The sequence below is a fragment of the Paralichthys olivaceus genome, chromosome 12, assembly GCF_024713975.1.
Source record: "Paralichthys olivaceus isolate ysfri-2021 chromosome 12, ASM2471397v2, whole genome shotgun sequence".
Lineage (NCBI taxonomy): Eukaryota > Metazoa > Chordata > Actinopteri > Pleuronectiformes > Paralichthyidae > Paralichthys > Paralichthys olivaceus.
In genome coordinates, this window is record NC_091104.1 from 15366177 (window position 1) to 15509810 (window position 143634).

Here is a 143634-nt window from a genome sequence, read left to right on the forward strand (position 1 = left end):
AGTGGGAGAAAGAGAGAGAGATAGAGAGAGAAAGTAAAAGTCCCGATTTAAGTATTTTCATCAATCTCAGATGCGGCCAGTTGCAAAAGTTTGACACATAATAAATGCATAGTGATGAAAAACATTCTGTCGTGTATTTGTTCAAGATAAATATATCTGTACCCATATTTCTATAATAATTGTTTTCTATATTACATTTGATCACAAACATGACTTGCACTTTAATTGATGAATGTGATCTAACAGAAGTAAATGGCCGTGCAGGTTAGTATCAGATAAACATCATGGATCCATACTGGCAAACACTGGCTGAGACATGAACACCACAGGAGTTTTATAGTCAATGGTTCTAAATAGATCAAGAGGCAGAGACACCTAACAATACATACAAGGTAAACAATGAAATTAATTAAGTAAATCCAAATGTTAAAATTAAATTAGATATGACGGGAGAGAATAGGATGAGGTCATGTTGGGTAAACTGAATGTCCAGGATGTTGCTCCATGTTTTTCAGAGTAAGAGGAGGGGGGGACGTTTTTGCAGGATAGAAATAAGTAGATCCCCAGAGTGACTATGAACAAGTTAATGATACATTACACTGATATAAATATTCATCCTTAGTTCCAATAAAACAAAATGTATAAATCTGAATGAACATTTTCACTGTGTACTGTGTCATAATGTGCATATCACTTAATGTCATCACCTTTATTAATCCACTGCTATTCAAACATCACTGTTGTTCATTTGCAGTCATTGATTCACAAATGCACCAATTGAAATGCTACAGTTTTGTCTGGACACTGTCAGAGAGCAGCTGCTCAGTAGTGAGAATGTTTATGGGACGATGCGCGGCTGGAATTGTGGCTGTGAAGCAGATTCAAAAAAGGCTTAAGTGGATTACACCTCATTTCAAGGATGCTTAAGGTAAGATTAAAACAGATATGTGGTAAGTGAGGAAAATACAAACTCAAATATTTCACTCAGTGGTCTCGTGAGCCACTTGCTCATGCATGGATCTCCTGTTCGTATTTGTGAGCCTAAAAAGAATCAGCAAATGGTGTGAGACAATATGTAGATTGTCAAAGTAACACACACACACACACACACACACACACACACACACACACACACACACACACACACACGTTTCAAACAACAGTTTTGCTCTGTTGGACCGTCACAATTCACCATTAATGCCCTTTCTTATCTCATGCTACAAATCCCCAGCGCCGGAACATTAGAACTCTCTAATCACACTCACTGGCACATATTGAGTGTGTGTACATGCTCTCTAGCACCACACACACACACACACACACACACACACACACACACACACACACACACACACACACACACACACACACACACACACACACACACACACACACACACACACACAGACACCTCACATATAATCTGAAAAGATAATGAATTTAATACCACTGCTGTTACAGTCAACTAATGTTTGTTAATAGCCTGGTGCCATATGGAACGAGGGCCTCAGCCATGTGGGTAATTCCTCTTTTTGGACAAGCTGTCAATAAAGAGGGGCCTTGCGTTTTCTGGACGCACGGGGTAGAGGAAGGGGAGGCTGGGAGGATGTGCTTAATCCAGCAGACTCTCTAATGATCCGTCCGCCTCGAGTCGGAGCCACAGGCCTCGATGAATATGCTCGCAGCCTTGTGTTTATCTCTGCTATCAGAGGGAGAATATTCACTTTCTCCATTCAGCCTTTGTGCTGCAGTGCGGCCTGGCCTGGGTGCAAGACCTCTGGTTGTCTGTGTGGCGTTTGGGAGGAGGAGGAGGTGGTGCTGGGTGGAAGCAGTTGTTTTAAAGAGAGAAGACTTCATGAAGTGCCTGATTACCCCCCCCCCCCCCACCTCCTGCCATCTTCCCAAATTCACTGCATCTCCTCCCCACATCCCTCTGCCAGCACTGCAGCCCAGCGGATAACCGAGCGTGGATTAGCAGTGACATCACACTGAGGAGACGGCTGAGCCCGAGTGTGAGGAAGCGTGAGCGCTCGGGTGTGTGTGTCAGATGGGAGTTATATGTGTGTGTTCAAGACTGATTAGACGGCGAGGGTGGTGGTGAGAGGGAAGCGAGGATTAGAGAGCCATCTGAGAGTTGGCTAGGTGCTGACACCACTCCACCTCACCAAGGGCTCAATTTACTGAGGGATCAGACTCATTTATGGTGGGCTGGGATTATTATCAGTTCAATAGGGCAATTTCTTTATTACAGTCACCCTTCAACCTGTGAAATATGGACACTTGTGAGACATTTATGAGTGCATGTATCTTGCTTCACTTCTAATCTGGTGCCCGCTGCTGCAATTAATGGAGTGTGAGCAGCAGGTATAGCATAAGCTCTAATGATCTTTCTAATACAAACTCTAAATGTAAATTGTGTCTTTATAGAGGCAGATTACAATAAAACAGTTTTTGGTTTGGTTTCAGGAAAGTTTGGTCACAAACACCAGAGGGCCGTGAGGATTATGGTTTCTTTTTTAGGCCTTCAAATTTTATAATTTAGGGATCTCTGTTCCTGAGGTTGCAGTCATACTCCATCCCGAGCCCTGAGATATCCTGAGACCTAGCAGGGGCTGCTCCTAATATCTAGAACAGTTTATGTTCATATCAGAACCGCTCAGAGCCTATAACGTTAAACTACTGTTACAAAATACCTCTCTCCCTTTCCTTTCTTTTGAGTAGAGACCTTGATTTCATCTTCTCATGAAATATTTTAATCTTAAAGTATTTATGATGTTTATCTGTTTTTTGTCATTTCTAATCATGCTCTGTGTTTATATATATTTTCATATCCTTTTATTTTTCATTTTAAGCCTGTAGAGCACTTGGGTCAACTACGTTTTTATTTCATTTGGTTTTATAAATAAACTTTGACTATGTTTCAGTTCGGGCTTACCTACAATGTCAACACTCAGAACTGAACCTTTTGCAATGCACTGATTCTTAAACTAATACTAATTACTTCCATGGTTCATGTAGCCTGTGAGTGAATGGTGAAATAAGATATGCACATATAATTCAGAATTAAAACTGTGGGTTCAGTCTTTACTGTAGAAACCCTCAATCATTCAGTTGCTCCAGAGCTTTCAATCAAATCCCATGATCTTCCTCAGCAGATTGTCTTATAAGAGCTAAAATAAGAGATATAAATGTTTAAAAATTCCATTAACACACAGATCCAAACTTATTATTTGACTTTGGACACAGCACTTGACCACATTCATCAGAGTCCGATCCGTTTTCAGAGACAAACTCAATCACACATGCTTCAAAAACAAAGCTGAAAGATAAAGGTGAGACAGATACTTTATTGATCCTGAGTGAAATGCAGGCGTCCAGTAGCACAAAAGAGTCAAACACAAGAGTGTAAGGTTAATAAAAGATAAGTTCACTGCAGTGAGATGACAGCCACCAGAACTATTACAAAACCATCACTGTAAAGAACTATGTGCTAATGAAGAGATTGACAATACAATGTTTTAAGTATACAGTGATTGAAAGACACAAGTAGTATTGAAGCCAAATATAAAACCAGATTTAAAGATAAATATCAGAAGCAATAAAAATTAGGTGGATATAAATAAAGACAAATCAGTCAAACATGTATGAAGAGAACAGGATGGACTCTTTATTCATTATCAGAAGATTTCACGCAGAAGTGGTCGCAGGAGAAACAATGAGGTGCAGAGAGTTTATAAAGAGGAGCAGACCCCCCCCCCCCCCCCCCTCCCCCCCTTTACTCTGAACGAGGAGGTCTGTGAGTTGTCATCGCGTGGGCAGGTCCTCCATGGACGTGCTCCTCACACGAGGGGGATCACTCGTCCTCTCCCGCAGCAACTTGCGTAAATTGCTTTATAAGCCACACACATAAGTTAACCACTACGCTGGTGAAAGTTTGAGGAATGGCGCGTTTCCTAGTATCGCGAGTTTAGCTCTTCGGGCGCTGCTGCTAACCCCGGAAGCAACCGCGTTAGGTTAGCTAACTGCTAAAACTACAACAAATGAACTAAAGTCTTTATTTTGAGTCACGTTCACTTGATGTAAGCTGCAGCCTGACGTCTGTGTTCATGTAAACAGTCGCTTCGGGGTCTCGTTTATCGTTTCCAGCCTTCAATGAATGGGCGCTAGTAGCGTTAGCTCGTTAGCTAGTCGCCATTAGCTAGCAGTTGTTTTCAAACCTATCTGTGTTTAGTCTTAAATTAAAATGTCCGCGGAGACCCGGAGGAGCTGGATGTTGACCGGGGCCACGGTCGCTTGTGTCACCGCGCTGTATGTGCCCTGTGTCCAGAGGACGGTCCCCGGGGGAGACTCAGGTTGGTGCTAGCCTTCTAGCTAAATGCTACAGTGGTCATGTGGCTTTGTTGTGTTGCCTGGCAGCCAATCACGTGCTGCTGCAGCGTCAGCGGTGCTGTCCGTGGTGCTGCAGATCACTGACCACAGATTTAAGACAAATTCATTTCAGATAAGGTCTGATAAAAATAACTGTTAGTAAAGAAACTGATAGAACTCTTTGTACTACATGCAATTAATTTAATAAACAAACAGCTACAATGTGTCAAATCGTCACAATTATTGTTGCATCGTTTGTGTGTGTGTTTTTTAATCTTTATTGTCTTATGTGTATTTCACTCATATGTTTTCCCATTGTTGGTGTGACAGACAAACTGTCTTTAAATGTTGGCTGCACTTCATTTCATTTCTATGTGTTTGACATAGAAAGAATTGAAGTGTCCCTGTGTGTCACTGGAAATGTTCCCACGAAACAACCTTGATGTTGATTAAAATGCCAAAATATCCTGGAAATGATTGTTTATTGTTCTGGATCTTTAAAATTATAATTTAGCCCCTTAAATAGATAGACTATGAAACTTCAATGCGTGTTTGAAATTGATCTCACTGTTTGTAAGATGCTGTGATTGTGTGATTCATAATTGTTACAGAGGTGGACTATGGTGTTTCCCCCCCCCATAATTTTAAAGTTTATACAAGGGATGTGTGTGTGAGATATAGTTTTTACTGCCACAACTGAATAAAACATTCATGTAAATGTTTAAACATGTTTATGACTAAGAAAAATAAGGCAAACAACCTTATTACATGATTAACACTGATGGATGTTGTCTTCACCAGTAATTGAGATGCATGATCATGAACACGACAGCATTAGAGAGGAGGAATATAAATGTGGTTAAATGTGTCAATAGGCCTACTGTTAAATCATGTGACTGTTTAAGACCAATTTTTTAACAGATTTTAACCAATGGATGGATCAACATAAGTCTAACCTAATTTCTATGCAATGATAATTATGACAAATCATTTGTTGTTCATGAAGTTTTTAAAAGTTTACTTTGTCTAAACTTTTCCCTTTTTTTTACAGATCTGCAGGAATGCTCCCTTTTCTGTATTCACAAGGAGACAAATAGCAGAGTGCTCTTTCTTTTACTGACTGCACTGGGTGATGCAGACACCATTTGTAATGGCAAAGCATTGTTGACAGCCCTTGACTTGCAAAATAATTTAGCTTGTTTGTTTACATTCAAATGTTGTGTGTATGCATAAATTCAATTTGCACTCTTCTGTAAGACGGCTTAACAGTGGACACAAAATATATTTCCCTCAGCACCTTCCTATGTGGTCGGCCAATGTGTTCTCCAACATTCTTGTAATGCAGTTTATGAAGTAACGCATTGCACAATTACAAACTGTTTAGAAGTGATAGCAAGGTTACAAACTTGCAAATGTGGACTTGAGGCCATGAAGGCTCTGCTTGTTAGGTCTGCACTGCTCTGGCGTACAAGCTGCTGCGGAGAGGGGAATGCACAATTTGCAGAGTGAAAGCATATAAAAAGCTCGGCCAGATATGGGCAAGCAGAGACGAGGAGAGAGCAGGCAATTGGAGCGCTGAGTAGCCCTGCTGCTTGTGCTGCTGTCTAGAGAACGGGGCCTTTGAAAAAAAAAAAAAAATGGCCAGCCCCTTCTCCACAGTCTTTAGGGACGGTGCAGGATGCCCGCTCTGATAGTGCCAGCTGAACACCCTTCCGAATTCTCCAGGTCTCCGTCTCTGTGTCCTAATCTCTTTAGGTGTGATGTGCCCTGGAGAGGCTTGAGCGCAGCCCCGCGGGTACGCTGTTGTCTAGGAATGTGGAGTGTGGAAATGATGGGGATTATGGGAAGACTGGTGTGGGTGCCCATGCTCCGCTATCACAAAGACTCTTGGCATCCGTGCTGCTACCCCGTCGAGTCAATATTTTGCCTTTTTAGCGTAGGGGCTGCAGAACCCCATCTCTGTGGCACTGAGATGGATGCTTTGGCTCAGTATTAGTTTGAGTTTCCATGTTGAATGGTGCAAGCGTCTGCTACTACTGAGGGGAAAATGAGTGAAATTGAGAAACTGATGAGGGGAAGTGTGATATAAAATGATGGCAGGTAGCTGGCGGCTCATGTCAGGTGAAATGGAGCTGTGAAAACATTTAAGCTGTGCAGGTGGAGGAGTTCTGACTTCATGGTCCATTAGAGTGATAAGAGTTAGGGCACCTCATGTGGCAGAAATTTAGGCATCGTAATTCACTGTATCGGCAAGGTAGCAAAACACATGAAGCAGCCAATGCCATCTGAAACTCAGCCGCTGTTCTATAACAGTTGCATCATGGCCCATGTTCATGTGAGATGTCATTTTTTTTATTTTGAAAGCACTTAAAAATAAATGAGCTGTGAGCCAGTGTAACTTGTAATGTTAGAAATCACTTCATTTTAATCATCTTTTTTTAAAATTCAGTTAAAACATAACTTTTACCTATAGTTATTTCTCCTCAGGTTATATGTAGTATATACATTTTCCACGCATCCTATATAGATTGTATGCTGGTGAAGTGAAAGACTGTTTTTTCTGTCACCGCTGCAGGAAACAAGGCCACAGTTTTTTGGCTGCTGTGAATGGAGGAGATGACTGCCCATCTCGTACCAGTAGAGGGAGCCATCTCAAACCTTAACATTTATCAATGTCATTTAATCTGAACCAAATTTCAATTTTCATGAGTGGGAGATGAAAACATTGGGTGAGAAATCAGCATAATTTGAAACGCTCTGGGTACATTAAAGCTTCCTAAAATAGCTTTTAGGGGTTTTCTTTTCACTTCGTGCTGCGCCTCACACAGAGCTTGTCAAAAAATTGTGCAACCGGCTCTTATTTTTACAGCTTACCTCATTCTGTGACTGTCACCGGCATCGCTGTTCTGTTTGTGCCCAACGGACTAAACGAGACACTGAGACATTGGGAGTGTGGGAGCAGGAGAGAGGCACGTAGAGCAGCAGAAGAAAGAGGAAGGGAAAGGACCCCGATGCACAGGGAGGATGGGACTGCAAGCATTATTCTCAGATCAGCATATGTGTGTCTTTGTGTGACAGAGCATTGGAGAGGGAGTCTAATGGTTTGTGTGTGCGTGTGTGTGCGTGTGTGTGTGTTTATATCTGTGTGTATGTGCTAGAGGAGGGGAGGGAGGCATCAGGGGAGAAGGGAGAGATGAAGAGAATGAGCGTGCCGCTTAGGAAATGTCACACTGGGAAGATTTGCAGGTTTTGATCCTGGCAAATTAATGCAAAACCCCAGTGCAAGTATTTGATTTGGGAAAACTTTGGGAACAGGCTTGTCTCTTAATAATAATTATTGGGTTTACATTAATTTCCTCCCCTATTCTCTTCCACAGGAGAGCTGATCACCACTGCTTGTGAGCTGGGGGTAAGTATTAGCTGTATTGTTTAATCAATTCACTCATTAACTTTTATAAGCATTAAGGAAGTTTAATTAAGCATGGGCAGAAAGCAGATTAATTTACTTTCAGTCCACAGGTTTTTCCCCTTCTTTTCTATACACTTATTTTACTAAGTTGCAAATAGAGAATGCTATAATTTGCAACCCGTTTTTCAAATCCAATTAAAGTCAATGGTAAGGCGATGGCTTTTGTAGGCTTTGCCTTATGTACGGTATAAGGCTTATTATATCCACCCCTCTTTTTTTGTGTGTGTGTGTAAGCCGCGAAGAATGAACTAAATCGGGTTAACAGTTATAATAAGTTTTATTATTTAATAAAGTTTATTACGCCGCTGTGATCCTTTTAGGGAGGCTGTGTCGGTGTCACTATGCCAGTAATCCTGCTGTTAGTGCTGCAGTCCGTGTGGCCTGTCTGTCTGCCTTTCGGGCCTCCCCAGGGCCTTGCAGGCCGTCCCCGGGCCCGAGGCTGCAGGCCCCCCCTTCTGATCCCCAGAGCTCCACGGCTTTACTTCCTCATGCTCCCTGTGGCCTTTGTCCCTCAGTTGTCCTGCAGCTGCATATCTGTCCACTCCTGTCGGCCACACAGTCCCTCCTCAAACATGCACAAGTTGCCTACCTGTCTGACAGCACCACTCAATTCACCAAACTGTCTGCTGAGCTGCTGTCCTTTCCTTTCTCTCATTCTCTGCTCTCCTATTTTGCTTCTCGACTCTTTCTGACCTTCAAGTTCCATCCACAACCCCTCTCTCAGATTGCGGGGAAGTTGCTTGTTTTTTCTCAATCTAACCAAAGAGCATAGGAGCCTTGCAGAGTTTGAGGTGATCGCTGAGGTAGTCACCCTCTCACCTTTCAGCTCTGTGTTCATTTTGGAGAGCCATCCCTTTTCCCTGCCCGCATGGCTCGTGTTATCAGTGCCGGCGAATGAGTCTGTGTTTAATGACTGAGCCCTTATCTGGGTGGAGGAGACTTAGCAGCTAATTGCTGTGATTGCCGAGATCCCCCAGGCGAGGATGACTGCGGCTCGAAGGTGGTTTGGGGGCTGGGGCTGGCGAGCACCACGTGCTCTATCGAGGGCTCTCGGGAGCTGCACTGTCCTTGGGAAGAGGCCAGAGGAAAGAAGTGAGAAGGGGGAGAGGGGAGGGCTCTAGTATCAAAGCAGTCACAGTTTGCGGTCAGGCCGAGTGGGATGTGTGTCACTCCTCTCTTACTGTGACTCTACTGCACGCCACTATGGGCATCTATAGGGGGCAGAAGAGCAGCTAGATTTATGAAGGACTGCAAAATTACATTTTACTTCTTCTTAAGTCTTACCCACACCTTATATATTTCTTCTAGCTTGGTATTATGTACAAAAACAACACGTGCACATTCAGTATCTCAGCCTGCTCTTCATTTTCAGTGAAACATTCCCTGTTTTATGTGATTGAACCTTTCATTGTGTGTCTGGATTTGAGTTGCTGACTTTGTCATTGTGTGTTCAGGTGGCTCATCCTCCAGGATACCCTCTCTTCACCCTGCTAGCTCGCCTGGCTATGTTTTTCCTGCCATCCCTCTCTCCAGCCCACAGCGTCAACCTGATGAGTAGTCTGCTTGGGGCGGCAGCTTGTGGTGCCCTCAGCATTACTGTCTGCAGGTAGGCACGTAAATATATATGATTATACCTTCTTTTTCCACAACATAATAGATGTATTTTTGTTACCTCTCCTGCCATTAATCAGAGGTGGCAAAAGTACACAGATTCTTTACTCGAGTAGACATACAGATACTTGTGTTTAGAACATCAAGTAAGAGTATAAAATTTAAGGCTCTGAAATATACTCAAAGTTAAAACCTCCCCCTTGAAGGCAATTTCTCTTTTAAAATAGTTTGAAGACAATTTAAAATTATTTACCACTTTAAAAAAAAAAGAAAGAGAGAAAACAATATGATTAAATCAGGTTAAAGCATTAAAAATTGTCTAGGAGGAAATGTGTGGGATAGGGAATGTTTTGTTGCTCTGCTTCATTGTTAACATTTTTGACATTATTAGCGATATTGGCTCATTCTTCACTTTCTTCCATGTTATTAATCCTTGTCATGGACATACACTTCTTCTCTGAAAGTTGAGTCTATTCAGTTTTGTCTTGATGAGTCTTTTATGCCATATTACATATGTGGTATGTGAAATGCATTGGTGTAAAACAAGGAATCGCCTTTTTCTGTTAATGTCCCATCGATTGAGATTAATATTTGTCTTGATGTTGGAAAGGCAGCACTTGGTAATTCACAAATAAAAAAAGAATAATTATACTCAAATGCATTAAAACAAAGGAAACGATACGTTATTTTACTTAGTTATTTCCCGCCTCTGCCATTAATGGAATCTGATTTAAGTGAATATATAGGGAGTTAACTAATCCCCGAAATAAAATTCTTGAATAATAGTTATTTTTTGACTCAAATTTCACAAATCTAAACCTGCACAGTAACACACACATCAGCCTGCTCAGTAAAAGTCAAATATCTGAGTGAAGTAACAAAGGTTTTTGAGAGGTTTTTTCCCATGTGACTTTTTGCATCTTGATGCTGTCTGGGACAGAGAGTGGTATTTTTGGGTCCTGACTTACTGCCAGTACTGCTCCTGATCCGCTGTTCAGTATTCAGGAGCAGGGTCCAGCCGCACTCCTCTCTCCCACCACCCTGCCCTGCCTGTTTACCCATCAGCCACCCGTTGTGAGCGTGCGTGTGTGTGTATGTATATCACAATTACCGTACCCTCCAGCACCCACGCCGACATCCCTGTTCTCCTGCTCCCCCACTGCCCAGCACGCTCCCAATCCTGACACGGCACGATTTCTAATCTCCCCCTTCTTGCCTCCTGGGTCTTAGAGGAACAGGATCACTAGCTCTGCTCCTCCCTATCCCCTCTCTCTTTTACCACCTCTCCCCTCACTCAGTCATGAGCACAGTTTACGCTCTCTGCATTGCGATCTACCACCCTGCAGTTTCGCCTGCTGCTGACCCCATCATGTAAGGAGTATTTTACCCTTTGCCTCTTTGTGTGTGTGTTTATCTCAAATGGTTGGCCAGAGTACCTTACATCATCCTTTTGCTGATCGTAGTGATTTTCCACATTGCATTGTTAGTGGCAGCTTAGTGTCAACATTTTTCCTTTTTGTCAATGTTTATGCATACTTGGACATTTCCAAGCATGTCATATACTTCTAATTTAGTCTCCCAGAATAGGAATTGTTGAATATGATGTAATTTCTGGACCTGTACACCACGATAACCTCGGAGGACCCAGTGATAGTGAAGGGAAAGCAGGTGAAAACGGAGTTTCCCCCGGAGTGTTCCCAGGTGCTCAGTCCTGCATGGGCCTACTTCCTGTGTGCTTGGCCAGTGTGTGCTGGGTGGCAGGTGGTCCAGAGTAGGTCAGGGTACAGGGTCAGCCCTGCTGGAGTAGGGCAGGCGCTGCTGAGGAAGTGCTCCTCAGGGGACTGGCCTTAAGCCCAGACTGCATCAGCCTTGGACCCTGTCCTGCCTCACTGCTCCTCAGAGGTGCATCAAAAAGGCGAGATTCAACTTCTCCGCCCAGAAACGGGACAGGTGAGATGAAAAGAATATGAGAGTACAGAAAGAAAACAAACAACTGTGCCTCTTGAGGGATTTTGTCGATGTAACCCTACTGCCCCCCTGGTCTTAATGCATTTGATGAGTTAGCAGTGAATTGGGGGATTGGACACAGCTCTTGGCCAGACATTTACAGACGGATATTTTGAGGCCAGAAAATATCCATGCAGTCTGGATGATATTTGGCTCCCAGTGCACATGTTAACTGTAGCCCTTTTTGTAATCTCTGAGGATTTAGATCCAATTTTGGATTAAGTTCAAGTAAAAAGTCATTATGAGGACCTCCGACCCGACCCACCCACCCATCCACCACAAGGGTGGATGGGTAGTGAGGACATGAGCCAGACCACAGTCACACCAGTCATATAAGCTCTTAAGTATGAACATATAATCTACGCTTTCAATTTGAAAAATAAGCATAAAAGGTTTTAGTTGTTATCTGTTCAGGACCTAGTTTAGGATGAGCTTGTGGCTGTGGATCAGCTGGCAGACTCTGCCTGGTGAGGGGTTACTGGAGAGGGAAAATTATCAGAGGTGGGGGTAGGGGTTCCGGATGGTCAAGACCTCCCTCTCTGTTCTGGCACAGAGGGCATTGGGTGCTTTGACCATACAGAGAAGACTGGCATAGATGTCGTGCCACAGCCCTGCAGGGACTCCCTGGCCAGGCCTTTCCCTCAGATGAAATGCCAAACCTGACCAGTCCACACCCGTCCATACCTGCTCTGCCCTTGCAGTGACACCAGTTCACTCTGTCTTTCCCCAACAAACTTAAATCCTGAAATGTCTTTTGTGCTTTTTGTCCCTGTGAGACCCTCATAAACTTTTCCCCAGTTTTTATTTTTGGGTTTGTATCAGCTGAGGAGTAGAACCCCCCCACCCACCCACCACCCCCAAACAAATCATTGCTTTGTGTGATTATTTTCAGATGGCAAAATGTAGTGAAGTTAATTCGGGTACTTGAAGGCAGTTTCTCTCAAATAGTAAATTGTAGACCTTGAAATTCATCTGGAGTACATCCAACATGGCAACCCTTTGATGTATCAATTTAAATTAGTCGGCCAGATTGCCGTGTTTAATGTGGGGGAATGTAAGTTGATAGGCTTGGAAGCCACTTCTCTCTCTTGCGCAAGTTAAAATGTAGCACTTAGCCTCCCTTTGATTTGTCAATTACAGTTCTCTTGGCTTGATCATATGGTTTGATGGCCAAATTGCATGTCTTGTTATGTTTTCACACCATGGCCTGACAAGCCTTTGAGGATGGTGGACGTAATGATAATTTCTATCGATTGCACTCGCTAGTTCACAGAAAGACACATTTGGCCTGTGGAATGCTGAAGGCCTCAGCCAAGAGTCTCTAGAGGAATGCACCCTTCATAGAGGGATAATCCAGACAGCTTGGTATTCTGCGCTCTCTCTCCTTTCACAGTTTATCTGTTAAAGCTGCTCTGAATCTCTGCTACCTGAGAAGAATCTCTCTCCATTCCTGGGCTTATCCTGAGAAACCAGGAGCAGACATGTTAGCGGGCTGACAGTCATCAGAGCAGAAAAACAACCTTGCGACGCTCAGTCATCAGCACTTTTTTCCATTTGATCACATGATTACATAACAGTTTGTTGAGCACATCAAATGTGTCGGGCCCTTTCTGTCTCCTGGCGGCCTTCGGAAGAAAATGCACACCTGCGAGAGACTCTTCGCTGGCCCATGTGGCACAGCTGATACCTCAGCGGACCGGAGGGTGGGCGTGGTGCCATCCCCCTGCCTTGTGCTGCGTCCCCATCTCCTTATAAGGACCTCCACCATATGGTCCTGATGGCGCTTTCCATCCTCACTCAGGTGGGTTGTTTTTTCCACAGGGGTTGAGTTGCCTGTATCTATTTGGGGTCATGTCAGGAGCGATGCGTAAGGAGGTGCTATATTTCTGCAACCATTTGCATAGTGTTAGACATCTTGATTGCAAGTTGTGTCTTGGAAACAGCTGAAAAGAGTTGTTTTTGTTGGACAATATTCTCACCTCTCCCAGTAGGCAGCAAGATGGCCCCTCCCTCTCACATCTGCTATGGTTGGATCAAAATCTTTTCCCCAAGTGGGAACAGAGAAAATACCCATTCCAGTTTTCTTCTGTAAATACAGAGGACAATTTTAGGTTTGTCTGTTTAAAAAGGCCCAATCTCTGGACCTTTTGTTACATTTTTGCCATATCTCATTGTTCACATTGTAGTCCAACAGACCTCCTTCACTCCCCCCCCATCCTCAGCATGACCAATGGTTCCCCCAGGACTCATCCTCTAATACAGTTAAACAGATGTTTAATGAAGATGTTATTTCCTCATTACTGGCTACGGGATAGGGATAGAGAGGGAGGGAGGAGAGCTAGATAGACAGCAGAATACACTACCAGTTTAATATTCCTTTCGCCCCTGGGCCCGAGATTGTGTCTGCCTCGGACGTCAATATTACATTCCTCACCCACCACAGGCAGTCTTAATAAGGCACCAGGCACGGAGACGGATCAGACTCGGCAATTACAATTCACCCAGAATTAGTTAATGGAATCTATACAGCAACATTTATGTATCAGTGGTGTGTGCCTAATGAATTTGTTGGAAAAAGGAGCAATAAAAATGGCATTCAGTGAATTGCATAAACACAGGATTTTTGTAAATTGTTTTTTTTCCCCTCTTCCTGTAATTTTTGTGTGTTGGGTGGAGATTAAGATGGCATTCTGGGAGAAATTGTCATGTCAGTGGCTGCATTGTTTGAGCAAAATTGTGGTGATTAATTTTACACGCACTGAGCACTGGAGCGCTCTCCTGGAGGAGGGGTGTCGAAGCGGCAGAATCGGGTCTCTTATTTACCCTCTGTGCAGGCAGGCAGCCTCTTCGACACACACCGGATGAGGCAGGAAGGAGGAGGAGTGCCTGGTGTGGTGATTGGCTGGAAATCAGGCTCTGGCAACCAGTATTCAAACACTCTGTTTTTAAAGTCATTTAGAAAAAAGGATTAAGGCTGGGAAACACTGCAAAATAAGACATTTTTATCTTACTTGATGATATTCCTTATTTTGGAAGGTAATTTTATGAATCAAGAAATTATTTTTAGGAATGAAAATGATTAGTGACAAAACACGCAGACATTCACTGTGTATTTCAGAACAGCTGTGAATGTTCAGAATGTGATTTACCAACGATATCAGTGTCATATCCGTATTGTGGCTGGGTAATATAACAGAAATTAATATTATAGAAAGTCTAGTGTGTTAGGGATAACCCTACTGTTTTGCTTGTTACACATGTAAAATAAAAGCCACAATAATATAATTTTGTTGATCTTTAATTACAATTAGCTTAAAATAATTAAGGGACATTCCAGTAATTTAAAATATAATTTTGATAAAGGTAGGGGACTATGAAGGTATTAATTAAAAAATATTAGACACAATCAAAGCCTCTAGGTCATGGTATCCTGGTTTTAGCCTCAAGTACATTGAATCCAACTTTTACCACAATACAACTCTGGTTTTCTGCTAAAATGTGTCGTCTGCAAACCCAAACTCCAGATGATGGAGACACGAGTCAGTTTTCCAAATTTGGAAAGTTTTCCCTTCTCACACTCTTAATAGTTTCACAAACAAACTGAGCTTGGTGTGTAGAATTCATCATATGCCTCTTCAAAACAACAGAACTCTGTCAAAGTAAACCCTGATATGATGATATTGTTATGACACTGAAAGACAATCATACCGAAATGTTGCTCAGCCCTTATCTGTGCACTGACTAGCTTTAGAACACTTTATAGTATTTCACTGGCATGTTTGATTTCAGTCTCCTCTTACCCCTGTCATATAATAGCTACTAAGTACCCTGCCTGTCATCCTGGCCAAAGGAGGGCCCTGGGGTGTTGGTGGAGGCCAGCTGGAAACCTAAGCCTCCGCCCGAGCAGGCCACCTCCTCTCTCGGGCTCTCTACCCTCTTCAGGAATGTGTGATTCTTTTCCAGCAATGCTTCCCCCAAACCGCCGCTCGGTTCGAGAACAGTGCGGCGCTGATCCGCGATGGCACAGCTGTGGTATTGTCTGCTCCCCGGGGTGGTGTGTGACAGTGGTTCCCTTGGCCAGCTCCATTGTGGAGCCTCATTCAGTTCAGAGTGCTGGTGTAGGCTTTTTTTTGTGTGCTGTTATTTAGCACAGACGCCTGGTGCTGGCACGTCTCAGGCCCGTACTGTAGAACTGAGGGGGTATATGAGGCAGGTCCCTTTTTGACACTTGAGCGATTATACACAGCTTTTGTTGTGTTGTGTCCTTGAAGGGGACATTGTTCACCAGAGCCTGTTGTATCTTTGTCATTCATTATTTTTGTTTACCTTTTGATCTTTCCCTTTAAACCTGCCTTCCTCATTTCTACTATTTCATCATTTTCATTCTGTATGTGTAACTTTCAGCCGAATTATTAGTGATTTTCTTTTGTAACCACTTACATTACTTCCAAGCTTGTGCCTTATTCCACATTTAATGCATTATATTTGTCATTTAGTTAATTACCCAAGTGATGACACAGACGTTTTGGCAGCGTGGATCAGTTCAGGGTAGAATAGTCTCGCTGTCAGCTGTGTTATTCTCCTGCCATGTCTCAACCAGGCCATTGTCATTGAGCCACAACATTTCAGCACAGCGGCATCCTGCACCGCATTGAGTTGTGATAACGGGGAACACGGCTTCACTGGTGTCAGAATGTATCCAGCTTTATCTGTACGCCCTGGGAGCAGCCCAGCCTGGAGAATGAGCTGTGCAGAGATGGCTGAGAGGCTGACGGGGACTCAGGTGGTCCGACGCAGACAGACAGGTCATTTACAGGCTGCGCTGTACACACACCACTGGGCTCTTACGGACTGACAAGCTCTAACAGAGAGATTTGTCAGGCACTCAGGGAGAATAAAGAAGTCGAGGAGCAGGAGTGTGTGTGTCTGAATATGTGATGAGTGCTGCCTGGCTATCAGATGGGGGCTTTCAGAGGCAGGAGGAACAGACTTGGTGTAATAACCCAACTGTGGACCCCCACGACTGCTCTGAACCCCGTGCTACCCCAAAAACCAGGCCCCCTGCTAGGTGCATGAGCCACGGGTTAATTGTCATGCAGGGAGGTAAAATTATGGGTGCGGAGGGTCCCTGCACCTCAACAAAAGTCCCCATCTGCCCCCCTCCCCACTCCACACCCGTCTTCATCCTTCCTTCAAGTTACAACTAATTCCTGGAGCGGTGCAGTGAGAAAGGCGCTGCTATCTCTTATTAAGACCCACTCCTAGACTCCCCATCAACACAGTTCACCCCCCCCCCCCCTTAAGTGCGTGCACACACACTCATCTGCCAAGCTTGCCTTATAGTGAACACAGAGGAAAAATAGTGGCGAGTGCAGAGAGAAAACCCAAGAAAAAAGGGGAAGTAGTCAGCAAGCAAGAGTTTTTTTCCCCTACCCTTCTCTCGCTCTCCCTCTCCTTTTTTTCCTGATTTACCGCGCTTTCCTCAGAAAGCTCCATTGTTCCCCTAGCCTAAGTCTCATCAGGCCTTTTGTGGCTGACTATCACAGCGGCAGGCAGAGAGCTGGAAATGTATAAATGGTATCATGCCTTGTGATTAATGGCGGTGCTTATGAGTCAGGTCTGATAACGGGCCTGCTCTCTACTCAATTTCAGATACCGTTAATGGAATCTGTCTTCTGCGATTGTAATGTGAGAGCGCCTAATTTGCTATGGAGCTTGAAGCTGTCACCGGCAAGGGATTGTGGGGTCATAAGGGACCTGGCAGCCGTTTGGCCTGCAGCTTGTATCTGCGGTGCTGAATAGAGCAGCTCTCTGCCTGTCAGTTAGCTGATAGGCTGATGAGGACTCTAAGCCACTCCACACAATGGCGGAAAGGGCCATACTGCCTGACTTCCCTAATTGTCGAGGCTGCTCATATTTCAGAGCCAGCATGCCGGGGACTGGGCTGACTTTTTTTTTCTCTTTTCTCTTTTTTACCCTCTCTCTTCTTGAACTTTTTTCTTCCTTTTTTCTATATTTCATCCTTCATCCCGCACACTGCCTCACCCCTTTAACACACACTCTGCACTGTTTTGCTTTTCTTCCCCTTCTCGCCATCATTTGTCGCCCCTCTCTCTCTCTCTCCCACTCTGTCTCTGATTTTAGTAAGTGGTGGGTCTTAGCGTATGACAGATTATCCCAAGTTTGCTTCAATTACCGCAAAGGAGATGGAGACAGTACAGGAGAGGAGAAAGGGGAAAAACTTTTGTGCACACATTATATTTAAGAAGCTGAGGATAAAGTGCTATCTCGACCACGGTGGTTTCGGTGCCAGTCTGCTCCAGATCAACTGGCTGCAGGGGAGGGAGTTCTCTCTCATCATATGTGAATTGCCCCAAATCACTGAGAATGTTTTTCAAGGGCTTGTCCGAGAAGCAAACTTGGGTCATAGAGAGATTATAATGGCTCCCCAAATTGGTCTAAGGAAGTGGTGACTTTTAGACTGTAGAATTTTATAAAACTTGAATATTAAATACAGAAAGCCTTTCAAACAAATAGATGCCCAGGCTTGGTAGATTTTGATATTTTAGTTTAGATAACTTTCTGATGGTTGCAGCAACCCTATTGTAAAACATTTATGAAGGTAAAAGATAAAATAGCTGCGGAGCCATTTATTTCCTGGATATCTGTCTTTCTGAAGTCATGTATAATATTGTAGGTCTCCTCTCTGTCACTGTCAGGTTGGCTGGTCCTGGCCCTGGAGCAGTGCTGACTGGAGGCCTGTTTGCAGTGTCCAGGCTGAGCTGGCAGTGGTCCATGGTGGCAGAGGTCTTCACCCTCAACAACCTTTTTGTTGGTCTGCTCTTCTTCTCCATCGCCAGCTTCCACTGTGCTCAAGACACCAAGAACAGGTCGAAGGTAACATAAACACAAAACAACTCTAGACTGGAGAACTGTCTTTCTATTGAACTCGCTGTGCTGTACTGACCTGCTTGCCCTCATCAGATTGCACATTGGGGGGCACTATGCTGTGGCTTGGGGCTCTGTAACCAACACACCCTGGTGCTGTATATACTGGTCATCATTCCCTGGGTCTTTCTCAGACTCTACTCTCATCAGGTGAGTCCTGCGGCTTCATGAATAGAACCACACACACATTTTAAATCCCAAGACAAATTTTAATGAGTGGCTGTGGATCAGCAGGAGTGGGTTGTCCGGTAGACTGTCGGTACTTCTTATCCTGGCTCCTCCAGTTCTCACCCAAAATGTCCTTGACAGTGTGTAAATAGTGTGATAGAAGAAAAAGTGCTGTGTATAGAAGCATTGTATGAATGTGACTATTACTCTGAACAATTTGAGTGGTTGATAAGACTAGAAGAGCACGATTTAAATACAGCCCATTCACAAGAAAAGTAATTTCTCAATTGTATTAAATGAACATTTATAGATCATACATTTGTTTGAACTCTATACAGAGGTAAAAAATATGTGGAAAATGTTTTATCCAAGAAGTAAGAGCCTGGGAACAAGTGGATCCTTAATATCGATACAGTAATCGGAAAAAAGTCCAGAAGTTTCTTTGTTTATCTTTGTGGACTCAAAGAATCACAATTTTTTTTTAAAGTTGTTAGAGAAGGTCCCCAATGAACTGACATAAATGTAATGTTAGATTTAGTTTTTCAGAACCAGTTGAGATGTGATATTAACATCAGTCTGAAAATCCGATCATTCAGATTCAGGGACGCATGTGGCCACATTCTGTGAACACAAATGTGTCCTGGGCCACATGAAGGACATTATACTGAGCTGATGACCTCTGACCTGCTACACTTTCATATTGAATCACATGTGTTTTTATGCCTCTCAGTGATTATATGGTTTGTTTGTGGCTGTGGAGTTGATTTCCATTAGTGTCTCCTGTCTTGCTATCTTTACATCTACAGTGTAGGTATATCCCATATTTTATATTAAATACCAAGATTGTTTATGTAACAACAATAAATCTAAATGTTTTACATCTGTTCATATCAACAACTTAAACAACATGCGTCTCATGTGATGTTCACAGGAGCTGTCATTACGTGTCGTTGTATCTCTGGGAGTGTGTTTCCTCGCTGGCTTTCTGCCGTACATCTACCTGCCCGTCTCCTCCTACCTCAACACAGCCCGCTGGAGCTGGGGCGATCAGACTAGTCTGTCAGGCCTGCTGACCCACTTACTGAGGGCTGAATACGGCACCTTCAGCCTGGTACATGCTGCTTACCCACCTGCCTTATCCACCTTGCACTGTATGTGCTCCTTTTTATTTTACATTTGACGTTTTTTCCTTTTTTTAGGCAAAGACTGAGAGCTCTGTGAACATCACCACTATGCTACAGTAAGTTTATATTTTCCTTGTTTACACGTTTGAATCATTAAAAACAACAGATTTTCTTGTGTTTACTAGGTTCATATTGCACATTCCCTTATTGATTGGCATTACCATAGACTGTGTATAAAGATGGACGACAGGAGTGCTCCCCAAAAGTGAATGGTTACAGCATGTTAGTGGATGGGACATGGACCAAACTAAAATGTCAAAAAAACATGTCAAATACATTTTTCACAAAGATAGTTTCTGTTATTTTAGGTTGTTCTTATCGAACAGTTATTTGTTTCCTGTTTTAATCAGTTATTTGATTTCAAATGGAGTGAAATATCATGATTGACAGGTGACACTGACTCATGATTGGTGGAGCATGTGTTTTTATGTGACCTTGCTGCCACTGCTCCTTCTCCTAATCGCTACTGCACAGACCCTGGGCATAAGATGGCAGCCTTCATATCTGAGATACAGCTCAAGATCAAGATTTAGCTTAATTTTTGGATAGGAAATGGAAACGTGTCGTCCAATTATATACACAGTCTATGGTCATGACATCTATGTTTTCTGCATGTGCAGCGTAGACAGTTTTATTATTGATTTATTATTGCTTGTTCCTTCTGTTCAACAGTTCCGTGTGTCTTCTTGTCTTTGGTGATTTGTTTTTACTTAAAAAGATTCTATAGATTCTAAGATAGAGTTAGAAAGAGACATTAGAGGAAACTGGGTGTATTTGATCTTGGCCCATAGAGGGCGCACATGGTTCTAGAAGTGGACTTCCCAACCACACTCTGCACCGGTTCTGGTGTTTCACGCAGATTTAACCACAATCACATCAGTCTCTTTAGAGAGCCCAGTCATTTCTGCTGCCCATCTTTTTCTCTCTCCATCTCTCCCTCTTTTTCCCTCTCTCCTTCTCTCTCTCTCCCCAGCAGCTTTTGTTCTTCCCATTCAACTCTCTCTCCCATCAAAGCAGAACTGAACCTGCTTAGAGGGCCAAATCGCTGTGTTCTGTTTCTCCAGCAGTTTGAAATGATCACTCAGCTCTGGTCTTTAAGCGTGACAAGCTGTGATGACAGACACTGCAATAGAGCTGGAGAAATTGTATTTTTCCACTCCAGCAACCCCCCCCACTCCCTCCCTCCCCCAAAACCTCCTCCATCCGATTCCCTCCCCTGCTCCCCACTTCCACCACCACTACTGCACTCATCCCACTCCTGGTGTCTTCCTCCAGTTGACGGGATAGGGGTGCGTGCGCTTCTTAAGACCCCCCACCACTGGCCCCCCCTCCGCCAGACGCCCACCCCCTTCTCGTCACCCCTGCTGCTTGATGGACATGCACACCTTCAAGATGGGGAAGAGAGGGGAACATGACAGGCATATCGCACTGGCGACGTAAACCCGCTGAAGAAGCTGACACACACACTCACAAACACACGCCCATGAGCACACTCACACATAGTGTACATCGGGAGATACAGAGACTCAATAAGCTGTCAAATAGAGATGGGTATTAAGGAAGAGGCAGGAAACTATCCCCCTGCTCTGAGCAAGTGCTCTGTGACTGACAGGCGCTGTGACAAGAGGATGGGGCAGCGGGGGGTGGATGACACAGTCATTCGTATCTGTCAATCCGATTGAAAGGAGGAACATACAGTCCAAGGAGTTTGTTTTGATAGGGGATGGAGGGCATTGAATAATTTGTGTCCTTGACTCCAGTAGCAGGGAGGGTAATTGAGCTTGTCTTCGGCGTCCATCATGTGTGTGTTTGTGGGTATGTGTGTGTAGGGCCCAGATGGACCACTGCCTTGCAGACCTCTCCATTCCCGTTTTGGTGCTGGCAGGAACAGGCCTTCTCCTCTCCATGCAGGACAGGTAGGATGAGCGAGACGCCCGGCATGCAAAACACCAAACTCTGTCACACATCTCAGCAGCCACTTCAACCAAAAAATATAATCCCCTGGAGTAAAAGGAGGGAACAAAACCACTGACAAAATGCTGATCTTAGAGAAAAAGAATACAAAACAACACTGAGGCACCTAACTGTCAAGCTGTCGTGACGCTCCACATTCACATCAAGAAGGGGGTGATGTGTGTTTTGGATTTTTAAAAACATGTTCGTGTGTATAAGTAAATTGCTGCTTGTATGTATTTGCATGTGGCAGAGTGATCCTGTTATTTATTACAGTACTTACTGGGGTCTATTGGGTGGAGCTGATAAAGACTGGTACCCTGTAGGGCACGGACCACCTCCCTGATCCCCCTCTCCTGGGGCGCACTTTGATAATCTTGGCTGCATTCACAGAGATGAAAAAGAGAGAGGTCATTTTATAGGACACCAAAAGTAAAACATGCACATGGAAGTTTACCACTGGATTGTTGAGTGGAACTGCTCTGGGACATTTTATTACGCAAATATTTTATTTTTTAACATGTACGTAATGTAATTTGAATTAAAAAATAGAAACTTTCATATTGTATGTCAGTGACCAGCTAGTTAGAACAAAAATCCAATCAGTCTCTTGGCATTCTGCTTTGACAATGTTCTTCAGGTTCAGAGGCTGGTTAGTTATTGCCACAAGAGTAACTACATGTTTATTTTGTGTTTAAGTACATTACTTTACTGTAATGACCTTGTGACTCAGCAGTTGGCACCACCTCATTTTGACTCAGTCTGCATTTTTAGTTGTCTGGTGTAAACATTTGCTGCTTGGCTCACAACATTTTCAAGCCTATATTCAAAACAGGTGTATTTTTTACAGGATATACACAAAGTAATACTTTAGATTGTGTATATTGAAATGTAAAGAGTATATTCAAGGATATTCACAAAGTGATAATAAAAGCAAGAATAGTATTTGTACACTAAATAATTTGTGGTTTTGTGTTTTCCTGTCCTAGGACGTGTCGCTCAGTGTCCTGGCTGTTTGCTGCCATGTTGGTGGTCTACTCACTGTTTTTTGCTTGGAGAGCAAACCTGGACATCAGGAGACCCCTGCTGCTCGGAGTGGTGAGTGGTGAGACTCATTCAACTAAACTGTTTGCTATTGATTTCATCTGCACTGGGCTAAAAGTTAACATTCTTAACATTACAGTTGATATTTCTATATATGTGTATTATCTGTATAGGGCACAGATGGAAGGTACTTATCCTGAAACACCGTCGTGCTGAGTCATACCTCAGTCGATCCTAGACTGGAATAACTGTGCATTCAAGTGCTCCTTGTAAGGTGTAATTTCCAGAATCGTGAAGTCATGTTCCAACGTGTTCTTGTATTTAAAGTAGAAATGTGGAAAAAACATGGACACTGTAAACAAAATGTGTTTTATTTATGTGTTTAGAGAATTTAAACAACACCATGAAACATCTGTCCAATATAATAATAATGAAGATTAAAGAAAAAGGCTTAGGTGTGACAAGCTTTACAGAAGTGTAACATTTGAGGAGTTCACATTATAAGCTAAACTATTTAGAGCTGATTGTAAAATTATGTTAATTAATTCTGATGATTATGATGATGTCAACAACTTGGCAACTCGTGCATCAAAATTTTGCCAGATTTACCAAGTTGATCCAACTTTAGGTTGATGTGAATTTTTCCTGCCAGGAACTCATTTTTCAGATTACTCCAACACCATGTGAATGCACCGTGAGAATCAAACTTCAGGAAATACTGGTGTGAGTGTTTGTGTGTTTGTCTGTACACGTGTGTGTGCTCACTTCCTGCAGGTTGAGCGTTTCTGGCTGCAGAGTGATGCCGCAGTGTGTGTGCTGGCAGGCCTCGGCTTGAGGCAGACTCTCACCAAGCTGGAGAGGAGGCTGGGCCTTGGGCGGGTGTGGAAGACCACAGGCTGGGTCCTCACCGTGGCTCTGCTGGGACAAATGCTGCACAACAATCACAGGTGAGCGCTGCAGCTAGTTGTTGTAACAAACTGTGAGATTGTGATATTGTAATGAGAAGCGTCGACGTACTTTACTTCACTTACTTTATTTATACAAAACAATAAACCGGGAGGACGTCAGGTCAGGTAGCATACACAGGTAGCATCTTGCTTCAGGCAATTCCCTTCACTTCTTCTTCTCTACTCTACTCCTGCACTGTCTACTGTCTCATAGCGCCTCTAGCGTTCAGGAGGAAACACCACATATCCCCCTTAATAAGCAAACATTGTCTATATGAACAATAGCTTTCACATTTCAGATGAAACTGTTTTTCTTTGCTACTCTGACTTGTAACATGACATGTATAACACATCTATAAGATTATTTTTATAACAAACTTTTCTTTCCTTATATTCTGACTTATTTTACACTCAGTTACACACAAAATTAACAGTGTGTCCACATTTCAACTCCTGCATAAAGAACAATGGATTCATTAGTAACAGTTACATTCTTACTCATTGAAAACAGAACATTATCAAGTGCATTCAGATATTTCCAGACTTCATTCAACAAACAAAGTCCTTAGTCCACTCAGGCACTCTTCTAAGCCTGACTGGCCTGGCCTGTGGTGTGGATGTCTCTGGTTGTGGTGTATCTGATTGTGTATTCACAAAGTCCAGAGGCAACAGCTCACTGTCACCCTCCTGTGCTGGAAGAGAAACCGGTGCAAGGTAAGATGCGTTCCAGCATCTTCCATCCGACAGCAAGTAGGTATACTGTCCTCTTTTCTCCATCACTCTGAGTGGTTTGGAAAACTTGCACTGGGTTTTAGGAAGAATGCCAGGTTTCTTCACCCGGACATATGACCCACATCTGAAGAACACAGCTGTAGCCCCTCGCTTGCGGTCTGTGTAAGCCTTGCTTTTCTTCTGTGTTTCTCTCACTCTGAGAGCAACCTGTTTTGAAGACAGTGTTTTGTTTGCTGGAAGTGGACGTCCGGCCACATGAAGTTTAGTGCGCATGGGTCGACCATGCAACAGTTCAGCTGGTGAGCGCTGAGTTGTAGAGTGGGGAGTTGCACGATAGACATGTAGGAATTCCCTTGTGAACTCTTTCCATGGCTTTCCTTCCAGTGAGGCCGTCTGCAAACTATCCTTCAAGCTGCGATTAAAACGTTCAATCTCTCCGTTCGCCCTCGGATAGTAGACTGAAGACTTCCTGTGCACAATGCCTCTGTCACAGAGAAACGTTTCAAACTCCCGTGACACAAATTGAGAGCCGTTGTCTGAAACCAGCTCCTTGGGGTCTCCTTCTCTGCTGAACACTGCAGACAAAAACTGAATAACAGTACTTGAAGTGACATGTGGAACAAAGGTTAGCTCGGGCCACTTGCTATGATAGTCAATAAGTGTAATTGCAAACCGACAGTCTATAGGTGCCTTATCAAAGGGCCCTACCACATCAATAGCTACTTTTTCCCATGCTCCTTCTGGGTATGGCACAGGCTGTAGTGGAGTAGTGTGGGTGACTGCAGACTTGTCATGTGATTGGCATGTAATGCATGCTTTTATGGCTGCCTCGACCTGGGCATCCATGCTTGGCCACCAATAAGCTTCTCTGAGCCTCTGCTTTGTTCTCACAATTCCCTGGTGTGTGTCGTGTGCCAGGGAGATCAGTTTTGGTTGGAGACTGTCCGGTACTAAGAGTCTGTGTGTGCCACGCACCACCAAGTCATCTTGAAGGGAGAGCTCGTGCCGAAGTTTGAAGAATGGTTGTAAGCTTGGCAACAAGCTTTTTGCTGACTTTGGCCATCTTGAAGTGAGTAGTTCACGTAGTTGAGTCTGTACAGGACATGAAGCACATGCAGCTTTAAAGTCAGTTTCAGTGATGGCAGTCAGTGTAGAGGTAAGTGCCACCTCAGTGTCGTCTACCAAGCTAGGTTCTGAGCTTGGCAGTGGAAGACGAGACAAGCAGTCCGCTGTTACATTCTCTCGACCTGGTTTGTACTGAATGTCATAGTTAAATGATAACATCCTAGATGACCACCTGGCTATCCGCATACCTGCTCGTCCTTGACCTTTTGAAGCTAGAAGTGTGGTGAGCGGGCTGTGGTCAGTGCGTAATGTGAAATGTCTCCCCCACAAGTATGTTCTCCACCTTTCTGTTGCCCACACACACCCCAGGGCCTCCTTTTCAACCGTGGAGTACTTTCTCTCCGCCTGGGTGAGCGTGCGCGATGCAAAAGCAACAGTTTTTTCAGAACCATCTTGATGTATCTGGGTGAGGACTGCTCCTAGTCCATAGTCAGACGCGTCCGTCGTGACAACAGTGGGCAGCTCCGGATTGAACAGAGAGAGAGCAGGGCTGTTCACTATAAGTCTTTTAACAGTCTCAAAGCTCTTTTGAGCCTCAGGAGTCCATGTGAATGTCTCTGCTCCACGCAAAAGTGCTCTCAGGGGCTCAACAACAGCAGCATAGTCTGGTATGAATTTGGAATACCATGACGTGAGCCCTAGAAATGACCTCAATTTGGGCAGGTCCGTAGGTGGAGGTGCTTGAGAAACAGCAGTCACATGTGAGGCATCAGGCTGCAGTCCTTTACCTGACACCGTGTGCCCCAAGAAAGACAGTTCTGTTTGTTTGAAGTTGCATTTTGAGTGATTCAGCTTCAGCCCTGCATCATGTATACGCCGAAGCACAGCTGTCAGTCTTTTATCATGTTCCTCAGCTGTCGCACCTGAAACAATGATGTCATCGAGGTAACATTGGACCCCTGGCAAACCTTTCAGGATCGTCGACATCATCCGCTGGAAACAGCTGGGCGCCGATGCCAGTCCGAATGGCACCCGCTTGAAGCGAAACAAGCCATCGTGTGTAATGAAGGTAGTCAAGCTGCGGCTGTCCTCATGTAGCGGCATCTGGTGATAGGCGCTCTGGAGGTCTAATGTGGAAAACAGCGTTGCTCCTCTCAACTCTGTGAACATTTCCTCCATGTGCGGCAGTGGAAAGCCGTCGATTACAACTGACTTGTTAGGCTCTCTTAGATCTACACAGAGTCTTGGTTCTGGTCTGTCTTTTCTTGTAGTGACGACTATGGGTGAGATCCATTCAGATGACTCAACTGGCTCTATAACATCTTGTTCTACGAGTTTCTTTAACTCCTTAGACACTGCATCTCTGACTGAAAAGGGTAATCTACGCAGTTTCTGTTGTACTGGCTTGACATCTGGGCGTACGTTAACTCTATGGACAAATCCTCTAGCACAGCCTAATTTGTCCCCTGCAATACTTGCTACTGAAGCTTTTGACTGATTACCAGTTCTGGCAGTGACTTTACCGTCTTTCAGCTGCATCTGTAGTGAGTAGAATAAGTCCCTACCTAGGACTGCTGAACCGTTCTTTACAATGTAAAACACTGTAGTAGTACTGAGGTCCCCAAATGCTACATTAGCTTGTAAGCAACCATTCACAGCTATAGAATTCCCACCATAATCCCTCAGCTTGAGTTTTGGTTCCATAAGGGAAGTCTCAGGGAAAAACTCAGTGACCATTTGTTCTGGCAGGATGGACACTGCTGAACCTGTGTCTAGCATTAGCTCAATATCCTGAGTTACTGACCCATGACTACTGACTTTCACTGTACACATTATACTACCAGAGCCACAAGTGTTCACATTCAAAATAGTCACTTCTGGGACAGCTTCCACCGCACTTACATTTTTGCTCCCTCTACAGACCTTTGCAAAGTGTCCTTTTTTCTTGCAGGCGTTGCAGTGCGCCTCTTTTGCAGGACAGCCTTGGAAGTTAGCAGTATGTTGAGTTGAACCACACCTGTAACATGTTTTCCTTTGTGCAGTCTGTGAAGGTGAGTAGGTTTTATTTTTGTCTTTCTTGAACTTCCTGTGTTGTTGTGGTGCTTGGTGAACAGCGTGCACAGCGCTGTCTGTCGCTCCCTTGCAGATAGCTTTCGCCTCCGACACAGCAGTCTCAATCTGGCGCGCTATGACCAACACTTTGGAGAGTGTGAGGGGTATCTCCAGCAGTAAACGCTCCCTGATGCGTGCTGAATTAGTCTTTTCAACAACTTGGTCCCTTATCATCTCCTCCTCCATATTCCCGAACTGACATGTTGTCACTAGTTCCTTCAACGCAGCAACGAACTGGTCCGTCGTCTCACCTGGGCGTTGACTCCGTTGTCTGAACCGGTAGCGTTCCGCGACGACGTTCACTTTCGGTGTGAAAAAGTCCGTAAGAGCCTCCAGCGCGGTGGCGTACTTGTCGTCAGCGACCGTCAACGTGTAAAATAGTCTTTGCCCTTCTGCGCCCAAACAATGAATAAGCAGCGCTCTCTTACGTGCCTCCGGCAGTTCCGACTCTGACATGGCGAGCCGATAGTTCTCGAAAGTCCGGATCCATGCCTTGAACGGGACCGGTGGTTCCCCGACGTTTTGTAGAAAAGGCGGCGGCTGGCTCAGGTGCAGGGCCGCCATCCTCGTCGCCAATATGTGATATTGTAATGAGAAGCGTCGACGTACTTTACTTCACTTACTTTATTTATACAAAACAATAAACCGGGAGGACGTCAGGTCAGGTAGCATACACAGGTAGCATCTTGCTTCAGGCAATTCCCTTCACTTCTTCTTCTCTACTCTACTCCTGCACTGTCTACTGTCTCATAGCGCCTCTAGCGTTCAGGAGGAAACACCACAGAGATGTAATCAAAACTTACAATGCTGTCCATACATATTAGAACGATAAAGTGTGCTTTTTGTTGTTCATCTAAACAAATGGAATCAAATGAAACAGTGAGGATTAAATTTAAGTTGCATTTTAAGATTTGTGTTGGTGTTGATGTGGGAGGGAAATTACTTATTCAAAATAAAGCTAAGAATCATCTTTTAAAATTTCCCATTTTCATTTTATATTTCAAATCCAATGGTTTGAAGTGTAGAGCGAAAAAACAACAGCCCAGATATTTACAGTTCCATTGCTACTGTTGAGAGGTGAGTTAGCTTTATAAACTACTACACTATATACACTTTGTGGACAATTGATGTTTGTGATCACAAGAGCTTAATGTTTAATAAATACCCGATCCTATCAGTTAAGCATTTATTCAGCAACTATTTAGTTGTATTGTTCTACTACAGTTTTGCTGTTGCTAGAACACTGGAGCCAAATGTGTCTTAAGCAACTTTTTAAGTACTTTTGTGTAGTAAAGTTAAAGTGAAATAGAAAAAAATCCCCCCTCTCATTCCAGTACCTTCTAAAATTCTCCTGCATAAGTTTTCCCTGAGTCAACCCGATTTGTTTCTTTGTGCTTCGTACTGAAGGCCTGAACTCCTCATGTCAGGTTTTTCCTTGCTCACCCCATGGTAAGGGCTAAAGAGCGGCACGGTTAGCACATAGATTCCTCTCACAGAGCTCAGTCTGAGATGTTAGCTGTCCGAGGAGGCAGATTACACCAGCGTACTGCCGGGGAGTGCCAGACAGCCATCACTGAGCGGCTTTGATCAAGGGGGAGAGCATGGCCTGTGCTGTCAGAGCCATCACACCTGTCTCCCTGTGATTAGATAGGCAGCCAGAGCCCGCTGCAGAAGGGAAGGGGCGGGGGCACTGACAACTTACCCTCAGAGCACCTTAAAAGCCTACCTACACTCACATACACATACACACGACTGTACACATCACACACATTTCTAAGCGGGGGTGAGGCTGCACTCAACACCCTTTTAAACGCAAGTAAACACAACTTATGTTTTGATGGTATTATACTATGTGTTTGCTGTTGATTTTAGGGAGTGTGATCAGAGCATGAACAGTGTGGTGGAGAGGTTCGGCAGGGAGCTTTTGGGCTCTGTACCAAAAGACTCGATCATCCTGACGAGAGGAGATCTGCCTGGAAACTCCCTGCGCTACTTATACTACTGCCAGGGTGTACGGCCTGATGTCCGACTGGTTGACCAGGAGGTCAGAGCTTTGTCTTGTCTGTGTATTATAAATCAAAGTTTTTATATTTCACACAGATTGAAATAGTGTCTCATTACGAGCACATTAATTTCAGAAGTCAAGATCAAATAGTATCAATAACTTGTAAGAAATATTAAGATTTAGAAATTGTAGATTTCTTAATTTTACAAAAAGATAATTAAGAATGTGGTTGAAAAAGAAAACAACGAATTCTATTTTTGGGCAAAATGTTATTGTACCTGTTGTGATAATGGACTGAATATCACATAGATTAATAAATTACAGCCTGATGTTTCAAGGACAGAAATGTCTTGTAGACAATTTGGTACATAAGTTTATATCTTTATGTCAACATTGCAATCCTGCTGGCATGAGGGCCTTTCAAAAATAAAAATAAGGGGTGAAACAGGACCCTCCATCTTTAGAGTTAATTAAGGCAAGTCAAACCTCTTTGATAGCCTCATGTATAGAGGTTCAGAGTCAGTTAATTGTGGAGGCAAATCCGTACCCCAAAGATCCAAACAAGATTATTGTTAGAAAGACACAGAAGAGTGGACACATAACAGGACACATTAGGTGAGAGTAAAAGCCACTGAACAAGTCAGTCAATCCTTTTCTTTATGTTAGTCTAATCACAGTGATTTGAACAGAGTTGGGTGGTACCCTTTTCTTCTTTTATAGATGATGACATACGCTTGGTATGTGGCCAAGCTAGGGCAGCACCACCCAGGGATCCACTTCCCCGGCCGCTGGTGGGACCCGGTGCACCCTGAGGAGAAAGACACCTTCAATCTGGAGCAGTTTCTGTCCCACAACACGCAGTGAGTCACTGGAGGGAGCAGAGAGGGAGTAAAGGGATGGTCTGAACAGATAAAAAGAAGGATGTTAAATTGAGAGAGAGACTGAATCGGGAGGGCAACAATGGTCCAGATGAACAAGTGGGTGATCTAACGAGGCAGAGATCAGTGGGACGGTCGACACGGCGGTGAGTGCAGGGAGAAGATAAGCCTGTAGAACTATTGAGGCCATAAAAGGAGTTTGATGAACTACAGAAGTCGACTAATCTACTTGATTTGCTTAAACAGTCTCTGGTGGACTAACTGCTGCTCCCTGCTCTCACATTCACTCCTCTAGGAGACAGTGAGTCTTCGGCACTGGCAGGAGACATGTTAATACCAAGCCCACCAGGGGGCAGTGTTTGCCAGGCCAACATGTCTGTCTCTCACTGGGGCAACACTGACCTGTGGGATTAACCCTCAGGGCTTGAGGCTTTCTTTAACAGCACAAGGCTTGAGGGACGTTACAAGGGTTAAGGACGGAAGGAAATGTTTGTTTACATGTTGTTTCTGTGTCCCATCATCAACAGTCACCTGGAGGTAACTGAGGATGTGAACATTCCTCCATCTGATTATTTGTTTCTGTATCTTTTTTTTTTCTGCAGGAGGGATGTTTTCGCCTGCATTGGGCTGCCCGATGGAGACCCGAGCTGGGAAAGTAGCTTCACTCGCTGGCCCATGGGTGTGTGTGAATATTTGGTGCCAATTCAGAGGCAGTTTGACCCTGAAGAGTGGGTTCAACACACGAGCAACATCTACAACTGGAGCGAGCCACACAACAGGTGCAAACACAGACAAAAACAATGAATGAGTCTGAACAGGTTTGTTTTTAATCCTGTTAATGGTTTCCTCTTTTTCTCCTTTGTCATAGCGTCATGGTTAAAAAAAACAATCTTAATCCACATTGTCTGACAGTTATACAGCAACTCAAGTTATGTTATGTTTAATCTATCAAATGAAAAACGTATTGATGTGTTGAGCATCATTTTTATACTTATTTTCCCAAAGTTCACTCTGACGTATTTTACATATTTTATATCCTTTAATCCTGAGACCTTCAATACAATTTGAGATAAAGTTCAGTGTGTTTCTCTGGCTCCACAGCATGAGTTTGCAAAGACTATTGCACTGGTGAGTTGTTGAGGTTTAAAGGGGTGAGATTAGCAGGATGTAAATTTTGGAGGCCTACTGTTGGCTAAGAAAATAAACAAATCCTTTGGCACGTTTAAAACAAGCCATGATCTTTACAAAAAAATAGATTCATTGAGAGAGCACAATAGACCCCTTCAAATTAGTCATCGCCATGTGTTTTATCACCGACAGCAGAAAAGATCTACTTACCCCCTCATCTCTCTGTGGTCTTCAGTTATCCTTCCTCAGACTCCACAAAGCTTCCCTCAGCGTCGTTGTCCTCCTCTGTTCTCCATGCTGTGATCCAGCTCTTTGTGAATTCAACCAGTGCAAGACATTAGGCCCTCGGCCATTTGAAATGAGACGGAAGATGAAAAATAATGACTTTCTTATTGCGTTTTGTCAATAACTGTGTCAAAAGTGGAATTAGTCAAAGCTCCATATTCTGTTGCCGTTGCCAGCAGCCCTTCATTCACTCAGATATCCGCAGCTGAATACTGTGACATTATTTCCCGCACCCTCACGACAAGCGTGTCCACCGATGCCCACGAGCCAAATATTAGCTCGGGAACCTTGCTAAAATATTCTTTTGAAGAAGAGGTCAAGTGTTTACAGTCAACAAAGTGAAAAGAGGGAAGATGTGGTTTTACTCCATGTCTAATGTGCTAGCTGGTATTGTTGCTCAGCAAACATTGATGTTTAGTGAATCAGAACCTGCACAGTTGAGTGGAACAATATATTCACATAAATAATCATTTATAGTTAGTGGAACTGTGCACTAGCGAACGCCTGAAGCTTTTTAGATAAAATGTTTTTTTCTTCATGTGTGAACAGTTTCCATCCAGCATCCTGGGAGCGTGTCGCTAATGAGGAGATGTGGCAAGCCAGGTACGTTAAACTTTTCTAAAGCATATAAAGGTTTGCTCTTTGGAGAGGTTGTGTACTTCAACGTGCAGAGAGAATGCTGTGTCACGATGCATACCAGCCCACCAGAACATCTCCATAAACCAGTCTTGTGTGGTAGAGCATCTACATCTACATGTACATTCTATTTGGTGGCAGCATCTACATAAATCACTCCATTGGAGTGGTGCGTCTGAAAGTGTGGATCTGCATGGCTCATCCATCCAGCACTTAGCCCTGAGCCTGCGTGCTTTGTTTCAGGATGAAGACGGCTTTCTTTCTGTTTGACCTGGCAGAAAGAATGCAGGGAGAGGGGAGAGCTCGCCTCTTTGAGCTGTCTTACACTGTGAGTGTGACCTCAACAAACATGCAACAATACCGATATTTATCATAAAGGTGCAGGTTTCAGTGCCATGTGAGGTAAAGAGTGACATATTCGTTGGCTTTACTTTCGGTAACTCCTGTATTTATGCGTATGTCTGCGTGTGTGTTTTCTGGACAGCTGTATAAGGAGATTGTGGAGGCCCACTCACACTACCCTCCAAACTGGGACAAGAACTTGGCACTGGCCTGTGAGAGGTTGCTCCGCTCGGGTCACCGCGGCTACACTCCAGACAGCCTGCTGACCTGCAGTACCCAGCACTTCAGGCTCTACTTGGAGAAGGAACCCACAGATCCCCAGGCTCCCGCCATACGCTCGGCCATTACTCACCTGCTCAGAGAGAGAGACGGACTCGGCCAGAGCCGGAGGCAAACCCAATGATGAGATCCAGGGAGACCTACGTGGAGCTGTCACACTGAGGGTGTGCTGTGAGCCCAGGCAAAGTGTGAGGGAATGGGGATGAAGTCTGGACCAATGTGCCTCTTGTGATGGTTATAAGATGGATAGACTGATGGAGAGGCGTGGACTTGGACATACTGGACTAACAAGTACTGATCTCCTGTTTTCTAGTTTGTTGTAGAACAGAAGGATGGAGTGAAAAGGAATGAACCATGGTTCATTTGATGACTGTTTAACAGTTGACTCGGGACAAAGCTTGACTTCAGGAAGCCTCGACTGACCCCAATCAAGCTGTGCGTGCTCCCCCTAAACTCACCATTCGATTGCTTTATCGTTACATCTCGTTCTTTTTTTTTTTCCTCTCCTCTCTTCTGGTGATTATTTAGCCTCAGCTGCTGCTCTACTTCTCTTTTTCCACATTAGGATGGCGAGGCCAAGATTGAGGGAAACCCAATTTGGGGGCAGAAATGGGGGATTAGAGCCGTTGTTTAATCTCGGACAGACTTGTGCTATGCCACAGAGTCCTCACTACACACTAACAACACGACCCACCCGCCTGCTTGCCCACCCTTCAATTCAATCCATCAGTTTATCTTAGATGGTCCTTGAAATGTTTTATAACTAATGGATTCTATGAGTGTTTTTTTTCTCTCTCTCTTCCTTCCTAACCAGAGGGCTATAATCCCCCATGGATTTAAATGAAATGTGAAATGTCACAATGCCAGGGACCCTTTTAGAGGTGTGTGTGTGTTTGTGTGTGCGCTCATGTTTGCATGTGTGTTGATCTGTGTTTTCATGTCTACATGTATGCGTGTGTGAACATGCTTAAATCTCCACCCGAGCCCTTTTCCTGCCAGAACTGAATATAAACGTAGTCGATAAACAGATTGGGACACTGAAAAGCAAAGTGCTTTGATCATCATGCATAGGAGAACCAAATCAGGCACACTCCAGGGACACATGTAGAAACGCACGACTGTCAGCTCTCAGAAAAATGGACTCTTTGCTCTGTGTTTACTTGTAAGACAATGATCACGCAAACTCAGCGAACGGACCAGAATCGCTTGTCTTTGACGTGCAGTCATGATCACAAACCTTACGTTCAGGTGAATACTGGTGCTGATGCTAATAAGCCTTATGGCGTGAAATGTGTCAAGCAGAGGTCAGCCCGGTGCGTTGCTGTAAGCTGTATAAAACACTGCTGAAGGAGCCTGCTGTCTGAGATACCACTAGAAAGCAAAGGACAGCAAGTGCATGTGTAGTTTTCTCAGAATGTAATCTGGCCTTTCTGTTTGCAGGCCTGGTTAGCAGCTGTCAGCTGGCTGGATGATGAGATTCAACCTGCTGCAGCACAGATGGTTTGGTTTTGTCATAAAAAAGGGAAAACTGTCACTCTGCTTTCTAAAGATTAAGATTTTACAATAAAGACTTGTTTTTATTTTTATATATTATGGACCCCGTTCCATGGTAGACTGCCTTTTGGGGAACAAATATTGATCATATTTGTTAAATTAAAATTAAAATCAGAGTATTAAATCCTGTTTTTACTTCATGTGTGTTTTCATGTTTACTCTCCAGTCTTTCTCTTGTCTCATGCCCTTGTGTTATTTTGCACTTTACTTTCTTCCTGTCCTCCCCTTTGTCATCCCTTTTCTCCCACCCTCTCGCTGCCTCCTCATCCCCTCTCACCCTGTCTTTCCCTAACCCCTCTGTTTCTCTGCTCTCCCCTGTGCCTGAGAGTCAGTTGCCCACCCTAAATCAGCAAGCTGCCGAGGATTGTGGGAACCCATGGAATCGCCGTGACCAGGGATGCAGGCAGGGAGCCACGGCAACGCTGGAATGTGGGGCGTCTGAGGAGATAAGAGTTGTGTGCCCAGCCAGGGAGCGGGGAGGGATGCAGCGAGAGAGGAGCGAGGGGGGGTGAGGAGGAGGGATGAGGCAGAGTGTGGAGGGTGAGACGGAAACGGGGAGAGAGCACAAGTCTGTGAATGGGGGGGGAAACAGAAACACAACACCATAAACAGCCCAGAGAGCAAGACAGAGTGAGACGGAGAAAAAAAAGAGGGGTGGGGGGACTTAGGGGGGCACACACTGGAGATGGGAAGCCAGCCTTATTCCTCTTTGCATTTCATTTACATCCCTGGCCGTATCGACCAATCGGATTGGGAGCAAAGCCCAGGGCTTAGGAGGGGAATAAAAAGACAAAATGCCTTTGCTGCTCTCATCCCTCCCTGATAATACCCCTTCTGTTTTTCTTTTCTCTTTTTCTCCCGTCTATAAGTAGATACTGTCCGAAATGCCAGCGGAAAAGCGACACCTCCGCTTGCTGTGTATCTCAGATAGACCGAGCGGGAGCAGGGGCTGAAAAGACAGCTTTAGCAACTGGGCCTATCTCCTCTCCTCTCTCTGGCTGGATGGAAGCTTGGAGTGGAGGGAGGCGGAGGGCCGGGCTGTGTTGGTTAGTGTTTGGGAAGAGAATAGAGGGTGTGAGAGGCATGATATACTGAGCTGGCCACAGATTTTGCAGAATCTTGCACTCTGAAAAACTTTGCCTGCAGATCCCTCTCCTAAGCATGAGAAACCTGTTTCAAGGATGTTTACGAGGTGCCACCCATCTTTGTGGAGGCTGCCAGTTGCTCTCCACACGTATTTTTAGCTCGGGATTGTTGTCAGTGCACAAAGTTGCAGGTTTATTTGAAACTGCAACTCGTGTTGTCGTCCGGTTTACTCCTAATTAAAAATCCTACTTGTAATTAATTACTACCTGTAATTAACATTTGAAAACATTTTGGCTAAAATAAACATTTTCCTATCAACGTGTATTGGGTAGAATTAGGTCCATTAGCACAGTCTGTGTTGACATGACAACAAGACTGACTCGTCTCAGGTTCTTGTTTGCTGTCACTCTTGCTGTGCGTTTCTCAGTGTGTGGTGGCCACTGCTTGTGTGTCTCCAGTGCAGGTACAGTGTGTTTGCAGACTGACTTTATTTGTACAGGTGTTTGTAGCAGCCTTCGTTGAGTTCATGTTTGTATTTGGGAGGCGTCTCATCTATTGTGTCAAAATGTGCTTTAGCTGATTGTAAGAGTCTTTCCTGTATTTAAGCGACCATTGTCACACATCCTTGTGTAGGCACAGCCAGACTATTGTGCTGCCACAGGACCCAGCGATGGCCTCGCTGCTGATATAGAGCTTATTGAAAGTGATTGTTGTTGCACAGACAAGCATTCATCTCAACTGGGGTCTGCAGCGCAGCATTCAGACCTTGAGAGGGCTCTTTACCAGCTCCCGCCAAATGCCTGTGAGAGATAAGGTCACCTTCGGACCCTGTGTGGGCACCCTCATCATTCACAGCATCCTCATCCTCCTTAGCCTGCACGACCTCACCCTTCGAAAACAAATCAAACAATGGAGGCAGATATGTGAGGGATTAGAGGTCAGAGGGTTGGGGAATGAGACATCTCCATTTCCAGGATCAATCTTCAAGCGCTCAGTAATCTCTGGCCCCAGGCCTCATGTACCCCTAGTGGTCTCTGGTTGAGAGCTGGCATTGCCAGGCTGGTTCACCTTCGGGGTTAGAGGTGCTGATTGGAAAGTGGGGAGTGGGGGTTGTATCCTGATGTGTGAGTGGAAAAGCAGAGGAATGAGTAATAATAGGTCCTCACTCTTTTATCACCTCACCCTAATCCTCAACGATAAATGTGTAAATTCATGTGTATATCTGTTTACAACATATTAGTTAACGTACATACTTCAATCTGTGTCTGTGTGCTAAGTATGTGCACAGTAAAGTTTGCTCTAATCTGTAAATTTGCGTATGTGAAATAACTTTTGAGTTCTTCAGAGCAAACTGAATATTATCCCCGAGTTTTGGTTGTTATCTTGTGTACACACATTTGTTTATTTGATACAGCCCCTCTCCACTATGGCACTTATGTATATCAAAGACAGCAGTGCAGAGCGTAATTGAAAATGGCTACCGTGGAGAAAGGTCTCTCTCTGCTTTGACTGCGGAGAGGCAGAAAAAGCCCCATTCTCCACTCCCTTCTTAGATCTATTTAAATAATTGAGGAGTAAACTGACAAATTAGGCACCTTTATGGACGCCCCTGGGCTCTCTCTGGGGTCCTCGAGTTTCCCCCAATACAAGAGAGCGCTACCAGGCACAGGATAATATCTCTGTGTGCTTTGAGAGAGACGCAGGGAGGCGGGGTGAGGATGGGAGGGTAGTGGGCCAGGAGGGGTTTCGCCAATCAAGCGGGCCACACTTCCTCCCCCAGGTTCTAATTTTGTGCCACATTAAAGAGCTCGGCCTCCATTTAGGACACAGAGAGGCATTTTCATAATTTGCCGGGTCTCTTGACTAGCTCGGGGTATCTTTTTTCCTCTCACTCCTCCCTCCCTCTCTCTCTCTTTCTCTCACTCCGTGTCTGAATGGAGGGCCTGGGGAGGAAGAGGGGGTAATTCATTCGCCTCCTTCCAACCAACCAGCTTCAGTTCTGCATAATGTTGCTGCTAGGTGTGTATAGCAGCTAATGTGTATCTCTTTAATAATTCTCTATTAGACCTGAATATGATGCCACGTTAAAGCCTGCGCTGCTCATTGTCAGCTACAAAGAAAATGGTGTCATTCACGTTTTGTCGACTCATTAAGGATGATTCACACTCTGCATTCAGCATCCTGTGAGGAGACTGTGACGGATGTAACCTATGACCATGCAGTAATGGAGCGGAGGCTGATCAAATCTGTGATGCAGTATATTTACTGTACATAATCTAGATTTGAAGTAGTTTCATTTCTTCCTCCTGACACCATCCATTCATGCGGCGCGGCGTGTGTACGCATTGATTCATATGTGATTGGTCACATAATTCACAGTCTCAGGGGGCATTTCATCACTGACAGACGAGCTAATCTAAAATCCCCCAATTTACAAATGAAAATCCCACCATCCAATTGAGCTAATAGAGGGACTTGAATGGGATAATAAGATGTGGTGTAATACTGTGTAAAAAGCCTGTAATGTTGTGTTGGTGTAAGAGCCTGTATGACTGGGTGTTTGACTGTTTGCAGTGATTACAGAGGCCTGCGGGCCTGGCGGCGGCTCTGTGGCTGGGACAGGGAGCTTCTCCCTGGGCAAGGAGATACGCCTGTCTGCCCCCTTCTGCTGGAGCTACAGGGACCAGGGTGTCAGTAGGGGGAGTGCTCCCTGTGAGCTCTCCCACACTCTCTCTCTCTCTTTCTGTCTTTCCGCTCTCTGTCTCTTTCCGTCTGTCTCTCTCTCCCTCTCATCTCGCTGCGTCTGTACTATTGCAGTGCTTGCAGATGTGCACAAACAAGGGAGGATTAAAGCAAAACGAATCTAAACAGACAAATGGAATTAGAGTGATGGGTGTCGGTGGGCTGGTTCACAGTGATAAACATAATGATGCTCTGTGAGTGTGTGTGTGTGTTCCTGTGTCTAGGGGATTATCGGTGGTTAGGTGTGTGGTGTGTATGGCTGGGTGACTGCTTCTGGGTGTCTTTGTGTGTTTGCCTATCTGTCTATGTTTTTGTAATTATGTGTGTGTGTATTTACTCTACTTGTGTGTCTGATAAATGTGTTATTCCATATTGCCTCACAAAAACAAGCCTGTGCGCCCTCTGCATGGGTGTTGGTATGTTTCTGTGTTTCCCTGATGTTCGGGATCATACTTCCTCCTTGTCTTTCACAGTGTCTGTTTGTGTTTGTGCACTGCAGCTACCTAAGCCTGTTACGGCTCCGCTGCACATAAAATCTCCTCACCCACTATTGACACACACCTAGAAAGATGAGAAAATATTTGTGGAATATGAAGGTCTCACACTAAATCATCAGTGGGCCGTGCAGTTTATGTGCAGATGTTGTGTTTTCTTGTGCCAGGGGTCTGTGTGTTTGTGAGCTGAGGAGGTCAGGAGTGTGTGGGGTGCCAGCAGGGGGGCAGTGATCAACAGTCTGGGGCTCCCCTGCCGAGGGCCTCTGGGATTAGGGCTAAACCCTGCCCAGCCAGATGGGCACAACACATCCTCAACATCGCGCACCAGCACCTTTAGGACTCCACTCGCCCTGCCCCCCTTAAGTGGAGTGGAACCAGGGTGATGCTCAATGGTACGACTCTACTTACACAGAAGTCAATAAAGCACATCTCACTATATTCTATTTGAGGTTTACACAACTATATTCATAATTACATGTCATGTGAGTGACTTTGTCATCAACCATCTCTTCTCAGGGCCAACAGAGCAGCGGTGGCGGCAGGAGAGACGTCGTGAGATGAGGTACTCCTCAAAGTGTCAGCTAGTGAACAAAATGGCCAGTCAGCAGGTTCAAGGGGGTCGGAAATGAAACTCGCAGGTTGTTTTGATGTGCAGAGCCACAGGCAACACTGAAATGATAAAGTGTGTGTGTGTGTGTGTGTGTGTGTGTGTGTGTGTGTGTGTGTGTGTGTGTGTGTGTGTGTGTGTGAGAACTGTAGATTGGAAGCTCAGGCATCAGCAGTGTGTTGATTGCTTCCTGCGTGACTCTGAGCCACACAACTGGCACTAAATGTTCACAAATTGTAGTTTATGAGTCACTAGAGTTGTAGTTTTGTTCTTTGTTTAACTGGTATCTTTAATCTGGGACTTTCCTGTCAATAGGTCTTATGTTGACTTGTTGTGGCCTGGTACTGTTTTAGTTTAGCTTTACTACGATTATAAATCTTTAAATAAAGTGGAAAAAAGTTTAACAGACCCGTAAATCGTCCCCAGAGACTAAGCTACCTCTTATCTGTAACTAGAATACCACAGAGCCCTTATGAAACCACATTTAAATTCATTCGAACCAGATTTTCATTTGTCTCTTAAACGTTCCTGATTTTATCATTATGTTTCATGAATGTTGAGAAATGTCCCTTGTTCAAAAAAGTGGGGGGAAAAAATGGATCCATTCCCTGATCTAGATCTACACCAACATTTCATGTGTTCTTCCCTGACACATACCACATCCTTCCATGTTTCATGATAATTCGTCTCATAGTTTTTGCGTATTCCTGCTAACTAACAGACACACAAGCTCACATGAAGACCTCATGGTTTCGGGAATAATCATGCAAACTAACAAGACTTAAAGTCCCGCACCTTAACAAATTGAAATATTAAACTCAGTCGAACGCAGTGTCAACCTGGCATTAGTCTCTGTGATACTGTCCCACCTGGATCCATTATTCATGGGCTCCCCAGCATGACTTAGGAAATAGTCTCTGTATTACTAGAAAGCAGATTACATGAGACAAGTGTACAAACAAATAAAAGATTACAGGCTGTGAACATGTTTCAGTCTAATGCCCTTTCAACAAGCACTGCACAACACAATGATTTCCTCTCCCTGAGCTAAATTTGGATTTCCCCTCTGATGTGAAGGCCTGCTGGCCAGCGATGTCTTCCACCAAGTGCACAACCTCTGTAATGACAGTGTTCCACACGACTGGCCTGTCTCCTCTGCTGGTATTAGTTAGGCTTTGGAGTTCAAGTGACTACGGGGTTTAAACACAGATTTTTTTTTTTTTAAAGACGGGAAGAAAGACTCGCTGTTGTTCTTGAAAAGCTGTGTTTATCCAGGATTAGAGACACCAACATGTTAATAATTGTTTCTCAGAGAACTGCAAAGAAGCACTTTCCTGTAATCCCCTAATCAGGCATTACACCTCTGAGCGAAGCCACAACGCAGGCGCGTGGTGTGTGTGACGCAGCACGCCCACAATGTGTAATACTCCCACGCCTTCCTCGACACCACGCCCACTCTGTATGAAAGCACCTGCTCTTTTCTGCAGCCACCACATCCCTCCACCAGCTCAGATCCCTTTTGATAATAACAGAATGTTTCATGCTTTGTGCATCTTCTCTTTATATTAGAAATTGTATATGTGAAACAAGCATATAGATTTGTCTTTGTCATTTTCAGCATAATGACAGTTCATGTTGGTGTTTCAACACACAATCTTTTGACGTGCACAAAGATGGAAAAAGTTGCTTATCAAGATTGCAAAAGTTAAAATTCCTTGAACCTCCCCTTATGCTTCATCTGATGATTTTATGGCCAATTTATTGTCTCTGTCAGATTACAAACCTTTTAAAATAGTGATTTTTCTTTAAAGTAATTTCTGCACCCTGCACGTGGGATGCGGTGGGGAGGTGGCATGTATCGCCTCTGTGTGACGCGGCCAAGGTCACATAGCTTGCTAGTCGTCGGTCAGCATGTCAGCTGGCCTCTGTAGTACAGTGGCAGGGGGGTCAGACGTAAGGTCACTGTACACGCTGAGATGATGACGGGTCTGAGGCTGGTGTTGATGAACACTTTGTCATCACGCAGTCCCGGGAATGTGAGGGCACATAACAGCCTGTCGAACGTGGTAGTTGTTGTTGGGCTTTAAATCTTAAATCAGCGTCAACCGCTGCAGGAGCTATTCATTTTGATTTGACCTCATCTTGAAGGAAGATGTAGGCTGACGATGATCTACTTGCAGTAACGTGCACGTGCTGGTTTGGTGATGTGTGTTGTGCTGGTTGTCCACATATTTGATTGTTTTAAAACTCCCCCTACCCCTGTGCAGCACTTCTTACTTTTCATTTTCACACCCATCCTCCAGTTTTGTTTTGATTTGATTTTTTTCATTCACATTGTTGAATTGAATGTTTGTTTGTCATTCCCCCCAGTATCTGCCCCCCCCGTCTCCTTGCAGGGCCTGGTTGAAGAGTGCGATGAGGGGATCGACAGGGATTAACCTGGGGAATTTAATTAGTGGAGCTGTTGTCCCTGCCCTTAACATTTCAATCTCACTGAGCTGCCTGGTGCAGGGTGCCGGAGCTGGTCCTGTGATGGCCAGCAGCTGGGGAGGGACGGAGAGGGAGGGAAGGCAGGGGACGGAGGGATCAGAGGGTATCTAGGGTGTAGAGGCAAGACACGTGTTTGACAAACAGATTAGTCTAGCACTATGGTGGAGTGTGTTCCTGGCTGAGAGAGGTGATGGAGCACAGAAAAGATGAAAACCATAAAAACTCATTTTGGCCTAAACACAGAGAAGTAAGTAAGTAAGTATCATTATTATAGTTATATATGTTCATTTTATAAAATCACAGTGACAAGCTTTGGCTGTGAGAGGCCATATCTTTTAAAAAGGTTCAGTGTGTAGAATGTCACCTTACCCTCCCCTTCCAAACATAAAAAAAACCTGTAGTAGTTTGTCCAGTCTGGGCGACTGTAAAAACATGACCCCCCTCCTGGTGTAAATATAAAGAATTTAAATATAAAGGGTCAATTCTAGGGTAACAGCAATTAATACAAATTAGATGAAACACATCAGTGAGAACATTGCTAGGATTCATTTATATTCAGTATCTGCTAATAGATCCCTTTTGCCTAAATCTTACACACTGGACCTTTAAATAGACTCTAAAACTTAATGAGAGCTGAACTGGAGATTTTGTGTCTTCAAAAATGCCAAGAGTATTTAGTATTGAGGAAAAACACTGTTTTTGTGTTATATTGATATTATTCTAGTTGTATTTTGTGATCACTTTCGCCAGAAATGTTGTGTTTATTTGTAGATAAACAACCACGTCCAGTATTGTTCGCCCAGTGGTGGCAGCATTAGAAAGGGGGTAGCTATGGTGTGAGCTTGGAGTTATAATCACGACTCAATCCGCAGCCACACTGTTGCATTGTAATCCTGATGCTAAACTCCCCCATTAACCCATCTGGGACCCTACAACAGCCACCAACCCCCCCACCTGCCCTTCTCTCTACAAACACAGTCAGAGCAACTGTGGCTGAATGTTAGAAGTGGTGTCTGTCGTGTTTGTGTCGCCTGCTGGGGTTGGGTGAGGCGGGTGGGGGGTTCACATCCAGCAAATTAAAAGACGCGCTTGTAGGAATGTGGCCAAGTCCCACAGGAGCAACTCACGCCCATCCCTCTCCCGAGCACTGACCCGTTGGTCACCGGCGAATCCCCTTATTGTATTCCGCGCACACGCCTGACTCTGGGGAGCGCTTCCAGGAGCCTCCTGCGGGACCACTGATAATTTAAGTCAAACATTATGTCCCCTGCTTGTTTGACACCCATTTAAAGCTTTTCAATCACACGTGTTTGCTACAGTCCACTGCCTAGCCCCACAGTGCTGTCCATGTCACACCCTTTCAAAGACCTAATCAATTCTGTTTAATCAAGTTCCTCATGTCAAAACAATTGATTTTCCTCGGACTCACACTGGTGGACTGATAACATCAGAATAGGTTTCATGACCTTTTAGATTTTCTTTTTAAGACACATTTCTATAAAAGTGGGCATGTGGACTTGACACCCCTCCCCCAACAGGCCTCCCCTTTCCGCCCAGCATGCCCCTCCCCGTCCGGGGTCTGCCAGTGTCGGTGTGCCACTAATTAAGGACTCTTAAAGAGCCATGGAGCGGACTCATTATAATGAACTGTAGCATCCTCACTGTCCGTGGAGTTAGAGAAGAGGGGTGGGAGGGGTGGATCAGTCTGAGGGTCTGCTGGCCTGGTGACTCACACTTCAGTTGGAGTCCAGAAGGTCACAAATATACTGGTTTACTTTGACCTCTTTATAGTTTACTGATATTTTTTTTGCAATTATTTGTCTAAAAAAATAAGAATCTAGAATTACTATTTAGTAAGTGCTCTGAGGTTGTTCCAGTTGGCCGTGCCCTGCGTCATATGAAAAAAAAAAAACCCTGTTCCAACTGTCCCCCCTCGCTGCCATTTGTTTATTCCATTTTCATGGAAATGCAAAACAAAACAAATGGCCGTGTTTGTCTTTATGAAAGTAGGCCAAACAACTGCTGACAAACAAGAGGGGGAGTTGTAGGTCAGGGCGCCACAAGCCATGTGTAACCGTGCCTGTCGAGAGAGCATGACACGCTGCAGTAAGCCACAATAGACACAATAACATACAAACAGGCCTGCCAGAATGATGTAACGTTGTCTAGACTAAACAAACCATACACATGCATTAATGACTTTTTTCTAGATCAGACAAACAAGGAGTGGACAAAATTACAGGAACACGACATTATTATAAAACATAAACATATATGTTCAACTGTTCAGCAAGATTCATTACATTTTCTCATATTATATATTATTATACATATCTAGGTCATTTTTAAAATGGTCTGAAAATAAATAGATTTAGATGAAAGATGACACCAGGCATCTAACAATCAGTCAATCAAAATGTATTTGTATAGCCAGTATTCACAATTCTGTGCCAAAAGAATTTTGACGGGAAAAACCCAGAAAGCTCAGGGTGACACATCTCTCTCCCGGGACGGACAGAAGTGTCATAGAAATCATGTGTAACAGAGCACATCAACAAAATAATAATATCTTAAATATTTCACAGAAAAGAGTTTCTAACATAAATGGAGAGATCCAAATTCACTGAAATTGCATTGCACTGAAATTTGCAAAATTATTCAGTATAATTGTAGCAGAAGGAAGATTTTTTTCAAGTATAACTCTATTTATGATCAAACAGTTAAGACCCAACAGTCCCCTTAAATTCAATCAAGCTGCACCAAATTTCACACACTCATAGATGTCTAACTCACAATGTAAAAGAGAAGAAGATCCGTCCACTGATCCAGATCTGCACCAAGATTTAACAGCCTCTTATTACAAAAAATAAGAAAGAACTTAAACTCCTCGGGATCATTGGTGTTGATAGGAGGTTATGAAGCGCAAGCTACTGTTAGAAAGAGCCTTTTACATACAGTTGTTTTGCAGCATTAAAATAATGATGAATGTTATAAATATATTTTTAGGAGAGGAGAATGTTTTGTTCACATTTGTCACATTAATTATGTCATGATCAGCAGAGCGATTCTCTTGATTCTGTGGAAGAAGTTGTCAGATCTTCTTTCTTTCTGGAAACATCTCACTCATTTTAAGCTGAAGTTACATCACTGTTGTCAGGGACCACCAGCCGCAGCTTCCCCCCCGTCACAGTTTGAATCGTGTGTTATGTTGCTTAATTTTCCTTTGACGACCCGGAGGTCAAGATCCACACAGCCCGAATAGGCTCCACTTGACCTGACCTTGGTGACCCTAGCTGACCTGACCCTGATGCCCCTGCTGTGTCAATGTGTTTTCTCTCCACTGGAGTTCATAAATCACACAGCAGCACAGTCACAAGGAGGGATGGTCTGATGGGAGCAGCTAATCATTGCTGGTTTGAATGGATCCATTTTATTGATCTGTGAAGCGATATACGTGAGCTGACCGACATGAGATGATGTCAAAAGTTTTTGACCTGTTTGCTGACAAAGGTATACTGTGTCCCCATCTGCAGATTAAGAACTGAGTTGAACAGTGTTCACCTTCTTCTGTGGCCTTCTGAGTGTAGTTCTCTGTGGTTTCCATTGAGTTTACTGATGTTCACTATAATATGGCTGAATACTGATCATCATGAAGCAGCATTCTTGTATCTAAAATCAGTTCAAAACATTAATTATTCATTAAATGTGTGTAAGTAGTCCAGTATGAATTTTCATTAGCAGCAGAAGTTGACCTGTTACTAGTCAATGATGCATTCAAGTTTAGAGCGCACTTAATTATAATAGATGCAATTGTTTTTAAGTACCACCCACACCCCCCGCCTCTCTCTCACACAGCGCACACACTCGTCATTTTCTTTGTTTCATGCCCCTTCGTCTGGCATTATATCTCAGGTTAGACACACACTCACAACAGATGCCCCCTGACGCTCATTCACATAAAGCGGGCACGTGATCGGCGGCCCCGAGCCCACAGGCCTGCCAGCCTCATGGCATTGTGTCCCCCCTTGGGCAGGCAGCCGGCCTCCCTAAATACCCCTTTTGTCTTGGGTGGGATAACAAAGCAGTGGCCAAGCCGCTGGTGTGGCACGCGCACAGCCACTCATCCCCCTGGTCTGTGACCCAAACAGGTGGATACGAGAGGGAAGGGCTGGTAGCAGTGGGTGTATGGAGGGGGGTGGGGATGGGGGTTAGGCTGTAGGAGTGGGTGCGAGGGTTGGGGAGGGGGGCTGCATCTGTCCCCACACTCAACGACTCCCTGGGTCAGCCACTGGTCCATATGCTCTCAGGAGAGAGGGAGACTCACATGCAGACACAGACTAACAGGTGGAGGGAGGAACAGGGGGATTAAGAGAAGTAGAATTGATCAGATGATGGAGGATAGAGGGATTTTGAAACTGTCAAATTAGCTGTATAAGGAGAAGCAGAGAGATTTGACTATCACTGGAAGATTTCACTTAAGACGAGATTCTTAAACCCTTAAGCCATATTAAATGTTTGGCCATCGGCAGGAGCAGCGGGTCTTTTGCCTCGGCCTCAAGGCCATTGTGGTTCTCAGGCCCTGGAGCATTAACAGACAACTGTCGCTGTGTTTGTGTGTTCACTCCGGCTGCTCTGTTTTCAAACCAGAAACTCGTCTGTGGGTTAAAATGTGAGGAACTCTATTAGGCCTTGGACCAAGTTGTGTTTTCAGGCACTGACCAAGGGTTTTGGTCAAAAACTCCAAATGTGTGAATGTGAAACACCAGATATCAGTTTAACATTTTAGAAAATGTTAATGAAGCAGAGGCACTGAGAGAAAAACTAGTTTGCAAGGAGAAGTTGATTAAATACAGATATCACCACAATTTAACCACAGCATTTCAGTTCTGGTTGGTAAATGTGTGGAAGTTTAATTTGAAATATTTTGTAACTGCTGTTAAACGAGAGAAATTCCATCTGAGCGGAGATGCAACGTTTTAACAGGATAAAAACAACAGTAAAGCATATTTATCACATGTTCATGGAAATAGATTAATTAGTTAGAGCAACATGGAGCTGCTTTATATATATATTTAGAAATTTTGAAAGGTGCAGTGACAAAGGTTAGTTGTAGTTATTAATAGTCCGAATCCTCAAGTTGTGGAAGTAAAGACATGGCATACAGTGTCCATGTTGATCAATTGGATTATCCAGATGGAACACAGCCATTTTTAAATTTACACCTGGTTATGACAAGTCAACATGTTTGCCTCCTCTAACAACTGTTTATTTGTATTTTTTTGAATATTATTAAACTCTACAGTTTTACTTGACAAAACTATTGGCACACATTCTGTATCTCACACTGTAAAATGATACAGATAGTATTTTGTTGTTTATTAACTTCTTACATGAAACTTGATGAGATTTTGAAAATTTTGACTTTAACAATTAGAACAGTTTAGAGGGAAAATTAGTACTTAATATAATTTCTATATGTGGGACACCGCCTGTGATTCATCTACTGTCCAGAGATTTTTGCACCATCTTTATGGAAATCAGCTCAGTGATGCTTACAGAATTGAATCAAATGTATTTATTAAGGCACCTTTCTCGACACTCAAGGACACCTTAGAATATATTTTAAATAAACACATGAATTATCGATGTAAAACTGTTGAAACCTTAAAATCTAATTAGGAGACACAAACACCAAACATCAATACCACGTATGTGACACAAGAATAGTTGAAAAGTATATGTACAAATACATACTGTGAAATATACAGTAATCAACCAATAAGAAAAGTTTCTGTGCTGCTGGTAGAAAAGTGCTGGAGTGCAGTTTCTGGAAGTTTTGATGTTATGTTTTCAACTTTTGTGTCGGAGGCGCCGCCTGTTTCATGTATTCAGGGCACGTTGGGTAAAGGCACACACTCGTGGGCCATGAATTCAAAGGGCTTAGCTTTTGTGCGATGACACCCTGGAAACAGTTCATTGATGTATAACACTCAATGAAATATTGAAATAAGCAAAAAGAAAAGAGGAGATTCTGCCTCTCATTTGCTTTTTCCTCCCCCACTGCACCACAGCCTGACTAACTGCTGTCCATCTTGTGTGTGTGTGTGTGTGTGTGTGTGTGTGTGTGTGTGTGTGTGTGTGTGTGTGTGTGTGTGTGTGTGTGTGTGTGTGTGTGTGTGCGCGCTCTAATCTGTTAAACGCAGATAATTCATTTCTGTTTTGTTTCCTATAGGCCGGTTTTTGCAGGAGATTAAGAGATAATGTTTGTCAGGAAGGTGTAAATGATGAGTGAGGCCTCCTCACATGCACCTGTTTTAATTGTTCTTAGGTCTCCTGAGCTCAGCGGCCGGCTGAGGAGGAGAGAATTGGATCGTTCACAGGTAAACACGGCCGCGGTTCAGTGGAACCAGATGCACGAATATCGTATGAACAACTGTTGGTGTTGTGTGTCACTGGTGATGGTGATTTCCTCCCTGAAAAAGCTTGTCTTTCACCAATTAATTCTTTGACATTGCTGAATTCACGGATGTGAAATTAGTACATTATGTTGCTGCACTACTTTTTCCTCCTTTCAGATACACTGCCGCTGTTTTTTGATACACCGTGCAGCCTGTGGTGAGAAGACTTTGGGAAAAACGGAGAGAAATTGGCTGCGTTCACCATGAAGTCATTAAATTTGTAAGCTATTTGTGATCAAAAGGTGTTTTTCAGGCCATTAACTATGGAGTTTGATCAGGGCTTAACATGTGATGTCAAATGTCACTTGTTCCTGCTATTTCCCCCCAATTTCAGTTGAAAGTAAGTATTAAGCCAGTGGAGAATATCAAAAGCTTCCTGTGTAAAGGCTGTTAAATACCAACACTGAGGTTTATTATGTGCTGTATTTTTTCCGGCTCTCGTGCGAGGCCTTAAAATCCTCACTTTGCTCCGACTCAGCTGGATTTCAAATGTAGGTTAGGACTACTGGTTCTTCAGCTCAGACCACACACTCTGATCTATACAACACAAAAATGTTTTGAGCTTCAAGGTTCATTCTTGACCTTGAAAACCAAAAGCAATACATATTTTCATTGCATTAATTGATAGTGATTGATAGTGTGTGTGTGTGTGTGTGTGTGTGTGTGTGTGTGTGTAACATCACCATTAGACAATACATAATCCACTGTTAAAATATTTCCATTTGTCTCATAAAAATATTTTTATTATTAATGGCCAGGGGATATTTAATCCAAGGAGGCTGAAAGACCTGCAAGCTTAAAGTACTTACTCTGCTAAATGTTTTTCCTACGTCGCAGAACACTTTGTTCTGTATTAATGATCTTCAAACTTATGTTTATTAACTATATGTGTTGTTTTGTTATTACGTTTTCTAAAAAAAGCTGATTCCTGGCTCTTGTCACAGCCGTCGGCATGAAACATAAAAACTTGAGCACAAACGTCCCTTTCAGTGGACAGCCTCTTTAGTCCTAACTAGGTGAGCTTTAACTAACTAGGTATTAACTCGGCCCATAAGCATAGTAATAATGTGTTTTTGAACATATGCTGAGATCTGGTAAGCTTCTTACGGGTTCCAGGCTTTTTTTCCCCTGCCCCTCTGAATAGCTTAACAAAAATATGCCTCAGTAATGGATGGTTGTATCCTCATCCACTGCCCTCCTCCCATCTACTATAACTTGAAATAGGCCATCAAGTGGCTAATGAACTGATAAGCCCTCTGTGTCCTGTGGGGCTTATACGAACATCATAAGCCAAATGTTTAGGCATGTTTGGAGAGACAGTTTTTTAAAAGAGCACTTATGTAGACAAAGGACCCTGCTGGAAAAATAAATTCTCTACAGTTGCCACAGTGTGAAAATGTCCCTCCATGTGTGTGTGGAAAAAGTCATGGGCCAGAAGCAATGACTCACTGCACGTTACAGAGGGAAGCTGAAATATTTTGAGTTGATTTATTTTATTTAGTTGGTTCCTCCGTTCTTGCCGCTGCAGGACGAATGTGTGGCCCCTTTGCTGCATCAGACCTCCAGCTACAGTGGAGCTGCTGGTATCATTATCAGTTCTGGATCTCGGTAAATCCATGGATTTGTGTGAGCAATCTGAGAAATTAAAATAACATGCTTTTTACCGCGCTTATACTTCAAATCTCTTTAGATTTCATTTTTTAAAACATCTAAATCTGTTATTATGTGGGCTACACAAAACCCTTTTAATTTAATCTTTGACAAGATTATCAAATTCATTGATGATGCCACAAACTTAAATAATTTCAGAAAATGTTGACTAAGCCTGGATAAGCACTTTCAAGGGGATACTGCTGGATTAGCTTAAAACATATTATTTATTTATATTTATTTTTTTTGCACATTTTCCCACATCATCATGATGTTATTGCTTTTATTTTTATTTTCAATACAATATTTCGCACTGAACACACATGCATATGCTGTATATATAAAGCAGCCTGCATGCAGACCAACTAAAGGCAGCTAATTTTCATCCAAATGAAAGAATTGAGAGACTTCACTTATTTTTTTTTGCAAATCTGTCAATATTTTTCTTTGCCTTTTCATCACAAATACTCAGACATATATGTTAATTTAAAGTTTCAGTGATGTGAAAAGGAGAAGTAGATTATAATATGATTTGAGTTGCTTGGTTTAGGGTGAAAACACCTGCTGGATTTTGCAGGGGAACCATTCCAGCCTTATTCTTATAATCACCACCCCCAATAATAGTCTGTTGATTTTTTTTGTGTGTGTAATTCTATCGATGAGATGTCTCTAAACCTGCTCACGTATCATTTTCCTGTCAGAATCTCCATCTCTCGCGTGCAGGCGTTGCGGCCTTTTGCGAGCATGTTGGCGGATGAACTCGTGGTGCCTGTGACCGGGCGGACAGCGACCAGACCGGGGGACAGGGGCGCCGGGCGGCCCCGCTGTCAGACAACAACCAGGAGGGATTAAGGCCTCCGCGTCTGTTGGTCCCATATGCTCCTCGGCTCTGCAGCTCTGGCCCGGTACTTGATTAAAAACTCAGTGTATGTATGAAGTGTTATTGTGGAGGCCGCATGTCTAATCCTCCTCGTGACTTGTGCACTTTGAAGACGCGAGGTTACAATAACACGTGGGACGAGGCCATTGTGTTTCCCTTGATATTGGAGGTATCAGTGAGCAGTGATTAGGGACATGTTGGCGCATTGTTTAAAACAGAAATTCAAAGTGACAAGTGTTGTTTAACGGTGAGGGGCCACACAAATAGTTGTTGCAGCCCGTTTTCATTGACTCTGCATGACTATAATAGAGAACATTTTTCATGGAGGTCTTGTAATCGATGGAAATGTCGTTTAATCATCCGGATTTATTTAGATAAAGATGATAAAGGCCTTTTGTTGGATTCAAGATGACGCCCGTCCCACTCTTTTATCTCTTCTTCTTCTTCAAACCTCACTCGTGATTGTGTCTCCTTCCTTGCACGCATTCATCGCTGCTCCTCAGTTAGAAAGAAGATGTTGTGACATCTCAAAGTGACCCTGCGTTCTCAGACACTTTTTCCTCCTCCTCCAGCATCAGTCTGTCTGTCTGGATGGATGGATGGGTGGAGGAATTGTTGACGCTGAGAGAGGAAGGAGACGCACCTCATGAATATTCAGGCTTGTGCGCGCCCCCATTGTCTCCAAGTTCAATTGTGTCATTGTTAATTCCCACAACGCTGCATGTGAACGCTGCTGAACTTGGCGTTGCGCTGCGCGATATTATTATCGATGCTCGATTATTATAAAATTATACATTAACTCAATTTATGCACAAGTCAGAACCTGGATATAAACAGCTATTCCTACTTCACCCTTGAATAAGTCATGGATATGGGCTATTGTATAATTAAGTCCTTCAATAACACACATATTCACACACACACACACACACACTCAAACTCACACACACTCACACACACCTATTTTTTGTGTCCAGGCTGCAGGAGTGGAATCAAAGTCGCTCTTCTCTTTAACGCTTCGATTATTTCAAGCAACGCTTTTAATTAGTGCGCTCCTTTAGCGAGAGCCTCCAATGAAAGAGAGATTATTGGCAATGTCAAGGATGCTAATTGAATGTTGGACTTCTAACAATTAGTCCACTGCAGAGCCATGTCGACTCATTACGCATCCCAGAGCCGCTCATGTCCTCACGTTTGACGGGTATAGTTGGACCAGAGAGTTGGAGCAACACAAATAAAAACCAACATAAAAAAGACTTATTTTTAAAAGCAGCCTATAACCTACAAACTCCTCAGTTTTATTTTTAGGAGCCATAACATCTACTGTGCAGTTGAGTGTGGAGTTAAAACGGAGAACCATTATGATAAGCACTTTTAGAAAAGATAATATATGCGAAAAACGAATCATTCAATGTGTTTTAACGTTATATACAGACTTTAAAACCCATATAATAATTTTACATGAACATTGTAGAGTTCAGGTTCAGAAATACAGCACATACAATTGCATTATGCAGCTGTATAAGTGGAGTTAGTCCCCTTTTTAGAAGCTATTTTTTAATTTGAACCCAGAGATAATGAGCTTCATTGCCTATGATAAAAAATGACCAGCAAAGATAATCATCACCAGAATTTTTACATTTTATTTTAACTCTAATATTCTTGAAGTTTTTTAGTCCTTCCCTTGAATATCGGACTAACAGTATTAATGCTTTAACAGCCTCTATATTTTTCTTTTTTTTTTTAAGTATTGCCGCTAATATACATGTTTTGTATTTTTCTGAGATGAAGCTTCATATTGAAGGTGCACATTTAACTGATCATGTGAGGCTTGTGGAGACCACGCGGTGGCCTCTGAATGCTCCTGCGCCCCACACAAACCCCCGCCGGTATGAAATATTGGGATTAACGTTTCTTGGAGGCCGCGGGATTAAACAACACAGTTTTCTCCATGAGGCGCACACGCACCGTCTTTGTTTAGACACTCTGATGATATAACTACACCGGAAACCAGTGAGGGGGAGGAAAGAAAACACATTATTAATTCTACCAACTGAGCAGAAACTATGATTTGAAGGAATCTTAGATTCGTCTATTTTTTCTTTAAAAGGCTAATATTTGAAATCTGTTTTAGTTCATAATTCCTATGGATAAATATGGAAGTTGATAGTAAGAAGTCAGTAGATTTGAGCAGATTTGAATCCATGTTAAAAAAGTAGATGTGTTGGAAAAACTGCTGATGCATGAGGAAACATTTATAACCTATTATATTCACTAAAATGGTGTTGGTCCAAATTACGCACATCCAAAACTGCACTGGAAAATATGTTAAATCTGCAAAAGTAGCCGATTTCTTAACCAACCACCTGAACCTCTAAACCGTAAAAATTAGATATTAACATTAGCTTTTTCTTCATTTTTAAAATCTAAAATATTGAGTCATTTTACAAAGTTATGGTGCATTTTTTTTGAAAATGTCCCCAAATGATTACTTCCCAAAAATGTATTTATAAGAAGTAAAATATGTCAATAAATAGAAATATTCCCGGAGCCTAAGCAAATCAGGTAAAAAGAAAAACCCACACACAGTTTTACGCACACACACACGCACGCACAGATCGCTCCTCGATGAAAGAGTATAAGCTCACAGGACCTTTATTCATGTCTTTTCAGCGGTGAGGTCACACCATCTTTGGAGCCAATAAAGGATCCACAATCACCGTGCGTTCAGATCAATGGAGGGGAGCAAATGCGCAGCTCTCAGCAGCCGAGAGTCTTTTCCAGTATGGCTAACCCTGGATTATTACGACCACCGTGCGCCTGGAAAGTCTCGTCTCTCTTTTGTGATGCCGGTGATTTAACCATTAGCATCTTTTGTTGTTCAGAGGAGGAGGAAAAAAAAAGTTAGAAATCTATTAAAATCACAGCAGAGAGTCTGGTGCGAGGGGGGGGGGGGGGGGGGGGGGCTCACAAATTGCATACAATACAACAGATCACAGTTTCGAAGGCTAGCACAGATAAAAAAAACACATATGTACCATTTATATAAGACACACACTGATTGTCTCTTAGAAACTACATATTGATTCCTTATAAACACTTTTTTTCTTAAATAAAGTAGTGCATCCATGTCCACACACCATCCCCGTGTCCCTCTGCCTGCAGGGCGGCAAAGTGTAAGAAGCTGAAAGGAGGGTCTGTCCATCCCGAGCTCTTCACCAGATAACAGTGAACTGGAGTCGAGTTCTTGGATAAACATTAGTTCCGTGGCTGTGTTGTTCTTTTCTCTCTGTGCGCTCTCCTCAACAGGTGTTTTTACGCACAGAGGCACACACTGACAGACATGGATGAGGGGCTACAACCTGTGAATGAACGAGGAGGGGGATCTCTTTGCCAGTGCTAAAATAAATTAAACCTCTCCTCTAGGAGGACCAAAGACCATCATGCCAACAAAAAAATAACCTAGAGGCCCCTGAGAGCCCAGCCTCGCCCGGCTCACACTTCAACCAGTCTGGTGCGTTTTATGGAGGGATGGCAGCAGTGTGTGTCTGATGTGATCGTCACTGTTTGTGCACTTTTTTTCAACAGCTGATTGCTCTGTTCACAGGACCTGGAATTTCCACGAGGAAGTTTGATCCTTATAATCCAAGCAATCGGCATTGAAGTTCAGCTTCCACGACGCCGCCTGGTCCTTATAATCCAAGCAGTCTGCTGTGGAGTTGAAGCCGAGGCCGGACGTCCCGTAGCCCTGGGTGGAGAGGGACGCCGGGGACTGGTTCAGATGGCTTGTGACCGCGTTCGTGCTCATCGGGCTGAGCGTCGAGCCCGCGCCCGACAACTGGTGGTGCATGGGGGTGAGGTAAGAGCCGCAGTCCATGCCGCCGAAGTAGGACGTCGAGCCGGCGTAGCCCTGGCTGTAGCCCGAGGCCTGGGTGTAGGTCATGGGGTAGGACCTCTGCATGCAGGAGGAGGAGGTAGACAGGGGGTCTGAGAGCGGAGAGATGGACGCCGGGCTCCAGATGGACACCGGGGCGGTGCTGGTGGAAATGGCGGGGACTGTGGTGGTGCTGGTGGGGGGCGTGAACTGTCCGCTGGCCCCGCTCTCTGAGCTCACTTCTCTGGTCGGGGAACTTTTCTTCTTGGCAGGTCGCACCTTGTTCTGGCCTCCGTTCTGCTGCTGCTGCTGCTGCTGGCGACACTTTGCCCGTCGGTTCTTAAACCAAACCTGATTAGAAAAACACGCATTTCTATATGATTAAAAAAATATTTGATCATAAACAAATAAACCCAGCTTTTCCCCACTCCCTCTATACAACAGCTTATTATTTGGTCCAGTAATACCCCTTTAAAATCAGTGTTTCTTTTATTATTTCCAAACAAACCGTGTGAAAAAACAGGCTGACTAATTCCATTTGTTACCAATCAACATCAAGTTGTTTCCAGACCTTTTCTCAAATTAAATTTTAGCATATTCTGGTACCAGTGGACTGATCCGTCTCATTTAATTGGCCGATTTCTCTACACAAAAATCTATCGCTAAGTTGAATTATCTCAGCCCACTGGCAGAAGTTTTCCACTTGATTTAAGGAAGACAAAATGCTGTAAGCTCCAGTCACGGCTTAAGATCAATGTTTCCTGCAGCGCAGTTATAAAATAGACTTTAGAAAAGTTTCACTTGAGTTTTTCTTTGTATTTATTTCTCTATGAGATATGGCTTTATGTTTAAATTCCATATTTTAAAATCTACTCAATACTTTGTTCAATCCGACTAATTCAAAATTAAATAAAGTTCAGTTTTGGCTGTAAAGGTTCTGAAAAAAAAATAATGGCCCAGCCCTGGAGTTTTACATAATTTCTAAATAGATTTGTGAGGATATTTTTGAGTTTTTAAACACGTCAGATCATGTGGTTGTCTCACCTGTACTCTGGACTCAGGTAGATTGATTTTCAGCGCTACCTCTTCACGCATGAATATGTCCGGATATCGAGTTTTTGCGAACAACGCCTCCAAAACGTCGAGCTGCGCCCGCGTAAAAGTAGTCCTTTCTCGCCTCTGCTTCCGCGGCGTTGCTGCAGGAAAAAATAAAAAATATATAATCAAATAAAAGGTTACTCATGTATCCATAAAAAACTAAAGAGAGCAAAAAAGATTAATTAAATAATCAAAGGCAGAGATGTAGCTCCCAGTATTTATTTTTGATCTGTGCGTAATTACGCACAAGTCCTTTGAGACATAAACGCCCTTGGCAAATTGTAGCACTTGACATAGTTAAGAGTCTAATGGACCTAAAATGTGATGCAGTTGGAAGAAAAATCAAAGCAATTTGCCTGTAAATCACTTGGGAGGCAAATCTAAAAATATAAAATCACACAGGATGATTTGGTCTTCACTCCAAGCCATGCGCATTCCAGTTTGGTAAAATAATCAGTGTAATTTCATGTGTTTGACTGATTGACCAAAAACATACTGACATCCATTACTTGTTTTTACTCTATCTCCTAAAATTCAGAAGTCATCACTAAGTTCAAAGTTTTTGAAATATCTGCTGGTTACACACTGTAACACACACTTTAATATACTTTTAGCCTCAAGCCATTAAAATCCTGTCATATATTCTTTAGAAAGTGTGAACCCACCTGGATAGCCCACTGATGGATGTAAGAGGTCCATGCCAGAAGTTGTTAAGCTGAGGCCATTGACTGTGTAAGGTGGTTGCTTTAGATACGACATCATGCTAATGTTTGTCTGAGGGCTGAAGTTGGAGAAAATTTTGAAAACTGATGGAGCTCTCGAGGTGTACTTGGTGTCCTCTGTTCGCCGTGCAGTGGTCCGTGTTATACCGGACACCTGTTCCAAAATCAAGAGGAAGAAAAAGACATGGATCAGAACGTTACCTGCTGAAATAAAGACACTTAATATTTAGGTCTGTTAAAATGGCGCTGTGGCTAAATGAGCCCTCTCCAGAGCGCACGGCGCTCCAGCAAAAACTGCACCAACCACATCTCCAGCTGTCCTCGTCGCTAACACCGCCCCCTCCTCTAAAGTAAAAACCCTGTAACTGCAACAAGTCATTGTAAAGTGTAAAGTTAAATTAAAGGCACTGCTTCCTGTGCACAATTAAACGGAATAATGGAAACTAGAATAGATGTATATTCTGAAGCAAAGGCTCTTAAAATAACTGAAAAAAGAAATGCTCTCATCGAGCCTCTATTTCCAAAGAGAACATTTTCACATCTTTTTCACCGTGTTTCTATTTTTCTTTTGGTGCAACTCTTATATTTATTTTATCTTTCGAACTTAAAATTTGGTCATTTTTACCTAAACAATGAACCAATAAAATTATAAAAGAAGGAACTGAATTGTAGCCACAAACCAAGTTTTATAAAAAGACCAAAATAATTATCTCCAGACTTAATTTCTTATTTAAGATGATAAACCTATTTTAACGAAGAAACTATAATAATATCTACTTTTTAAAATAAGACTGACATGAATTATCAAGGCCATACAGTGATTGAAAAAATTAATCACTATTTTTTAAAGGTTTAAACCAGAAAATATTTGATGCAGTTAATTCCATAAAAAGAACACATGCTTCCTCATGGAACATGTGATTCTTTTTTTATTCCAGTCCAAATCAACGTTGTAATGTTGATGAGGAAACCTGTGATCTCTGTCTCTTCAGCCTCACTGACACTCACCCGTTATGTCCCCACTGTGCGTCTTGATTAGTTGCACTTTTTTTTCAATATCCAACGGTTTTAACCCCCTCATCCCAATCTGTCACACTTTAAACACACGTATCCGTCTAACAGCCACACACCCCCGCTCAATAATAATTACCCTGTCCCAGAATTGATTGTGATAAATGTTTTTTTATCCTCCTCTGTTGATGAATTAACGAGATAATCCGAGTGGCATCTAACCGGAGCTGTTGTTTGGTATCGACAAAGTGCTCATCGTAATTGTCTCTTTAATAATTCCTGCACGATTGTCTGAGTGAATTGCAGCCATGTTATATTCATTAGTCTGATATGTATTCTAGACAATTTTTACTCTGTCAGAAAAAAAAATTCTAAATGAAATTCTTAAATCATGTTTAATTTAACCGAGCTAAACTCCCCAATTACGCACAATCTGTCACCAGGCTCTGGAAAACACGAGTAAACATATATTGAATATGACATGTTGGTTTATTACCCTGTGAATTATTAATCACTGGAGACACAGGAGAGCCAGCAGAGAGGAGAGAGGCCCTGAAACAGTCTTTTTTTCTCGAGAGTATTGAGGCCTGTAAATGCTCTTTCTTTATTCCTGCAGTGCAGCTTTCAGGTTAACGCCTCCACAAGTATCCCTTTGTGTTGCATTTGGTTTTCACAGCGAGGAGAAGTGTGTGGCAGATGAAGAAAAAAAAAAGAAAAAGAATCGGCTCCATTTTAGCCTGAAACTTCACATGGACTCTGAGTCCTCTGTTTCAGCCCGTGATAGAGTTTAAATGATCAAATATATGAGCTCCAGCAATTATGAAAACTCCAATAATGAATACCAGAGAAGCTTGGAGTGATGTTTTCTTCCACCAGCAGAAACTATAGTATAACTTGGATGCGTTACGTCCATTTGCACCTTTTACCTCTGTCAGACTCATGTGGATCTTAGAGGGCTTTAATTAGTTACGAGTCACATTGTGTCTATTTAAATAAAAATAAAACATATTTTATTTTAAGGAATAATCATTCGCTCTTTGCTGCCTCTGAAAACCCTGGAGCCTCCTCTGTGCTGTGTGTCTGTGTGAGGTTCATTGTGGATTTTATTTCTGCAACAGTAACATAATGAAATGTTTTACTTACTATTTTAAACAGCTTTGTATTTAATAGAATCAGATATGTATATATACATATTTATTTTATTTTAAAAAGTGTCTATATTCTACCTGTGATCTTTTATAGGCCATATATATATTTGTTTTATTTTACTGCAAAACGAATGCATAATTATTTTGTGTATTTAGTAATAATGATAATAGTAATAACGATAGACACAAAACACTTACCCTGGTATCGACGAGTGTAAAGTTCTTTGTCTTCTTGGTTTCCTCCAGGAGAAATAATCAAAGTCAGCGCAGATCAACGACGTCCTGGCGAATAAAAACGCACAAAAGCACCGAGGAGCAGGAGGAGCAGCAGGAGCAGAAGCAGAAGGAGCAGGAGGAGCAGGCGTCTTCACAGGCAGAACCACAGTGCGGAGGAAAGTTGTGCGCCTGCATCAGGTTGTGAAGCGGTGCGGTGGCGGAGGGATGGAGCAGGCTTCATGTACGCCTTTAGGATTTGTTGGTGTGTTGTGCGTGAAGTGGCTTGACTTGGATTTTGTACAAAGTGTCAGCCAATAGGAGCCGCAGGACTGAGCTGAGGTCTGTCTCTCTGTCTCCGTCCCTCACACTGGTGGGGAGGATTTTTTCCCTCCCCCCTCTCTCTCTCTCTCTCTCTCTCCCTCTCCCTCCCTCTCCCTCCCTCTCCCTCCCTCTCTCTCTCTCTGGGAAACAAATGTCTCCAGCTACTTTTTTTCTCTCGACGCACAGTCCTCAGCCAATGGCAGCTGACAGGGCGACTGACAACATCCCCATCCCACCGCAGAGAGGGTAATAAGTATAAAAAGTGGATGACGAGAAGTGGAGTTTACAGTCAGTTAACTCATCTTTTTTTATTTTACATTTTTGATCAAACATCGATTTCATTCAACGGAAGCATTCAGCTGTGAGGTGTTACATAAAGACTGGCTGGATGAGGAGGGAAAGATGCGCAAATAAAGAGTTTGTATAGGGAACAATATCTATGTGGCATATGCTTAAAAACTACCTCTGATGGGAGTGTGTAACTACACCAAAATATATTTTCTGTCATTAAAAATAAGACTAAATAGACTATAACTAACATTGAATAATGGGGAACATCAAATGAACATTAAATGATCTAAAAATATGGGATATTTTGGCTATTTCATTTCGCTCAAACAGGAATAACGTGAAACTTTTACTGCTGTAAAGAGGGGAAATTTAAAGTAAATAAAAAGACATGCACAAGGAGAACCCCGGTTGGACTAAGCAGGACTCTGCTGCTCCGTCCTCTCACATTCCAGCGCGTCGCGTAAAAAGGGGGATTTAGAGCGACTTATTTCCTTAAAACTGTCCTCCCATTCACAGAGGCAGCCAGTCTGCTCCCATCAGCCCTGATGCGGGCCTGCATGCACCACACACAAAATAATCACCCACAATATGTACAGGGGAGTTCCCACCGGGGGACACCGAGCAGCCGAGGACTCACCGGCACCGGAGCTCCTCCATCGTCCAGGGAGGAGGATAAATACAAGAATGAAAGAAGGAAGAGCACAGACATGGGCCTGATGTGATGTGTAGCTGGTGACTTTCACTTATTTCTACTGCAAGAGGAAAGAGGATAGCAGACTTCTATATGAAGGTAGGCCTGTTTTATATTGGATGGGATGAAAGTGCACTTTTGTTGGGTCTTGTGTTGTTACATTATACTAACCTATAGAATATAATAACAATAATAATTATACATAATTGCGATTGTATTGTATATTTTTGTGGAAGAGCTACATGCTGCATTACACTGACTACACATCAGCCTTCTTCCTCTACGTCACTTGAATTTTGAACCTGCGTGCCCATCTCAAAATAATGTGCCGAGGGTTTTTGTCACGGTTTGGTAAATGTATCATCTTAAGAGGCTTTGTGGAACACCTACACACACACACACACACACACACACACACACACACACACACACACACACACACACACACACACACACACACACACACACACACACACACACACAGCAGCGCTTTGCAGGGACACACCCGCTCACTTCAGACAGATTTGAATATTGATTTAGATTTATAAACACAGGCAGATCGTGGGCTTTATGTGACTCGTCATTTGCCCCTCTCTCTCTTTCTCGCCCTCTCCCTCTCTCTTTCTCGCTCTCTCCCTCTCTCGTTCGCTCCTTCCCTTTCTCTCTCTCTCTCTGTGGCTCGTGTGGAAGGCCAGAGTCAAAGGTGCTCCGTGACAGCTGCTGGGAAACACTGGCTTCCACTCCGATACACACCCACACACCCACCCACACACACACACACACACACACACACACACACACACACTAGTGATTTACATACACACATCAACTCTTTACAAACTCTTTACAAACGGTCTTTTTGACAGATTTCGATCAGATGAAGTGTGGACCATAAAGTCTGGATTTCTTTTCCAACCTGGGATCTGATGGAGCAGAAGTTTGGAGGAGAGGAGCTGCAACACACCCAGGTATCCATGTTTGTTTATTTTTTTATTTATTGTAATCATGTTTATTTCTGTTTACACCCAATATTATTAGAATATTCAAATGCATTGATCCAAGTGTCATCTATGACACATAGAGCATCTGTGAGTGTGTTATGGATTTTAATTCATATTGCTTACAGTTTAGTCCTTTCGCACCAGATTCCAGGCAAAAAATCATCCCATTTAATGCAGAATGTAAAGTATAAATTAAATACAGCTTCTGCAGCCTATTATTTTACACGCACACCTTGAGAGCAGCATCCTCTGACACAACAAGGACTTTTCTCACATCTGGACACGTCACAAAAACAACCAGCTTGCTGCGTAAAACATAATTTCCAACAGAGAGAAAAGTGAATATTTCCTCATGTCTAGCAGATGCGGGGTAATGCGCCCATAACGCGAGACTTTCCGTGGAGAATGGTGACGTGTGATGCGGTTATCTGCGGGATCTGAGCGTTTAAATAGCTAAATAATTTATGAAAGAGTGGAGCGGGGCCCTCCGCGGGGCCTGGGTATCTTTAAAAGGACGTTTAAAGGCAGAAGCAGTTAAACGCCTCTGGCTGCGCTCCCTCTGACTCCCGGCTAATTGACGACGACGGCTTCTCTCTTTTTCTTTTTTTTTTTTTTTTTATTTATCTCCGCCTCTGCTCCACTCAACCTGAGGCTGAGGATTTCTGCAGGCCTGCTCCAACCTGTGATTTCTTCCACTTAATGCGGAGCCTACACATGCTTTTCAAAATCAAAGTGCCCAGGCCTGGATCTTTAACCCTTGTTTGATTTCCCTGAAAAGGAATAAATGCTATGTCAGGACTGGATAATTAAATAGTCAGGCTGCCCTCTCCTCGTTTTCTGCTCTGCCTCTTATCCACACATAAAAAGAAAAGAATATAAATTGAATATATATTTTATTTCTAAATAAACAAATAAAAACAACAGCCTGGGAATTTAAATGTTACCTCTTTTGCAACCCTACCCCCCAAAAAACAAATCCTGTTTGTTGAGTGATCTGAATTTAAAGCTGCATATTTCCATGTTTATTTATATACATAACTGAGCAGGCAGTTTTTCTCTCCTCTTCTTCCTCCATGTTTGATATCCGCATGGCTGAATCTGGGGAATGTGTTGGTGGATTTCATTCTGAGCTTTAAAAAAAGAAAGATAGAAAAAAAAAAAAGGAATAAAGCCAATTTATATAGAAATGTAGATAATCTGTAATGTTAAGGAAAGCTTTTTCCTCCTGCATTTGGGATTTAAATATACCTATTTACTTTTTACAGTAAACAAGCAAAAGTCACCTCAAATAATTTTATATTCAATCTTATTTTTAACTCTATTTATGTATTGTCTTGTTGTTCTTATGTTAAAAAGATTAGTTAGAAGGAGTTATTATCTATTTCAACTCTGAGCTGGAAAATAAGTTTATTTGACTTTTAAGCTTCTTTTTAACAGGATTTTCAAAATATGAAAATGTAAAAACTATTTAGTTAAAAAATAAAATAAAAATATAATTCCTTATTATTAAATTTAGGAATATGGGCACAACTAAAAGTAGAGTTGATAAAATGACTGGGGATAAAGCCACAATAATTAACACAGTAATTATTGTAGAGAAGAACCGAGTGTGTGTGTGCTTGGTTGTGTATGTGAATGTGTTTAGTTGTGTATGTGTGTGTGTGTGTGTGTGTGTGAGGGAGAGAGAGAGAGATGAGCTGAAGTAGGATAATCACAAGCTGTATTTTAATTAGCCTGGCAGGTTTGATGGATACATTGCTGGTGCTGCTGCTGGAAAAAAATAGGTGCTCTGCTTATAGTGAGCAAGACGTCTAAACTGAGGGCTTCCCCCTGCACACTGTTCCCTTGTCACAAAGGAGCTAAACCTCTGTGTAATGTAACATGCAAGTGACCCCAGAGGTCATCAAAACACATTCAGAGCTGTCCCTTGGGATTAAAAGGGTGATACCTCATTGAGTGTCTGTTCTGAGAAGACTTTACTGACAAAGATTTCACTCTGCATCAGATTTTATCTCCATAAATTTAGTTTAGCAAATTTTTCTTTGCTTGAAATCATTATATAAAATAATAATGAGTCTGTAATCAAGCTCCCAGGTTGTGCTTTTATTATGAAAAGGTGTGCTGATCATAAAATTAAAACAGATCTTCCCATGAATTCAAATGTGGTGCCTGCGTAACTCTGCGTGTGTTTGCCAAGTGTGCTCTTGCCATTAATATGACATGCCTTTTAATTAGTGCTATACTTGTTTGTGTTGTGTTTGTGCAGGAGTTTGCCAACAAACAAACGGATGCAATTAAACACACTCGCCCTCAGATCATCAATGAGGAGGCAAAGTGGAGACGGGCAGGAAACAGTCAAGGACGAACGGAAGGCGGGAGAACACTCTGCCGCCTCAAGGTTAAAACTGACTGACTCAAGTGTGTGAGGAGCTCATCTCCACACAATACGGATGCTTTTTGCTTCTTCTACACACACACACACACACACACACACACACACACAGACACACACTCGGTTCTTCCATTGTAAATTCATTTTGTATTGAAGTGTCATTGCTTCTGTCTCTGAAGTGATTAAAGATCAGTTTTGCAAATAAAGACATCAGTTTTGAAAGCTTCCCTCTGCTCTCCTTCCCTCGCCTCACCTCACCATCAGTAGCCTTCTCCTCTGTGAGCTGAGGTGTGTGCACGGTGTGGTAAAACCTGCCCTGCAGACTGGACCTCTCCAGTCTTCAAAGGAGGAAGGAACTCAATGTGGGGGGATTTGTTCAGGCTTATTTGGTAACCTAGGATTTGAATTGGATTTTGGGAGGCATTCATAACACATTTGAAAATGTTACATTGTGTGATTTTGTGTGTAATCCCCATAATAAATTTTTAGAACTGGTCACAGCACTCGCGCAACTGTGACTATTCATGATTTATCAAATGGTTTTCTTGTCTTGCCTCTCCGGGGGGGGGGGAGGTGTGTGTTGCCGTTGGATGGGAGAGGCTGGTGGAGGGATGACTCTGCCGTTTTAACCTTTCTCTCAACACAGTGTTGTTTATTTGACCTGAATATGTGATAGGGTCAGCCGCCGTGCTTCCACAAGGATTCACTCAGACCCCCCCCTCCCAACAGCACTGGACCATTACAACCTCTAGTGGATTATACCTCCCTGAGAGAAGCGTTAGTGTAAATTCTCACACACACATATGCACACACACTGGTTCAGTTTATCTAAGTTTGTGAATTAGCTGTTTTGATTTGTTAATCAGGCCTTTTCAAATCCTTACGTTTAAGTATAAAATTGTTTGGTTGTATCATTTTATTTTTGTGAAAGTATTTAGTACTTAAGTGATGTGTTTTTTCCACAATTTAGTTCATTGCTTTATTAATATTCCTAAAAAACACCTCTTCTCTTTCGTTTAAAAAAAAAATCCAAAAAGCACGTAGATATTTTTGATTCCAAAAGTTCTATTCGCAAAATATTTTTCCATCTTCACTGAAAAGTCCTTCCTAAGAGGTTCTGCACAGTTCTCGCATCACATTTGTGTAAGTTGCAAACCAGTCAATGCCCCCACACACTTTTTTTTTAAATTTTATCTCCTAGCTCTGTAACTTTTAAGACACAGGACCTTCCTTACTATCCATAATAAATATGGTGTCTCACTAGACGTTTTCTTGTCTTCTGGTTTTCATCACTTCTGTCCACTTCATAAAGTCTTAAACTCAGATTTTAAGTGAGGTGACAGAAATATTTCCAAAACTAGAATTTGAAAACAGCCTTCATGTGTCAAAATCCTCAGTGACGGTAAAACATTTTAGTAAAGTATAACAATGAGACAAAACCTATTTTGGAGCAAAAGAGTTCCTTTAAATATCATGTCCCTCTTAGTCATCAAAATGAGTTGTGTGTGTCTTCTGAGTCACTGCACAGCATTTTCAATTTAGACAGTTTGAATGAAATTTTCTTTTCCAACATTGTCCATCACATTTGTTGCTCCAGTCGATAGATTTCTTGTCTGGTTCATGTAACTCTACCGCCTTAGCGTGAGTGAGTGAAAGCAATGATGTGGTGTGTGTGTGTGTGTGTGTGTGTGTGTGTGTGTGTGTGTGTGTGTGTGTGTGTGTGTGTGTGTGTGTGTGTGTGTGTGTGTGTAAATCCAGTGTTTGTGCCCTGTCCAAACCCCACTTTGCTTTGAATGACACTTTGGCGGTGCCACCAGCTCCCCACTCCCGACTTCTCAAGCGTACCCCCTGTTAGTGCCAACTCTGCCAATCCCTCTCATGTCTTTAATATCTCTCTTTGGGCCCTTGGGTTTTGCCAGTGAAGGCTCCCCAGTGACAGTTGGACATCGCCGTCACATTTGGGAGACAGCGGCGGGTGTTTGTAGCGTTCCCAGCCCCAGGCCTGTGGGGAATCTGTGATGGCTCGCCTGTCAGCCGGCCCCTCCCCTGTAATTAGGAGAGTAAACACAGTGCCTGGCTCAGCTTTGGGGGGGAGACAAGTAGGAGGGAGCGGAGGAGGAGGGGACCGTCCGGCTCCTGTCCTACTGCTGCTTGAGCTGTCCAGGAGCAGCCTTGGACTGACGAGTGTGATGTGCACGCCGCCACATCTCTGAGGAGGACAGGACTGTACTGATGATGTGATGAGAAGCATCAGGTTTCTGTTGGTTCCTTGTTGAGCATCAAATAATCACTGTGGAGGTTTTTCCATTGAACTGAACCTTTGTAGAACAATTCAAAGAAATGGATCACTCGAGATGATCTGAGAGCTTTTCACAGCACAGCACAGTGATGAGTTTCCTTTCGGGGTATTTCATGCACATTTTCACCAGTGTTACACTCATGCAGAACTCCAGCAGATAGTGTATAATACACCAGCACTAAGCCTCTGTCCCTCCTCTCTTCACCTCTCTCCTGGTTGCTGGGGGGACTGGTCAGCAGCTGGAGGAATGTGCTGTGGCCTGGAGTTGTACCCGTATAGCTTGGGACCGGCTCAGGGGGAGCGCCTTCCCTACCCAGCCCCAGCCACTCCGCTCTGCCCAGGCAGGGAGGCTGGCTGCGGGAATGCCGAGACCAGGAGGGGAGGAATTTCACTGGAGGACCTGCCAGAGAAATGCCATGCGGCGAGCGATGAAGAGAGAAACCTAGACAGAGAGCGAGAGAGTGGGAGAGAGAGAAAAGGGAGATCTCAGCCAATTGAAATGCAGCCTGTCAGTGTCAATTTTGGTTCTGTAGGATGCTCACTGATGATGGGCCAGTTGCTGAACGAGCTGGTTGCCACACAGACACGGCGGCACCACATCTGACTCCGATCTCTCTCAGATGGCGTGGGGGTTCAGTGGGCGTAACAGAGGTAGCCTAAACAATTTTTGAGTTGGAGTGTTAATAACAATTTAGTTTAGTAAATTTTTTCAGTTTGAGTCCAGATCATCCATCTGTAATAACCATCTGTCTCTCCAATGCAGGAGCATGATCACATGCACTTGTTTTTGTGTAAGTACATTTTAAATCAGATGGTGGGCATCAGTGTGTGCATCAGGCGGACAGGGAGCATACAAAGAGGGGTGGGTGGGTGGGGGGGACTGAAGGCCCAATGTAGTTGCCAAAGTCTTTACGGCGCCCAGAGAGCCATGCTGCAGCATCATGGTCCACAGCATGGAAAGACATGGGGCAGATGGGTGCAGTGTAGCAGCACAACCTCCCCCTTCTCCTCCCAAATGTGAGGCAGCAGTGGTGGGAATGGCACAGTGTGAGAGGGAGCCTGGGTTCATGGTTGAAACAGAAAAGCTGTTGGAGGGGCATTTGGGGGCTGGGAAGGAGTGGGGGCTGAAAGCTTGAGGTGGGGGCTTTGGAGAAGCTGCTGGTGGGGCAGGGATCCTGCAATGGAGAGGGAGAGCCAGTCCCCCTGTCACATCCCTTTGAAATCCAAGTGCAGGGGCACGAGCCCAGGGAGGAGTGGCAGCGTGGCGCAGCGCCTGGGCAGACAGGCAGTCACCGCACTGGGCCACAGTCCAGCTCGCCTGGCCGGGCCCCTTCTAACCTCAGCCCACCCCGTCTGGCCCGGGCTTACGGGAGTCAGGCAGCCGACCCCCAGTGGACAGGCTGGAGCCCTGCATTACAGAGTCCCACCGCAGAGCCTCTGCTGGGATGGAAACAGCAGCAGCATCCACCAGGGGGGAGAGGCAGGTGGGGTGTGGAGGGGAGTTGGGGTGGTGGGCGGGTGACTTCCGCAGCCTTGCAGCTCCTCCTGCACCCAGGCCTCTGGATGGGGGCCCAGCAGAGTCTGCTGCTGATGATAACCCCCACCTCACCGCCCGACCGTTCTGCCTTCAGGGCCTGCACCGGTCTACACATCCCCATGGCAACAGTGGCAGGGCCGTCCACACAATGTGAGTGGGCAACAAGCCAAGTGCTGCCAAATTGGGATGAAGGAGAGACATTTTGGGAGAACGCTTTTCACCTTTATTTTGTCCCTGGGTAATTGTATTTTTGGCTCCAGTGATCTCACATCAGGGACTTAGTCAGCGTTTGTTATTTGAGCAGTGGTCAGTAGCAGAGACGGAGACGGCAGCACTTTCTTTTGTGAGGTTCTCCATTGCTGCTTCTTAAATTCTTCCACCTCTCCACAGGCTGTTAATTTCAACTTGTCAGTTTCTTGACGGCAACACCAGTCTCTTATAAAAACAAGACCTTCGGGTAAAATTGACCCGATACATTCAGAAGCGTTCGCTGTATGTTTAAAGAGACCTTGTTCCAGCAATATTAAGCCTGCGTAAACACAAGTAGTTCAATGACATTCACAGCAGCCACCTAAAGTTGATTCCCCACCCACTCTAAGCCACTGGGAAGATACAGTATAAGTGGTTGGGTGGTGTTTACTGAAAGTGGATATCTGCTGTTTGTTTTGTTGTTCTGCTTCCCTACCGTAAACACTGCATAGATTTCCTTGAGTGGTGTTTGAAACGTGTGTGTGTGTGTGTGTGTTTGTGTGTGTGTGCACCATGTGTTATATTTGCTGATAACAGGATTTACTCAAATTGCGAATCACCAGTTGAGAAAGGTTAATTGTCAGTGCAATTGGTAGAATGGCTACATGCAATAATTATTAGTCTAAGTTGCTTTATTATTTAGGGACGCTAATTAGGCATTAACTGTGGTCTCCTTTTTGGATCACGACTTCAAATGCATGTCAAATTGCATTAGGTTCACTTTGACATCTATCAAACTAAAGGAATGCTGTTTTGTAGATGTCCTTAGTGTGTTTATTATTGTGAAATCGATCTGTTCTTGAGGTATTGATCAGAAAATTAGGCGAGGGATTTTCTTGAAATTGCTCAATGGAGTGCATGCTCATTTTATCCGCTGTGAGGACAATGCAGTTTATGATTGGTGGGCTATTTGTTTCTCTTTGGGCCGCTGGCGGTTTTAGGGGTTTGGTAATTTAAGCTTACGTTAAGAAGGATTTTTGATACACGCACAAAAGCAGAGATTTGAAGTGTTTTCCCAGAGCACGGCAGTTATTACTCCTCTCAGAAGCACAAGTCTTGGCTCATGTGCCACCCATGTGGATGAGGCTGGCGTGAATCTGGCATTAAGGTGAGGTGCAAAGTGACAAGGGAAGAAAGCAAGAGATCAAGGCATGACTGCCAGTGCATGTCATTGCCCTACACTCCCATCAAATAGCCCCGTGCTGCTTTATGTTGCTGCCCAGACGCAAATTAATTTGGATGCTTGGAAAGACTGCGGAGCCCAGGACTCATCTCTGCCCTTTAAAAAAGAACAGACACCAGCGGAGAGCACTCTTCCAACAAGGGGGGGGGGGGGGGGGGGGGGGGTTTGATGGACTTCAGCAGAGGGCAATACCAGCGTCTGGAATAAGATGGGAGGGTACAGAGGACACGGTTGAATGTGCTTGTCCTGCTATGATGACAAGATGGCTCAGCCACCACTGTGCCAGCGGCCTCCCTCTGCCTCTCCTCCCCTCCTCCCCCTGGTACTCCCCCCTGAGGACACCAGTGAAGTAGTAGGGAGTGCAGAGGGAAGAGGGAGGCGGGTGAGAGGAGTACTGATGGTTAGCCACCGTTTAATCTTCTCCTTGGCTCACTGCAGATTCTTTCACTACATGCCCCACTCCCTCTTCTCCCCAAATCTGTACCTGCTCATCCCTGGGCCTGCTTTACAGGGGGGCTCTTGATCAGTGAGGTGATGGAGAATGGCCCTCGTCACACACTCCAAATAGGATCGGATTGCCTGGGAGTAAAAGGTGAGAGCTTCATGGAGCTTGGTAAAAAATAGAGGAGGTATTGGTGGTGGGTGAGTGTGTGTGTGTGTGGGTGGAGGTGTGGGGGGTGTTCCAGCCACCAGACACCAAGAACAGATACAGATACAGATACCAAGAAATGAGCTCTGTTTGAGCTGGAGTTTCCAGGGCTTGGAGGTGTTAGAGTGGTTTGTGCTGGAGCAGAACAACCAAAAAATCCCTGTGTGCCAGTAAAGGGGGTTGGCCGAAAGAGGAGGGGAGCGAGGCAGAGGTCTTGTTCTCCACCGGTATGTCGTTAGCCTCCCAGGGCTCAGGGGAAAAGAATCAGGCTTCTGTGTGTGCTTAAAACTCAGGGTTCGTTTGTAAGGTGCCTGCGGAGAGCTGGACCCCCTGTTGGAGGACGAGGTAACAAAACAGCGGCTTGCTGGCTGAAGGAGAGATGGACACTGGAGCAAAGGGTTAAATAAAAACACATGCTGGGTCACAGACCGGCCCCCCCGGGTTCACTATTATACAGTCAAGTGGCTCAAATGAAGTGTTTTAATATTGTCTGATGCTTCACTTTAACCCAATAATCCTCACTGGTGATCTTGTCTTATTTGTATCAGTGGTAAAAGAAGTATTCAGGTTTTTTACTTCAGCAAAAGTAACAATACCACAGTATAAAGTCCTGTGTCTTAAACTTTACTTGCATAGAGGTAAAGAGAATTATCAGAAAGTAACAGCAACACACTGCAGTCCATTGGCGTAGCACACAGACTTGAAATGTGGACACTCTATGGAAGAGTACTAGGGCCAGGCATAATGAGAAAATAAATAAAGTCGAAATGTTGAGGAAAAAGCTGAAATGTCAAGAATAAAAGCAAAATTTTGAGATCAAAGTCAAACTGTTGACGTTAGCACATCTTGTGTAGATGAACTGGTGAAATTTTTGCCTTTTTTTTGCACATAAACACAGTGTGGTGATCAGTATTCGGTCTTTGAACAGTCTGTCCCGAAAACTCATCTGTTCAGAAGATGAATTTGCACAAGTTTGGATAGATGATTCACATCGCAGCCCGCAGCCAAGCTATCAGACACTTGACATTTCAGGTTTTTTCTTAAATTGCAAAAACTTTCTTCTTCTGATTTACTTTGACTTTCTTCTCTACATTACAACTGTATTCACAATATTTCGATTTTTCTCAAAATCCAAAAGGAAAGAAAAATCTACTCCTTGTTATCTTATGCCTTTATGCCCTCAATACTCTTCCATAGAGGTCAAAAGTGTACAACTGAAAACTCCTTATCCATTTTCAGTGGGAGCTTTGTGTCAGACTATTTCTTGGCTGGGATTGTAAACTGCTGCAAAACACTGAATCACATCAATTTAGGGAAACTAGAAACAATGTGTTAAATAAGAGAGTTTTCGAGATGCTGGTGGACAGATTTTACCTTTGGATGGAGCGTAGTTGTTATTTTCTCATTGTTTCCAGTCTTTGGACTCAAATAATTCAAGTGTCTGATGACTGTAGCTTAATATTTACCGTACAAACATGAGATTTGTATTAATCTTCTTTATCTGATTCTACACCACAAAGCAAATAAGTGTATTTCCCAAAATGCTCAAATGTTCCTTTTTGCTGCATCAAATTTTAGTATTCAAGTTAAGTGCATGTTGCTCAAATTTGTTTTATGTGTTCTGCATATGGCAAAATGAAATAAATGATTCCCCAGTTACATGCAATAAAGTTAGTGCTAGTGTCCTTTGTGTCAACTCTGTATTCATTATAGTAATAACTGGATAATTTACAGAGTAAAGATTGGAACAGAATAAAAATGCATGTTTACCACCTTCATACAATAATAGTTGGTGGAAAGGGAAAAAATGTGACTTTATAGTCTTTGTTTGAGGTTGAAAGTGGTTGTGTTAATGAGGCTGGAGCTGGAGCTGCAGAGCGGAGGGGAAAAATGGGCAGCGAGCGTCAGAACAAGAGGTTGGTAACTCTTGCTCAGTCTTGTGATCAAACACCAGTTGGTGACACTACAAACTTCTATCCCCTCTTTTCAGCATTTCTCCTTTCCAACCCCCTTCTTTTCTACAGTAGTAATGCCCCCTCGCTATTTTTCTACATCTTATCCCTTTTAATTAGAAAGCAAATTCTGCAGCCTGGAGAGACCTAATCCCCGACTGCCCAACAATGCACAGAGTGGCTTTGAACAGCCGACCTGCAACCCTCAACCCCCAGTGCCTCAAATTCCCTCCACACTGCTGGACCTTCAGTCGGGGGGGGGCAGGGAAGGGGCCTTTTTTTCCTCCTATGAACATTATTACTTAAGGAAACATGTGCAGCAGCGTTTGCAGAACCATATATTTGCATTTTAGGAGCGTTAACAGTAATTAACAACTAAGTGACACGTGACAGAATTGATACAAGTGTATGCCAACTCGGCCTATATCTCCCCGCGAGAGAGATGTAGCTCTGGCTGATTTGCATATATATTAATGTCTCGTATTGTATAGATTAGATCCCATTAGTTGTGGTTTTTCTGGTAGAAGGTGCAGTGACTAGGATGCTGAAAGTCCCGTTATTATGTTAAAATCATGTCTAAATTGTTGGAGGGCGAGGAAAGAGAAGGGGGTTATGGCACTGATGCAAGGTTAAGGATGATTATACACCCTGACCCTCCTGACAATAGACTAGATTAGATTCTAAAAGCCCCAAAAAGCAGAAGGCCCTCTCTAAAATGGAACTCCATTAGCCGTCTGTGCATTTACACTGCTTCTATCTAAAATGAGCAGCTTTCATTTCTTAATAAAAGTATATCTAGATGGAGCACACAGTCGGCTGAAATTAAATTGTGGCTTCATTCCTGGCTCCGAGTGCCTCACATCCAGTCTGGTGGTTAACGCAGGGCCAAAGTGATCATTTACTGAGCTGTTTGTCGGGGGAATTATGAAGCTGTCAGTGTCTGCTCTGGAGCCATCCGTGGAAAGAGAGGTCATCTGATAGCGACGATGATGAGAGAGAGGAGGAGGAGGAAGTCGGGCGCACAGACACTGACAATGGCAACAGTTTAATCTACTGATTGCTGCTCTTGATTTACGAGACAGAGTCGGAGCGCTGGAAAGTTAAATGTAGAGTGTTTGTGCTGCACTGCCTCCAGTGGCCAAAGATTTGCTCCACCTATGTGCCCTTTCTTCAGTACTATAGAGACGGTGGTTTAAATGCTAAATATCAAGTAAAGAGGATGATGTTGTAAATTGACCACAGGGAGCAGAGAGAAAACCCAAAGAGGTTATGTTTTCATTTGTTTGTCTGTCAACAGGATAAATTGTTTTTCTTGACACTTGGTGGATGTTTAATGGAAGAACCATTAACTTTTTGAGGGGATTCGATGCAGGCAGTTTTTCCACCTGTCAGTTTTGCAACATTTTTATACATTTCTCAAGAAATCATATTGCGATCTTTATAAAAAAAACTCATGTGTAGTTGGCTATTATCTATGAACAGGTGAAATTAAGTGTGTATTCGGATAATGATCCGGTTTTTGTGAATCAAATATTTTTAGGGGGGTAATCTTTAATTTAATTTCCAGCCCCCCCCCCCCCCCCCCTTTCTCGAAGAATGTTTTGCACCAAACACTTAAGCAATTTCCTTGAACATCAAAAACCTGAATATGATTCTGATTGAGATTAAACATTTTCAGTCACAGTCACTTTAACATACATTTCATATGTGGAAGTGGTGATTTACAATTTGTTGATAATAATAATTAGGTAAAAATTAAATTGACATAAGTGCAAATTTTAATACACAGCTGTAGATATTTTGTGCCAGTCATTTTTGGCTACTTATTAATGTAGCAGAACACGTGTGATGGAGCGACAAGTACTTTACATGTGAACATTAATGAACCAGTGTTTGTCAGAGAGTAAAGTGAAGAAGGGTGTTTTAGTTGAAACTCCTGCTTTCTTGAAATGAAAGAGATGAAAGAAAACCTCTGCCATGAAAGACTGAATTGAGTCTGTGTGGAGAGCTCGATAATTTGCAGGCTGCGTTCTTCATCGCTGCGTCTCTTCTTCATTTTCGGTCTCTCAGATCCGTCACCTCTCCGCTCTCGCTGTAACAATGTTGTCTTAAAGGAATTCAAACAGAGTTGTATTGACATAATGAATGATCTTTCAAAGGAAACACTGATTACATGAAATAACTTCATTTAGCTTCTGCATTAATCATTGCTCGACTAATTAACATTAATAGAGATGCCCTAAGCAGGGATAGTGCTCCGTGTTTGTGTGTGTGTGTGTGCGCAGGGAGACGAGGGCATTCTCCCACTTCCATTTACTTAAGGCTCCCGTCTCAATTAGTTACTCACGCTGTCACTCTGTCTGTCACTTCCTGGTGTGTCACACGGATACAGCTGTGGAGTGGGCCGCCTGGATGAACAAACAAGTCTTAGCCCGAGCATTCAGCAGCAGAGAGCGTGGGTCACACTCTCTGCCTAAGGCCAACATATTTCTTTCCTACTCAAGGGTTCAATTTTCAGAAAGCTACTTAGGTATTATTCTAATCCCTACCCAGCTTTTTCTTTTCCTCCCTAGGCCAAAATCTCAGGTTACCATTTTGGACACTTGATCGGTGCTGAAGTTTGAAGCTGCACTTACTGGTTGAGTTTGTTACAACACTGTGTGTGGCACAAGACGCCAACAATGGCCGCTCATTCTCCTCCACTGAGTGTACAACTGTCAAAGCGGGCGACTGTGTCAAATCTACGGCGTCGTAGCATCTGTCAATGAACGTGTGACTGTTCGGGAGCAGACTCCGCTGCCAATCGTTATCTGACGGAGAAGGCACCAACTTATTAATAAAACATCATCTCTTAATTTGCTATAACAACACATTAGCATGACAAAATCAATGGCTTTGATTTGGTATTCATGTATTTCTCTGAGCATATTTGCTGTCCTCTGTGGCCTGCGTGCGCTCTAAGGTGGTGTAGCTGCAGATGGAGGGGGCGGATGCACGGCGGCAGTGGGGGTCATGGTGAGGACTGCTGGGAGTTGCGGGGACGACCGCCTCCGTGGGATGTTTTTTCTCTTGTACAGTTTTGTTGTCTAAATGTTTTACAAACTTAATTGGCATTCCCCGGGGAAGGCTGCCAGCTGTCTGCCTGATGGCGAGGGTTTCTAATTTGGTGCACAGCGAAGGCTAGCTGCCGGGGTAGCTAGCGGAGCGGAGCAGAGGCGCGCAACACGCCACACGCTGCACGTGGCATGATCAAGCCCAGGGTTTGTTTGTTTTCTCCCCTCGTTTGTTCAGCAACAGACATTGCTTCACCGGGAACGAGCGTAGCAGCTGCTATCTAACGAGCACAGAGCAGAGGGTGCTGGGCCGTGATGCTGGGGTGAGGTTTCGGAGAGAGCTGGCTGACCACTGGTGTAGCCGGCAACACAGCGGCTCCATAAAGGCAATCATAGCTCGGTACATTATCAACGCTAACCTCTAGAAACGTCTTTATTCTCATCCTAGAGTTTTCCTTTACTTTTCAGTCACAATTAAAGTAAAGTATGTTTCGTCCACGTCTCTCACTGTCTCTCACAGCACATACTGTTTATCTAAACTGATTTCAGATTTTTCTTTCTTTTTTTTTTTTTTTTTTTTACCTCTCATGTCCAACTTTTTGTCTCTTCCTCTCAGGTGACTTTCTAACTGGGTAAGTCCTCTTCTTAACTCCAGCCACCCTTTGAATCTAACAATCTGATGCCACCGAGGGATTTCAAAGGTCAAGATAGCAATTAAAAAATTAAACGAAGCTTGATTTCTACTTTAAGCACTATTTCATATAATAAAGAGCTTTAAAGGTTTAGTTAAGGAATGATGATGGATAAGAAACTGCTGACACCAAATATATATTAGGTCAATCTCAGACTGTATATTAAGATGGACGACATGACGCCCCCCCCGCCCCAAAAAAAAAGGGAAGCCAAAGCATTTAATCGCCCTCCCTGGCTGGCTTCAGTGTAGATAATAATACTTGACTCCTCCATGTTAGTGGATGGAACATGGACTAGAAAGTCAATAAATATGGTTTCTGTTATTTTTCTTCAAGTGCTCTTTTTTTCCCAGTAAATGTATTATTTATATATAACATGTACATCGACGGGACCTCGACACAATGGCTCCATCCTCCGCCACTCCACAGACTCTGGCTCCAAATGCTCAAGACGTCAGCTTAATTATCTGGGATGTCTTCATTTCTGGATTTTAGGAGGAAGGGGAGATGTGTCGTCTATGGTGGATATATTTTGAAAAGTAAAAATCCTTTGTAAGAGTATTTTACCTTTACCTTATCAACTCTCATAATGGTGAAAACTCCATATCTGAAATCCATGGGTAGTAGTGGTAGTAGCTTCTAAACAGTGTATATGTGGGTGGGGGGAGAATAGTGTTGGAGTTAATGTGATCTGTTCAGATCTCTACACCCAACAACCTAAGCACACAGTCTTACACGCACACTCATCCACAGACTCCCTCCGGCTCGGCTAACAGAGGTGAGCCCCGCTTTACTGACCTGTGCAGCAGGGTGGACCACGGCTTCGCCGTAGCCGGCCCCTGCCAGCGAGCTCAGTCTGTAGGACGTGTTGACTCTGCGCACATTGTCACCAATGCATGGCGCTGCATAGTCACACAGGATAATTGGTCTGCAGCGGTGGCACAGCAGTGGGAAATGGAAAAGTTGCTGGTTTTTCAAGGGTAAACAGGACTTCTCTCGTTGATAGGGTGGTGATTTATTAGCACGCTCAGGTGAAGAAGGTCTGAATTCATGACTGGATGTTCACACTCAGAGATCTGCAGCAGTCTCTTGTTGATAGATATCTTTATTGTAATTGCAATCCAGAGATTCTGCAGCAGTATAGGAGTATAAAGGCAGCAGGAGTGGCATAGATGGTGTGTGTGGTGCTCAGAGGTCTTAAAGTGCTGATGCTCTCTCTTCTGAGGTAATAGGCACCTACTGGCTTTGCCAAAATATCACCACCAGCTGCAACCCCTCTACTAAAGACGGGCTACTCTGCAAAGATCTTGGCTCTGGGCCCATCAGATTTCTTTTTTCATCCACTTTTTTTTGTCAAACAAGAGGCCGGATGTGGAGGATGTAGAGGATCAAGGGATCTAAAGCTTAGTAAGAACGCTGCATTCATGAAGCATGCGGATGGTGGCTGGGACTGGAGTGAACATATGCTGAGGTCTTTATTGGCATTCTAGGGGAGATTGGGGGAACAATCAATTAGCCATGAAGCTGTGTGTCACCAGGGGCTCCTGGGATATTCCAAATGACTTAGTGACCATACAGACACACCAAGATGCAAATTGAATGGGCTTGAGTTTGTTGGCAAATGCCAGTGGTTGAATATTCACTCACTCTCTTGAGATGATTAAAGGATGATTCATGTATTGGCAGGTACAGGTGAACGTGCAGGTTTGTGTCTGAGCCTGGGTGGTGCAGGCAAACCTGGTGTTAGTGTCGCTGCTCTTGACTTTAATTGGCCTTATAATAATCTAATTGATAAGTGTTGTGTGCAGGACAGGGAGGGGGCAAAGGGTTGCGCCGCACCCCCAGCTGCGGTGCAGACTTGAGGAGCATGTAGGGGCACTGCTGATTATTCAACATGTTTCTCTAATCCCAGCCCTTGTGGTAGGAACCTGTGAAAGAGCCTGGTCTTTGTGCTGGGGGGCTAATCGTGTTTTGGAAACGCCGATCGAGGCTAATCTTCTGGCCTGCCTCTAATGTGGAGCCGCTGATATCCTCTGCTGCGATAAATTAAGCTACTTATTAATCTAATTATGGTACATTCATCCCCACAAACTTTCATGTGACTTGGAAAGCCCCCTTCGCCATTAACTCCCACACCCCTTGTTGCTCCCCCTCTCCAAACCCAGATCTTGAGACTGACTCCCCTCTCTCTCTCTCTCAGACTGCCAGGCCTTGGTCGTCCCAATTAGGAGCCCTCAGGATAACGAGTGTCCAGGCTCCAGTCAGCCTCTCCACACAGACTGGGGGTCAGTCTGACTAACTCCCCACCTCTTTCCTCCTCATCAAATCTTCACCTGCTAGTTTCCCCCACTGTGGAGGGCAGTGGTCTCAAGAGCTTTCATTTGTATTTTAACTCATTACCATTGTTGTGTGCGAAAACGGGCATGTGCAAGAACTGTAGCTTCTCCACAAATGCATTTAACTCCATGTGCTCCTTCCAGTGATCATTGTCGGCCTGACCTGTTTAGCCTCATCCATCTTCGTAAAGTAAAGGCCTCTTTCTGACTTGCTTCGGACCACGTGATACCTTAACTCTCCCGCTCGCAGCCCTGATGCTACTCCTGCTGTGTTTACTGTGTCTTTCATGGGGTGCTGTGGATCAGCTATAGGTGGTAATCTCGAGGGGCTGGGAAGCTCGCCGTCGGGAAGTGAGAGCAGGATGACAGGACCCTTCCCTCTGTGGACAGTGACCCTGAAGTGAGATGAAAGAGGTCCAATGTCCGCACTTTAGCAGCTCAAACTGGGCTGCAGTCATCCGTGAAGGCCCTCTTACCCATCCACCCCAGCTGTCTTTCTTCTCTCCCCTACCCCACTCTCTTTGATTTTAGGTGAGGTGGAAGAGTGTCAGTGTACCCTGGTGTTTTGACCCCCTTGCCCCCTCCTCATGTCTCTCTCATGCTTTTGCTCTTTTTCCTTGTCCCTGAGGCCAGTGTTTTTTTTAATTCCCAGCCGTTCACTTGTAATAGAAGAGCCAGCTTTGTTGTTACCAAGAGCTGTCTGATACGGTCATGTTCATTTAAGTCTTCCTTTAGCACACCTTCCACAGGTATAATCTGTGAGGCATTAACCTTTTACTGCTCTCCTTCTCAAGAGATGATGTGGATGTGTTCCTTCCTCAAAAGCCAAGTGGAGGGGCGAGACAACAGGGAAGCGCTCGCTGTCATTTGTTGTTCGAAACAAAGGTTCTGTCCTGCTATCAAACTCCCATTAGATATGGAGAATTGAGTGTGCGGTCTGCACTGCGCACCAAACAGCGAGGTGATAACACAACGCAGAGGCAGGCCAGGACGCTAATTGCATGCCGAATATTTATAGTCCAGACAATTAGCTGTTTCCTTTTATATGCAAAATAACAACAGCAGCAGTGGCAGCAGAGAAAGGGATGGGTGTGTGTGTGTTTGTGTGTGTGTGTAAGTAATTAAGATGCTCAAAACAGGACAGGGACATGCAGTCTGTTGTGCTCTGATTTGTTGCTAACAAACACAATAATTAGTCTGTTATTGTGGGATAATGAAGTTGCCAGTGTCCTTTTCCCTCTGCCAAGTGCCATCCTGAACAAGGACGTTCCCACCACCACTGATGTTCCTGTGGACAGGCCCCCGAGGAAAACGCTGTTTAGAAGTTCAAAGGTCACGTAGGCTGCCATGGATCTTGTAGCAGCCTTTTATCAGGGAATAGCTTGAGGTGCTGTACAGTGGTAGTTTAAGGTTTTGAGAAAATACAAATTTAGGATATAGAGTTTTCTTAATGTGATGATGTTTTGGTCAATTTGATTTTAAATTATATCAGTTTGAATGGAGGCTGGACACAAACCGTGAGACGCACTGTAGCTCTCACCTAATTGAAAGTAAACTGCTGCCATCTGTGTGAGCGACCATGTTCATGTGTGTGAGTCGGTGTGTGTGTGTACCTCACATTTTGCCGTGTATGTCTCTGACCGCAGGTTCATTGAATCAACAGCGCTGTCTGGCAGGATTAGGTGCAGCCCGAGCTGATTTGATATTTGTGGCTGATAGTGCTTGTAAGTACGCCTTTGTTCCCTTCCATTGTGGCCAAGATTAAGGCGAACCTCCTCTTCATCATCCTGCTTCAGTGTAGTAATAACCTAGATAAAGCTACTCTTTGATTGAATCATTTCTGCCTGTGCATTCAGGACCTGCTCTCTCTCTCCCTGTCAGCTGTCGCTCAAACATCAGACACTGCGTTTCTACTTTTACTCTTCATAACTCACTCACTCACTCACTCACTTTTTCGAAAAATCTTTAATACCTGTCAGTCACAGCGCGACACGCTAATGAGAATGTTTGTGCTCGTTGATTTCCACTAATGATGACTTGGATATGTTTGAATATTTTACTTTTTGTTTGTAAATGTCTAAACTGTATCTGATGCAAAGGAAAAAACTTTTGCAAAAACTTTTAATTCTGGTGTCATGTCTCATAATTTTATATTGACTGTGTAAAGCCTCCTGAAAATGTCTTAGAAATTGGGTCAGAGCATTTTCCAGGGTTTGGCTTTCACACATGAAGAACACAACAGGAGATATGTGAATCAGAAACATTCACAACAACAGGAACATTTCCAAAACATTTAAGTCAGAGGTGGCATCTGGGTAGAGCTTAAAGAAGAAAGGACATAACAGCTTAACAAACACAAATGTATTTTATTTAATTCTATTCTTCTTCCTCTTGTTTTTTATTGTGCAGCACTTTTGGTCTACACAGGTTGTTTTCAAAATGTGCATTGTGACTAAACCTGACTTGACTAAATTGAGCAGTCCCACTCAGGAGTTAAATGTGGGTTTACTGTGTAATGTTGGGGGCTGAGTGTAGGAACAGTGTTGTGTTGTTGTGTAGGAGTCTTTAGCTGTGTTTGTTGTCATGTGGGAGTCGACAGCGACCTTCCTCTGGAGGTACCGTGGCTTCACAGCAACATTTTTATTGATACATGCCAGATTCATAAATGACATACCCACATGCACACTGATATTCAAATGAAGCAGCCAGAAATGAGTGTTATATGTCCAACAAGTCTTTTAGATTTTGGAAGAGAGAGGGAGGTTGATATTTGCATTGGAGGTCTGTATGAATACTTACTCAGAATTATAAAAATGATGGATTACATCACTTCATTTAAATTGTGATGTATAACGTTAAAATGTGTTATTTGAGCAGCTGATTGTAACAATCCTCCCACATTAAGTTAGGTCTGGGGTTCACATAATCTTACGCAATGGAATCATTTCGTAACAAATTCCTGAGACGTCTGTTGCAAGTCAGTGGAAATGCAGGAAACTACTGTGGACATATGGAGATTAGGGAGATTCCAGTTTGATATGATTGTAAAAAAAAAAAATAATTACGGGGCCCAGAAACAGAAACTGTGACACATGAATATATGTAATGGGCATTGAATTTTTGAGGAAAAACATTTTGGTCAGAGAAGTAGATCTTCCCTGCATAGCAAAACAGCTTTGGCCGAGATTTGGGCCACACTGTCATCCGGCCCATACATCGGCACTGCACTGCATGCTCTCCAAATATAGGATATTTGGGCCACGTTTGCTATTCTCATGTGGGTAGCTTTAGGCTCACATTCATTTTGTCTGGGCCACAAGAAGTCTAGAGGTGCTGCATCATGGCCTGAAGTGGTCCACATTCATATGTCACCTGGGCATGATAAGGATTATGATAACCCCCAGTGTGTCAGAAGTTGTGTTGGGTCAGTTTGGAATAAATATGTCTAAAAAGTCTAAAGGCTCCATTGCATCCCAACACCCTTCAGGAAGAGATGGCTCACCTGTGACCTGCTGCCACAGTTTCTCTCTCTCTCACGCGCACACACACACACACACACACACACACACACACACACACTCTTCATAGTGGGTTTATATTCGCGATCACAAACACACCTTTTATGTTTGCATCCTAGCTGAGGGTTGTCACATGACAAAAGGCGTCCAAAGTCATTTATATGATTGGGTATCCTTCCTCCCTCACACACACACTAATCTCTACAGGTATTTCTCTTTGGCTGCTGTTATTAGAATGCAGCGAATGCTCTCTATTGATGCATGTCAGAGCCTCATTCTTTCATCTCCAACATTTAATTTACCGTCCTGTTGTGCCACTAATCCTGTGTCGTGCCATTTCCTCCGCTCCTCAGATTGCTCTCTCAAAGCCCCCTCTCCGCCAGATAAAGAGGAAGGTAATCGCCATTGTCTGGCTACAGATACACCAGTGCTGCCCCCCCCTTCTCTCCGCAGCCCTAAATTAAAGGGCCGTCCTGCCCTCGCGCCCCCTTAATCACTGGCCTCGTGTTTCTATGTGAGTGGACCCTAGGGCTGCTGCACTTTCATCTACAAATAGGCTTTCAGCAAGAACCACCCAGGGCCGGCCTCGTCGCAGGAGATCCCCACACTCTCCTCTCCTCCGCTCTGCTCCAACTTTCCTGCAGCACTCTCACTTCCAGCCTCACACACTTGCTCTTCCTCAGCCCCCCCCCCAGTGATTGGACATGAGGAGTATTCTACTTTCACTTCTATTGCACTCTGATGAATTGAGTCTTTCTCTCTCCTCAGGAGGTCTGACCCACAAGTCTGTCAAGGAACTTCAAAGTGGGAGTGCACAGCTGTGAGTGGAGCCAATAACACCTTCCACTGGGTTCCCTTAGTTACCACAGCTATAAATACTGAAACCTTTAAATGGTTTGCCTTGAAGTATTAAATGCTGTTTTATTTAATATCATATAGAATTCCTAATGGACCCTCTTATGTGGCCTCAGTGTTCACCATTCATGAATATATAGATTATTTCTCTAAGTGTTTATACTTGGGCTACATACAGTATGTTCATGGTGAACTGATGATGAGGCAAAAAAGCATAAAATCGCCTATGATTACTGTTGACAGCTACTTGGATAATTAACTCACTGGTTCTGCCTGATGCTCACATCCACATGATCACATCTGCATCAGTGAAAATAAAAGTGATTGGCAGCACAGTGTTGGGTTGTCAGGGTCAGCACCCTGACCTCACATACGCAGAACCACTCAGCAGCATTTAGCTAATTTCTGTTAATTGTGGCTCTTACTTTCCTCGGCTGAATTGACATAACGCCGGAGGGCTCAGCCAAATCATCACCATTATGACATTAGCAAGGGCTTATCCAGCGCTAAGAGCTTGAGCTGATACCAACACTAAGGAGTTTAGGATGCTAAGATGAGACCGAGCAATCGCAGTAGCTGCCGTAAGACAGACGGACAACAATGAAAGTTTACAATAAGGATCAAAGATCCTCGCCAGGGTTAAGGAAACTATCCAATTAAGAAAGCGCGCCTTTCAGAGCATTCACACAAAGTTCTTACAGGGCGAGACAAGAGACACTGCTCGAGCTAAAGCAGGCGAGCTACACCCCCATCTACTAATAACAAGCCGTTTAGCTTGAGGGACTGCTGCCACGTACAAAGGAATGACTGCTCTTTGCTACACGGTTAGCCTCTCTGCCCCGGACTTATTAAGACTCCTGTAAGAGGGATTCTCCTCTTTGACTCGGGTGAAGAGGCTGTTTAATACACACACAGCAAATTAGTGGTGAAATAGTATTGTGCTTTTCATGAAACAAGGATGGGAGGGGGGCAGCGACCAAGGGTTTTGGGGGCTGCGGGGAAAGATGATTACTTGTGATGTATCCCAGGTCGTAATCCTTGGACAAGAGATTGCGGGTTTCTTTTTAGCCAGCAGAGGGGCTCTGGCTGGGGGAAAGGCGCTGGGCTTAATTAGACTTGTCTGGGGAAGAGATGGGCTTTAGGTGTAGCTAATTAAGATCATAGCCGTGGCTGAAATGGCTTAAACTGCACTGCAATACCAGTCAGGTCCCAGAGGAGCAGAACAATGCCAGTGAGACACCATCTTTCTGCAAGGTGCACATATTTTATTCGAATTTATGGAAGTTAATGATGACAGTTTATGTAAAGTCAGTGCCATGATGTATGATGAAGTGATCTATTGACAGTGGTTGGATTTAAAGAATAATTACTTTGTCACTGTACTTAAGTACATTTGTTTCTTGTACTTCATATATCAGCAAATATCTACACTTTCTACTCCACTACATTTTTACAATGAATTGCATCATTGCAACATAAGTTTTCCTAAAAGTAATAAACAATGGGTCTCATTCATCAAGTACTTCTTGAGAATATTCTTAAATTTGTTCTCAAGAAGTATGCTAATAAAACTCTTTCAGATTCATGATGCATTTATGTTCTTACATTTCTGAATGCCATGTCTTCGTAGGTTGAAAGCATGTAAGTTTTTCCAAATTAGGATAGGTAAACACCCCACCAGTGCCCATAAAAGGGGATGAGACTGCAGTGCTGTGTGCACACCATACAGTCTATGGCGCACACACAGAAATCACAGAAACTGAAAAGAACATTTAAGAAGCAGAGAATGATCGAACGAAAATCTAAAGAAGGCTCTGCACCAGACTCCAAAAAGTTATTATGCTGCTTGTGAAAACCACTTCTCTCATAGGTTACTTTTACTTAAGTAGAAATATTTGTGGTACTTTTACTTGAGTTCATTTTTGTCTCCTTATTTGTACTTTTACTTTGATAAAATGTTCTACTACTTCCTCCAACACTGCCTATTGATTATCAGAATTTGAGCACATAGTACCTGATCAAATTCAAATATTCATATTTCAAAACTCTGAATGTCAATTGTTGCATTTCAGTTTACAGTAGGTCAATGGCCAAACCACTGTCAGTCTGGTTGCTAGCGTTAGCGCCAGAGTCACTTGACAATAAGAGTGGAACTGAATCAGACTGGAGCCCTCTTGTGTCTTCTGGCAGGCAAAATGGTTGGAGGCCAAACAGCCGTTCCCATAATCCTCACTATTGACAGGGCCCGCTCTGTTCTCTGCCCGATCTGTTTGGTCTGTCAAGTTAAGGGAGTCCCACTAGTGCTTGTGGGAACCAAATCTATAAACAAACCCTCAACTGATCTGCAAGCCTTTCCTATGTATTGTCCTTGGCCTACCATCATCCCTACTCCTTCAGTGGGAATCATTATTTATTGGCTGCTACAACAAAATGCGCAGTCTTTTGTTCCATTTCGGAGCAGGAAGATTATATTTTAATACACGCGCACACATGTGAGGTTTGGCAGGAGCTCTGTAATAAAGTTTGAGGCTCACTCCATATCGTAAGAAATGTGCCTCGGACCATAATAAATGTGTGAATGAATAGAGCAGTCGAGAAATACATTTGATATTTCTCTGCGAGCTCTTCATCCCTTTCATCATTTCATTCATCTTTGTCGGAGGCAGACATTTCTCGCTGTGACTTTGTTAAATTTCAGCATTTCCTCCCTTGTTCATTTCAGCTGAGGGTGAAAAGGGGAGGGAGCTTTCTAAATGTAGTCGCAGAGCTGTGATAACCAAGCTCTCTTTCTCTCTCCCCCCTCTGACCAGCCGTCACCTTTAAATCTGCCTTTTCATATTCCTCTCAAAGCATCTTGTCCATAGAAAAGGCGCCTGCCAAACCGGATCTCTGGACAAACAAGAGATGTAGAGAAAGAGAGAGATGGGAAACCTATTGGAGGCAAATTATTTAGCCACTGGTGAAGAATAAAAATGGTTCCTCTTTTTCTGTCTCAGTCATCTTGCTAATTTAAATTTTGTAAAGGTAGTTTAAAATGATTTCTGTGATGCAATAACAAATTTCAATGAAGGGCTTCTCAAATTGCAAAGCATCTATAATACCTGAAAGAATTTATGGTATTTATCGTAAAAAGCTAATGTTGCATGTTTATGCATGACTGTCTCCATGCGTAAATCTTCTATAGGGTGTGAGAAACAAATGTGTGAGCAAAGAGTGCAGCCTATCTACCTGGGTGGTTGTCCAGTGATGGGCTGTGGGACAGCACCGGGCCAGCTTGACCGACAAGCCTGGAATGAGTGACGACAGCCTGGCCTCCTCTGCGATGAATAGCCGGGGGGCCCAGTGGCACCTAAAACTACATCTGCCAGCGCTTCAGAAAAGGGGAAATATTCAAATGGTAATCGGAAGGCCGTGAATCATAAGCCCAAGGTAAGCTATGTAATGCTGGTAAGACAGTGAGTAGTGCTTTATTGGTGGAGAGGGAAATCCTTTTTGCCATTCAGGAGAAGAATTGCAACAGTAATACCATTAACTTGCACCCTGAGTCGCCAAATGCCATTTAATTGCCAATAGCAGCCCATTGTTTGGAGTGGGTGAATTTAGGCTTCTGTGCGGCTGTGTTTATACATGTGAGGGTGACAGGGGGTAGAGATGGAAGGGTTTATGTTGCCGGGGGGTTTCAGGGTGTCATAGTGTAAGATGTCTGAAGAATGATGGCCCCTCACACTTGCACAATCGCACACAAGCAACTGACGCCTAACTAAAGCTCCGCAGTAACTAGCTTAACTAAAGTCTTTAGGGAAAGTAAATTCAGACAAACTCCTCTCTCCTTAATACCTGATTTGTTCAACAACATGATTTGGGGCGCGTCTATTCAAGGCCCTTTTAGGCCAAGCCGAGGTCTTAAGGCTCAAGCCTTGTACCTCGTGGTTATTGTGGTCTGTTTAGGGTTTGTCTCAAATCTCCTTGTGCGGGTGCGTGGACGCTCCTAATGCTGGCTAATGGGCTTCGGCAGAGTAACAGTCTCCCAGCTCCCATTGAGGACCCCATGGAAAGCAGCATAAGCTCCATCGAATAAAGGCCCTGGCCAGACCTTTCTTTTGGAGTTTTTTTTATTACTGGGAAGAGGCCACCCTCCATCACCCCCATTTTCACCCCAAATCTCCTGTCCATTCTCTGAGGATCCTCTGTGCCTGCCAGCCTCCCTCCAACCTGACCAGCACCAGCACCCCTTCTCTGGACTACGGGCCCAAAAACATCAGCATTGTCATTACACCCCTCCTCCCCCTCAAAAACCTGCCACAGTCCAAAACATCGGCCTCCACCCCCAGTGTTGTGTACTACCGCCGATGCTGACCCTGACAGCCATGTCCCGGGGAGGGCTAAATTGAATGTGAAATGCATGGTGGGTCCTCGCAGACTCCATTGTGCAGAGGGGGAGTCTGGGAAGCGAGCAGCGTCACTGTTCCTCGGTGCTGATCGAGTTTGACAGCACAACGGGAGGAGGCAAGAGAAACGTTCTCTTGCTCTCATTCAAAACTGAAAGAGGGCCTTTTTCAGTCCCCCACCTCCTGCCTCCCCGCCCACCACCACCACCACCCAGCTCTGCCTTCTCTCCTTTCCCTCCATCATCTCGCCTCTCTTCTTCTTTTCACCCCGAAATGAAGCAGACGGTAGTTTTCTTTGGTCCACCAGCTCCCCTGAGATCACACTACGTTTCAATGAGCTCATCCCTGGAATGACAACAGAGGAGTTACATTTAAGATACTGTGATCATGTCGATGCTTTCTACTGTTCTTATATCGTCAACCTTGAGCAAACCCACCTCAGTGTGGTTGTTACAAAACACAAAAGTTACCTTAAAATGTAATCATTTTCTAAGGTTTAATTCCTTCCCTCATACAACATAACCAGCTGTGTTTGCATGTATGTGTGGGTTGACATATGTATGTACATCAAAGCCTATGTGTGTACTGGTGTTTGCATTTGTGCATGCAGGTGCGTGTGTGTTTCTCTCAGTGCATTATGGAACATGCTATTCAGCCTGTTCCGCTTGGTATCAGGCAGCCCTTCTCCCCTGGATGCAGCAAACCCCTCATTTAATGCAAATGACAGTCATCTAGAATCCAATGCATCTCTCATCGCTGCACATTGCCTAATCAATGTGAAGTGCCCTGTAAAAAAAATACATTGCCTCCCAGTAATAGTTGTTTTTGACCGAGTCAAGTGCAGCTCCTAGAATTAATCCCAACCTGAGATTCAATTATGGGTGCCTGGCTAAGCAGAAGAGGGATAGCACTGCGAGCCGGGGTGCAGGGACTGTGATTGTATGTCACAGTCAGTGTGTATTGTTTCTGTGTTTATGTGGAGTGTATGAATGCGTGAACATTCGTGGTCTCTGGCCTCTGGGTGAGTTCTATATGTGAGGTTATAATGTGGTGTTGGCCTTGGCCCTTGCAGACTTGAATCGGGGGCAAAAGGCCCTCCAATCTCTTCCCACAGGAGTCTTGTCGTCATTTGAAGGCAGCGCACGTCAGTCTCCGAGGCCGCGTTCTGGATTCTGAGAGTTGTGAAACCTCATTGTCACCTTTTTCTAATGAGTTCCCTGATCGTCCAACGTGTTCTCAGTTCTGATTGTGTAAGGAGGAGGAGGCGGTGGCAGTGGCGAAGGAGGAGGTGTAGACTTCCAGCCTGGTTGTGGTATGCAAAGGCAAAGCTGCACCGTGGCTTCATCAATGTGCACAAAAGTCAGGCTCCGGAAATGTATTTCTGCTGCCTGTGCCAGAACAGCATGTCTCAGGTCAGTGTTTGCACAGTGTGTTTTTATGAGGAGACACACTGTTCATTATAAGGTGTTAGAGTGGCTCTTGTAATTTCTATTCACATTACATACTGTTGTTGTTGGGTTCCATCAACACCTCAATTTTGTATAATGACCAATTTGAAGATATTAGATTAGCCCATCCAGCGTGCACCTCCTCGCTGAGGGCAGGTGGGAATTTAATTTAGAAGCTTGAAGTTGGATTTTAAATCTTTTTTTGCAAAATCTGACTGCAGCAGTCTGAGTGTACATGTATCTACCATCTGTCTGTGTGTATGTGGAACTCATGTCTCGCAAACTGTTCCTTTTATTGGCTTCACAGTTGGCACGTGTATTGTTGATGGTCCAGTGAAGTGCAGTGTTGATTTTGGTGCAATATGGACACACGATACGTTCAATACTGATCAAATTTGAATGAAAAGGTAAGCAGCGCTCTAGAGCAGCGTGTCTTTAATCTGTGGACCGAGTTGAACATGTCTTCTTTGACATCCTCGGATAAACTCCAGCAGCAGTCAACATTGTGGTCAAACTGCTAATTTTGATAATTTGATCATTATTATTTCATCATATCGAACTGATTTTCATTGGTGTGGTGGGTTCTGATCTGTGTCATGTCAACGTTCATAGAATCACTTCCTGTTTGTTATTAGTTTGCTTTGTGGCTGCAATGTTTGATATTGAGCTGATTGTGTCGGTTGCTTAACAAACTAAAATAGCAAACATGCAATGTATGGAAAAATAACAGCAGTGAGTTATATCATTTAAATATATAAACCACCCAAGTGAATAATAAGAAAAATATTGACTATAAAATCTTCACTGCAGATAAACCAGGTAGGATGAACTGAAAGTCGTCTAACTTCACTCTGCACAAAAGACAATATCCAGCATACAAAGAATAAAAAAAGTGACAGTATGCTGTAGAACTGTTTGAGGAGGACTCACTAATGACAGAGAATAATACTGAAGTAGCTGTCAGAGCATTAACACAGGCCAAGAAAACAGCCCATTCTAAACAGTCAGGTTAAGAACGGGCACTGCACTAGAGTACTTCAAAATGCACACTGACTACTTCCCTGCCATGCAAACACAACACACATGTTTGTAGTAAATAGTATTTGCTATTTACCATATACACTAAAAGTTGATCTTCCATCCAGCCCAAGGACATTGCTGCTGTCTCCCATCCTCCCCCTCCTCTACCCTTCCCGTCAGCGGGCCAATGACAACGTAAACACAGAAAAGGCAATTTAGCTCCCTCTTTTAGAACTACTTTGAAAATAAAGGAATTTTAATTATGGACACAATGAAAAAGAAAAAAGGACTAAAAAGGGAGAAAAACATTCACGCACAGTAAACAAAGCTGAAACAATTATCTTCTGGTGACCAGTCGGTGTTTTTAGAACAGTCATTTTAATCTTTTATTTACTGCAAAGAGAGCGAGGGGGAGCGAGAGAGCAAGAGAGAGAGAGAGAGAGAAAGAGGAGAAGAGGGTGTCAGAGAGAGAGGGGGGAGGGGGTGAGAGAAAGGCTAGGGTGAAAGAGAGAAAGATAATATGCATATATTTAAAATATCCCCACCCTCACAATCAAAAGATGTATTTTTTTTTTTTATTAGAGAAACAATTTTTTTTCTACACACACCCGGGAGGAAGAGGAGGGGGTAGTTTGTCATTTGTTGTTGGAAAATTGCTCGCTGTCAACCCCCAAAGACAACATTAAATTTCTTCCCATTCATCAGTGAAAGAGAACGGAGTGACATTGTGAGTTTCCTCTGGTGGGATAAAGCCAACCAGCGACAACAACACAACAACAATACAATGTGATGATGGCAGGGTGATTTTTTTTTTTTTTTTTAGAGCCAGCCATAATTGAACCCTATAGAAGTGGCCTTTTGTTGACTGGTGGTGGCGTCAAAGAGCGGCAGGCAGGTTTATAATAGTCAGGTGATTGACATTCAGATGATTCGATGACCTGAGGATTCACAATGCGCATCACATTTAATGGTCAATTGCAGATGAGACGTGCCCTCGTTCCCCTGTGCAGAGAATAACTGATGAGGAAGTGATGAGGAGGAAGTCGTGGCCTGTTCAGTGTCCTCTTCAGACATGGTGGCTGCTGCCTGGCGATTTGTAAAGGAGCTGTGCTGTGGGACACCGGTGTAAGTGAAATATAATTAATCTATCATATCTTTTCCAAACGAGCCATTGACACCTCGCCTTTGAAGCCGCGCTGCTCCGTGGATGTAGATGTGTATCGTCTGTGTCTGGCCCCTGGGTGCCTCAGATATAAACATTCACCTCCACCGGATGCTGTTATCCTCTATTGAGTGACACTGATGCGTTATGCGGGACTGGCCGAGATAGCAAGGCAAAAGCTACAAATCTCCATTTGCAATGAGGAGAAAATTCCATAGGATTAATTTTCTCTATAAGACCCCTGCCCGGGCCCCCCCCAACCCCCACCTTGTCCACAACTTCAGCTGTGCAGCCCGGTGTTAAAAGACCCAGAGGAATACTGTCTTTGTCATCTTGCCGTTTGGGGCCGAAGAATAAGAGAAGTTTTAATCCCCATTGTCCATGAGTCTGGAGGGGGGGGGGGTCGGCGGCTGTAAGATGATCCAACCGGCCACACTAATCCCTCTATACCACTTTCGCCTTCACATCAAAAACACCCCCACCCTCGCACAAAGCAGTGGTCTTGTGCGTTGGACCCCAATGTGCTAATTCTAAAGAGGAAAATGGAGCAAAGAAAAAGTTGCAACAACAGAGCAGAATAGACTTAAAGACAGTTGCACAGAAGATAGGGCGATCTCTGGGGTGAGGGTGGGGGCACGGTGGAGTCTTTCGCCGCGAGAACACACGTTCCCTCTGCTGCCACTCTCCCCCTCAGGTCGGCCCGCGATGCTGCTGCAGTTGCTCTTTTATAGGTCGCCCTGGTAACCGAAATATTTCCCCAATCCTCCATGTTTTCCATTTTCCAGAGAGACGACCGGCCAGGGGGAAGGGGACAGGTGCCACTCAGCCGAATGCACATGGGCTTACGGTTGTATACAAATACTGACTGTGATACACCATATTGTTTCTTTCTAAATCCTGTTGGATTAGCCAGTAAAACAAAAAAGCAGCCAAATGTGAACAACTTGAAAAAGTGGGGATTGTAGCTCTGAAGGCTCTTTTTGCTCGTGGATCAAAAGTGACTTTTAAGAAATGATCAAGCGAATATAAACCTCACTTCAGAGTCCTTAAATGAGATTCACCTACTTGGATATTTCCATGGAAGACAAACTGTTGTGATAAAAAAATCCTTCTTCATTTTGTGGTCTAGACGCTGCACAACATGCAGCAGCAATCTTTATTCTTTGTATCATGCAAAATGCAGCACTCATCTCCTTTTTGTATGTTTACGCTCATTTTAAAAACCTGCGTATACCTGCTAATTTTGGTGTAAAAGAAGTAAATGTAGTTTGCAGCAGTTTTTTTTCAAAATTTGATGTAATTTGTCTTCAGCAATCACATCGCATCAGAAATCTCCAAAAAAGAAACTTAACAGGTGTATTGGATTGGCATCTGATAAGAGTCACCATGATGATGCTGATCTCAGTGAAGCGGGGTACACTTCATTATGATGGTTGGAGCCACCAAAGCAAGAGGAGTGAGGAAGAAGATGAGGACCAAAGCTCAAGGCCACCAAAGTCATCGAGATGATCCCCCATGTGGCCTCTGGGGGCACACACACACACACACACACACTGGAGCTGGTCTGATGAAGTTCACTGTAATAGAGTGTGTGTGAGGAGTCAGGGTGGGGGCAGGGAGGAGAAGGCATGGTGGGTGTAGGGTATGTGTGCGTGTGTTCGTGCATGTGTGTGTCTGTGTGAGGGAGCCAGGAGACAGCCGTTTAAAATTCTGTTTCCTGCAAGTGAGGAGGCTAATCCTGCCCCCATAATTCCCTGCAGCCACGGCACCCCTCCTTCCTCAACATCACCACTCCCTTTTTCTCTATCTTGCTCTCCCTCTATCTCGCTCATTCTCTCTCTCTCTTCGTGCACACTCCATGAGTGACAGCACAATGCCCAGGCCCTCGCACGCTTATCTAACTCTAGCAGATGGTCGACTTGGATCAATGCACACACGCCACGATCAATGGCTGCGATAAAGAGCGGCGGGGATGGTACCCTCTCCCCAGCTCCCTCTCTCCTTCTATCTGCCTCCCCTCATGCCAAGCCCGCTGCCCCCTGCCCAATTGTTTCTCTTCTCTCCGGCGCTCGCTCATCTGCATCTGCACTGGCACCTGCCCGGCCCTGTGCTGGTGCTGGGGTCCCACTGATGGCAGGGGTCCTCGATGTGCTGCCTGCTGCATCCATCCAGCTCCCTCGACCTGCTCCCCGAGCGAACTCTGAGCCCTCTTTCTATCAGGCTTATCATGAGATCACTGCCTCATCTCCTCCTCGCCCACCCTCCTCAACTTATCTCACTCTCTCTTTCTCTCCTACACTGGCTCCGGCTGTATCTCACATGTTAATCTCCCACGGCTATACTCACTCTCTTCAGCCATACAGGGAGCTTTCTGCTTCTGACCTTCTATGCTCTCCTTGAATGCACCGTTTACCACGTAGATGCCGCTACCTCCGATGACGCAACCTCTTGCTCATCTCATCATTCCCCTCCATGTGATATCTCCACAGAATAATTCCACTTATATATCCATTATTCCTTCCGGTTCTGTTTCATCCCGGTGTCGCCATGTTCAGAAGTTGTTCTAATGGGACACGGAGGAGACTGGAGTGAATCAAACTGGGTCAAAGACGGAACTGTGAGGAGAAAGTGGAACAGAAGTCTGACTGAGTGAATCCCCGACAGGAACTATGGGTGGAAAGGAGCCAGCGTGCATGCTGCTAAACAAATTTAAACAGCATAAGCAAAGATTTTATTCAGATTGCATTTAGAAGCATATTCAAAAAACAGGTGCATCTTTAACCCTGTTCAGACCTGCTATTAACATCCGTCCCAAGTGATCCTGAGATCCGATCACTCAGACAACACTCCGAGGTGGTTCACTTACTAGACTGAGCATTTCACTGTCACGCAATATGTAATTCAAATTTATTTTAAATGAAGTCAATTGATTTAATGTGCACGTTCATTAACATAAGGGACTTGAATTGCCAGAGACGGCTGAATAAAAAGAACGGTGAGAATCAAAGCAGAAGATGAGCTGAGATATGCTGCTTTCCAGTTTCTAGGATGGGTCATTATTCTACTCTTCCCATAATTCAACTGTCCTTCATTACACCCTCCCAGTAAATGGGCTGTAAATGCACACGACTTTCAAACTCTACTGTCTGTCACACAGACGCACTGATTAACATCTGACTTTTCATGCCAAGCTGACTTTCTCCAACTGCCCAGAGCCTCATAAGACACCATACAAATGTGTTATACTTTGAGTTGTAGTAGAAGTAGAATGCTCCTGAATTACTTCTTGAATTAATGCGTTTATGTGGCAATTACTATATGTTGAATGGTCTGTTGACTTAAATTGAAACATAACACATGTTTTTTGTGTTAAAGGAAGGGTTGGTAACTTGTTTCTGAAACACTTTTTATCGTATTTGTTGAAATCCTCTTTATGTCCTGATCATTAAATAGAAATGTCTGAAAAGAAATCTGTGGTCCTCGCAGGGCTGAATGAAATGATTGGCTGGCGTAACTATCTGTCACTAACCGACCTGCCCCCGTGCACTCTGCAGGGGGGCAGACATGTCTGAGCTCTCACTGCGCATGAACAGAGTCTTTAGTCGCGGACACATACATCACTGAATTAAAGACGACAGCCAAAGGTGAGCGAGCAAGTTACAGAAAAGTCGACATTTAGCAGTTGTTGCTCAGTACGTGCTTGTGTGTTTTGGGGGCCTGACTTTGACAAGATGCAGATGGGAGGGGGTGGGATGTATCGCTTGCTTGTTTTCAAAATGTAGCCTGCTCTTGCTAGGTTTACCCGACTCACCAACCCTAGCTTTAACTCATCCGGTATCTAAGGCAGATAGTTCAGTCTGTGATGCCATCTCTATATAATGAAGGTCAGTGGAATGTAGTATGTATCGTCTGTAGCATTAAAAAAAACTTGACTGATGAATGAGGAACAGCATCTCTTTCCAGAATCAGTGGCTCAGTTAAAAAACATAAAACATACATTGTTTCTGAAAAGAGATGTTTCTGTGAATGTCACAAATGAAATTCAACTCTTCTGTTGAAGAGTAATTAGGTTGAAACATTAGAAATGGAGAACAAATCAAAGACTTGGCTTTAATGTTATCATCAACATGTAACAAGCTTTCACACCAAACAATAGAGCAACATTTTACAGCTATAACATGGTACCTGCAAGACAAATGCTTGTACTTTAACCAAACCATGGTCCACTAGTCTCGTCAGTTGCACAAACTTCGCCCAGGAGTAAGCTCTGCCTTTCCCTCTCCCTTAAGGAATTTGTAATTGGCTGTTGGTGATGTAATGCGGTTCATAATAAGCCCATTAAAGCCTTTCTCTGTGCTGATGGAAAACGCAGTGGCAATATGGACACCTCCGCTATTTATACCTCTCAAATCCTCATGCATATTCACACAGTGCAGAGACGGGGAAAGAGCAGGCAGACACCCTGACAAATAAGTGCCTGGATCTCATTTCTTTTGGAGCCTAAGCTATTTCAGCACACTGGGGCCTCCTCCCCTCCTCGCACTATGGCCGCAGCCTCATCCATTCTCTGGGTCTGCCTGCTTTCATTTGCTCTCGGTCAACACGAGCAGGGGATGTGTGCATGTGTGTGCATGTGTGCATGTGTGTGTGTGTGAGAAAGAAAAAGAAAGAGGGAGCAGGGTGGTAATAACGAGGCTTGGCTGAAGAGTTTAATCTGTTTTGGTTGAGGCACAACTGCCCCAAGTTACTCAGTAAATGATTCTTTACTGCACCATCTTGAAAGCAACGCAGAGCAACTGTTTGGTCACACTGAACATCGCTGACCGGTATATAAAGCTTTTCCCTCAGATGGAGCATTCTTCAGGATGACTCATACCCATTTTTTAAATATACTCTCAGGATTATCTCAGCTTCTGTAAAACACAGGTAGCTTTTATACACAGCTAATACCCATTAATTATCTATGATATTCCTATAGGTACCTGCATGGCATGTGTTATTCAGAACGATGATCTAAATGTATTTAACGGTCCACGAGAATGATATCTGAGCTCTGTTTCACATGAAACATCTTACAATGAACATAGACTGGAATTTTAAATTGTTTTTATATGGTAGGTTCTGACTGACTTCTGGCATTGATACACTTATAATCTCATAATTACTTATATTTTACAAAAACAATAAACGCAGTGAGAAATGCAGGTCACCATCCCCCAAACACCAAAATAGGGTTTGGGGAAACTTATTTGAAGAAAGGCCTCCATAGCCCAGGAGACAGCCTGGTTCAGATTTGTTGTGTACAGTGATGCTGGTTCCAAACAAATGCTTTTGAGAAATAGATGACCGATCAGTGCTTAGTAGCTGAAATTAAAAATACTACTGTCTTTCTACAAAGCTAGCTGCCTAACTACTTTAATGACAAAACAATACAGGAGAAAAAGAGATTGCACATAAGATTAACACAACTGTGGTTGTTCTTCAGGTTTAGTGCTTTCTTTCTAGCGTGGCATGTATGTTTTTGTGCATGTAAAAAGTCAAGTAACAAAAACCCAAGTCTGTAGCACAGGAATTCCTACTGTGCCACTGAAAACTCTGCTCCTGAAGACACAACTTGTTAGCATTCCTGCCTTTTTTGAGTTAATCATTAACATAACCATGTAAAATTCCTGCTCACTATATGCACTTATTCCAAACCATGGCCAAAGCCATTGTTACTTTAGCTGCAGCATGTTAACAGCTGACCAGGAAGATTCAATGTAAAGGTTGAGACATATCCGAAACCTGCTCTGAGGGGTTGGCCAAAGAAATTTAGTGAAGCACTCCTGGCCGTTGTGACTGCAGTTTCCATGTCAATGAAAACCCCGGGTGGATGAAAGTGTAACTTCTTAACTTCCTTAGTTGAGGAAAACCAATCAAAACAGTGACTCCTTAAAACAAAATTTGTGCACACATGAAAACAACATGAGGGTGAATCAATAAAAGTGAAGAGTGATTATCAGGGCAGGTTTCAGAGACTTGGAGACAGGATGCAGTGTTGAAGCTGAATCAGAACTTTACAAATACTCTTTATGTCTTGGGGTCTAAGTCACAGCTCCCTCGTCTGCCCACCGCTGGACACATAGTCTGGCTGACCACACTCAACCATTGTCACATGAGCTGTGGTCTGAAGAAACCGGTGTTCCCCCCTCTGTCCCCCTCCCTGCACCCGTTAATCCTGCTTAATTTGAGTGCAAAGAAATTCACATGTGCCACTAAGAACATTTACAGAGTACACTGCCTCCATTTTCCTCCCTAAAATAAAACAGAGCTTAAGCACTAAGCTTTATTGATCTTACAACTTGATAGTGTGATTAAAGGGGGAAGATGGTGCCTCTAAAAAAGTGCAAGCTACACTACATTGTTTTAATTGGCAATTCATTAGCATGGCTGCAGAGGCTTGGCAGGGTGGTCCCAGTGAATTTCACTGAGGATGCCTCTATGTTTAAATGCCTCACTGATTTTAAAGGTAAATAACTGCATGTCATCATATGGTTACTCCTCCTAAACAGTTTGATGCTCCTTAAAAAGATATCGTGTAGATGTGGCGCTAACTCTGGCTGCGATCGCCACCACTTACCAGCCATCGTAGAGGTGGAGTGGATCTTTGTGTGTTTATGTGCGAGTGAGTGAGAGAAAGAAAGCAGAAGAGAGGAGGGAGAGAGGGAGCTGTGGGCCAGAGAGATGCAGATTTGTCCCAACACCTCCATATACTGTGGGTGGGCAGACACACAGAGCGACACAGAGCTAAACTGCATGGCCACCCGGTAGGAGAGAAACTCTACACCCAGGCGATGGTAGGCATTAGTTCAGCACCAGCTCTCCAGCTCGCACACATTGAAAAACCCAAAGGCTGCAGAAGTAGCAGCTTTGATCACCGAATCACTGGCAGTGACGACACGAGCATATCTACCATTTAACCCACTTCCTCTAAATCACAAAAAATCCAAAATCATTTTCTCCCCCGTCGACATCAAATGAGTTTAAACCGTATGAGGGTCCACGGCCCTGCAAGGTTGCATCTCGATTTAAAGACAAAACACACACTCAGCGTTTGTCTATACATTTTATTTTATGAATTAGATTATTTTTTAATATTTTTGGAGAATATCTTAACCCATTTAGTATTTAATCATTTAATAATTTTGTAACAATAATGGCACTATGACTACTACCACTATTAACAGTACTACTACCATAAGAGCATCAATAATACTTGTCGACAAACGGCACAAGATAATTTGTCCCAGCAATATTCCATCTCGGTTTAAAAAGACAAAAAGCATTTGTCTATAAATGTTATTTTGAGAACTACAACTTCACGTATTAGATGCACTGACAAATAAAACAAAGGCAAAACCTGCTCCATATTTTTTTTCTAAGATTTTGTGCACATGAAGCCAAAAGGTACGAAACACGAGACGAAAAAATCCTCAGTTGATAATGGCACTATTCCTCATTGTTGTGATACTGAATGTAATGTCTCAGATCTCACTGGCATCTTCCTCTGGCAGCTCCACTCGCTCCGCTTTTTGTATTTTCATTGTGGATTGTTGTTTACTGGCTTCAGTTTGTTATATCAGTGCCTCTCTTTCCTCAAAACACCTACTCATTTGAGGACTGATTCATTCCAGGCTAATTCATATTCCAGAGGGATTAGAGACATCTAATTTGGTGATATTTCTGTCATGCACACTTTGGATGTAGTATTCAAACAGTCTTCCCCTCCCCCTTTGCCACAAGCACAAAAAACGCAAACAAACACATTGCAACCCAGTGTAGTTATCTCTCTTGCCAACTATCTTCTCCTGTGCTTGAAAGACTCTGGGTCCACGTCTTTATTGGACATCTACATTATGGTGTGTTTGGAAGATAAGGGTTCAAAACAGGGACAGGAATAGAACATAAGTCTCACAAACAGAGATAAGTGTTTCCAAAATGAAATCAGAGTGTAGAGGCACACTGGAGCACACAGTCGCTGATGGATCCAGATAAAAAGGACAAACGGAGGCTGATTTGGATTTGGACAAGGCCTCAAACTATGCAATAAACAGATTAGATCAGATTAAATATAAAATGTGTGTATCCAGTACATCCCTACTGTGTATGCTGTTAATTCAGTGTTTTAAATGTTTACAAATGTCAAGTACAATTGTCATTAGACAAAAAAAGGAAAATCTGACAGGTGCATGTACAAAAGGTTATAAATGAGTGGCAGTGTCACCAGTGTTTTCATATTCTCAGCTGAAAAAGCAGTTTCCTACTCAAACTAATTACAGTGGCCCTTAGTAGAGCGTATACCTCCGCCAAGCATTGGCAGGTCTAGGATCAGGGCCCATTAAGGGGCCACAATTTTCCCAGAGGCACCAATTATATGTCCAACAACCTTGTACAATTCCTGATCCTTTGAGAAAAAGCAGCACATCATTGTATTCTGAAAGTGTTCCTTGTTCATGTACATTGTGTTTTTCGAAAAAGCAAATTGACATATTTATTTTTAGTAAGTGACTATTGTGTCAAAGACTACTGACTGGATAGGGGCACTTCAGGGGCCAATCAGATTTAAACTGGGGCCAGGGCTCCCCTGGTTCCACCCCTGCCGCCAAGGCCCAACAGTCATCATAAATTCATCAAGCTGCACCAAATTTCATACAATTGATGTAATGTTTAAAAAAAGGGATGAAATAAATACTGCATCTGCTTATAGGTAATTATGGATCTTTTATATATTTATAAAATAAAAGATCTAAAACTTAATGTGACTTAAAACCCTTTAAAACCACAGACCTTTGGCCTAAATTAAAACAGTGTGAACAGTTTTAATTGTTAGACATCATTTGACAGAAATAGACAAAATGTGAACACAAAGATCTCACAGATTGAGTTGACTGATGACTTCTTAAGGCTGGACTGCGACAAAAATACAGAAAATACATATTTTCACGATTTGTTTTTAGGTGTAAAGAAGACAGAAGGTCTTCCCTGTTTAACCAGCCCTCACAAAGATATTATTGGGAGTTTGAGTTTATGTATCTTGTTCAAACTCTGGAGCCCTTAGGGTGTGAAAACTAAAACAACATCAACAAATTCACTCTCCCCTCTGTCAATGGAGCAGCTCCTGGCGACGCATCAAAGTAACATCACAAATTAGAGTAACATTTTTCTCACTTAGGGGATTGTTTATTTTCACGGGAAGAGGTTTGAGTTGAGTTTTCAGGTTCAAAGCTTCCACCCTGCAGACAGTGACTTCTAGATTCCTTGAGCCACAAGTGTTGATGCAGTTTCTCCACATGTGCGACCTGGTTTTCGGGGGTGGCGTGACAGTGATGGATAGCTGTAAGCTTGGTACCAATAAGAGCCTGCAAGTACTCCATTTGAGGCCCATGGCTCCAGAAGATGTGGCCCTCCAGGAGACCCACTCTAAATTAAATCCTCAGAGGCTACCAGGCTACTATGACGCTCTCCCTGTGCCCCACGCCCGTTCTTGAACGCTGCCTCCAGCCAGCCTCACTTTTGTTCCACAAGAACAAGTTTTTCCTCCTTAATTAATTCAACAAAAAGTAATTAAACCTTTGCATTTTGCCGACATGCCTTGTCTGCCCCTACCCTCGGGTGACACAAAAGAAAGGTAGGATGGAGAGAGGGGGCGCAAGAAATTAAGAACACTCAGTGCCAAATGACCGTCGGAAGCAAAACAATATTAGCCCCCTGAGTTAGTGGCTAGGACTCATAATAAAGGAATAACAAGACCGGGCATAGAGCTGAGATGAATGCTGCGGGGTGGTGGTGCAGGTTGTATTGTTCAGTGGGGAGGTGGAGGCTGCTGAGGTGGACGGCCCCAGCCGCGGAGCCCGCTCTTAATTTGCTGAGTGATGTAAGTCCTCAGGGGTGCGTGTTGTTTGGCCCTGAGGGGTAATAATGTACTTGGCAACTTCTCCTCGTCTCCCGTGCATTCAGCACTTTCTGTGGAAATTTCGAAAAAAAAAGTTTCTGCCTCAGCTCAGAGTTTCTCCACTGGTTCAGTTTGAGGTTTGGTTACCTGAAATGCAATCAACTTTTTTCAGCTTAAACACATGAAGACAAAAAGGTTGAACTTAATCCTTTTATATTGTTTTTTTTCTTACATAAATACAACAGTCTTCTTCATTATGAACAGATGTTAAATGCCTAACTATAATATAGTTATTATATTGTTGAAAACACATGTTTTCTCTGCAGTGGCCATGGACTCAGTTCTGACCGCGGCCCTTAACCGGCTCTCTCTCCCCTTTTTCCCAAAAAACATCTTAAAAAAGAAAATACTTGTTGTTTGTCATACACACAGACATCTATCATGTAGTGTAAAGGCACATTCAGAGATGAGATAAAATAATCTATGGAAGTGGGAATTGATTTTGAGAAATCAAATATTTTATGGCACATGAATACACATCAATACTACTTATAAAACCAAGTACTACTTCTGGACCAAGTACATTCACTCAGGTACCTTAAAGTCTTACTTTTACTTGCCTTGAATATTTCCACTCCATGCTGCTGTAATCCTCCACAACTTAATATTGTACTAGTTACCCCATCTCATGTAACTAACAGCTGTAGTGACAAAACATAAGATTGATTTATAATATATATTTTTTTACCTGACAGAACATTCACATAACTCCATTCAGACCAGCTTCAAAATGAAAACACTACTTACATTATTAAGCACCCATAATAATAATCTTATAATACAACACTCATGTGGGCATTTTTCTGCTTAATATAGTTTTACACTTAAAGTTAATTCAGCTCATTACATTTTTAATGCAAGTGAGTTTTACATTTAGGTTTTGATACTTTTTCTAAAGAAAACTAATCTGAAGGCTTCCTCCACCTTGCATGAGCTTGGTGTTTTCCACTGAGAGCTTGTTTGTTGTAATCCATATGTTTCTGTTCATCGGGCCCCTCTGGTAATTACCTCAGTGTAAATGAGGCACATGATCCATCAACACTTCTTTGCTCCATATGTTACACTCACAGTTTAAACACAAAGCTTTACAGTTAGACGAGAATGCTCATCATCGTCTCCAGTGAACTGTGGCGAGTATAAACGATTCATGTCCTGTGTACTGGGTGTGGTCCGGTGATGTCTTGATGGTTTGTCAAGTAAAGAGAGAAGTTGGTTAAGCCTGTGTCTTTGAACTGTGATGTTGGGTCAGACAGCCAAAGCAGATATTTGCCCAGCAAATATTTTAATCCCCAACTAATCACTTGGTGAGTCCAGTGGGTGGAGGTTTGGGGTTGTGGGGGTTGCAAGTTGTGAGGGGGGCTGCCGCGGTGGCCTGGCACATTCTTTCTGTCAGTGTGATGCCCTTTTTTTCCAAGGGGATTGTGGGAAGAGTCAAACAGGGCGACCTCCGGAGCGAGCCGCTGGAAGGCCTGTAGAAAGGCCACGTGGGAGCGTGCATGTGGCACCTAGATCCATGCAGGTACTCACAAATCCAGCAAACTGCCACGAACAAATGCCTGTAATTAATAAGATATGACTGCGTTTGTAATTGATCTAAATATTAAATCTGAGGTATAAATCAACATTGTGAGTGTGCGTCTCTTTGATCCTCAGCATAAAGAATCTGCCCTCTAGAAGCCTCTCTCTTTCTGCAGTCTGGATTACATTCCCTTTGAGTGAAAACGCTGTGCATGCACCGCTCGCTCTAAACATTCTTTCCACTGATGCAGAGGAACAGGCTCTCTAACACTGTGGCACTCCAGATTCCTCAGCCGTTCGGTGACTCTTGGCATTTTGCTTATTATCAGAATATTCTTAATCATAGTGGAGACAGTGCCAGTGGAGAGAGCGAGCCGAGAGAGACACGTCAAAACATCTCCAACCGTAAAGGACCAGACAGCAAGTGTGATGGGCAAATTAGTCAGAGGCGCTGCCTAAATGGATGGCGAGGGCACAGGGGGAGAGATAGGGAGTACGAGTGTATGTGTGGAAGCGGCGAGGGAGCAGAAAACAGACAGAGAGAGAAAGAGAGCAACCTTCTCCGTTTCACCATTGAGCCGTGCCTCGTATTCCCGGAGCACTTCGCCAGATCACAACCCACTAACTGATAGAGAAATAAATTAAGGAAAGGCTGCTCAAATAGATATGATTCTGAAGGAGATTTAAGGAGTGGAACTGATTGTGCATGTCTGATTCCTGCGCTTCAGAGCCTTCACCCGGGGGGCTTGGCTTTCAAAGCTGAGTGACTTGCACGGAGAAACACTCCATTAACAAAGTTCAGCTCCCCCCCACACACACGCACTCCTCTCTCCCCCACTCTCTCCCACCACAGAAGACCTCTCCCAGGCAGCACAGCTTCTTTTCTAATGATGTTTCAGGGTGCTCTGCCTTAATAAACAGGAAGAATGGAAGAGAGCGAGCCTCGGGCCTGGTTAGAGCGTGGAAGGAGGATTCCACTTTATTACAACTTGGGTCATATTTGATAGTTCAGGCCATTATTTCCATCACTTATGATAATATTGTATTCTCTGTGTTAACTGCTGATATCTGGGAACATGCCAACATCATGCTACCGTAAAGGTTGCATGTCCCTACCCTCAGATACGACCCACAGAAGTATAGTGATGGGCACATCCTTGTCACCATGGCGACGGCCAGTGGATATGAGGTTAAGTTTGAGGAGTAACCACAGTTTGGTTAGGCTTAGGGACAAAAACAACTTGATTAGCTTTGGGAAAATATTGTGGTTTGGGTTAACATAAGAACTTCTTTGAGGTTAGAAGACCTTTGTTGTCATGGTTACAAAAGCAAATACCTTGTTAATAAGGTTTGGTCATGCCGGTGGTCATGGATAAAAGATGTATGCAATAGTTTTGTAGACACATCTTTCCTCCAAAAGAATATTTTGTTACTATTTTTCCAACTTTCTTTATTTCTGTCATAATTACTATAGAAACTATGGGTCATAATATGCTGCTCACCCAGACGACCTGTGGGCTTGTTTTCTACATGAGTACATTTTGGCCTGAATGATAGCAATACTAATACTGGATGAGATGTGACAAATTCATCAGTAAAATTCACTTTCTACTATCACCTATATTCAGATCCTTCAGGTCACAATTGTAGTTTTTATAGCATCACGTTACCTTGTGTAAAATGAAAGTTCTACACAGCTATGTATTCCAATGTGTAATTTGGGAAGAAGGGGGGAACAGGTGAACTTGATAACCCGAGTTTGAGGTTTGGTCATCAGTATCAGGAGAATCTAATAATGAATCTAAAAATTATTCACCCATCTATCTTCTAATTCCAGGAATCTCCATCTGTCTTTATGTTGCTCGCATATCTCAAGAACCGCTCATCTAGTTGGCTTCACGCTAGTCATGTGTATTGTTAAGGACACAAGGAGGTGCAGAGTAGAATGTGGAGTGATTTAAACACGTGACAACCCGTGTGTTGTGAGCAATGACATTGAAAACAGTTTGGGGTTCTGCGTACTTGAGCTTCACAGAACTTTGAATAAACAGTGGAACAGCTCTTTGTGCAGAAGCTGTGGTGCAGATTCAGGGTTCTGTGGGCAGAATTCTGCAGACATTCTTTACTTTACTCGACTCAATTACTGGAGGTTTCTTAAACAAAGTTGGTCTGTAAACTGATGGATGTTTGGGTAATAACTTAACTGTTTACATTTGTGTTCTCTCCCAAATAAGTTTTACAAATGCTAGGTTGCAATCCAAGAACTCACTGGTCCTTTAAATGAACTTGCAAGATAATTAGTTTGAGCGCAGCCATTCTTATTGTAGCTTAACCGTTAATTAGCATTCTTCAGTTACTGAATCGTGGTAAAGGGTTAACGTCAGCCGAGGCAGTTCAGAGAGAGACAGAGGGGCATTGAGCAGGCAGCATGGACGAGAGCAGTAGTTCGGGTCCCGAGTCCCAGGATTAGAGTCATGGGACTAAGCAGAGGCAGGACCATTACCTCTGAGTGGAAAGGCTCAAACCCAGTGACTCCTTCTCAGATCAGATGAAGAGGAAAAGACTCAGAAAAAGAAGAGAGGGATGGAGGGCGGGGGTACACGTCCAAGAGGAGAATTGCAGAAGTGCAGAGCAATTAGCTGTGGTGGGACGGGGGCAGATGTGTTTTTATGTCCAGAGAAGAGTCTTGTGATCACGTTTGAAAGAAGGTGTTCGTAATCTCTATGGAAGGGTTACTGTAGTGAGAGTGATTGTGGTAATGGAGGTCAGATGGGCCCTCGCCACTAAACTTCATTTAACTTATTCCTTCTGAATCCATCTGATACCAGCCCCCTCACGAAATCCCTGTATTATACCAGTGGGGCTGTTATCACCTGAATGAGTTGCAACTGTATCACTTGGCTCATGTCTACGAGTGAGCTCTTCACCATTAACCCCTTTAACTTGTCAATACGGCATTGCAAATATTAGACTTTTATTTCATTGCATGGGTGAGGAGAAGGAGAGGAAGAAGTGGGAGCTAGGTGAGTGTGGATAATTGAGCAGTCTGCAGGCATGGAGCCCGGAGATAAGTGAAAGAGTCAGAAATTGAGTGTGATGCTGAGGCGAGGGCCGGGCCCTTTATTGATGGAGTAAAAAGAGGAAACGGGGAAGAAGGAGAGAAGGATGTCTCTGAGGAGGTGAGATAGACGGCAGCGGAGCGAGGGACATAGAAGGAGAAAGATATGGATGGCAGGCAGCAATTACTGAGACTGCGGCTCAATGTGAACACTGCCAAGTGTGTGTGAGTGTGTGACAGTATGCGAGGAGGAGAGAGGCACAGAGCAGGAGAGGGGGGCAGAGGCAGAGGGAGGATTGAGATCTCTGCCTGCCTGGGCCCCTGCTGACTCTCATACAGGCAGATCACAGGCTCATCATGTCAGCTCTGTTTGTGGAAATCCTCCCTCATCAAATGACAAATTTGCTACACGTTTACCTTTATCAGATCTGGGAGAGAGAGGCAGAGGAGACGAGCAAGGGGGAAAGGGGTGTGTGTGTATGTGTGTGTGTGTGTGTGTGTAAGTGCCTCTCTCTGTCGCCGCTACTGTCGAGGGGCCAATTACTTGCTCCTCCGAGAGCAACTCTGCCATCTCAGGCCTTTCATTCAGCCACCCTCCTCCTCGTCCTCCTCGGAAACATCTGTCTCTGAATATGCAATGAGCGTGTCGAAGAGAATACACCCACGTCCTGCACAAAGCTAATATTTGCTAACATCAAACCTGCCTGTTCTGCCCTACAGTACCGCGCTCGAGCGGTACACCACCGGTGCTGCTGGGAACCTCTCCCCCTCCTGCTGTAAGATTACTGGCCTTGTCACTGACACCATACCTCGCTGCCCTGCACCTCCTCCTCCTCTCCGTCCCCTCGGTCATCCTCCTCTTATCATCCAACCTGCCCCTTCATCTTCTTCATCATTCGCCTCCATTAAGGCTCAATTAACTAGACTTGGGCCTCATCAGCCTCCTTGTATAAACATCAATATTGACCAATTTTTTTTGCACACATTAGGATATTTATGGATCATGGATGAGTGCATTGAACCAAGTCTTTACTAGAATAAGAACATATTCAGTTTCTTGTGATTTTATCGGCTTAATCGTCAACGTCTCTACTTTAAGGACAATCCTAAAATCAATAGGCAGATATGGAGATTGGATTATATCTGTGAATCTTGGTGTTTGTGGAAAATGAGAGCGTTTAGCTGTTATTTACTCATCTTGATGATCCACATTCTTTTGGCGACACCGACCCTGGTTATTTATTTTATCTGTTAGTTATCAACATGGATGGCAAGAACTTGTAGAAGATCATTTACAGACCCCTCTCATATTTGGCCTTTTAAATTTAGGTTAAAAAAATAAAATCCTGAAATAAAATCCTTGTGTGTGTGTGTGTGTGTGCACGCGTGCGTGCGTGCACAGGCATGTAAGAATGTAAGTATATACAATCTATTCAGTGTTTGAATGTTGAAGGTTTTAATTCACGATACAACCACTGATAACAAATGATGAGAACATATGAATATTGGAGTTCAGCTCTGTTGCTTTGTCAAAACATGCAAACAAACACCTCCTTCATTCTCAGTGCCGTCCCTGAACCCAGCAAATTTCCGCCTCACACAGAAACTCCCAAAGATGGTGAATTTAAAAAGCTCCTGGGGGGGGGGGGGGCAATTCAGAGTCTTCAATTAACCCCAAGCCCTCCAGGGTACCTGAGAAAACCCACATAAACAAACACTCATATGCAAACTCCAGACATCAGCACATCAACCGGAAACCCTCTTGCTGTGATGCGACAGTGTCACTGCATTACCACACCAATAATATTATCACATGATATCTACTTTTTAAAACTGTTTGTAAATTAAAGATCCTGCTGCCTCAAGTGTTTCCTCCCAAGACTTTACAGCTCCTCTGGATCAACTGTATTGATCAGGACCACACAAAACTCACGCATGTGTAACTGGCAGCGTCTAGTGATGTCTGCGTTGTGAATTATTTGATGAAAAGGGTTGGGTCTGTTTATTCTGACAAAACAAGAAGAAATCCAAATCCTCTGGTCAATTGGAGCCCTTACACTAATTAAACAACACAAATAAGTCAGCAGATTGAACATTAACTAAATAACATAGAGGCTAACATACAAAAACTGGAATGATCCAAATGCCACATATCTCGCCCATGGAGGTGAAGTGTGGTCCCCTAAAAGTGAATGTAGAGATACAGGACTTGTTTAAATGTTTCACATTGACAATGTAGATGAAAATGAAATGAAATACATTTTAATGCATAATAGACTCTGCTGTATTATTGCCAGTGATTATACACATGCACCTCACTGCTTAATGTTGAGGTTTCTATCTGGTTTCTAGTATCTATAAAAACTTGATGTTTTTTTATTAGGATCTGTGGATGTCAAGGATTCATTCTCCTGACTTTTAATTTTGCTTTTTTAGTTTTTGGGGGAAGTGTCACTTCAGAGGAGAGAGTATAGTGAGTTGGAGTGAAGCTATTTTGACAGGAGACACTCTCCACAGTGTCTCTGTCTGTGCTGACGGATGAAGATTAAAGAGACAGGAACAGAGAGGGGGAGATTATAGGAGGGCAGAGTTTGACTGCTAAAGAGAGAGAGAGAGAGAGGGATGGAGAGAGCATGGATGATAGCAGGCTAGAGAGAGAGACTAGGGGAACATTTGCATAATGTCCTCCACCCCAGTATGTCCCTGAGGCTCGCCATGCTGGATAACAGAGGACCAATACTCTTAATTCAATCTCTTTATTTTTCTAATACTTCATAAATTAATAATTTGTCCCCATTCCACCCACAGCCACCCCCACTCGTCCGCAAAACCACCGTGAGCGTCGAGCTGAGCTGCCTAAGTTTGTAACTTTAACCCAGGAAATTGATGTGAGCGGGCCTCGAGGCAGACCTGCTAATGAATGGATAGAGAGAGAAAGAAGAAAGTTAAAAGATGGTCTTTTATAAAGTAATTTAAGAAAATCCTGTTAGCTGGATCAAGTACAAGAGTATAATTTCTCAAAATGGGGAAAAGAGGAGCTTTCGCGCCTCTCCCGCACACTTAATAACAAAATTAAGGAGGTAAAAAGATAAAGAGAGGGAATCAATTAGGCCAGGGCTGGTAAACAGTGCTAATTGTGGAGAGGGTGGGATGGCCCGTGGAGGTGGGAAGGTGGGCGCTCACACCCTCGGGGTGGCCTAATCTCACGCCATCTCTCATACTGACATCTTGGGTGAGACCAGAGGGGGAGGAAACTCAGGACAGGTACACACAACCCTGTCCTTCCACCTGCCCTCATGGAATGCTGGGTTTATTCCAAAAGAAATGGTGCCACATTGATTTAATTTATCGATTCATCCCCAAATGGATCTAGCACATTGTTTTGTTTTAAATTTTCTCAGATTAATTGCAATATATTTTGCTCTACTTTTTCCACCAGTCGGCCTCACTCTATAGCCTATAGCTTTATTTTTCAAGTTCATGGTGACACCATCTCTCCCCTATGGCGGAGGCATGGAGAGACACCCATCACGTAGACAGCCTGTTAACCAGGCACTAAACACACTGGAGATAAGAGGAGATTATCAGACTGTTATTGTTCCAAAGGGGAGTCCTCTGTCACACAGACCTGGCCAGGCTCGGTGAGTCAGAGAGGAATGAAGGAGGGAGGAATGAATGGATGGATGGATGGATGGATGAATGAATGAATGAATGAATGGATGGTGCAATATGTGAAGGTGGTGGTGCTCATTCAGGGGGAAGAGGATCCCTCACTCTCTACCTGTTTCCTCTGTTGGAAGGAGAAAACCTTGTTAGCGTTTCCTCAGGGAGTAAAAATCTGAATATTGAAGATTATATTCGATATTTATTTAAAATTGGCAGCAATGTTATTTAATTTGGATTAATGTGGGAATATAAATATGTGCATTTAACATATGCTTCAAACCATTAATATACAGTTTCCTGCTTTTATTTCTATTTCATTTTTTAAAAATCAACTTATTAACATTGTCTGACAGTTTCATATATTGTGCTGTGGATAGATTATCTTTTCATTAACACTATCTATATATACTATACAGTACATCTATATATATATATATATATATATATATATATATATAATACTTTAACATAGTGTATATGTTTTTGTATGGCTGTAAATATTTAATAAAGTTGAAATATTTTACATGTTTTGTGCACTTTATTATACACTGCAAATACAGCCTTAAATATGTAATAATTCTGTAAACCTTTTGATGTCTACTAAGTGTCACTTGCTGCTTCCTAAAATTACATTATGATTTATTATTAATACTCGTAGTATTACCTCACAGACCACATCTAGAAAATACAATCCAAGAAAACATTTTCATTTCTAAACAAATAATGTACTAGAAATATATAAGATATTATGTAAGTAATTTTATAATTTCAAATAAATGTTTCAGTACTGATATACTGTAATCAAAGTAAAATGTGTAGAGTTTTAATGTACATTGTTTTCATTAATTTGAATTATCATATCATTATTTTAAATACTTTCTGTACTTATATATTATCCAAAAGTCTTAAAGACATGCAACATATAATTAATTACAACCAGTGCAAATTACTATGATATACTCAAAATAAAAATGAATATTCATATCTCATCTGAAGATGGATCTTGGCGTATACATCTCGATAATTGTACCTTTGCGTTGCCCTCAGAGGTGATCCTTTTGACCTTTTATCCAGTGTCTCACTTGTGCTCCACTTCCTCAGTAGATAAAAGCCAGGATGAATGGTCTCTGTGGGCATAACCAAACACTGAGCATTATTTGATTCAGACTCCCCTGGGTGTTACGACTGGGAAATAATTGTATGTATTTGTATTTGTTTCTTTTGCACTGTGGTGTGCTCTGGGTAATTCTTAATACCTTCTAGAGATTATACGGTAACTCCCAAACTCCCATGATTATAATTAAGCCTGACTTGGTTATAAAATGAGCAAATAGCAATTTAGTTTTGCATCGTGTGAGGGAGCATCTGTGTGTGTGTGTGTTCCTCTGCGCTCTCGCCTCTCCATACATCTTCACATTTCTGAATATACTTGTGACTGAGCTGGAGAGTTGCATGAGTGTGAGTGTGTGTGTGTGTGTGTGTGTGTGTGTGTGTGTGTGTGTGTGTGTGTGTGTGTGTGTGTGTGTGTGTGTGTGTGTGTGTGTGTGTGTGTGTGTGTGTGTGTGACTGTGTGACTGTGTGACTGTGTGTTTGGGGAAAGTGCTGCAGAGGAAAGGCATATATACAGAGAGGTTTGGTTAGGCATGGAGACTGCTATCATCTTCCTTCTGGGAAAAAAGCAGAAGAAAAAAAAACACAAACATTCTCCCATCCATTCTCTTTCTCCTCCTTATTCTCTATCTTGCACTGCCTCTCTCCCTCTCCCTCTCTTTCTGTATCACTTACAAAGGAGCCGTTTCCTCCAAAATGAGGCCACGTACGGAAGGTATGCAAATGAAATCATTGCTCGTGGATTAGAATGGGACACCATATACCCTAAATCATGATTGTCAATCATGGCTGGGGATTAAGGGATATGGGCTCACAGACCTAAAAAAGCAACATTTCCCCCCTCAGGCAGATCCCCATTGTGAGGAGCTCTAAGGAAGAGGGGCTCCATGGGGGAGGAGAGAAACACTGGAGCACTAGTGCCCCCTTCTGTCTGATGTTCACCGCCACCATTTCATCATCATCATCAAACACCGGCAGCCAGTCTGAACAGAAATAGCGGCTGGCACACACAAGCCTATTCATTTACACTCCGCGTAGCCACGGGCGAAAGCTTGATTAGACAAACGCACATGCTTTGGTGATGCAGTGTTTCATCTTCAGTGGAGGAGAGAGAGACCTCATTTGTTTCTCTGGCAAATGTGCAGGCTTGGTTCAACATCAGTGGGTTAGGAGGGCCATGGGCCTTACACATGTAACAGATGTTTGTTTGCCCTGTGAGTGAATGTGTTCAGCACTGAAGTCCCTCAACCATCACAATCAATTTGTTCTTTAGATATGTTGTCTCTATGCATTTGTATGTGGACTGTGCTTGTACTACATTTGCCTATTAGTCAGTCAGTGGTACACAGTGAGGTGTATGTATTTTAGCATACATCCACATATTGTATATTGTACTAGTAAGAGGGGAAAAACACATTTTGTACTATTTATTACATTAATAATACTACAAATACTAATAATTAAAGCCTGATCGATTTACTGGTTGGACACAGACATATTGGCATCATTGTTAATGTTTGCATATGTACTGATATGAAAACCTTTATTTTAGAGTATAATCATTGGGGAAAATGTTTATTTTCTTAGTTCAAGTATACTTACTCGGTTTCATTCAATTTTTATTTGTATCTATAGCTATTTATAATAAGTTTATAATTTAACTGTAAAATATCGAGCCTGAATTACATTTCTTAAGGGTTGACTACAAGATCTCAGGAATAATTGCACATTTAAAAAAAAAAAATGTATCGGCCAATATATATCTGTATTGGAAATTTATAGTAACATTAATATTAGTATCTGCATCGGCCCCCCAAAATCCACATCAGTCAGATTCTACTATTAATACAGATTAATAATAAACAAATTAAGGATTAAACATAATATTGGCACATTGAAAAGTATAATAATTAATATAAAATGTGCTTAATATGTTGAATTCAGGAGTCTTCTACTTCATATTAAGTGCAGCTTCTCACACAGAGACATGTTTAGTGGATTGTGTGTGCAGACCCTGGAGCCCTCAGCTAGAGTGCCAGTCTGTTCCTGTGGAGCAGTCAACCAGACAAACCCAGCCAAGAGAGAGCAAGGTACAGGCACCGGGCCAGGAAACAGCACTGGAAAACACTCCACGGTGGCACAGAATTAATAGTGTTCTTTTTTTTTTATAGGTGACGGCGTGGGGCAAAGTGGAAAAATACACAAGCATATTAGTTTAGGATCATCAAAAGGACAGTGGTGTGTGGAGGAAGGAATCAAGGGAGAGTTTGGTGATAATAATAATAAGGAAAAGTGAGCAAAGGAGGAGTTGGCACAGTTCACATCCTGCACAGTGCTGCTCCCGCCTGCCCAAGACTGAAGGTGGCGCGGGCACCTGTGCCATTTTGGCCCCGGCAACATATGGGCAGGAGGTCAAGGCCGGGGCAACATCTGCATCACATCAGAGAGCCTGGCTGTCCGCCCACACCATAAAAGCCTCTCACAGAGAAATCCTAAAGAATAGATTTATAAATGAGCACAGTGAATTCTGTAGAAATATGGTTTAAACTGTGTTATTTTCATGACGTATCCTGTGGAGTTTCCTAATTTAACGTATAACGCTGATCGCCTCTGTTGCATGATGTTGCAGAACTTTATCTTTGAAAATAGTTATGATCCAACAACACTTACCTTCATCTAAAGTGCGGCGGGTGCAGTAAAAATGACCTGATGGATTTCAGACAGGGGGATCCCAGTACGCCACAGGGACATCACCTGGGTCCTCTTCCTGATGGCGCGTAAAATAAACCCCCGAAATTAATATGAGCCACCGGCACACTGAAGAGCAAATCATTATGCATCATTAGGTGAAGATTTAGTTTAAACGTGTTTAGCAGGAATTAAGCAAAGCTGTTGTTGACATGGATTGACTGCTGTAATGCTTTATTGTCAGTGCTCCAGGAGGCAGAGGGAGGGCCGGCCTATTTGGGGTATGTAGCGGCAGAGACGCACCGAAAGCGAGGATTTGTGGATGCTGGGAAGGACTGACTGGGTGGAGGAGAGAGAGTGGACAGACAGGAAAGTGTGGTTGATGATTTGGCAGAGGAGGAGGAAGAGAGGGGGATGAACGATGAAAGGGTAAACACATGTGGTCAGGGGAGGAGAGGGTTTGGTTGCAGAATTTAAAATGTTGAATCTTAAGCTCAGTGTGGATGCTGAAGTGTTATTAAAGACTCGGGATCTGGCCTGAATCTGCACGAAAGAGGGTCTTATTTAAATCTAACGTGCAGGTGATTTGTCCTCAGATAGCCGACACTGTATCCACACAAAATTTGGGTTGTGGCCTCATTGTAACTTGGAAAATCTGAACTAATTTATTGATCGGTCTGACTTTTATAATTGTGCAAAGTTTAATTTTACAACATTTTCCTGTTACTGCACAGAGCCAGAAGGATCATAATGCAAACTGATACTGGGTGAGGTTACCAATTCAAGGCCAAACACTGTGATATTAGAAGGATTTCCTCATATCTGAACGACTGGGAGAAATACAGTATACTGCGGGTGCTTATGTGGTGCTGTTTTTTTGGAAGGATGTGGATGAATTAAACTCCTGTAGGAGAAAAAAGCCTCAACAAGAAGCAGAATCAAAGGTGGAACACGAACAACTCTTCCGTGGACGACTCAGCCACAGAGAAGTTTCCCCTCTCCCGTCCTGACGCCCCCTGTGTTTGTATGTACTGGCGTCTTTATGTGTCTGAATGTGTATGCAAGAGCTGCTCAAACTGACGCGTAAGAGAGGACAGTCTTATCCAGCTCTCCAGTGTTGACAGTATTACTAATCCCCTCCACCTGCTCAAACACCCACCCCAAAAAACACATCCCTCCCCCTCTTGCATGCGCCTGTGCCGGGAGTCCCTGGGGCCGGGCTGCGCCTCTGCCTTCGTCTCCACGCCAGTTATCGTCCCCGGCCCGGCTCCGCTCCCCCAACCTTTCCCCGTGCCACGTACATTAATCGCCGCAAAAACAAATAGTTTTCAAATGTTTGGAAAAGACCCACTGTTTGCATCAGGGCCTAACAAAATAATTTTTACAAGCTATCCAGTTGTGATTAGGGCTGAGAGAATTGAATTTATGTGGCATTGATAATATTAATATTAACCTAATTAATTATGTTGTTTGAACTTGCACAGCACTGTGTGTACCTTCTACACAACACTAACCAGCCGGAGCTGGAACTGAGCTCTCAGGCGTCTCTATCTCCCCGGCTCTCCCCCAGTCCATGACTACTGCACACAATTCATCAACTCGTAGATATCTAATCCCCTCTGGCTCCGCTCACTTCCTGAAGTCTAAGAAAGAACTTTACTCTGGTGGCAAGAATTCCCATGAATACTTGATGACTTCTATAGAAAGGAGGACCGTTTCATCTCACTTTGAAAGTGACATTCACGAGAGAACTGAAGTGACTTTTGATTCACAGCTCTGCATTTATGAAGGATATCACGAGCAGGGACGAGAATAAAATGCAACATCTTATTTAATGAGTCACTAATTAAGGTTAACAGCAGCACAGTGGGAGCAGCTTTGCGTTTGAGACAAGTTTCAGGCATCGAGGACGCGATCTGGCGTCTTTCTTAGTGCAAAAGACAGTGAGTGTGAACCTCCCATAAGCCCTGTGTGAAGACGTCCCCTCTAGTTTGTTTCCTTCATCGGCAGAGGTCAACATTTCAATGTCTTCTGACCCAGAAACACTGCAGATCCAGTCTGTGTGCACCGCTGGATGAGCAAGTGTTGATCTGTGCAATTACAGTGACACATACTCAGTGACCCATCACACCAGTCATCTGAGCCTAAGAGGGGACCACCCAAATCTCCAGAGAGGCTCTCAGGCCTGCGTATAGTTCAGATCACAGCTCTCTGTGATGGCCCGTTGACCTTTAGCTTTGTGGTCGGAGCTCGGAGGTTAGAGAGGTGGTCATGTGTTTCTCTCAGCCAGACGGAGCTCTATCTCATGCTCGGCCGGGCTGCATCTGCTGTCTACAATTCATTACGAAGAGAAGCTGTTCCCGATAGACAGTGCTACTGCAGGCCTGATGTTTGACTTTACAGAGTGATTGTTGACTGTCTCCCTTTACAGCAGCTTTAAGGTCTTTTCTTGTGCACAAGTGCAGCCACAGAATTTATATATTTGGCACAATCAAAAAAAAAAGTTTCTCAATTTTCTTTTCTTCTTTTACATAAGCACAGAATTCAATGTTGTCCATTTACTTGTAATATTCAGAAATCTTAGATTGGTGATGGATTAGTATTTAAAAACAAATTAAATCTTAAGTCAATAGATATTTAAATTTCTTGGAGAAATAAATCGGTAAAATGCACATTTCCCACATTCAAGGAGCAGTGGCCTTTGCCTCCATGATGTACAAAGCGATCCCAGTCAAGTCTGTATGCCGGGGCCAGACCGATGCATTCTCTGAAACAGGGATGGGTTTCTTCAAGGTGCGTCATCTCATCAAAGCATTGGTTACTGGACGGAGGGCAGCAGAGTGTTGTATCAGTCACTAACTGAAGTGGCGGCCCAGTCTGGCTGAACGGTAGTCCACTCTGAGCTGGACGAAGGCATGCAGGAGGTTCCGCTCCAGATTGGTGAGCTGCTCACCCGAGCAGACCTGCTTCAGGTTGTCAGGGGCGACCACCAGGAGGTTACAGAGTGCGTGGAGTGTGTCGAAGAGCTGCAGCACCAGAGGAACCTGGAGGACACAGAAACAACATTTTCAGATGATCATATAAATCACAGTTTAAGGAGACATACGAATTTGAAAAGTCAAATTGCAGAAACTGTGTTATCGTCTAATGAACCTTATCATATCTAATTATATATTTATCTCAGCATCCTCAGGGCTTGAAACACAAGCTGTTGACATCCTTTACACATTAAGACTTCCAGTGCTGATAAGTCAATCAGAAGAATTAGTTTCTGACTTGAAGTTATCAATCAAATAAAACCTTTCACATATTTGTGTATTCCAGGGTTTCCTGGGAAATAATTTGCATAAGGTTCTTGTGTCTTACCCTCTGACCAGTGTATCCGTGACCCCACCCCCACTCACCCTGAAGTCTTTGGCGCATCTTCGGTATTCAGCCACGTCGCAGATGGCTAGCATGCCTCCCATCGAGCTGTAGCTGTATTGCTGTAGGTGCTCGTGGATGAGCCTGTGGAAACGCACGCCCAGCTCCGTCAACACCACGTCCACATTTTTCCCATCCATGGATTTCCGCACGTGCTCCACCTGCCGACCGACGTAGGCGCATACCTTGGAGCAGGCCTGTCGGGCAGGAATACACAAAGGGAAACATGGAGGAGATGCTGACAAACTAACAAAATCCAAGACAGTTTCAAAAACTTTCAGTTTTTAGTCAAAGAACAGGATAGAAAAATGAGGCCGGGGCCTTTAATCTCTTACTGTAGTGTACTGGATCATGACGTTGTTTTCATCTTCAGGCCTAAAGTCAGTCTTTTTCTGCTCGGTTGCCAAAATGTGCTTCATTTGCCCCACCATGCAGTTCAGTGTTCTGTGTGTGGCAGAAAAATACATAAGAAAACGGCTTGCCTTGCCATTTGTTGGTTTAGTTTTCTACATATCAAAGATAAAACATTTCACTTGACAGTAGTTTCCCGCTTATTTTAACCTCACCTGTCAATTCCCGTGTCCAGTTTCACTTCCATCTGTTCTATCACCTCTTTCTTTTTGTGCAGGCACTCGGCCAACTTTTGAGATGAGCTGCAGAGATATTTCAAAGGGTAAAATCAGAGTGCACCCTTTCATCTAAAAATGATGTGTCGATGAGAGACAGGTATATAGCAAAATAAATATTCTGAAATATATATAACCACTAACTGACCTTATTAGAGGCATAAGCTGGTCATTAAACTGCTTGTCAAACAAGTGGAAGATAGAGTTTGCTTGTTGAACCACATCCAGAAAGTACAGGTTGGCATTCTTGGCGTCTGATGAGGGAATGGCTGTGGATCAAAGAGAGGTAAAAAAAATAAACCAAAATGTAGGTGAAGGAATAAATCAATAGGATTCACAAAACGCAGAAATCTGCTGTTGCCTGTTCTCTATGGGGCGACGTTACATTAGCACAACAGATGAAACAGAGATTCTCATTCACATTAACACTCAGTCAGTGAGGAAAAAGTAATCAAACCATGGGGGCATCAGTAATTCACTTCCTTAAAGCAGAATGTACCTCATGGATCGAACACTGTAAGATACCAAATTCATGTTTAGTTCCACTGTAGCTGCCTGGAGGTGATAAGCTGTCTCCTTATTATACAGCCACATGCAGGATGTAAAGAAGTGCCAGACACAGTCTCCTTCACAGAGTGGTAACTTGGATATTTATCTGTTACACTTATTAACTGCAACAAAATGTGTTAGCTATAGCATTGAATGGTGTCCATAGCAACACGCTTCATCTGGTCCCTGACAAAGTGAAAGGCTACAGACGTAGTAGGCTCAGGTAGGTAACTGCAGTAAGTGATGAGACATCAGGTGTTTTTTTCCCTTCAGGTGTCAAAGGAAAAACAACTGTGGTGGCTTCACTTATTTAGATGCGGCGTGAAGGGAAACAGGCTTGAAGGTTAGAACTCATACGCTACACTGTAAAGATCAAAAAGTCCAGCTAAGAGTTTGTAGCTTCATTTTGCCTGAGAGGACACAACCTGTGCATTCTTTGGTCAAGTTGTGAATAGAAGACGTAAACATGAGTATATTTAACACTAACCCAGTCCACACACACAGCAAAGCAACATATAGGCATTATGGTTATAATGAGTTTAGCAGGATGTACCTGAGAGGCCAATCTCCAGGGCGTAGTCAATGTGATCCACACACAGATGTTCCACCAGCAGCAGGAATATTGAGAAGGCGTTCTTGGGCAGGTCAGAGGGATCTGAAAGCTGTGGGACCCCAAAACATACATAAAAAATATATTTCAAGACTGCTTTCTCTACCAGCTAAACAAAGCAGAGCAGCTTACCCTGTTGCATCTCTCAAAGGCATGGCGTGTCTCTTGCAGCAGGTTGACAACCAGCTCTGGGGACAGAAAGGTCTCCCCATGAGTGTCGATGCTGGGGCCCAGTGGAAGGTTTGTGCGCTGTCTGATACGCTCCTTCAGCTCTTGAATACTGTAGAAGAATATGGATTAAGATTACTTTGTGCATTGCATTTTATTATTGTGCCAAAGATATTTTCAAAGAATCCTAACTTAATCTGGCATTGAAGAAATTTCTGACCTGCCAGTGCCTATGGGGCGTTTCTGATGGTTCTTGGAGTCATAGTATCGCTGCAGAATCATGGCACCTCGAGTGCGAAGGTATTCTCTCTCCATGTCAATGTAACTTTCCAGGTAGGAGGAGAAGATGCTCTTTATCAGCTTGGACAGGAACGTGTGCTTGTCTGAGCCCAGGTTGAACTCGGTTAGCTTGGTGGCTAATGTTGTGGTTCTGAAGAAAGCGTAAAAAGAAAAGTACAAATATCAGTATTAAGGTAAATGTGTTGACAGAAAGTGAATAGAAAAAAAATTGTCAAGTTATTTACCTGGTGTAAAGGTCATAGAGGTTCTTAAGGTACTGTTCCACATCAGAGCGCCGGGTCTCATCCAGTTTATCCTTGACGTGGGCCTGCAGACACAAAGCCGTCAGATATAAACAGACAAATGAGACACAGCTACTACACACTTAACACACGAGCGGTGGTAGAAATACCTGTAATTTGTTCTCAAAGATGTTTTGGATGAGTTTGGCCATGACAGTCTCTGGGCTGCTGAAGACCTCGCCCACCTGCTTGTTGACCCTCTGGCATAGGACTGCAGTGTCCTCAAACACATCATTCCTCAGGTATGCCCCCTAGAGACAGAAAAGGGTTAATCAAGAGACTGTGGATATTACTGGCCCCCAAAACATGCAATGTAACACATAAGAGGAACTTTTTTACTCACTTCTTGACACTGTTTGATATAGACGTCTACACAATGTGCATAGCCCTTAAGAAAAAAGACACAGGAGTTACTACAGTACAACAAGTGACCATTTCAATCATCACACTCAACACATAAATTAATTATATCAAATGCAGACAAAAATGATCACCTTGAAATGTAATAGAACTGCCGCAACTTCCCTCATACGTCCGATTTCACCCCTGCGCTGGGCAGCAGTGAACTCCTGGATTAACTGTCGCTCCAGGTCATGGTACTTACCTGGATAGAAAAGTAAACACAAAGAAATACAAAAATCATACAAACATTTCCAGCTAACTTTGTATTTTTAATCATTATATTGAAGATGGTAGTGTATGATGAGATTTGTCGCAAACTTACTGGCAATTTTTGCCTTGACATCTGCAAACCTGTCAGAGAAAAACACAACAAATCATTCAAGAGACAACTATAAATCCCACAATCAAGGTCAAAAGGTAATGTGCGCTTTATTTCTAGAAACGCATTGATTTCGAAAAAATGCTTAAATACTTGATATAATCTGCAATGGCCTTAAACAACCAGGAATAGTCGACATCACTAATGCACCACCTTCCTCTTGTCTGACAGTGCTCTTGTCTAAAGCTGCCTTCAGGATGCCTGACTCACCTGTCGAATGGCAGCTCCTGGGCAATGAGATGCAGCTTCTGAATGATATCAGCAGCCTCCTTAATCTGAAGAAGAGAGAGAGAGAGAGAGAAGCGGCAAGTGAGTGTGTGTGAGAGAGAGAGATGTAAGGTAAGGGAAAAAGAGAGAGAGCACGACAGAACCATGAGAGGTGGACATCCAGACAGAAAGCGGGCAGGCCGCCGGCGGTGTCTCCACTTGGGGATCATCATCTTAGAGCAGCCCTCCTCCACCTCCCTGTGTTGAACAGGGAGCTGATAACAGACAGGCTGTGCTCACCTGGGCATCGGCAGCAACAACAGCAGCAGCAGTCCTGACTTAGCAGCACATCCAACTCTTTATTGGCATGCCTTTTCTGAATGGGCTGTAATCCCACAGGAGTCTAAATCGCCTTCAATAATCTGTCCGGCCAGGGATATCTGTCTAAAAAAAGGGGGCCCTGTCGAGAACCCCCCTCCCCCGCCCCTCCTGACATACACGCTGGCTGAAAAAGCCCCAGACCTACGAAAGGCCCGCCGTCCGCAACTCCTCTGTTCCTGCAGATGCCTGCCTCAGCTAACATCATTACTCTGCTCCCGTGAGGAGGATCCAGCCTTTCTGCTCGGCGAAGGTTTTCTAAGTATCTGTCCCCCAGCTAAGATTAGCTAAATCCCATGTAAGTAATGTAGCCGTCTCCCTGCAGTCAGGGTTTAGCAGCACTTGTCTCCACGCTGGCGGCCCAGCCCTCCCTTTCAGAAGGATTAGCAAAGCCACCCCCCTTCAGCTATTCACTTGCAGCTTTCCTCTTTCCCCCTTGTCTGGAGGTATGCTCAGGAAAAGGAATCTGGCCAGATATTTCTGCATGCCTCTCCAGAAAACGAGCTCCATCTCCAGCTCTCGTCTCTGGGATTGACCCCAAGACTCGCTGCTCTGCATCCACTAATGATGTTCCTACCAACAGGAATTAATCTGAAGCGTCCCAGCCTCTCGTTGTCACTTACAAAACTGCAAAATCCAACTTTCAGGGGGTCACTTTTCTAACATCTACACAGCCTCTGTGGAGGCTGAAACTATGTGCGTCTCATCTCACAGCATCCATGTTATAGCCACCTTTAAATGTACGATCACGCCACAGGCTCTTTGCCTCTGTAATGCGGCACAAAGCTGAGGACCATCTAAATTCTTGCTCCGAGACAACTTACTGGAAATGCAATTAGGGTTGACATGAGCATGTTGACATCCATGTGAGTCGATCACCCAGCTATTGTCAGGCAGCGAATGACAGTTTATTAATCCAAATTAGCCGAGGGATCCAACTAAAGGGATAAACTTGACAAATTAATATGGATGCTTTACCTCCTAATCCTGTTCATTCTTACCTCCAGCAATATCACAGCAGGGGACCTTGTCAATGGTCACACTCACACACCTCCGCCAAAGTGAATGGAATGAAGGCGTGCAGCATACGCACCTTGTCTGGGTTATTGAAGACGTCACTGCGTAGGTCTCCATCCAGGAACTCGTTGAAGTAGGTCATCAGACGCTGAGCCTCCACAGCCCTCTGCCGGGGTGTGTTCACGCCCTCCAGCTGGTCGCCAAGGTGACAAACCTTGGTGGCCACATAGCTGATGTGCTCGTCAAGCTCTTGGAAATGCTGGAAGGCCACCTGAATTGACACAGAACAGTGAAGACGTTAAAAATAGATGAAGAATTCTGTGTTATATGTTATAAATAAAAACAACATTAGCAAGCTCAAATACATTCAGGTGGCTGTCGATGTTATGGCTCATATTTGACGATACAACAAACCTGGTTGCTTCTCTGCAAATCTTGCACTTTGTGGGCAAACTCCTTGGCTTCACGATGACACTGATGCTCTAGCTTCTCCACCCGCCGCTGGATCCTCTCATCCAGCTGCTTTAGCTCCTCTATGTGGTTCTCAAACTCCTCTAAGAGCCTATAACAGAGGAGAGAAGGTATGTGGATCCAGAACTTCATAACACACAAGTAAAAACACACAAACATTGCTTTTATTCATGAGGAAGTAATTGCAGAACACAAGGTTAAATCTGTCCCACTGACCTCACACTTACAGTTAATAGTACCGGATGCTTAATTCCTGGGTCCCCAGACTTAAGAAGCTCTGAGAACTAGCAGCTTCGTCAGCTGCATTTTAAGTGTCACCAGGACCGCAGAGCAAATGTTCTAAGTCAGCACCACATTTCACAGAGTAAGAAACATCCCAAAATGATGAGTGTATAATCTCTTGACTAATTCCCTCAGCACTGGCTACAGCTTAAAGACATCTCCCATCCCTTCCCAATAGACACTCATTCCCTGGCTGGTGACTCACAGTATGGTGGCCTCCACAGATATGTTGTCTCTGACTCCTCGCTAAGAGCTTCCAACGAGGTGGAAGCAACAATTTTGTGAAGGAGGAAGATAAGGCAGGACGGATCTACAGTACAGTTAAAGTGTTATGGCATTTTTGCTTACGAGACGTAAGTAGGTCCCCAAGTATAAACACAACAACAAGCAGTGAAAATGCCATGGAAAAAAATCTTTGACACTGATATTTCTCCAACCTAACCATCAAAGACATCGAATTAGCATAGAGGACACCAAGATGAGAAGTGTAAAAGGACAAACTTCAGTTTCTCAGAGTAATTGGCAAGTTAACACTGAAAGGTATCCATCAAGAACCATAATCTATAGTAAAATATTTTCATTGTACAATTTATCAAGTGATTTTTCTGAAAATAAACTCAAAAAGGGGCATCTTTACTCTTCAAAGAGTCAGAAACTTCCTGACAAGCAGGATAAATGGCTCTAAAAATACAAAGGATTGGAGGATAAATAAAGTACTATGTACACAAATACATTTTCAGGTTTACTAATACTTCTTGACTTGACTATTAATAAAACATCTTTCTGAGAACTTTTGTTTGTCGTTTTCATAGAAATATTCAAGTTCATTTTACATACAAGTAAAAAGTGCATTTTATACAATTTAATAACTCATTGTTAACTGTCTGCAGTTTATTGTGATTATGCAAAAAATGCTCTTGCCAGGGCAGCAGTGGAGTGTTAATCTGAAAATAAAGTGTCAAAAATAAATGTAATAGGCAGCATAACCTGCCGTATGAGATCCCACTAAACTACTGCCTCATATTCAGAATAATCTGATGGGTTAGGGGGTAGAGCTACTCCTCAAACCAGAAGGTTATCTCCATCTGTATCTGCCGAAGTGTCCTTAGGTAAGATACTGAAACCTGAATTGTATAGAAAAAGTGCTGTCTGTAGATGCACTGCATGAATGTGTGTGAATGGCAACAACCTGCACTGTAAGGCGCTTTGAGTGGTCATCAAAACTAGAATACAGACCATGTGTGTGCTGGGAATATGACTAAGAATGAAAAGCTGCTTCTGTACCTTTTAGGGTCAAAAGCCTCAGCTCCTCCTTTGGAGCCTCCTCCAGGAGTCCTCCATGCCAACCTCTCAATGTACTCATCCGCGTCAAAGGGCTCCTGGGGGGGGGTGTCATGTTAGTGCTGAGGGTCACCTCCACATACGATCATTCAAACACTGAATCTCATGTAGTGATAATAAAAGCACACACACTGGGTAACTGATAGAACGGCTGATAACAGCTAATAACGATGCAATTTCTTCGATTCGTGAAATAAACAGGATTCGTCCCAAACAGTTTTCACAACATGAAGCACACTTCCTCTCAGCTGCTTGAGTCCATATTAGACCTTAATAACCCAGTGAATACTGACGGGCACCGTTAGGCTGCCGTTTACGATAGTTAGCAGCCTTGCTAACCTGACAGCTAAACACAGCTCCGGTCATTTTACCTCGAACAGCTGAGCGGTCGTCGCCATGTTGACGCTTCGGCTGGCTTCGTGTTGAGATGCAGGTCAGGAGAAGGAGCTCGGAGTCGGTAAAGCCGCCGACTTCCGCATGGATTTGGCGATTTGGTGCAGTTTCGCCCTTTGTTGACAGCCTGATGATTAGCAGCCCAGCTTCCTGTATGAGAGCAGGGTGGGGATGGCTGCGGCCCAGTGCGCACGCGCCGGTGTCGGCTGATTGGCGGTGGAAGTCACGTGACACAACAACAGGAAGTCGGTCCACCGTGGATGTATCATGAGACCGCAGCGAGTTTGATCTGTGACAGAATGTGATCGAACATGATGAAAGTCAGGTTTGATTTTTCCCACGTGAGGATTTAGTGCAGCCGGAGAAATGAGTGTACGAGCTTTGTGGATTATTTCTCGCGAGAAGGGAGAAAATGTGTCGATACCATTCTCAAGGTTTGTAACTTAATGTTGTCCCGCTACGATCTGTCACATAGCTTATAGCTGTGCGTTTTAATGTCTCGTCTAATCTTCAATTCATTTAATATAGTCTGAAACTAACTTACTAACATGTATTATCATTATCATCATCATCATTAATATGAATAATCATATAAATGTGTGTAATTATAAAAATATTTTACAAATATTTGTTGATAATATTTTATTCGCATGTTATCTGGTGGTGTTTCCTCCTTGTACAGCCACGTGTTATGTTAACAAAGCACTTTATTGTTATTGTTATTTGCTATACTTCCTACAGGTCATCAGCATGTTGCATCATTCTTGTGTCTCACCCCCACAGGAGGTTCCCCACTGTGGAGCACCGTGCTAAATGCCTGGCAGGTTCCTCCTATGTAGCAGTCCCAGAGGACAGCACTGTGCTGCAGCTACTCCTCACTGAGCTGGGCCTCTCCGAGCCAGACAAGTCTTATGTGGCTCTCAGAGACGACTGCCTTCATCGCCAGCGGTCACCGGCACTGGAGCTGCATGTGGATGGTCCTGGAAAGGGAATACTGTGGCCAGTGTTGGCCATCTCACAAGGGCCCCTTATCCTGGCTTGCCTGTGTTTAGTGGATGCCCCTCCTGAGCCACGGCCACCCCTGGCCAACCTGCTCTCTGTCTCACAGGGTCTCACGCTCCTGGCAGGCCTGCAGACTTATCTCCTGGGCTCGGGGAATAAGCTTGATAGCGAGGGGCCGGCCTCTCGCCTGGCATTGCTGCCTTCTGTGCTCCTGCAGGTTTGTCCACTTGGGACACCCCTGGATGTGCCAGCACTGGCGACACCTGCTACGCCCACAGCGCCCACACCTGCTGGGAACCAGAAGCAGCCAGCCTGGAAGACAGGTCTCTACCGGGGTCGGGCAGTTGTGAATGTAGCATTGAAAGAAACGGTACGCTCCATGCAGTATGGCAAACAGAGCAGACAGGACCTCTGGGATGTTTATGGCACAGTGACATGCAAAGTAAGTGCACAGTTGAAAGGGAAAAAATCTAATTATACATTTTTGACTATTAACTAACTTTTCCTCTTGCTTTTTGTTTTCTCCATCTTTCAAAGTGTGAAGTGGAGGGTGTGCTTCCAAATGTGACGGTGACCCTCACACTGCCACCAAATGGTTCTCCACTCCAGGACATCCTAGTCCATCCCTGCGTCACCTCACTGGATTCTAGTATCCTGACGGCCAGCAGCGTCGATAACTCTGATGGCTCAGCATTCTCTGGGCCGTATAAGTTCCCCTTCTCTCCTCCCCTCGAGCCCTTCAGACTATGCAGTTATACATCTCAGGTAGGGGACATACAGCTCCTTCTCACATGCTTCCCATTCCACATGTTTGTGCTGCTGTCATATGTGACTCATCCAACTTTATTTATCAGGTTCCTGTTCCCCCTATCCTTGGATCTTATCAACTAAAGGAAGAAGAAAACCAGCTGCGTGTGTCAGTGTCCCTGAAACTTCATGAAAGTGTCAAGAACAGCTTTGAGTACTGTGAAGCACATCTGCCATTCTTTAACAGGTGAACTGCAAAACAGGACAAAATATTTTAGATCTTAAAAGCCAATTATAAATAACAGCAAATGTCAAACTACAGGGAGTTCTTTATTTTTAAAAGAGAAAATGTAATATCTGACATGAAAGGCATTTTAAATTTTCATATGATCTAAAAAAGGATGAGTGGATTTTTTAAATGGCTTGATTTCAATTTTCAGTTTTTTGTAAGAAAACCTAAAATTACTCAAATAGAAATTAATAATCTCAGATGTGACCATTAACAAGACAAAAGTTCTGGTGTAACCATCATTTAAACTAGATTAACTTTAACTTTTTCCTAGTCTTGTGATATATGCATTTGGATGACAATAAATATGACAGTGTGTTATATGGAATATACAACTGTGAAATAAAAGTACAGTTTTTGTTGCATTAGTATAATAGTGACAGCTCAACAGACTGCACATGCAGCTGTGTCAGCAGGTTGACACCGTCAGGTATTATGTTTCCGTCATCCTGTATCGTAAATGAGATTGTGGACATTTGTACTTTAGTTTCAGTCTTGTTTTGCAGAAACATTACACCCCTGGATATAACCCTTTTCAAGGATTTATTATATCAGCAGATCATTCAACTGTCAGCCTCTCACATTTAATACACTAGTCCCTGTGGGGTTTTCTTACAAACTGAAAGTTTCTTTTTAAAAATTGACCAGTTCAGGTGTAAAATATGCTGTCACTACTTGCCCCTGTGTCAACATCTGTTTAAAAACGCAGCTAAATGTGTTGAACCCATAAAATCTAAGTAATGTTCAATTTCAAAATTCTAAAGTACTGCAATCTCCATTTAGCGTGGTTGGTTATATGAATAATAACATTTATATGTGGGTTGTGTGTGTCTTGTGCAGGGATCAGATGGGTTTGGTGGATGTGAAGGTGAGCTCTGGACAACTGGAAGTTTCAAAGGAGAAGAACCTGCTGGTCTGGACCCTGGGTAGGCATTTTCTCCTGCTCATCACTGTAAATAAAAACACTTTTATTATTATGTATATTTAAAAAAGAAACTAATGAGTAGATACCTGTCTCTGACATATAGGACAGAAGTTTCCTAAATCTCGTGAGGTCACGATGGAGGGCAGGATCACCTTCTCTGGGCCCACACCAGGGCCTGCTGACCCTCTTTGCACAGAACTGACTGCCTACATCAAAGTAGGTTCATATGTGTGATGAAAGTGATGAGAGAAACCTGCTGCAGTAGAAACATGTCTTTAGTCTTAATGTTTACAATGTTCTGCAGTCATTAACAAATCCACTGTTATTTTCACAGTTGTATTTCAAGGTGCCTGACATTACACTGTCTGGATCCTGTGTGGATCAGCATTCAGTGCAGGTTTATTCCTCTGCCAAACCACGGATTGTAACATGTGAGCAATTTTAATGTTATTGTATCAAAACATTCTTGCATTTTTTTATTTTCTGAAAGTAAAAATTGTCCGTCTGTCTGTTTACAGCCCGAGAACTACAATCCAAAGAGTACTTTATATGGAACTCAGCAGGTGCTGCTCCGGTGTCGTCTGGGCAGATGATGCTGTAGGGTGGATCTGTAAAAGAGGAACTTTTCTTTTCAAGGTGCACAGCTCACCGGATTACACTGTATTCTATGTGAAGGACATGTGACTCCATTAGATTAAGTTATTAGAAACTTGTTGTGGCTGGAGTATTCATAAATGAGCACCTGTCAAATGGTTTATAGATGTAACACGTTGTCTAATATTCACATGTAAATAATTTTACAAATCACAGTATGCAAACTTTGACATTTTTTTGAACATACCCTTTCTTGTGGTTAAATATCTTTCATCCCCCAACTTTCACCCTCCCTAAAATTTTTCCCATTTCAGACACAAGGGCCACCCCTCGCTCTGACAGTCCCACTTCAGTGGCTCTCCATCAGCCGGATAATTAGCAGCTGGGACCTTGTCATCAGCTGTTGTGGGCCTGAAGGAGACAGGCGGCTGGCCTGTGAAAGGCCAGGCTGCTCTGGCCAGTGTTTTGGCTACAAAGGGCTCCTCTTTTAGAGCTGGCAGGAGCCCTTACCCCTACCAATCACTCACCCCCGCCTCTTTTGACCCCGTCCCCGCCCTGTCAACTAGTGGTTTGTTCAAACACACAACCTCTCCAACCAGACTGTGATTGAGCGCTGACCCTCTGGCCCTCTGAGACTTTAAAAGCAGACGGTCCCATTCATGAGCAGGAGCTGCCTAATTGGTGAAAAAGTCACAAGGACAGTGATGGTGGGGTGGCCTTTGAGGTTGCAGAGGTGTTTTAACTCGATTAATGTAGAACTTCAGGTATTTGACTTGTGATCTTTTTTGTTACAACACAATTGTCAGGGTATGTCTTTCTTTATTTTTACTTAAATATCAAAAATGTATTTGAAGACATGCTTTTGCACAGTTAACAATTACTTTACCTGCACTATGATGAGTAATAATAATGAATAACCAGCTGACTAAGGGTTAAATCTGAGGCCCACTGCTTCTCAGCAGCCAGACTCCTCTGAGTGGCCTCATTGTGTGCTGTTGGCCTCTTGTGCCCCTTGCTGGTCCAAATGCTACATTCTCACGTGGATTTCCACTCTGAAGGCTGACCATGACCAATCCTCTGTCAATTGGAACCAATTGCTCACACGGCATCCTTCACCTTCTTTTTATGTGGCAGTGCGGAGTGGCAGACACCAAGACCTCTCGGCTCTCCCCTCCACGATGATTTGGCTTTAAGGCCCAGTGTATGTGGCTAGCGAACTGGAAGAGGAGATGTTTTTTTTTTTTTTTTGAGGAGTTGGGCCACTCTAAATCTCCTCAATATGTGGTCAGTCTGGCTCCTGTAGTCTGCAGTCACTGGCCTCTCGCTGGCAGACTTTGCTTTGTTGATTGAATGGCTTGCTAAGTAGATGGACTCGTTTTAATGCGTTGCTGTGGTCCGGTGCCTTCTGCTCACACTTTGGGCGTGAAACCTAATGTGTATTTCCACATTGTTAACATTAAAGGGATTAAAAAAAAAATTTCTGAATGTAATGCAACACTGTCGATCATCATAAATCATGTTAATACATAATGAGGATGGATTGAAGTGAGTGATCAAAATGTATCTGATGATACCAAAAGATTTTCCAAATGAAAAACTACACAATTAATAAAAACCGCAGCTGTTGTCCACTGAGCTGTGGATGTTCACTTCACTGTGTCCCTCAGCCCAATCATGACACCCAGTGGCAGAGCTCTATACAGTTCATGTTACACTTGTTCTCTTCAATTCACATTATACTCTTATTCTTATCGAAATAGCTCCACTCATCTGCTGCCACACAATCTTTGCTAATGAATTCCGGTCCAGCCCTCTGCTGTGCGATTTGATCACAGCAGGGCTCCTCCAACATGTCGTGCTTGAGGACGACCCAGGCTTTTGTCGGTTGCTGTGGCCTCAGGTGTTTGGTGGTAGTCCAGTTCCTCTCAGCCTCTCATACGCTCACTGAGAACCATCCTCAGAGAGACCACTTGAGGAATGATCATGCAATTAGCAGTTTCCTCTTCACGGGTCTAATTTATTCTTCAAGAGCCACAGATCTTTTCAAATAATGGGACACATTATCTGTGGATGCTGAAGGATTCTTTTGTGCTAATATCTACATCAAACGTCCAATGAGAAGGTGTCTGCCTTCAGAATCTCTCTGAATTTTATTTTTAGATGTTTGTTATCAGTATTGACTGAGTTTCTCCACGTTAGTGCATCACTTTAACCTGTAGAGGGCGCCATAAACTCAGTCATGCAGGGAATTTGATCTCAACCAAAGTTTGTTCATCAGGAAAGTTGATTGGATTTGAAATCATGCAATGCAGTGACATGATGAAATATAAAATGTTGTTAAAGCATATAAAGAGGAAAAATAGCATGAGCCCCTGATTGGTTGAAAGAAATCAAAGTTTTTTTTTGCTTCATTGGCCATGATGCTCTATAAGTAATTATATAATGTTACCTTTTCTTGTGTTTTAGCTTTAGCTTTAGTTCTGATCCAGATTACTAAAAAGAAAACGCCTGATACAACTATCCTTCTCTATTTTACCCCTGTCGTCTATTCTCTCTGTTTCCCTTTAAGCTGTCCATGATAAGTTATCGTCCAACAACAGTCCTCTATGTTCAGTTTGTTGAACAGTTCTTTCCTTGTGTCTGTTTTTGGGACCTTGTGCTCGATCACTATGGCTCCGATCTCCTGCTCCGCACAGGTGTGTTGGGCTGGTGGAGCAGAGGCAGAGATTTTGCCTCCAGAAAGCGACTAGGGTCCAAACTTTCTTCTGTTGTCTTGTCCCAGAAGATGTTCCTCTCTGTTGGCCTTCTTGCAAGTTTCAGCTTCTGGGTCCCTTCTGTATTTGGACCTCCGGCTACACGCCCAAAATGAAATGAGCAGTGTTAGAATCAACCAACAGGTCGCATTCAGTTGGAATAAAAAAAAGAAAGAAGCTAAAATAATAATTTGCATTCCTACCATTAACTGTGTAAACAGTCTTCTCTGCTCTCTGGCTTGTCGGAGGTGAGCTCGCCAATGTCGATGAGCCTGTTAAGTTAAAGCCGTCTGGGCCTCAAGAAATCCACTTAAATGAAATTTAAGTGGACTGTTGGCAGAAATATGCACTTCTTATTTTTATTCTGTCCTACAGACAGAAGTGGATTCAGAGAAAACCCCAAATAATCATGTGACCATCGAGCCCATACTTTTCTTTGTGTCTGATTCTTTGTATATCTAATAGAGGGGGCTTTTCTATTCCCTGTACCCTGAAAATAGATCCCATTGAGGAGCGGTCATGGCTGCAGACCACCCTACTTTCCACTCCACCACCACTTTAATCAGATCCACTGGGACAGCAAGGGTCCACACTCTCTGCTGTATTTGTATCTCTCTTGCCCCCTCTCTCTCTCTTTCTCCCCCCCCCCCTTCTCTCTCTCTGTCTTAAGCACTGCTGCACACTTTAATTCTCCTTCAGTATAAAAATGTATGATCTAAATTATTAATGCTATAGATGCACTTCAGCGCTTCCATACTTTGTCATGATGCTTTACCTGAATCATTCTGCTGGTGCCGGCGCGTCCTGTCTGGCCGGTTATAGAAAACCGGCGGACACCCCCATCTCTGTAGTCCCTGCCCTACAACAAACATCACAATTCCTTATTGGGTTTAAAAATAGCATGAGGTTAGGGACGTTGGGGCATTCAGCAGGGATAGTTCTCCTCTCTTTTTCTATTACCATAGCAATTTGACTGGCAGTGCTTGTATGGCCAATTTGAGGAGCCAGTGGTTGCTGTGCCTGAGGAGAGATAATGATGGGATGTCTGGGTGAAAATCACAACCAGTCAGAAGAAAAAATGCAAAACTATTTATGCCAGGGTCCCAGGACAGGGTTGAACAGATGAGAAACTTCTGATATGAATCAGGAATAACCAGTTATAGTTAACTATATGATACTATATTATATACAATACTAGGTTCTTTGAGGCAGATGCTGGAATTGCTGCTTTGCCTTTGTGTGAGGCTTCCTGCAAAGCATGGGTCTTACAGCACAGACATGCATATAGTGTAAGCTCATATCTCAACACAAAGTGATTTTCAAAATAACATTAAAATCCACTAACCTGAAAGTGAGGAAAGAGTTATTTCCTGCTTCAGTGGAGGTAAATTTGTCTTACTCCGTCCCAAAGATCCCGATGGCTGCTCCAGGGTGACCGGAAGACAAGGGAGGGTCCATTGGGGTTTGAGCGGCCCCTGTTCTTCTTGTGGAATATCACATGGAGCCACTTTATGCAACCTGGGTCTGGAGCCTGTAGAGCCCATTGTTCTTCTCTCTGGCTCACGCTAAAGTACTTGTGCAGTGCAAGTGAGATCCGTCCTTCAAGTTTTGTGTTAATTGATAAATAATTTCACCTTTTCATTGCCTTCTCATCACTCACCTGGAGCTTCTGTCACTATAGGTCCACTGGTGAGGTTAAGACTCTTTGGCCTCTCCTCAAAATATCTTTCAGTTACAGAATAACTTCACACACAAATTCAATTGATCATCGCGTCCCACTTGTTCCAGCAGCCTCTGGAACGATCTCCCCCACTGGCAAACTTTGTCCTGAAGCATCTCCGGCTGGTTCCCAAGTACAAATGCAATAAACACTTTTGGTTATGGTTAAAAGACTTGATGCGTACTCGATGCTGCCTGCATACTTGACTTTCTCATTATAATGAGCAAGGTTTCTATGGCAACTGTCCCTACAGGTTTCTGTGTAACTCACAAGTTAATGCTTGAAGGGACCTGGTATTTTCCTAAACTCAGAGGGTTGAAGAGCGAAGCAGGTTCTTCAGGAAGTTATTAACTGAGTGAAAACTGTGACTCTACTAGTGCCATGAAAACAACAGGAAATTGACAGACACAGTCATTAGGGTGCATGTTGGACTGAAGTTTTAACTGCCCCTACACTGATGTTATATCATCACTAGCTAGCTTAGAAATATGACACCAGTTCCTCTACGCTGTCTATGTTTGGTATATGTGATGTAGAGATTAATATTCTTTATGTTTTACTTAATGTTGGTAATAAGCCATGCTAGAATCAGGAAATATCTTAACAAATGATGAATGGAATGTTGTGAATTTTTGCAGACATTTGTGGTCCCCAAAGGATGACTCTTAATGACTAATTGCTTATCATGACTTTTTCTTTAGTGCCACTATGAGGATGAATTGTTAAAGAACCAAATACTATGTATTTTTAAGCATATTGCTGGAACATGCTGATGTTAGCAGCAGCTCAAAGGCACTGCAGTGCCTATAAGTCTGACAGAGCTGCTCATGTAGCTGTCAACTCTTAGCCATGATGTTAATATTCTTAATTATTCAGCTTGTTTGGAGCACTATTAGTTGTCTCATGTTCCGTTTAAAAGTGCTTTTGGCCCAAATGGTGCTGATTGGCATTTAAACTGTAATATGACCAGACCTAGTAGCAGAGGTTTGTAGGCGTTTACATTTTCTGCTCATATTCTAAGAATGTGTACTAAAATCTGTTATTGTGGCTGAAGCAGCATCTTCTACGACCCATTTGTGTTCAATGTCTCTTATCAGCGTCCACACAGTTACTGATGGAATTAGAATTTGAACATTACACATTCCTTTGTTTCTTCTAGCTCATTTATTTTGGTATTTTAAAATGCCACTGAAGCTGTCAACTCAGCAAATGCTTCATTAAACGTCTCACCTCACTGACTGTACTTCTGCAACCATAACGGCATTGTGTGTGTGTGTGTGTGTGTGTGTGTGTGTGTGTGTGTGTTGTCACCATGTTATGTGAAAGTCAGTGCCTATCACAGTGTTATGCCCAACAGGCAAAACTGGCCCCATGAGCTTTTTCCATTGCCAGCCAGATAGGCATGCTTTATTACCACAGACTGTGTGTATTTGTGCACGACCATGAATTATAGAAGAAATTTGCAGTGTGTGTATATGTGTCGTGAACCGCTATGCACAACAGCATAAGCATAGCATCATACTGTTGTATGTGTACTGAGGAGAATTCTGCAAAGTCATTGCTGCTATCAATGCATTGCACTTAATATTCCTAATACTCTATGACTCACACACGTTTCTTGGCCTTGAAGTATGCTGGTGACACTTGGGGTTGTACAATGCTACATTCATAGTTTTGAAAAAAAAAAAAAAAAACATAGCTTAAACCTATTATCAAAATATGTGTCTTGGCTTAAGTTTATTCGGCATGTTTTTATGTCGAAGTGAATGTAAACTAGGACTTATGTTAAACAGACATTTTATGTAATCAGCCGGATCGACAATGTTTGCATATTCTTGGGCAACAAATAAATTAATTGAAAAAACAAAATACATAATAAAATATGATTATTTTAATAATACATATTAAGTTACATACAAGAAAAGATGAAAACTAGTAATATGATGCAGTGAATGAAGGTTTTAAATCTTTTATTATGAAAACCAAAAGATCCTGTACATTAAGCATAGTATAATTTCCATTTTTTTATATAATACTATTCTATAGCACTTAAAATGTATACTCTTATTGACACAGCTCTAAATAAATATCATAAATATACGTATAAGATTGAGCCAAAGTGGCCCTGCCAATATTTATATTCACAGAATACAGTCTGCAGAGCAGGTCAGGGGAGGCTAATCACCTCTTGGTTTTGGTGCGTGCAAGGAAAAGGACTGAGCGTGGCAAGTATTTGAAGAAAGTGAATAACACTTTCCACCCTTTCCAAAAATGTTCTCTTTTGTCCTCCTGCGATGAAATGATGGAGACAGAGATGCACCTCCGGAGAGAAGTTTAAAGTTCAAGACGATACTTCCTGTCTTCCTCATGGTGGCTCCATGTGGACTGAACATCCAGCCAAACCTCCTTGGTGGGCGATGGAGGGGCATGAACAGACAAAGCTTCATGACTGGTTAACAGAGGCTCCTAGAAGAGCTCATGTGGTCACGACCGCCCTCACGCCAAGGGAATGGAGACAGTGCCATTTGCCCGACTGCGAGTGTGGATGCTGGAGTCTGTGAGCTCCTCGCCATGTTCTTCCGACTTCTTGTCTGCGATGGTGGCCAGGAAACGCATCGTGACCGAATCCCACTCCTCTGGCAGCAACAGGAGCAAGAAGCCCAGGCAGATGATGCAGGTGGCTGCCAGGCGCACCACGCTGAAGATCACCTCGTGTTTCAGAACATCTACGGCTGCAGCAGGTGAACGAAGACAAGAGGAGGGAGCCGGAGAGCAGGGAGGGTGAGAAGATGCGAGAGAGACAAAAACAAATTGAGATTAATTACATCAAGTAAAAGATAAACCACAGGACGCTGCGGCTGTAGGGGATGAGTGCAGCAAATGCGGCTTACAATGAGAACAAGCGATCCACTTCATCCTCTGTCTTTGTGGTCTGGAGCCTTGGGACAAGTTGGCATAACCCACTGACCTTCATACAATCCATCATGGTTAAAGGAAAAAAAAAAAACTTGACTGCAGGCATTTAGTGTCGCCTTGGCAACCTGATCCTCCCACAGCGAGATAAGAGTTGCAGGGTCTGTTGAGGCACATTGATGATTGGGTTTCCAGGATGAGAGAGCCAGACTTGCTGTGTCATCTGTTTGCTAGAGTGGCCCTAAGTGCTGACCTCTCAATACCCAACCACAGCATACGCAACCACTCACTCTCATTTTACAACCATTTTTATTTTCCACCACAATAATCAAGAAATAATAATAGTTGAATTGGCAGTAATACTTATTAATATTAAAGAAGCCATACCTGCATTGCCCGGCACACTGAGCAGTGTCCCTATGGAGATGAGAATGGGGTAGGTCAGCACCACACCGACGTGTACCAAGATGTTGAACACTGTAAAAGACATGAAAGAAGTTGAAAACACTGACAAACAAGTGAATTAGAAGTAAAACAATTTATTGAATAATTAATCGGTGGATTGAAAGATAATTATTTGAGAATAATATATGTTTGTAGGCATGATTACACACATAAAAAACACTTATATCCAATTTCAACCAAACTTAGTGGAGGGATGGGGCACAGGCAAAGGAAGAATCCAGGAATCTTTGAATCTACTTCTTCAGGGCATTGTTGAACATGTTTCTTATAATCTCAGGGAATAATTCATTCACTCTCACCCAGCCAAAGTCCTGCCAGTCCACACATGTATCCCCAGGGCAGTGAGGACAGCGAGCCCCAGTGCTCCACCTTGGTGAAGTAGAGGATGAGGGGCACACAGGAGATGAAGATGAGGTTGAAGAAGCCCATGGTGGAGAGGAAGTGAGCCACCTCTCCCAGGTTGGCACTGCCCAGAAACATCTTGAACAGCACCTGGTTGATGAGGAGAAAACATGTTAGGTGACTATACGAGTATTAAAAGATATTCCAACACTCTTCGACCTGCAGCCTGACCTTGTATAGAGCTGATGTTGAGGCTGAGCCCACAGCCAATGCCACGCCCACAAAGGAATCACCGTGGAAACCGTCAGCATAGGCCATCATGACAATACCCGTGATGGCCATTATGGCTGCCACGATCTGCAGGTAGAGATTGGGTGACATCAGTATCAGCATCAGAATCATTTTGCACTGTGTTGGTGTTTTCATACGGACCCGGACGCCCATGAAGCGATCCTTGAGGACGATCCAGGACAGGAGGAAGACGAAGGCCTTGTGGCAGCAGTAGAGCGCTGAGACGTCAGTGGCAGTCAGTTTCTTCAAGGCCAGCAGGTACAGGTAGTTGGTCAGAGTCCACAGGATTGAAAAGGGTGCTGTTCTTTTTACAAAAAGCTTGAGAGTCATCCCGTCCTCCCCAAAGAGCTTACTGCACTCCCTGAAAGAGAGAAACAACACAGGAGAGGAGCAGAAGTTCATGTTTCTATCGTCTATCTTATATTAAAACCAGTTAAAAGTCAGGCATTAAAAGACTTTTCTATAACATATATATTTTAAGCATTGGTTTAAAAATAGGTAAAGTGCTGACAAGTTTAATTCTCAGGCAAGTTATTCCAGAGCCTCGGGGTCCTGATGCCAAAAGTCAGGTCACCCTCAGTTACCAGCCTTGGTTTAAGAACTAGTAGGACAACTAGTCATTGGAAGATCTTAGATTACATTTTGGTGAATAGAAAGCTCTGTAATATAACTGGGGGCCAGACTGTACTTAGCTTTAAAAGTTATTAGAGGAATCTTAAAATCAATCCCACACTTAGATGGCTGCCAGTGATGGAAAAGCACCCTCTTCTTGGCGTCTTAAGTATAACCTGGTTATAATTGTGACTTTCTCTACTTTCCACTATTTAGCTTCACAGAAACACAAATACCTGACAACCTGACAGACCTCTTTCATTTTGATTCCACCACATTAATAATGTAGAGAAAACTCAGTTCCTTTTAACAGTGTTAAGCAGTCATTTACTACACATATTTCTTTTTTTTTTTGAATGACTTACTGATCTTGCCGGTAAATTACCTGAATTTCTGAATGGGCGTCTGCTTGTCTCCTGTGGTGACCACGTGTCCAGAGTAGTAGATGGGGAAGAACAGGATGTTCCAGTTGCTGCTGAACCAGGAGATGAAGAAGGGACAGGAGAACGACTGGAAGGTTAGCTTCACCACCTGAGTGGTGCCCACCCAGGAGGACGACACACACAGCACCACCAGCAGACCACCCAGCACCTTCAGGGCCGTGTTGGTGCAGGTCTGGTTGGAGCGGCTCTCTCCGCTGGTCTCACTGCCCGGTGTCTCTGCGTGAGACTCGGAGCCATCCTCTCCTGATAAGAGACGAGAGGAAGAAAGTGGATTGTACCATCTGTAGCTTGGGTTCTAGTGTCTGTTCAATTTTCTATGAGAACCATATTAAACCATTTGCTGGACAAATTTACTTTGCTTGGATTCGTATTATCTCTGTCAAGGTTATGTTTATGAAAGGGTTGGTTTGTTATGAGCAAGATTCTGCTTATAAAATTTTGATGAAACTTGGGGAAAAGGATGTGGCAGGATCAAAGAGGAACCTGTTCAATTTTGGTGTGGGTCCAGGAATATTTTTATCAACAGTTTTAACATTCCATATCTAAGTATTTTGACACTTGATTTCTCAGACAAATACTCATTGATCTCGATTAAAAGTGTGTGAGCTTTGGTGCAGCTTGTTTGAATTTAAGGGAACTGTTGGGTCTTGGTGAAGGTATACGCTCTACTGAGTGCCATTCGATTTTTTTTTATTTGTTCATTAGTGAGTAGGATTATGCAAAACCCACTTAACTGATTCCCATGAAATTTTCCGCAGGGGAGGCGCATGACTGAAGGAAGAATCCATTCATATAAGGAGAATAAGGAGACTGAGAGATCTTGGCAGAGGTATGTTTGTCATTGTAGTTTCATTGAAAACATATTTTCTCCAATCTTAGTATTCAGTATTTTTTTGTTATTAGTGTATATATACGTATACTACAATGTTGCCTGTACAGGCCTCGGCTGGGGTCCAGCACATAAGCATTCGCTCATTAATCGTCCTTTGGGATCTTTACCACAGTTTGCATTTCTTGCTGTAACATCATAAACACGTGTGACAAGGCTTTGTTAAAAATGTGTGGAGTTAGCATCGTGACCGCACATGTCATAAATATCTTTGACACGTCATGATGCAGCACCGTCGTGGTCAGGTGTGCACAGAAACCTGATGAGAGCAGAACTAACCACATGACACTCTACAAGAAAGTCATGTCAACCTTGGCAGCCTCTCTATTGACTGTCGGTACATTCCTGCTGCAGAAATAAATTGTGGGTTTTAATCTTATGCCAGTGACGCATGGCAGATTTGGCCCAGTGCCGTAATGGACTGCGGAGGTGAATGTCTGCTGGATCTTAACTGTACTGTAGAATATGTCAAGTGGTGGGTGTGTGGGGGTGTGTGAGTGTGTGAGTGAGTGTGTGTGTGTGAGTGTGTGAGTGTGTGAGCATTTCCGGAGAGAGCGAAAGCTCAGATCCGTTCTTTACCTTTCAACAGCGTGATCAATTTACACCACGGCAGGCATAACAGATGACATGTGCTGGGTGTTGCTGCCTGTGCTCTCTTTTGCTAACTCAGCACGTGAAGCTCTGCCATTTCCATCATTGCTTCAGACACTAGAGCCCTGCAGGCACTGGAACTTGAATTTCCCCTCTATAGGAGCAGTATAACGTTAGGCAATGAGAGCCCAAGTGACACCAACGACGTCTCTAATAAAAGTGGATTGTGTGCACAAGTAAATACTTATTTCTTTCACCAAAAAAACAAACAGCATCTAGAGCACAAAACCTTTGATCAAGTAACACAGTTGTGGTAACAATATCAAACCAAAGAAAGGATAAGAAACATGAAGTCACAGGTTAGAGAGTCACACACTGCAGTGTTGGAAGAAGTAGTCAGATTAATTACTTAATTACTATTAACTTACTTGAATGTGCTGAAGTCACAATGTAAAAATACTTTTGTAATTTCATATAATCTGCATTTAAAACCTTAGCTGAGCAGTACAGACGTATTATGACAAATGTTCTGCAGAAGTTGTGGCTGATATACTTTTATTAATATGTTAATACTCATGCATCAATGTGTAGGTAGTATAAGAGTTGCAGCTCAAGTTTGAAGTACTTCAGTTTGTACTAGTTTACTGGTTCCTGGCTTACAGAGATGTTTGTAATCATATTTTGGGCTTCCCATAATTTTAGCAGTCTGGATACCCGTAGTCTTATTTAAATGAAACCACATGGGTAGTTTGAAGAGTATAAAATCTGTAAACACAGTAGAACCGATACCTCTGCACCCAAATTGTAGACATTCGTGAAAATCTAGATTGATGAATAATTATCTGGATAATCAACAAAAATGTTGAAAAATGGAAAAAGTCTTGGATCCACCTCTTGATCTGGATCCATGCCAGAATTACATGAATTCTTCCCGGGGGCATGCTTAAAATGATCCTGTCAAACGTTATAGAAATACAGTGGTACTGGAGTGAAAGAATAATAGATAAAATACTCAAGTACAAGCTTCAACTGTATTCAAGTAGATGTGAATATAATTGTTTACTTTCCACCACTGCATTAATACTGGAGAATCCTCATCGCTTTTTTTGTGGCCAGAGACCATAAAAAACACACAAAAACCTTTAGCATCCAGAAAGTGTCAGAATAATGATGATTCTCATGGATCATTCAGACTCTTTAGCTCTTCAGTTTATTCCAGTCGATCTATCAGCTCAAAAAGCTCTCAGATTAAATGATTCACCACAGCAGGCAGCAGGTCTACAGAACGCTGTGAAGCCAAAATGTTCAACAGCGATACAAATTTGTTTCTACAGGATCATCGAGGGATTTGGTCTAATTACATTCTGTCAAAGCAAAGATTCTCAATCAACCTAATGAGCCTGGTGGTTGCAAACTGGGAAACTGAGATCTTATATTGCTGCAAAGGGGAAGCTGCTCTTTTTATACTGTTTTTGTGTGGCTTCTTCCTCGTCCATCATGCAGTCTGGTTTGTGTTCATGGCGCTGACAGAACATAAAGCTTTTTAGTGTTGGATGCAGGCTCTTCTGTTGCCGAAGTAAGAGCCACTACAGTCTGATCTAGTGCCAAGATGCAGTAATATTATAACTCCACTATTCCCCTGCCTCATGAAAGCAGCTCCTGTGGCCAAAATTATATTCTCATCGCACACCGTGTTACTGCTGAGTAACAGTGCTGCTAAAACCATGCAAAGGAGAGAGCCGGGATGTTTCCTTAAAACCTAGAATGATACATTTTGGGTTCGTTCAAATTTAAATCCCAAAGATTTATGTGTTCATGTAAAAGTACTAATTAAATCTAAAAGTATAGACTCTCCATAAACGCAGCTAAATATAACCAGAATATCCACTTAAAGCATGTGCCTATAATTGGAATTGACACAAGCTCAAACACACAATCCATAACCAATACTGGTGTAAAAAAACCTACATTTTAAACCTATAATACTACCATATACAAATAAATTAGTTTTAAGAATTGTAAACATTTGTATTTTCATAGATTTAGTTTCCAGTTAGATCATCAGTTTGATAAAAGTACATTTCATCACAGAAACCGCAAAGTATATCAATCACTACTGGCGTCCATTAAAAACGCTTATCCTCTCCGTGTGACGCATGTACACCGCTCGAACCTCTTCAATCTATCCTCCGTTTTATCGTCGCCACTGACGCTGCACGCCGGTGACACTGATGGATGGAGCCCTGCTGCATTCAATTTGGAGCTCGCCATCACATCTGCAGTGACATTGGTGGGCTTGTGCTACAAGCTCAAACAGTCTTTATCCAAAATCAGGTCAAACAATGTCATTATGATGATGCTGATGCAAAAGTGATCAGCGATACTGTTCCCTTATCTCTTAAAGTAAGAGGTGTGTGTGTGTGGAGGAGTGTTTAGGTGAAGTCCAATGACTGAAGAGTTGAAATGCTACATGAAGGAGCAGGTTAACAGATGTGGGAGCGGCTGCACGAGTTGGGCCTTTTCTTTGTTTTTTTAGTGCCAGGTTACACAGGCCAGCCAGAAACAACACAAACACTACTACACCTCCTGTCAACACTTTTAGCTTCTCTACTCTGCCAACTGGAAACTGCAGTGATACAAATGTGTTTTTACACCATCCAGAGGAAACTGTCAAGAAGTCTGGGAGTCAAGAGAACAACTAACTGCTCTCTGTTTATTTTTCTGTGATTTAATTTCTGTTAGGACACGTGAATGAAACACGCTTCAGATTTAAGAAGTAAACAACTGCATCACACTAGTATTTCTACTTAATACAATTCTGCACGTGCCTGATGGGAAACCATGACGTCACTTGTAAGCTGGCTGTAAAAGTAAAATGACTCAATAGTTGGAAGCAGCCTATCTGATCTAGTGCTGCCAATGACTCAGTTCATGCCAACACACACACACACACACACACACGCTGTCTCAGGCCGCTCTGGTTCTGTCAGTTTACCTTCAGAGATGGGGCAGGTCAGGACCTGAGTGCTGTACGAGCTGAGAGGAGCCACTCGGGCTGAGTGCTTCTTCATCCTCCACTGGGGGCACAACACACTGTCCTTCCCTGGGCAGTGTGTGTGTGTGTGTGTGTGTGGGTGTATATGTGTGTGTGTGTGTGGGTGTATATGTGTGTGTGTGTGTGTGGTGTGTGTGCTCAGCAGCTCCTCCTGTTAGCAACGTGCATCTTCCTGATTCCTCCACTCCGTCTCTGCACTCTTGATTGCCCCCCCCCCCAACTTCCTCCCAGATCTCTGAAAACTCTTCTGTCTTCTTCCAGTCCTGACTCTCCGTTCCTCTCCAGCCTAGTGGTTTCACTGTCAGGCCTCCTGCTCCTCTTTCTCTCTCTCTCTCTCACTCTCTCTGCGTCTCTCTCTCTCTCTCTCTGCGTCTCTCAGTGTCTCTCTGTCTGTCTGGATGGGGACACAGCTCAGTGAAGTGGAGACTCTACTGTTTCACTGTCATGCCGTGATCCAACGCTGCCACTGTCTCCAAGGGAGACTAAGCTTCAAGTGTGTGTGGCATGGCGCAATCACTCCCCTCATCTCTCTCTCTATCGTCCTCCTCCTCCTCCTCCTCTTTTCTGTCTGTCTCACTACGCTGCTCCCCTCCTCTTCGTTTGCTCCACAAATCAGCAGCTTTGTTTGGAAGGTAACCAAGCAGCCCGGCCTAATTATGCTGCGTTAGCTGCTGCCCCCTCCTTTGCTCCATCCGCCTCTCCTCCCCTTTCTACCTGACCAGGCTCTCCTCCTCACTCTTTCCTCCTCAACTCTCTCTACACACTCTTGTCCTCCGTCGTCCATCGTCTCTCTCTCTCCTCTCGGCTCTTCACTTCTCCTTAAGAGTCTGGTTATTAGCAGAGCTCTTTCCTGTTGCCTTCACCGCTGCAGATGAGCTCTAAAAAAAGAGTGTAACTATCCTGTCCACACTGCACACAAATTCATGGCAATCCCATAGATATTCATTCTGTCGTACACTGTGGTCATTTCAAGAGGGATATGAAGCCTCGCACCACTACAACATGCCAACACCACCACATGATGATACCATATTCCACAGTGTGCATGTAGGGGATAGCAGTCCAAATCTTGAAAGGGAACCCATTTTAAGATACTGAACCAGAGTTTTAAGCTTAAAAGCAACTTTTACAACTTTACATCAAGAATTTGCTGCAAACTCCATTAAAACGTATAGTTGCCCATAAGATCTCATGTTCTACCGAACAGAGTCAGAAAGTATAGTATGACTCAAGAATTTTGGGTTATAATGTGAAACTTTGGATGAAGGTTTTATATGGGGTGAGGTTCATTCCATTCCGCATCAACTCCAAAATGTGCCCCACCCCTTCAAAATTTCATGGAAATTGGTTCTGTAGTTTTTGGATAATCCTGCTAACAATCAAACAACCCGCAATGAAAACACAACCACCTTGGCAGAGGTACATATACAAGGCATGTAAATTAAATAAATAATAATAAATAACAGCATGTAAGGATGTCATGATGGTTGAGGGAGCTGAGCTGCTTTGACATGATCCTATCAGGGGTAAGATTATAGTGACTGAGCTGCACATACATTAGTATTTAGACTGAACGTAACTAGTTAGCTGTGAATGAGTCAGTGGCTGTGGATCATGAATGACACAGATGATGCCGATCAGCTCGTGCTGACTCTGCTCAAACACAAATGAATGCTTTATCACTGTATTTTCTGTAAGCACTTCTGACTCATGTACGTAAAATCTGCTGTGGAGGATATTGACTGTTAGTTGTACATTTTTACATTAAATATTAACATTATAATGCTGCTACCTTCATAACATTTATACTTCTTTTATCACTATTGCACAGTCAAGGGAAATCCTCCCATCAGCAGCTGATAAGGACCTGAGGTGAGGAGAGTCAGTCTGGGTCATGTGAGTCAGCCTGGGGTCTGCGGTCAGGAGTTTCCATCTCAAGGAAAGCCCTCAGACCATTCTATCTCCAGCTGTGGTTTTTCTATCTGAAGATATAATGGACCTGATTATTATGTGGGCCTATCAGTGTCTAGTGTATGTGGTCAGACACAGGAGGCCTGGCAGCCTGTAATATAATCTTAATATAACCTATGCTATGCAGTGTTCACCCTCGGGTAAAATCGATATTTGCCGAGCCAGGAACAGCAGCGCTATGACCTGAGAAAAAGAGAGCACCCACCATGCAATGCAATGAGTGCAGTGTCCTGAAGGAGGTTTAGTCGTTAAACTGGCTGTTGAAGAAAATGAAACGAGTGCTATTATGCAGTCATGTTTGGTCCAGGATCTCTGTCATTATTTCAGTATCACCGTGGGTACCTCCACTCTCGGCTGCCTCTACTCTCAAGGGCTCATCAGCCAAAGATCTGGCTCCTCTACAGAGAGGAGAGCAGATCAGAATATTTTCCTGTGCATTCTTCAGGCTGAGAGCGAGAGCACAGAACAGCACAGTTACTGTTACAGTGGAAATAATGCAGGGCCACATTTAGGTGAGAGCATGGTCATTTCTTTGTTTGAATGCAGAATTCAATAGTGGAAAGGTAAGATTGTCGTTATTTTTCAGGGAAGTGCCAGGGTATTTTTGGAACACAAATGGAAAATGCTTATCGTGACGTGGAGCCTTGTTTAAAACGTTTCTGCGTGGAGCGTGGCTGATAGTTATGTTTGGTCAGGTGTAAGCAGGGGATGAGCTGGGGGTATATGGATCCCCTGAGACAAGGAGGGTTAAACTTAAAAATAGCTCTGCTGATGAGAGGAGCCAACAGCTAGACAGGGAGGGGACAGAGAAACCATGTAGTCAGCAGAGCCCAGGATGCTAATCACCATTAGTTTAAGAGAACTACCTGGAGAAGGGATGCTACAGGAGGCTGCAGTTCAATGTCAAATATTAGACAGAGGTCTCAGTGTTTCTCTCTTTATTCTG

The 143634-nt window shown here is 43.4% G+C and overlaps 5 protein-coding genes and 1 long non-coding RNA gene across 17 annotated transcripts in view; 3 read left to right on the top strand and 3 right to left on the bottom strand.

The window, feature by feature from the left end:
• The first annotated feature begins 3784 nt into the window (after positions 1-3784).
• Positions 3785-34844, top strand: tmem260 (transmembrane protein 260). Of its 4 annotated transcripts, XM_069536233.1 has the most exons (17): positions 3785-4352; positions 5420-7427; positions 7746-7777; positions 9292-9443; positions 18175-18352; positions 18440-18553; positions 19503-19682; positions 19771-19811; positions 21585-21671; positions 22698-22806; positions 23527-23699; positions 29481-29652; positions 30334-30473; positions 31094-31270; positions 32454-32507; positions 32784-32868; positions 33025-34844. In XM_069536233.1, the coding sequence occupies exons 4-17, from the start codon at positions 9343-9345 to the stop codon at positions 33283-33285; spliced, it is 1872 nt and encodes a 623-aa protein (XP_069392334.1). In that variant the 5' UTR covers positions 3785-4352; positions 5420-7427; positions 7746-7777; positions 9292-9342; the 3' UTR covers positions 33286-34844. The 4 variants fall into 4 exon arrangements, with proteins under 4 accessions (XP_069392334.1, XP_019940819.2, XP_069392333.1 ...); XM_020085260.2 differs by lacking the exon at positions 5420-7427; XM_069536232.1 differs by lacking the exon at positions 3785-4352 and having other exon boundaries at positions 4368-7427.
• A 541-nt stretch (positions 34845-35385) lies between these two features.
• LOC109628017 (uncharacterized) lies at positions 35386-64112 on the top strand. 5 transcript variants are annotated; one of them, XR_011244798.1, is made up of 10 exons: positions 35386-39429; positions 39554-39599; positions 48463-48514; positions 48710-48812; positions 50944-51147; positions 53796-54636; positions 54730-54981; positions 59222-60593; positions 61361-61462; positions 63762-64112. It is a non-coding gene; the product is annotated as an uncharacterized lncRNA (long non-coding RNA). The 5 variants fall into 5 exon arrangements; XR_011244799.1 differs by having other exon boundaries at positions 48478-48514; XR_011244800.1 differs by lacking the exon at positions 48710-48812 and having other exon boundaries at positions 35387-39429.
• otx2b (orthodenticle homeobox 2b) lies at positions 53762-59313 on the bottom strand. Its single transcript, XM_020084607.2, has 4 exons — positions 59174-59313; positions 56760-56970; positions 56041-56192; positions 53762-55347 (listed from the first exon to the last, which is right to left on the bottom strand). The coding sequence occupies exons 2-4, from the start codon at positions 56854-56856 to the stop codon at positions 54724-54726; spliced, it is 873 nt and encodes a 290-aa protein (XP_019940166.1). The 5' UTR covers positions 56857-56970; positions 59174-59313; the 3' UTR covers positions 53762-54723.
• A 49960-nt stretch (positions 64113-114072) lies between the features above and the next one.
• exoc5 (exocyst complex component 5) lies at positions 114073-123270 on the bottom strand. The gene is made up of 18 exons (XM_020085045.2): positions 123065-123270; positions 122637-122731; positions 121014-121161; positions 120676-120870; positions 119208-119272; positions 118941-118969; positions 118711-118820; positions 118560-118604; positions 118327-118467; positions 118160-118242; positions 117856-118065; positions 117600-117747; positions 117411-117519; positions 116457-116577; positions 116249-116335; positions 116018-116126; positions 115664-115879; positions 114073-115303 (listed from the first exon to the last, which is right to left on the bottom strand). Exons 1-18 carry the CDS (start codon positions 123089-123091, stop codon positions 115115-115117), a joined length of 2127 nt encoding a protein of 708 aa, XP_019940604.1. The 5' UTR covers positions 123092-123270; the 3' UTR covers positions 114073-115114.
• A 33-nt stretch (positions 123271-123303) lies between these two features.
• ap5m1 (adaptor related protein complex 5 subunit mu 1) lies at positions 123304-128278 on the top strand. 2 transcript variants are annotated; one of them, XM_020085047.2, is made up of 9 exons: positions 123304-123520; positions 123870-124530; positions 124626-124853; positions 124943-125082; positions 125965-126050; positions 126153-126265; positions 126384-126480; positions 126568-126685; positions 126958-128278. In XM_020085047.2, exons 1-8 carry the CDS (start codon positions 123453-123455, stop codon positions 126648-126650), a joined length of 1476 nt encoding a protein of 491 aa, XP_019940606.2. In that variant the 5' UTR covers positions 123304-123452; the 3' UTR covers positions 126651-126685; positions 126958-128278. The 2 variants fall into 2 exon arrangements, with proteins under 2 accessions (XP_019940606.2, XP_019940605.2); XM_020085046.2 differs by having other exon boundaries at positions 123307-123520; positions 126568-128278.
• A 1789-nt stretch (positions 128279-130067) lies between these two features.
• slc35f4 (solute carrier family 35 member F4) overlaps positions 130068-143634 on the bottom strand; it is a 21862-nt gene continuing 8295 nt past the window's right edge. The window contains exons 1-7 of one of the 4 annotated variants that reach the window (XM_020084843.2): positions 140658-141423; positions 136125-136425; positions 135269-135488; positions 135068-135193; positions 134794-134986; positions 134417-134506; positions 130068-133848 (exon numbers count right to left, since the gene is read on the bottom strand). In XM_020084843.2, coding sequence (XP_019940402.2) covers positions 133613-133848; positions 134417-134506; positions 134794-134986; positions 135068-135193; positions 135269-135488; positions 136125-136425; positions 140658-140733 — 1242 coding nt within the window. In that variant the 5' untranslated portion in view covers positions 140734-141423 and the 3' untranslated portion in view covers positions 130068-133612. The other 3 variants (XM_069535586.1, XM_020084842.2, XM_069535585.1) reach the window with 3 other exon arrangements.

Coding starts and splice junctions, on each gene's coding strand:
- exoc5 (XM_020085045.2), bottom strand. CDS start 123,091: ATGGCGACGACCGCTCAGCTGTTCGAG. Junction 118,243..118,326: donor TCTTTGAGAACAAATTACAG/GTATTTCTACCA, acceptor TTGTGTCTGCAG/GCCCACGTCAAGGATAAACT. Junction 117,748..117,855: donor CGCCCCATAGGCACTGGCAG/GTCAGAAATTTC, acceptor ATTCTTCTACAG/TATTCAAGAGCTGAAGGAGC.
- ap5m1 (XM_020085047.2), top strand. CDS start 123,453: ATGAGTGTACGAGCTTTGTGGATTATTTCTCGCGAGAAGGGAGAAAAT. Junction 124,854..124,942: donor TATGCAGTTATACATCTCAG/GTAGGGGACATA, acceptor TTTATTTATCAG/GTTCCTGTTCCCCCTATCCT. Junction 126,051..126,152: donor CCTGCTGGTCTGGACCCTGG/GTAGGCATTTTC, acceptor TCTGACATATAG/GACAGAAGTTTCCTAAATCT.
- otx2b (XM_020084607.2), bottom strand. CDS start 56,856: ATGATGTCGTATCTAAAGCAACCACCTTACACAGTCAATGGCCTCAGC. Junction 56,193..56,759: donor TCCATCAGTGGGCTATCCAG/GTGGGTTCACAC, acceptor TTTTTCCTGCAG/CAACGCCGCGGAAGCAGAGG. Junction 55,348..56,040: donor TACCTGAGTCCAGAGTACAG/GTGAGACAACCA, acceptor TTTTCTAATCAG/GTTTGGTTTAAGAACCGACG.
- tmem260 (XM_020085260.2), top strand. CDS start 4,244: ATGTCCGCGGAGACCCGGAGGAGCTGGATGTTGACCGGGGCCACGGTC. Junction 4,353..7,745: donor GGTCCCCGGGGGAGACTCAG/GTTGGTGCTAGC, acceptor TCTCTTCCACAG/GAGAGCTGATCACCACTGCT. Junction 7,778..9,291: donor CCACTGCTTGTGAGCTGGGG/GTAAGTATTAGC, acceptor TTGTGTGTTCAG/GTGGCTCATCCTCCAGGATA.